This window comes from Cnephaeus nilssonii, assembly GCF_951640355.1.
Source record: "Cnephaeus nilssonii genome assembly, chromosome: X".
Taxonomy (NCBI): Eukaryota; Metazoa; Chordata; class Mammalia; order Chiroptera; family Vespertilionidae; genus Cnephaeus; species Cnephaeus nilssonii.
In genome coordinates, this window is record NC_137071.1 from 49,256,190 (window position 1) to 49,400,368 (window position 144,179).

At 41.9% G+C, this 144,179-nt stretch overlaps 3 protein-coding genes and 3 pseudogenes across 8 annotated transcripts; 3 read left to right on the forward strand and 3 right to left on the reverse strand.

The window, feature by feature from the left end:
* Positions 1–14,408: 14,408 nt before the first annotated feature.
* LOC307095677 (ubiquitin-conjugating enzyme E2 K-like) lies at positions 14,409–16,269 on the forward strand (annotated as a pseudogene). The gene has a single exon. The product of its transcript is annotated as a ubiquitin-conjugating enzyme E2 K-like (transcript).
* A 5,338-nt stretch (positions 16,270–21,607) lies between these two features.
* On the reverse strand, positions 21,608–22,589 carry LOC307095676 (small ribosomal subunit protein RACK1-like). The gene has a single exon (XM_079765111.1). The coding sequence runs from the start codon at positions 22,524–22,526 to the stop codon at positions 21,660–21,662; it is 867 nt and encodes a 288-aa protein (XP_079621237.1). The 5' UTR covers positions 22,527–22,589; the 3' UTR covers positions 21,608–21,659.
* A 1,046-nt stretch (positions 22,590–23,635) lies between these two features.
* On the reverse strand, positions 23,636–34,547 carry LOC307095302 (uncharacterized protein; the record flags this gene model as incomplete). The annotated part of the gene is made up of 3 exons (XM_079764542.1): positions 34,415–34,547; positions 24,923–25,049; positions 23,636–23,934 (listed from the first exon to the last, which is right to left on the reverse strand). Exons 1-3 carry the CDS (start codon positions 34,436–34,438, stop codon positions 23,636–23,638), a joined length of 450 nt encoding a protein of 149 aa, XP_079620668.1. The 5' UTR covers positions 34,439–34,547.
* LOC307095678 (rho-related GTP-binding protein RhoG-like) lies at positions 34,441–44,793 on the forward strand (annotated as a pseudogene). Its single transcript, XR_013815247.1, has 7 exons — positions 34,441–34,827; positions 35,480–35,568; positions 36,193–36,275; positions 36,962–37,039; positions 37,226–43,082; positions 44,517–44,618; positions 44,764–44,793. The product of XR_013815247.1 is annotated as a rho-related GTP-binding protein RhoG-like (transcript).
* Positions 43,222–107,278, forward strand: TAF1 (TATA-box binding protein associated factor 1). 3 transcript variants are annotated; one of them, XM_079765108.1, is made up of 39 exons: positions 43,222–43,510; positions 44,517–44,631; positions 44,764–44,880; positions 48,503–48,622; positions 49,709–49,950; positions 50,344–50,562; positions 50,921–51,139; positions 51,491–51,698; positions 52,909–53,085; positions 53,450–53,577; positions 53,675–53,782; positions 53,905–54,078; positions 54,519–54,692; positions 54,920–55,024; positions 57,483–57,683; positions 57,846–57,987; positions 58,651–58,781; positions 59,468–59,548; positions 65,444–65,593; positions 65,773–65,892; positions 66,176–66,351; positions 67,186–67,364; positions 68,333–68,546; positions 69,713–69,878; positions 71,300–71,511; positions 73,903–74,011; positions 74,226–74,324; positions 75,164–75,341; positions 78,800–78,867; positions 79,951–80,073; positions 81,040–81,132; positions 81,215–81,299; positions 95,554–95,621; positions 96,194–96,310; positions 100,565–100,690; positions 102,013–102,117; positions 102,383–102,539; positions 103,108–103,285; positions 105,410–107,278. In XM_079765108.1, the coding sequence occupies exons 1-39, from the start codon at positions 43,331–43,333 to the stop codon at positions 105,627–105,629; spliced, it is 5,784 nt and encodes a 1,927-aa protein (XP_079621234.1). In that variant the 5' UTR covers positions 43,222–43,330; the 3' UTR covers positions 105,630–107,278. The 3 variants fall into 3 exon arrangements, with proteins under 3 accessions (XP_079621234.1, XP_079621235.1, XP_079621236.1); XM_079765109.1 differs by lacking the exon at positions 102,013–102,117 and having other exon boundaries at positions 43,224–43,510; positions 105,410–107,277; XM_079765110.1 differs by lacking the exon at positions 102,013–102,117 and having other exon boundaries at positions 43,225–43,510; positions 49,772–49,950; positions 105,410–107,277.
* A 30,770-nt stretch (positions 107,279–138,048) lies between these two features.
* LOC307095886 (high mobility group protein B1-like) lies at positions 138,049–140,616 on the reverse strand (annotated as a pseudogene). Its single transcript has one exon. The product of its transcript is annotated as a high mobility group protein B1-like (transcript).
* Between the last annotated feature and the right edge of the window lie 3,563 nt (positions 140,617–144,179).

Consider the following 144,179-nt stretch of genomic DNA (forward strand, 5'->3'; position numbering starts at 1 on the left):
TGGAAAATATTTTCTCATTCTGTATGTTGTCTTTTCACTTTCTTCTATTTAGGTCCATTGCCCATTTTTTTATTGGATCATTTATCTTCCTTTCATTAAGTTGTATAAGCTGCCTGTAGATGTTGGAGATTAAACCTTTATCAGTGATACCATTTGCAAATATGTTCTCCCATACAGTGGGCTTTCTTGTTGTTTTGTTGATAGTTTCTTTTGCTATAAAAAAGCTTTTTATTTTGATGTAGTCCCATTTGTTTATTTTCTCTTTAGCTTCCATTGCCCTAGGGGCAGTATCGGTGAAGAAGTTCTTTTGGCATATGTCTGAGATTTTGCTGTCTTTTCACTTTCTTAAAGAGACTTTTTTTTTATTGATTTGAGGGAGTGAAAGAGAAACTCCAAACTGCTGTTCAACCCATTCATGCATTCATTAGTTGACTCCCACACATGCCTGACCAGGGATTGAACCTAAAACCTTGGCCCATGGGGATGATGCTCCAACTAGCTGAGCCACCTGACCCGGGTGTCTTTTCACTTTTTTATTTTTAAAAAATATATTTTTATTGATTTCAGAGAGGAAGGGGGAGAGATAGAAATATCATCAGAAACATCATCGATGAGAGAGAATCATGGATCAGCCGCCTCCTGCACACCCCCTAGTGGGGATTGAGCCTGCAACCCCAGCATGTGATCTTGACCAGGAATCGAACCCTGGACCCTTCGGTCCTCAGACCGACGCTCTATCCACTGAGCCAAACCGGCCAGGGCTGTTTTCACTTTTTAAAAAAATGTATTTTTTATTTATTTCAGAGAAGAAGGGAGAGGGAGAGAGAGATAGAAACATCAATGATGAGAGAGACTCATTGATCGGCTGCATTCTTCCCACTGGGGATTGAGCCCACAACCTGGGCGTATGCCTTGACGGGGAATCAAACCATGATCTCCTGGTTCATATGTCGACACTTAACCACTGAGCCACCATGGCCGGGCTCTTTTCACTTTCTTCTTCTTTTTTTTTTTAATTTTCAAGGGGCTTTTATTTATTTAAAAAATATTTATTGTTTAAAGTATTACATGAGTCTCCTTTTTTCCCCCATTGACCTCTCCCCCTGCCACCCTCTCCCCCAAACACAAGTTCTCAACCCCTCTACTGTCTGTGTCCACTGGTTTTGCTCATATGCATGCATACAAGTCCTTTGGTTGATCTCTTACCCCCTCACTCCCCACCTTCCCTCATAGGTTGTACAGTTCGATGCTTCTATGTCTCTGGTTCTATTTTTATTTATCAGTTTATGTTGTTCATAATGAGTGAGATCATGTGATATTTATCTTTCTCTGACTGGCTTATTTCGCTTAGCATAATACTCTCTAGGTCCATCCATGCTGTTGCAAATGGTAAGAGTTCTTTCTTTTTTACAGCTGCATAGTATTCCATTGTATAGATGTACTATAGCTATTTAATCCTCTTTTCATTTTCTTTTTTTAATTTTTTTAATAAATCTTTATTGTTCAGATTATTACAATTGTTTCTCCTTTTTCCCCCCCATATCTCCCCTCCACCCAGTTCCTACCCCACTTCTCTTTTCATTTTCTTGATAGTATCTTTTGAGGTACAAGAGATTTTAATTTTGATAAATTCCAATTTATCTATTTTTTTAAAATATATTTTATTGATTTTTTTACAGAGAGGAAGAGAGAGGGATAGAGAGTTAGAAACATCGATGAGAGAGAAACATCGATCAACTGCCTCTTGCACACCCCCTACTGGGGATGTGCCCGCAACCAAGGTACATGCCCCTGACCGGAATCGAACCTGGGACCTTGAGTCCACAGGCCGACGCTCCATCCACTGAGCCAAACCGGTTTCGGCTATTTTTTTCTTTTTTTGATTTATCAATTACAGTTGATATTTAATATTATATTAGTTTCAGGTGTACAGCATAGTGGTTATTTACTTAATTTATGAAGTGATCCCCAATAAGTTGAGTATCCACCTGACACCATACATAGTTATTACAATACTAGAGACCCGGTGCACAACATTTGTGCACTGCAGGGGCTGGGAGGAGGGTCCCTCAGCCTGGCCTGCATCCTCTCGCAGTCCGGGACATCCCTCCATGGGGAGTGGACTTAACCTGGCAGGTGGACATCCCCCGAGCAGTCCTTAGCACTGCGCAGAGGTGGGAGAGGCTCCCGCCACCACCGCTGCACTCACCAGCCATGAGCCATGAGCCTGGCTTCTGGCTGGGCAGCACCCCCGCTGTGGGAGCACACTGGCCACCAGGGAGCAGCTCCTGCATTGAGCGTCATAGCGACCAGTCGTTCAGTTGATTTGCATACTAGGGTTTTATTATATAAGATTATTGACTATATTCCCCTTGCTGTACTTTATTTCTTCTTTTGTTACCTGCAGTTTTATTGAAAAGACTGTAAATTCCCCATTGAATCTTCTGGCACCCTTGCTGAAAATCAATTGACTATATATGTAAGGGTTTATTTCTGGACTCTGTATTCTATTCTGTTCGTCTATATGTCTGTCCTTAGGCCAGTAACACACTGTATGGATTATAATTGCTTTGTGTTAAGTTTTTTTTTAATATTCTATATAATAAAAGCCTAATATGCTAAGTGTCCGACCTTTCGTTTGACCATTCAACCAGTCGCTATGATGCACACTGACCACCAGGGGCAGACACTACGACCAGTAGGGTAGCTTGCTGCTGGGATCCGGCTGATTGGGACTGGGTGAGTTGGGCAGGACATGCCCTGGAGACCTCCTATGGTCCTTCCCCAGCCAGCAAACCTCTGGAGGTCCCTCCCTGGCTGGCTGGCCTCGATTGGCCCTGATCAGGACTGGGCGAGATGGCCCTGATAGGGACTGGGCAAGACAGGCTGGATGTGCCCTAGAGCCTTCCCACAGTACCTCCCCAGCCCTGATCATGCACAAGTGGGGTCTCTCAGACTGGCCTGCAGGCATCGGGATGAAACTGGCTCTCTGATATCCCCCAAAGGGTCCTGGATTGCGAGAGGGCACAGGCTAGGCCGAGGGACCCCACTGGTGCACATGCACCGGGCCTCTAGTAAATATTTAAAAGCCTAAGCGACCGTCCGACTGTTCAACTGTTCACCTGGTAGCTATGACATGCAATGACTACCAGGGAGCACATGCTTCGACCAGTAGAGGAATCTGATTCCTCGCAGAATTGGCCATGGGTTAGGTTGCTGCTGGGGCACTGTCGACCCTGAATATGCTTCACCCACACCCCAGAGCCAGAGAGGAGGGAGCCCAATTCCTTTCGGAATTGGCTGTGGGTTAGGTTGCTGCTGGGGCACTGTTGACCCAGAATCTGCTTCACCCACACCCCGGACCCAGAGAGGTCCCACGGCCGGGCCTGCGGGGATCAGGCTGAAACTGGCTCTCCGAAATCCCCTGAGGGGTCCCAGATTGCGAGAGGGTGCAGGCCAGACCAAGGGACCCCACCGGTACACGAATCCATGCACTGCACCTCTAGTATATATACATTTTTTATTGATTTCAGAAGGGAAGGGAGAGGGAGAGAGAGATAGAAACATCAATGATGAGAGAGAATCATTGATCGGATGCTTCCTGCATGCCCCCTACTGGGGATCAAGCCCAGAATCAAGTATGTGCTTTTGACCGGAATCGAATCTGGGACCCTTCAGTCCACAGGCCGACACTCCATCCACTGAGCCAAACTGGCTAGGGTGTTTTGTGTTATGTTTTAAAATCAGAAAGTGCTAGTCCTCCAACTTGGTTCTTTTTCAAGATTGTTTTGGCTATTCAGAGTCCCTTAAGATACCATATGAATTTTAGGATGTATTTTTCAATTTCTGCAAAAAAAAAAAATCTATTGAAATTTTGATTGGGGTTGCATTGAATCTGTACTGTGGATCACTTTGAGGAGTATTTTTATCATAATACTATCAAGTCTTTCAATCCATGAACACAAGATAAATTTCCATTAAAAAATATGTTTTTATTGATTTCAGAGAGGGAGAGAGAGATAGAAACATCAACGATGAGAGAGGGGCAAGGTAGCAGGATACAAAATTAACGCCAAGAAATCTATGGCATTTCTATACACCAAGAGTGAACTTACAGAAAGAGAGATTAAAAAAGCAATCCCATTTACCATCGTACCAAAAAAATTTAAGATACCTAGGAATAAACTTAACTAAAGAGGTAAAAGACCTATATGCATAAAACTACAGAACACTGAAAAAAGAGATAGAGGAAGATATAAACAGATGAAAGAACATACCGTGTTCATGGATTGGTAGAATCAATATCATGAAATTGTCCATACTACCCAAAGCAATCTATAGAGTCAATGCAATCCCCATTAAAATACCAAAAGCATATTTCACAGACCTAGAACGAACTCTCCAAAAATTCATCTGGAATAAAAAAAAGACCCCGAATAGCTGCAGCAATCCTGAGAAAGAAGAACAAAGTAGGTGGGATCTCAATACCAGATATCAAGCTGTATTACAAAGCCACTGTTCTCAAAACAGCCTGGTACTGGCACAAGAACAGACATATAGATCAATGGAATAGAATAGAGAATCCAGATATCGACTCAAACCACTATGCTCAATTAATATTCGACAAAGGAGGCATGAACGTGCAATGGAGTCAAGACAGTCTCTTCAATAAATGGTGTTGGGAAAATTGGACAGATACATGCAGAAAAATGAAGCTAGATCACCAACTTACACCATACACAAAAATAAACTCAAAATGGATAAAGGACTTAAACATAAGATGGGAAACCATAAAAACACTAGAAGAATCCACAGGCAGCAAAATATCAGACATATGCCAAAGGAACTTCTTCACTGATACTGCTCCTAGGGCAATGGAAACTAAAGAGAAAATAAACAAATGGGACTACATCAAAATAAAAAGCTTTTGCACAGCAAAAGAAACCATCAACAAAACAACAAGAAAGACCACTACATGGGAGAACATATTCGCCCATGTTATCACCGATAAAGGTTTAATCACCAACATTTACAGGGAACTCATACAAGAAACATATGAAAACATGCTCAAAGTCACTAATTATCTGAGAGATGCAAATCAAAATGACAATGCGGTACCATCTCACACCTGTCAGAATGGCTATCATCAACAAATCAATAAACGACAAATGTTGGCAAGGATGCGGAGAAAAAGGAACCCTCATGCACTGCTGGTGGGAATGCAGATTGGTGCAGCCACTGTGGAGAACAGTATGGAGTTTCCTCAAAAAACTAAAAATGGAACTCCCATTTGACCCAGTGATCTCACTTCTAGGAATATATCCCAAGAAGCTAGAAACATCAATCAGAAAGGATATATGCACCCCTATGTTCATAGCAGCACAATTTACCATAGCTAAGATTTGGAAACAGCCTAAGTGTCCATCAGCAGATGAGTGGATTAAAAAACTGTGTTACCAAAACAAAACACATGGTGTCAAAACAAGCCAAAGGAAAATCGTTTGGGCAAAAAAATGAAAAAGGATCGCAAGTCAAATTTATAGAGAATATTCCTTTATTAACTTTTGGTCGAGAATATGTTTGTATATTTTCAGAAAACAACTCCAAGACCATGTGGATTCCAGCAACAGAGAGGAATTGACAGGAGTGCTCCAGCCATGAAGTCAGAAGAGAAACAGTCCAGAGATGGAAGACGCTGACCATGCCTTGCCATACTAGCAGTTAGCAGATGTGCATCACTGCAGATTGCCCAGGACCAAACCAGAGAGGGTCGGACCTGCATTACCACCATTTGTCCACCATCCAGAACTGAAATATCGTTGCTGTTATGAACACATAAATAACTGTTGGACATAGAAACTGGGACTCAAAAGAACTGTTGGCCCAGAAAGAAACTCACTATAGACTGATTCATTTGCCTCTCAGCATAACTATTATTGCTTGTCTCATTTTCGGTTCCTATAAGTGTATTACTAGTATCACATGAGCTCACTCATCTAGGGGAAAAGATGAACAACATAGACTGAAGAACAAGAACAGCATTGATCAGACTGTCAGACCTCAGAGGGAAGGTAGGGGAGGGTGGGGACCAGGGAGATAGATCAACCAAAGGACTTGTGTGCTTGCATATGAGCCTAACCAGTGATCACGGACAACAGGGGGAGGGGGGCATGCGTGTGGGGGGGTTTGGGAAGGGAATGGGGGGGTTGATGACAAATATGTGATACCTTAATCAATAAAGTAATTTAAAACAAACAAACAAACAAAAAAAAAAACAACTGTGATACATCTACACAATGGAGTACTATGCTGCACTAAAAAAGAAGGAATTCCTACCATTTGCAGCAGCATGGATGGAGCTGGAGCGCATTATGCTAAGTGAAATAAGCCAGTCAGAGAAAGATAAATATCACATTATCTCACTCATCTATGGGAAATAATGAACAACATAAAGTGATGAACAAAAGCAGATCCAGAGACAGGGAAGCTTTGATCAGACTGTCAAACCTCAGAGGGAAGGTAGGGGAAGGTGGGGGTAAAGGGGAGAAATAAACCAAAGGACTTGTATACATGCATATAAGCCTAACCAGTGTACACAGACACGAGGGGGGTGAGGGCATGAGTGGGGAGGGGTTGGGAAGGTAATGGGGGGATGAGGACACATATGCAATACCTCAATCAATAAAGAAATTAAAATGAAAAAAAATGATGAGAGAGAATAATTGATTGGCTGCATCCTGCATGCTCCCTACTGGGGATTGAGCCCGAAACCCAGGCATGTGCCCTGGCCCAGGAATCCAACCATTGCCTCTTGGTTCATGGGTCAACACTCAACTATTGAGCCACACCAGCCAGGCAATCTTTTCACATCATCTGTGAACAGAAATACTTTTACTTCTTCCTTTCCAACCTGTTTGCCTTTTATTTCTTGTTTCTTGCCTGATTGCTAGTTAGAACTTCCACTACTATATTAAACTAGAGGCCTGATGCATGAAATTCATGCAAGGGTAGGCCCTCTCAGCCCCGGCTGCTGCCTTGGCCCCCACAGCTGCCCCAGCTGCCTCATGGCCCTGCAACTCCACCCCCTGCCCACTGGTCATTCCAGAAGGTTGTTCTGCCATCCAGACTAATTAACATATTAGCTCTTTATTATATAGGATAGACATGGCAAAGGAAGATATTCTTGATCTTGTAGAAAAAGGTTTCAGTCTTTCACCATTGTGTGTAATGTTAGTTGTGGGTTTTTCATATATGTCCTTTATTATGTTGAGAAAGTGTCCTTCTATTCCTAGTTTATTGAGTATTTTTACCATGAAAGAGTTTTGGATTTCTATTTTTTAAATTATATTTTTATTGATTTCAGAGAAGAAGGGAGAGGGGAGAGAGAGATAGAAACATCAATGATGAAAGAGAATCATTGATTGGCTGCCTTCTGCATGCCCCCTACTGGGGATCGAGCTGGCAACCCTGGGCATGTGCCCTTGGCCGGAATCGAACCTGGGACCCTTCAGTCCACAGGCTGACGCTCTATTCACTGAACCAAACCAGCTAGGGCAAGAGTTTTGGATTTCATTAAAAGCTTTTTCTGTGTCTATTGAGATGATCATGTGATTTTTATTCTTTATTATATTAACTAGAGGCCCAGTGCACGAAATTCATGCACTGGTAGTGTCCCTAGTGGTTGCTGGCTGCCGACCGGGTACTCCCTCCTTTCCCCTGGCTGCCTGCCGCTGGCCGGGGCCTCCCTTGCCTGGCTGTCTGCAATCGCTGCCGGCCAGCCGGGGCCTCCCTCCCTTCCCCCGGCTGGCTCCACCCGGCTCCCTGCTTGAACTCCCAGAAGAACTCCAGTGGAGGGGACAATTTGCATACTATACTTTTATGATATAGGATAGGATATGGCATGTTACATTTATTGATTTGCATGTGTTGAACCATCCAAGAGACAAATACTATTTGCTTGTGGTATATGATCCTTTTAATGTGCTGTTGAAATAAGTTTGCTAGTATTTTGTTGAGGATTTTTGCATCCATGTTCATCAGAGATCTTGGCCTGTAGTTTTCTTGTGCTGTCTTTGTCTGGCTTTGGTATTAGGATGATGCTGGCTTCATATAATGAGTTAGGAAGTGTTTCTAAAAGGTAAAAGTTACTAAAAGATAAAACTGTCATTGTTTCTAGTTGATATGAAAATCCAAGAAATCAACTTACAAGTTGATTAAACAAAAAAACACACACAAATATCTATATTGCAAAATGGCCACTTATTAAATACTAGAGGCCCAGCGTGCAAGAACTCCTGCATGAGTAGCTCACCGCTGAGAGCCACCGCGCTGTGCGAACCCTACCATGTTGCGCGAGTCCCGCCTTGCTGTGTGAGCCTCGAGCCCCGCCCCGCTGCCGGGATCTGGAGCGGCTCGTGGGCTGGGGGGTGAGGGACTGAGAGGTGCTCCATGCACCTCCTGGTGACCAGTCGTTTGGTCGCTTCCGCTTGCCTCAGCTGGCCGCCCTGCCCATCGCCACATGTAGTTCATGCCCCGCCCTTTGCGCGCCCCTCCCTGCCCACCCGCTGCGAGAGCTGCTGCTTGTTTGGTCGTTATGGTGTTAGGGCCATGGGCCTTTTATTAATATAGATAATAACAAACTCAATAACTTTCCTAAATATAAGCAATAACTAAGTAGAAAATGTTATAAAAAGAAATTCCAGCTCAACTGGCATGGCTCAGTGGTTCAATTTCCAAAGATCCAACAATTCCACTCCTAGGTATTCCTCAAGAGAAATGAAAACATATGTTCATAAAAATTCTTATATACAAACATTCATAGCAGCTTTATCCATTATGGCCCCAAACTGAAAACAAATTGCTATATATCCTTGCAATTGAATACTACTAAGCAATAAAAAGGAATGAACTGTTATGCACAACAACATGAATAAATCTCAGTAACATTATGATGAGCAAAAGAAGTAGACAGAAAAGAGTGCATGCTATATGAATCTATATGAAATTCTAGAAAGGCATAACTAATCTTTAGTGATAGAAAGCAGAACAGTATCCTCTGGGGCTAGAGGTGGTAGGGATTGACTGCAAAGGGATACAAGGGAACTTTTAGGGGTGATGATAGTAATTACATGGATGCATACATTTTGTCAAAAGCAATTACATGGGTGCATACATTTTGTCAAAAGTCATCAAATTATAAACTTAAAATGAGCTTTTTAAATGTCATGCGTCTATAAATTTGATTTCAAAAGAAAAAATACAATTCTGCAATAAAAAAGGATGAAGTACTGATACATGCTACTACATGGAGGAAACTAAAAAACATTATGCTAAGTTAAAGAAGCCAGATACAAAAAAATGACAGATACAATGTGTGATCCCATTTATGTGAAACAGTCAGGAAGAGAACTTTATAGAGACAACTAGAAGCCCGGTGCACGAAATTCGTGCACGGCTGGGGGTTGTCCCTCAGCCCAGCCTGTACCCTCTCCAATCTGGGACTCCTGGAGGGATGTCCGACTGCCCGACTCCTGGTGGGATCGGGCCGAAACGGGCAGTCGGACATCCCTCTCACAATCCAGGACTGCTGGCTCCCAACTGCTTGCCTGCCTGCCTTCCTGATTGCCCCTAACTGCTTCTGCCTGCCAGCCTGATCACCCCCTAACCACTCTGCTGCCAGCCTGGTTGATGCTTAACTGCTCCCCTGCCAACCTGTTTGCCCCCAACTTCCCTCCTCTGCCAGCCTGGTCACCCCTAACTGCCCTCTCCTGCAGGGTTGATCACCTCCAACTGCCCTCCCTTGCAAGCCTGGTCCCTCTCAACTGCCCTCCCTTGCAGGCCTGGTCCTTCAGAAATGCCCTCCCTTGCAGGCCGGGTGCCTCCCAACTGCCCTCTCCTGCTGGCCATCTTGTGGTGGCCATCTTGTGTCCACATGGGGGCAGGATCTTTGACCACATGGGGGCAGCTATATTGTGTGTTGCAGTGATGATCAATCTGTATATTACTCTTTTATTAGATAGGATAGAGGCCTGGTACAGGGGTGGGGGCCAGCTGGTTTGCCCTGAAGAGTGTCACAGATAAGGGTGGGGGTTCCCTTGGGGTGTGGGGCGGCCTGAGCGAGGGGCCTGTGGTGGTTTGCAGGCCGGCCACGCCCCCTGGCAACCCAAGGGGAGGCCCTGGTATCTGGAATTTATTTTCCTTCTACAATTGAAACTTTGTAGCCTGGAGTGGAGCCAAGCCTGCTGTTCCCTCCAGGGCGGCAGCCATTTCTGTGGCAGTTAATTCACCTTCTACAATCGAAACTTTGTAGCCTTAAGCGGGTGAGCCCGGCCAGGGCGTGCGGAAAGCTTTGCTTCCCCTGTTGCCGGCGGCAACCCTGGCCTGCTCTCTCGAGCTCCATTCTGCCGCCATTTGTTTGAATTTGTTTACCTTCTATAATTGAAACTTTGTAGCTTGAGTGGAGGCTTAGGCCTGCAACAGCTATGGAAAGCTTGGCTTACTCTGTTACCTGGGAAACCTTGCTCTCTGTGGCTGTAGCCATCTTGGATTTGGGTTAATTTGCATACTCGCCCTGATTGGCTGGTGGGCGTGGCTTATGTAGCAGAGTGATTGTTAATTTGCATATTACCATTTTATTAGAGAGGATAAGTAGATTAGTGATTGTCTGGGGGTTGGGAACAGGGAGTGACTACAACTGGGTTTGAGGGATCTTTTTTGGGTGAAATAAATGTTCTAAAATTGGATTGTGATGATAGTAGCACAACATTGTAAAGTTACTAAAAATCATTTCATTGTACATTTAAAATGAGTGAATTCATGGTATATAAATTATATCTCAGTAAAGCTTGTTTTAATATATATATATACATATATATATACATATATATGTGTGTGTGTATGTGTGTGTGTGTGTGTGTGTGTGTGTGTGTATATATATATATATATATATATATATATATATATATATATATATATTTCAGAGAGGAAGGGAGAAGGAGAGAAACATCAATGATGAGAGAATCATTGATACCCCGCACTGGGGATGGAGCCGGCAACCTGTGCATGTGCCCTGACCAGGAATCAAACCATGACTTCCTGGTTCACAGGTCAACCGGGCAAAGCTTGTTTTTTCAAAATATGTTTTTATTTATTTTAGCGAGAGAGAGAGAAACATTTATTGGCTGCCTCCCTCATACCCCACACCACTCCCCCAACCAGGGATCGAGCCCACAACCTGGGCATGTACCCTGACTGGTGACTTCTTGGTGCATGGGATGACACCCAACCGAGCCACACCAGCCAGGGCAATAAAGCTTGTTTTAAAAAGATAATTAAGCCCAGCTGGTGATTGACCATATGGTCCAACAATCACACTCCTTGGTATTTACCCAAAGAGTTGAGAACTTTATGTACACATAAAAGTCTGTGCTTGAATGTTTATAGTGCTTTATTCATAACTGCCCCAACTTGGAAGCAACCAAGCTATCCTTCAGTAGGTGAACAGATAAATAAACTGTGGTACACCCACACAATGATATATTAGTCAGTGCTAAAAAGAAATTAGCTATTAAGCCATGAAAAGACATGGAGAAACCTCAAATTCATATTACCAAGTGAAAGAAATCAATCTGAAAAGGCTACATATCAGATGACATTCTTGAAAAGGCAAAACTGTGGAAATGTTACTGGAATGGGGACCTGGCGCCTGAGTTCTATCTGGTAATTTCACAACATGAGCCTAGGTGACTATGAGGGAACATTTATTAAAGCTGGGGACAGTAAAACAAGAAAGGGCTTAGCATAGAAGAAGCAACAGGAGAGCCTAGATAGGCTAGGCTGCCCTAGCTCTCTGGGAAGTCAGAGAAAAGGGGGCTGTGGTTTCAGGTTCAGGGATTAGCCTGAGACAAGGGGCTGTTGCCCATTGCTCCTCTGGTTGCAAGCCTCATGGGGTCCTTTAGGGCTTAGAAGATGCATACCTGTGGGGGAAGAAGAGGAGAAAGGGAATGGCAGGGGCTGCTCCCCAGAGGGAGAGCACCCACTGGATTATTTTTTCTTGAGGCTTTATCTCTTTCTTGCAGGTGGAAATCTTAGGGGAGGTCTCAGGGGAGGGTTTCAACAGAATATTCATCAGTTTTCTAGGTGTGCTCCTTCAGGGTCGTGATCTCCATTGATTGGTTAGTGTCAGGGCAGGGTTTCATTAGTCATTGCAGCTGGTCCTGGTGTTGCCCACCTGGTTTTGCTGCTTTTCTGGGCCTGGAGCTGAAATACAACTGATACATAGATGTTATTTTTAGGGAGGTGACCTTCTGTATGCTGTAAATTGCTCTGTCATTTTGTTTTCCTATCTATCTTAGTTTCCCTGTTTCACTTGTCCTGGCTTACTGGCTTGTTTCAGAGACAGTAAAAGATCAGTGGTTTCCAGGGATTAGAGAGAAGAGGGAGATGAATAGGCAGACCACAAAAGGTTTTTAGGACAGTGAAACGATTCTGTATGCTATTATAATCCTATCTAATAAAGAGGGAATATGCAAATTGGCTGCGTCCACAGCGGAGGCCGAGTTCCCATAACGAGCCTTAGCCTTAATGAGCAATCAGCAGGGACCTGAGGATGCGTGGTGTTGGGCAGGGGCAGGGGACCTGAGGCTGCGCCCCCCACCTGGTGGGGCTTGACAGGGGACCTCAGGCCACATCCCCTAACACCAGCGCCAGGCTGGGGGACATCAGGCCATGCCCCCTTCCCAGCAGGGCTTGACGGGGGACCTGAGGCCATGCCCCTCGCCCGGGTGCCAGGCCCAGGGACCTGAGGCCACACACCCCGCCATGTGGGGCTTGATGGGGGACCTCAGGCCGTGCCCCCCACCCACGGGGTTTGACGGGGGACCTCAGGCTGTGCCCCCGCCCACGGGGCTTGACAGGGGACCTTAAGGCGTGCTCCCTGCCCTGACCTGGGAAAGGAGACCTCAGGCCGCACACCCTGACCCGGCTCTGGGCCGGGGGAGCTGAGGCCACGCCCCCTACCCAGCGGGGCTTGACAGGGGACTTCAGGCCATGCCCCCTGCCCAGCGGGGCTTGATGGGGGACCTCAAGGCGTGCCCCTTGCCCCAGGCCAGGGGACCTGAGGCCGCACCCCCCACCCAGTGGGGCTTGACGGGGGTGGGGCCAGTCCGGTCTGGATCTAGCCCAATGGGGGTGGGGCCGGCCAGGTCTGGGTCTTGTGCGATTTCAAGGTGCATGTGGGTGGGCAGGGACTTGACTCTGGTTCCCATGGTGTGACCCAGACTTTGACAGGAGGAAGATTTTCATATACATTTTACTAATTTTCTTTCATCTCTGACACTTCTATTATAGAGAAAGGGCAAATAGCAATATTAAAATATTTCCTCTAATGAATTCCCTTTTAATGTGCACGAGTTTCATGCACCGGGCCACTAGTAGTGGATATATTTCATTATATATTTGGCAAAATTCATAGAATGTACAACACCAAGAGTGAACCCTAATGTAAACTGTGATGTATCATTGTAGGTTCATCAGCTGCCACTCTGGTGAATGTTGATCATGGGGGCGGTGTGCATGTGAGGGGTTAGGGAATAGATGGGAATTCTCTGTACTTTTAATTCAAATTTGCCATAAACATAAAACTGCTCTAAAAAATAAGCTCCATTAAAAAAAAAAAAAAAAAAAAAAGAAGAGCCCTGGCTGGGTGGCTCGGTTGGTTGGAGTGTCATCCATATACCAAAAGTTTGCAGGTTTGATTCCTGGTTAGGGCACTTATCCAGGTAGTGGATTTGATCCCCATTTGGGGTACATGCTGGAGGCAACCCATCTATGTTTGTTTCTCTTCTCTTCTCTTCTCTTCTCTTCTCTTCTCTTCTCTTCTCTTCTCTTCTCTTCTCTCTCTCTCTCTCTCTCTCTCTCTCTCTCTCTCTCTTTCTCTCTCTCCTTTCCTCTCTCTTTAAAAATCAATGAAAACATATCATTGGTGAGGGTTAAAAAAGAAGAAGAAATGAATTATCAAGCCATGAAAAGACATGGGGAGGGGGCGGGCAGAGGGTCGAGGAGAGATAAACCAAAGAACTTATATATTTATATGCATAGCTCATGGTGAAGAAGACCTGGGGGTGGATGGGTAGGGGCTGGGAAGAGGGGGGTAAAGCGGGGGAAATGGAAGACATCTGTAATACTGTCAACAATAAAAAAAAGGAAATACATGGAAGAACCTCAAATGTATATTACTAAATGAAAGAAGTCAATCTGAAAAGACTACATATTGTATGATTTCAATTATATAAAATTCTAAAATGGCACAACTATGGAGACAGTAAAAAGATAAGTGGCTGCTCAGGGTATGGGGGGAGGGATGAATAGGCAGACCACAGAGATTTTTATTTTTTTAAATATATTTTTATTGATTTCAGAGAAGAAGGTAGAGGGAGAGATAGAAACATCATTGATGAGAGAGAATCATTGATTGGCTGTCTCCTGCACGCCCCACACTGGGGATGGAGCCCGCAACCCAGGCATGTGCCCTGACCAGGAATCAACCATGACTTCATGGTTCATAGGTCAAGGCTCAACCTCTGAGCCACACTGGCCAGGCAACACAGGATTTTTAGAGCAGGGAAACTATTCTGTATGATACTAATGGGGAATACATTTGTTAAAACTCATAGACTGGGCCATTTTGGTGGCCCGGCGCAGAGGTGATTCCATACTGAAGAGAGCGAGGCGGCCGGCCGGGGTGGCAGTGGCAGTGTTCGTGTGCTCCGGTGTGAATCGCCGAGGGAGGAGGCAGTGGAGGAAGAGGTGGCAGAGGTGGCGGTGGTTGTAGTGGTGGCGGAGGAGGCGGGTACGAATCAGCTGCAGGCGGAGACATGGCCAACATCTCGGGGCAGCGAATCAAGCGGGAGTTCAAGGAGGTGCTGAAGAGCGAGGAGACGCGCAAAAATCAAATTAAAGTAGATCTTGTAGATGAGAATTTTACAGAATTAAGAGGAGAAATAGCAGGACCTCCAGACACACCATATGAAGGAGGAAGATATCAACTAGAGATAAAAATACCAGAAACATATCCATTTAATCCCCCTAAGGTCCGGTTTATCACTAAAATATGGCATCCTAATATTAGTTTTGTCACAGGGGCTATTTGTTTGGATATCCTGAAAGATCAATGGGCAGCAGCAATGACTCTCTGTACGGTATTATTGTCATTGCAAGCACTATTGGCAGCTGCAGAACCAGATGATCCACAGGATGCAGTAGTAGCAAATCAGTACAAGCAAAATCCTGAAATGTTCAAACAGACAGCTCGACTCTGGGCACATGTGTATGCTGGAGCACCAGTTTCTAGTCCAGAATACACCAAAAAAAAAAAAAAAAAAAAAAAAAAGAAAAAAGAAAAAAGAAAACCTATGTGCTATGGGCTTTGATAGGAATGCTGTAATAGTGGCCTTGTCTTCAAAATCATGGGATGTAGAGACTGCAACAGAATTGCTTCTGAGTAACTGAGGCATAATGACAGAGCTGCTGATATAGTCAAGCTTGCCCCTTCTTGAGGAGCCTCAACATCTGTTATTTTTAGGATTCTGCATAGATTTCTTTTAAACTGGCATTCTTGCCTAATGATGTTATCTAGGCACCATTGGAGACTGAAAAAAAACATCCCTGCTCTGTAAATAAAGCTAATTAAACATCTGTGTAAATTTAAAAAGGGGAAATACTTTAATTTTTTTTCTTAATAGTGTAAAAATTCTTTGAGCTAAGCGAAACCATGGAAAAAACATGCTACTTTAGTATTTAGCAGTGTACCAGAATAGCAAGAGTTTGCTTCAGGGTTTTGTTGAATAATTAAGGTAATATTTTGAGTGTGTCAGGACCATTCAAATTGTTGGTGTTGCATCACAGCTACTTTAACTGTTTTTAACATGGATCCTCTGTGCCTGTGAAATTTACTTGCATGCTTGTACTTGACTTCTTAAGATGGGTAGCTGAAAAGACCACCATTTTAAGCATTTGAGAATTCTTAAACGAGATTTATCTAGAATGAAGATGGTGTCCTCTTCAGAGCCTTTTTGTCCTGGTCAGCAGACTGGGACACTATATTTATTTTTCCTCTCTTACCACACACAGCTAATATCCTAATAGTAAATTCTCTGGGAAATGTGCTGAAGGACAGTATCCCTTGCTTCATTTTTTTTAGGTTGTCCATATGGAATGTTATGTCACAGTTCTTTACTCTTAAAAACGTTCCTATGTTAAGTAATAATGTAGAGATGGAGCTGCCAATTTTGTTTCTCTTGCAAAATCAGTAAATACTTGATCTTCCAGTATTCCCAAGATTTAATAATAAAAGAACCCAACTTAGTTTTTCAAGTGAATTTGACATCTATTTTTAAGCTGATGAAGTTTTTCTTTGAGAACTCGAAAAGATGAAATGAACCAACTGCAGTTTTTTAGCCTAAAAAAACCCAACAAACTCATAGACTGTACAACACCAGGAGTGAATCCTAATGTAAACTACGGACTTTGGATGATAATTATTTGTCAATTTAGGTTAATCAATTGTAATGAATATGCCACTATGGTGGTGTGGGCTGTTAAGATAGAAGGGGAAGCTGTGGGCTGGGGGAGAACCAAGATGGCGGCAAAGTTAAACAACTAAACTGCGCCACGCACAACAATTTCAAAAATACAACTAAAAGACAAAGCATCTACCACCCAGAACCACGGGAAAGCTGGCTGAATGGTAGATTTACAACTAAGAAGGAAAAAGAAAGAACAAACGCGGAAGGGCTGAGGTACGGAGGCGCTTGAATTGGGCTGGTGGCGGGCGACGGGACGCACAGCTTTTTTTCCAACCCAAAGGGAGATAAGCTCCCGATCACTCTGAAATCCAGTTTCTGGGGACGCGCGGGGGACCCAGACACCTATGGAGAGAAGCTGGACTCTTGGCCATCGTGTTGGAAAGTGAGAGTGATTTTTCTGCAGAGGTGCGCCCAGCAATCAGTGTTTACTGCGCTGGAGCACGGGACGCAGGGACTTGGAAACGTGGAAAGGCAGAAAAGGCAGACTAGCAGCCATTGCTGTTTGCCACTCCCTAGCCTAGTGACGCCCTGAGACCCTGCCCCGCCCTGAGACCCACCCCGCACATTCTACAAACCCGCCCAGGCTCCAAACAGCAGCTTTTGCATATAAATGGCCTGCCCTGTGGCAGCTTAACCAAATAAACTGCAGCTCCAGTCAGACTGCTCCAAAACCACTCAAGCAAAGAGGAGAAAACTGCAGTTTTTGCTGTAACTCCTGCTGAGTGGCCTCAGACAGTAGCTGACCTGCACCCCATTCGAGACCCAGAAACGAGGGCATCTAGTGGTTGGTGTGAGATGACACCAGATTTCAACCACTCGCATAAGGGACACATTTAAGAGGCAGACTCAGTGAGCGCCAAAGCCCTACTGGAACAAGTCCCGGCCCATAAACGTGTCTCCAGCACAGCAATTCTTCCTTTACAGATACAGCGGGTCCTCACAGCCAATTGGCCTGGAGGTCAATTCCTCCCAGTGACACCAACAACAATCAAGACTTAACTACAACAAGGCTGTACACACAGTCTAAAAAGGGGTGCACCAAGAGCATCCACCTCAGGTAACTGGGAGGCTGACACGTTGAACCAATAGGACACAAAGTTACCCTACCAACTCAGGGAAGCAGCAAAAATGAGGAGGCAAGGAAACAGATCCCAAACAAAAGAAATGGAGGAGAACAAACGACTGGACATAGAGTTCAAAACCACGGTTATAAGGTTTTTCAAGAATTTCATGGAAAAAGCCGATAAATTTAATGAGACCCTCGAGGATATGAAAAAGGTCCAACTAGAAATGAAACATACACTGACTGAAATAAAAAATATTATACATAGACCCAGCAGCAGACTAGAGGAACGCAAGAATCAAGTCAAAGATTTGAAATACAAAGAGGCAAAGGACACGCCTCCAGAAAAGCAAGAAGAGAAGAGAATTCAGAAAGTAGAAGATAGTGTAAGAAGCCTCTGGGACAACTTCAAGCGTACCAGCATCCGAATTTTTGGGGTGCCAGAAGAAGAGAGAGAGCAAGACGTTGAAAACCTATTTGAAGAAATAATGACCGAAAACTTCCCCCACCTGGTAAAAGAAATAGACTTACAAATCCAGGAAGCGCACAGAACCCCAAATAAAAGGAATCCAAAGAGGACCACACCAAGACACATCAGAATTAAAATGCCAAGAGCACGCCAAAACCGGTTTGGCTCAGTGGATAGAGTGTTGGCCTGCGGACTGAAAGGTCCCAGGTTCGATTCTGGTCAAAGGCATGTACCTTGGTTGTGGGCACATTCCCAGTGGGGGGTGTGCAGGAGGCAACTGATTGATGTTTCTCTCTCATCGATGTTTCTAACTCTCTATTCCTCTCCCTTCCTCTCTGTAAAAAATCAACAAAATGTATTAAAATAAATAAATAAATAAATAAAATGCCAAGGGCAAAAGACAAAGAGAGAATCTTACAAGCAGCAAGAGAAAAACAGTTAGTTACTTACAAGGGAGCACCCATACGATTATCAGCTGATTTCTCAACAGAAACTATGCAAGCCAGATGGGAATGGCTAGAAATATTCAAAGTGATGAATAGCAAGAACCTACAACCAAGACTACTCTACCCAGCAAAGTTATCATTCAGAATTGAAGGGCAGATAAAGAGCTTCACAGATAAGAAAAAGCTAAAGGAATTCATCACCACCAAACCAGTATTACATGAAATGCTGAAAGGTATCATTTAAAAGGAGGAAAAAGAAGAAAAAAGTAAAGATAAAAATTATGAACAAATACATACCTATCAACAAATGAATCTAAAAGTCAAATGAATTAAAAATCTGAAGCACAGAATAGACTGATGAACATAATAGAATCAGGGGCATAGAATGGGAGTGGATTGATAATTCTCAGGGGAAGGGGGTGTCTGTGTGGGGGGTACGGGAAGAGACTGGACAATATCATACACCTATGGATAAGGATAGCGAGGGGGGGAGGTAAGGGCAGAGGGAAGGGTGGGAACCGGGAGGAGGGGAAATATGGGGGGGGGGGAGGAGAAACAATTGTAATAATCTGAACAATAAAGATTTATTTAAAAAAAAGCGGGGGAAGCTGTGAATGAGGGGGCGGGGCAGGGACGATATGGGAATTCTCTGTATTTTCTGCTCAATTTTGCTGTGAACCTAAAATTGCTCTGAAAATAAAGTCTATTAAAAATTAACTGAGATGGAAGACGCTGACGTCGCATTGCCATACTAGCAGTCAGCTGCTGTGCGTCACTGCCGGTTGCCCAGGACCAAACCAGAGAGAGTCGGGCCTGCATTACCAACATTTGTCCACCATCCAGAACTGAAATGTCATTGCTGACATGTACACATAAGGAACTGTTTGACATTGAAATTAAGACTCAAAAGAACTGTTGGCCCAGAAATAAACTCACTACAGACTGATTCATTTGCCTTTCAGCATAATCATTATTGCTTGTCTCATTTTCGGTTCTTATAAGTGTATTTCTAATAGCACATGATCTCACTCATCTAGGGGAAATGATGAACAACATAGACTGATGAACAAGAACAGACCCAGAAACAAGGAGGCATGGATCAGACTGTTGGGCCTCAGAGGGAGGGGAGGGGAGGGTGGGGGTAAAGGGGAGAGATCAACCAAAGGACTTATGTGCATGCATATGAGCCTAACCAGTGGTTAAGGACAACAGGGGGGTGGGGGCATGCGTGGGGGGGTGTGGGATGGGAATGGGGGGATGAGGACAAATATGTGATACCTTAATCAATAAAGAAATTTAAACAAAAAATAATAATGTATTGTACAGTAAAAGTAAAATGCATGACAATAGCATAAAGTCCAGAAAGAGAGAAATGGAAGTATATTAACATAAGGTTCTTATACTCTTCATAAAGTGGTACCATTACACTTGAAGGCAGACTGTGAAAAGTTATGGGTATAAAATAAACCTTTAAGCAACCACTAAAACAACAAAACAAATAGGTATAGCTAATAGGCCAACAAAGGAGATAAACTGGAATAAAAATAATATAGATTAATCCAAAAGAAGGTAGAAAAAGAGAACAAAGAAGAGATGGGAAAAATAGTAAACAAATAATATAGTGACACTCTGATGTAATCATATCAGCAATCATGCTAAATGTAGATGGTCAAAATACCTCAATTACAGGGTAGAGATGTCAGATTGAATAAAAAAAAGCAGGATCCTAACATATGCTGCCTGCAAGAAAGGCTCTTTAATTACAAAGACACAAATAGGTTAAAAGTAAAAGTATGGGGGGGGGGGAAGAATATATCATGAAAACACTAGTCAACAGAAAGTTAGAGGGGCTATATTAATATTGGTCAAGGAGGTTTAAAATGGTGGCAGAGCCCTAACCGGTTTTGCTCAGTGGATAGAGCATCGGCCTAGGGACAGAAGGGTCCCAGGTTTGATTTCGGTCAAGGGCATGTACCTTGGTTGCTGGCACATCCCCAGTATGTGAAGGAGGCAGCTGATCAATGTTTCTCTCTCATCGATGCTTCTAATTCTCTATCCCTCTCCCTTCCTCTCTGTAAAAAAAAATCAATAAAATATATATATTTTAAAATAAAATGAAATAAAATGGTGGCAGAGTAGCAGGATGCTGCACGGACATGCTCCCAGGAACAAGCTGGAATTACAACTGAAATACGAAAAGGCTTCCTGAATAATCAATGGAAAATTCACAGGAGAGAACCCTGATACCCAAGGACCAAAGGTGGAGACCGCATAGAGACTGGTAGCAGGGGCAGAGCCGCGAAAGGGCTGGCCGGGCACCCACAGACGGCAACTGAAGTCCTGGAGAGATATCTCAGCTGTGCGGGGGCAGAGGGGGGGTGCCACTGAGAACTCTGGGATCTAATCCCAAAGCTGGGCTCCCCAGCAGAGAGCACCAAACTGATGAGGGTACCCACATAATATCTAGCCGTGAAAAGCAGTAGGATGCTGTCTGCCAGGGAGTGGCAGCTGAAAGTTTAGGCACCCTTTTAAAGGGCTAACACACAAACAGTCCCTGTGAAGCCACCCACCTTGTGCTCTGGCAGAGGGAGGGTGAAATGGACTGGAGTTGTGAGAGAACCCAGGACTGGGGACTTGGGGGATAGAGCTCAGAAGGCAGACACTCCAAGTTTCCTGGGCTGAGTCATTCCCTCACACAGTAGAGGACATCTTTCCCACATAGAATCTGCCTTGTCTGGGGGGAAGACAGTCCATACACCCTATTGGAAAACACCTTGCCCTGAGGCCACTTAAGAGATTAAAAGTAAAAATTATCCCTAACCGGTTTGGCTCAGTGGTTAGAGCATCTGCCTGTGGACTGAAGGGTCCCAGGTTCGATTCTGGTCAAGGGCATGTACCTTGGTTTCGGGCACATCCCCAGTAGGAGGTGTGCAGGAGGCAGCTGATCGATGTTTATCTCTCATTGATGTTTCTAACTCTCTATCCCTCTCCCTTCCTCTCTGTAAAAAATCAATAAAATATATGTTGTTGTTGTTGTTTTTGTTTTTGTTTTTACAAGCCAGAAAACCATTTTATTACTAAAGCTCTGCCATATATCTCTAGCGGGTGCCGATGGTCACCTGCCACACTCGCACCAGGTTGTCTGTGTAGCCAGCAAAGAGAGTCTGGCCATCAGCAGACCAGGCCAGAGAGGTACACTGGGGTGGCTCTGCCTTGCTGCTGGTACTGATAACTTCTTGCTTCAATTCATCTACAATGATGTTGCCTTCCAAGTCCCAGATCTTGATGCTGGGGCCAGTGGCAGCACAGAGCCAGTAGCGATTGGGGCTGAAACACAGGGCGTTGATGATGTCCCCACCATCAAGTGTATACAGATGCTTGCCTTCGTTGAGGTCCCACAGCATGGCCTGGCCATCCTTGCCTCCAGAAGCACAGAGGGATCCATCTGGAGAGACAGTCACAGTGTTCAGGTATCCTGTGTGGCCGATGTGATTGGTCTTCAGCTTGCAGTTTGCCAGGTTCCATACCTTGACCAGCTTGTCCCAGCCACAGGACACGATGATGGGATTGCTGCTGTTGGGCGAGAAACGGACACAAGATACCCACTCTGAGTGGCTCTCATCCTGGACAGTATATTTGCATACACCCAGAGTATTCCATAACTTGATGGTTTTATCTCGGGAGCCAGAGACAATCTGCCGGTTGTCAGAGGAGAAGGCCACACTCAGCACGTCCTTGGTATGGCCCACGAATCGGCGCGTGGTGGTGCCCGTTGTGAGATCCCAGAGGCGAAGGGTTCTGTCCCAGGAGCCAGAGAGGGCAAACTGGCCATCGGAGGAGATGACCACGTCACTAACGAAATGGGAGTGACCCCGAAGAGCACGCTGTGGGATGCCGTAGTTGGTCTCATCCCTGGTCAGCTTCCACATGATGATGGTCTTGTCTCGAGAGGCGGACAGTATCATGTCCGGGAACTGGGGAGTGGTAGCGATCTGGTTCACCCATCCATTATGGCCCTTGAGGGTCAAAAATATATTTTTAAAAAAAGTAACAATTAGCCTCCAGGCAGAAGCAACTGCCCCACCCTGTTGAAAAAACTCTCACCACACCTGAGGACGATTGCCTGGGGGCAATTCAAGTCGGAATCCTATTAGTCTGTAGACAGAGGTGGTCTCTGGAGGCTTTGAGTCTTTGCCTGATCCAATCAGCCAGAAACAGCCTTTAACACTGTCCTGCACTAGAGATTGAGAGGTATAGAGGATCTACCTAAAACATAGTCACAAACCCAAACAGACAACCAAAATGAGGAAACAAAGAAACAACCCCCAAATGAAAGAACTAGCAAATTCTCCAGTATAAGAGATAAATGAAGCAGAGATATGAAAATTATCTGAAACAGAGTTCAGAGTAATGATGTTAAAAATGTTCAACAGTATGAAAAAAAGATATAGTAACTATGAAAAATAAACAGTCCGAGATAAAGAATGACATAACACAAATAAAGAACACATTGTGTGCCGTGCCAGCACAGCCAAGGGTTTGGCGAGCCTGAGAGGGGGTGGTGAAGGATGTAGAAAAGACAGACAAAGAGAATAAGCTGGGTGTAGGTGGATCTTCTGTGCCTGGCTGAGACCATAGAAAAGATCCAGACTGCAAGCTGAGCCTTTATTTTATAGTCAGAGGTAAACAAGGTAATTTATAATGTTCTTGTAAGTTTCACTTGTTTTGGCAGCACTTGCTGCACCTCCCACAGCCCATTAGCTACCCAGGAAGGATCTAGGGAGTGTCATAAGGTCAAGCTTAATTATGCTAAGAGGGATGTGCCCTCTAAGCTGGGACTTGTTTGTGGCTTTGCCAACAGGTCAGTCCGAGGCTTAACCCTATAGCTGCTCCCTACATCTCACCCTTTTTTAATTTTTAAACTACCATAATGAAAGTAAAACTTAAACATTAAGGACAAAGCTCTGACTATTAATAACAAAACAATGCCAATGCAACACAACAATAGAGAAATCAAACTACCGTAACATTTTTCCTCTAAATGAAAGTTTCTTTTGCTGATTTACTCAGAGTCCTAGGACTTGGCTGTGCAAGACTTTGCAGAAGACTGACAGCTAACCAATGGTAGCATAGCCAGAAACATGATTGAGGAAGTAGCTTCCACTTCCTGCTTTTCTACCACCTGCTGGGCCTCAGTTGTTAACTTCTTCAGCTGACCCCATGTTGGCACCTCAGTCTTCGTCATCTTCCTTTTCCGCTTTGCTGTCATCAGGGCAACTCTCCGTCTTTTCAATGAAGGGCAAGGAGCTTCTCTGGGTCCATTGTGGTGACGCACATAATGCTCTGGTATCCAAATTGGCTGCTTTGCTCCTTCTGGAAAGATACAACACACAACCTCTTCCCCACATCATTGCTGGATCTGGTCCAAACCATTGTCCAGTTTGTGCATCTTTCCACCAGGCTAACCTGGCAGAGGCTATTGTACAGGAGGCCCGATGCCTTTCGGCCACTGTACAACTCTCTGCATTGTAATTCAAAAAATGTAACACATAACATCCTTCTCCCCCATTTTTTTTCCCCTGAAGTATCTTCCCCAGCCTGCCTGGCCTCATGCAGAGTCCACTGGAGTAGAGACAAAGGCACCATTCTTTTTTTTCTGCTTGTTTAGGGGGTAAAAAGAGAGGTTTATGAGCAACAGTAAGCTCTCCAAATGTTTGCATCAGACCCTCATCATCCCAAACCCGCCAGCGCTGTTCCCTTTCTTCCTCCAATCCTCGCTCATATTTGGGAGGAAGGACATTGTCCGGAGGGCTCTTAAGGCTGACAACTGATTTCTCATCAGAAACTCTACAGGCCAGAAGGGAATGGCATGAAGTACTCAAGGTAATGGAAAGCAAGGATCTGAGACCACAGGAGCTGTAGCCCCAGGGACTGGAAGAGGCAGCGGAGGCGCCGATGGTACAGGCGGAGTTGGAAGCCTCTGGCAGCCTTCCCCCATCTGTCTTGATTCTCCTGCCACATTCATCCACTCCCTTTCTGGAGCAGGCTCTAGGCAGTCCCGAATCAGGGACCACAGACCGAAAGTAGAGGCAGGCATTTCTTCTGGACCTTCATCTATATAATGATCTCTAAGTTGTTTTCCTACCTTCTCCCATGCCTCTATATTTACCTTTCCTTCCTCAGAAAACCATGGGCAGGTTTTACTCACAAAATCCAACAAATCAAAAAGCTGTTCATACCTCACAGAACAGCCCCGTGCTTGGAGCATAGCCTTAAGCATGGATATGTATACATTCTTTCCATGCGATCCTGAATTTCCCATGTTTTACACCTAGTTATATCACTAAACTTTGCTCCTTACCTTCCTTTTTGCTTTCTGCACGTGCTTCACTGGAGCGCCTTTCACCTGACAACTGCAGTTCCCCCGAACTCAGGCTCGCGTTGGGTGCCACATATGCCGTGCCAGCATAGCCAAGGGTTCGGCGAGCCTGAGAGGGGGCGGCGAAGGATGTAGAAAAGACAGACAAAGAGAATAAGCTGGGTCTAGGTGGATCTTCTGTGCCTGGCTGAGACCACAGAAAAGATCCAGACTGCAAGCTGAGCCTTTATTTTATAGTCAGAGGTAAACAAGGTAATTTACAATGTTCTTGTGAATTTCACTTATTTTTTTTCATTTTTTTATTAAGGAATTATATGTGTACATATCTTACCATTGTCCCCCCCACCCCACTCCCATACATGCCCTCACCCCCCAGAGTTTTGTGTCCATTGGTTATGCTTATATGCTTGCATACAAGTCCTTTGGTTGATCTCTTATCTCCCCCACCTCTCCCTAACCTTCCCGCTGTAATTTGACCTTCTGTTTGATGCTTTACTGTCTCTGTATCTATCTTTTTGTTCAACAGCTTATAATTTTCTTTATTATCCATAGATGAGTGAGGTCATGTGGTATTTTTCTTTCATGGACGGGCTTATTTCACTTAGCATGATGTTCTCCAATTCCATCCAGGTTGCTGCAAATGGTAGGAATTCCTTCTTTTTTATGGCAGCATAGTATTCCATTGTGTAGATGTACCATAGTTTTCTGATCCAGTCATCTGCTGACGGGCACCTAGGCTGTTTCCAAATCTTTGCTATTGTAAATTGTGCTGCTATGGAATTTCACTTATTTTGGCACCACTTCCTGCACCTCCCACAGCCCATTAGCTACCCAGGAAGGATCTAGGGAGTGTCATAAGGTCAAGCTTAATTATGCTAAGAGGGCTGGGCCCTCTAAGCTGGGACTTGTTTGTGGCTTTGCTAACAAGTCAGTCCGAGGCTTAACCCTATAGCCGCTCCCTACAACATTGGAAGGAATACACAGCAGATTAGGGAAAGCTGAGGATTGAATCAGTGAAGTAGAAGACAGAGTTGAGCCCTAACTGGTGTGGCTCAGTGGATAGACCGTCGGCCTGCGGACTGAAGGGTCCCAGGTTCGATTCCGGTCAAGGGCATGTAGCCTGGTTGCGGGCACATCCCCAGTGGGGAGTGTGCAGGAGGCAGCTGATCGATGTTTCTCTCTCATTGATGTTTCTAACTCTCTCTCCCTCTCCCTTCCTCTCTGTAAAAAAAAAAAAAAAAAAAAAAAAAAAGACAGAGTTGAAAATACCACTCAGTTAGAGAACCAAAAAGAAAAAAAAAAAAACAATTGAAAAACAGGAGGACAGCTTAAGGGAGCTGTGGGACAATGTGAAATGCAACAACATTAGAATAGTAGGTGTTACAGAAGAGTCAGAAAGGGAGAAAGGAATAGAGAAGATGTTTGAAGAAATAATGGTAGAAAACTTCCCTAACCTGGTAAAGAAAAAAGTCACACAAGTTCAGAAGGCACAGAGAACCTTAAGCAAGAAGAACCCAAACAAACCCTTGCCCAGACACATCGTAAATAAAATGTCAAAAATTAAAGACAAAGAGAGAATTTTAAAGGCAGCAAGAGAAAAGAAAACTGTTGTCTACAACGCACCTCTCATAAGGCTGACAACTGATTTCTCATCAGAAACTCTATAGGCCAGAAGGGAATGGCATGAAGTACTCAAGGTAATGGAAAGCAAGGATCTGAGACCAAGATTACTATATCCAGCAAGGCTATCATTCAAAATAGACAGTCAAATAAAGAGCTTCCTAGACAAAAAAAAAAAAAAAAAAGGCTAAAGGAGTTCATCACCACCAAGCCAGCATTCAAGAAATGCTAAAGGGTTTGCTGTAAGGGATTGGTGAGAAGAAGAAACAGAGAGAGAAACCTAGACATACAGAATTAAAATGTCTATAAATAAGTACATCTCAATAATAACCTTAAATGTAAATGGATTAAATGTTCCAATCAAAAGGTGTAGGGTAGCTGAATGGATACAAAAACACGACCCAACCATATGCTGTCTTACAAGAGGCCCACCTCAAAACAAAAGATACACACAGGATGAAAGTGAAGGGATGGAAAAAATGTTTCCATGCAAGTGGAAAAGAAAAAAAAAAGCTGGAGTAGCAATACTCATATCCAACAAAATAGACTTTAAAACATCATGCTGAGATTCAATATGGTGACTCGCAAGAAGGTAGGGAGGGAGAGTGTGTGTGAGAGAGAGGGAGTGATAGAGGAGTATGTGGATGTGTGTGGTGTGTGTGAGTGAGAGCTAGGGACAGTTAGATCCTGCAGGTCTTCCAAGGGGCTGCCAAACCGGGCAGTCTTAGATGGCAAAACCCTGCTGTCACCGCAAACACTCCAGGGAGGACACCGGCGGCACAGAGACCACGCCATCTTGAAGAACAGAACTGCTTGAGACTAGGATCCTAGCCTCTCCACCACCCAGTCTGGTCTCAGTAGCGGGACCCTATAGCCACTCTGGTAAAAGACCTGCGACCACAGCTGCAGACCCACAGACACCAAGACACCAGGCACCCGGGCTGCAGATTTCTGTGAGTCACAGAGCCAATCCCCCTCCCCGCCAGCCCCGCAGCACTGGCATAGGAACTGCCAGACCCTCTCTGCACAAACAGGCCTCCTGCCCACACACAGCAGCAGTGGCTCTACCTAAATTTGAGCCTGGGTGTGTGGACACGGGAAGTTTGTCTTCCGCGACCAGATCACATGCCCATGCAGGGAGGCTGCGCTGAATTTGAGCCTGGGTGCGTGAATTCAGGGAGTTTGTTTCCCGCGATCAGACCCCATGCCCACACAGGAGGGCTGCACTGAATTTGAGCCTGGGTGCACAGACACAGGGAGTTTGTTTCTTGCAGTGCACACTCGCATGACCAGACCCTGTGCCCACACAGGGTGACAGTGCCCCCTGACTTTGATTCAGGGCAAGTGCACACGGAAGGCTGTTTACCACAGGGCAGGAGTGGACCTCCTGCCAACACAGTGCAACTGTGCAACTCGGTCCCCCAAGCAGATCAGGGACCCTGATTCCCAGTGCATTCACACTAAGAACCAGTGACTCCAATTCTTGGCGCATGCGCACATAGGGACCCTGATTCTCAGTGCGAGGCCACAACAAGCAACAGACACTCTGATACTCGATCCTCGGCGCGGACACAGGGGGTTTCTGACTCCTGACACGCACTAGGGGACTCTGATTTTTGGCACATGCCAGCGGGGTCTCTGTTTCAGCGTGGCGCAGGCAGGGTCCCTGATTCTAGGTGCGCACAGGAGGCCATACTAAGTGTCTGTAACTCTGATCCTGGGTGAGCGTGGCTCCCACCAACCCAAGGCAGCCACACGTCTTGGTGTCAGAGCTCCTCAGTGACACTGGGGGGTGCGAAGCTCCCACTGCACATGGCCCAGGCCCCCGCAACTCGACATTTGAACCTTCTGGTGATAGTCAGAATGGGGAGACAATGAAACAATCCCCAGGGGAAAGAAAATGAGGAATCGCCAAGACAAGAAATAAGTGAAATGGAAGCATGCAACATGACGGAAAAAGAATTCAGAGTAATGGTCATATAGTTCATATACCAGATGAACAAGAAAATCAACAACCTATGAGAAAATCAGGAAGAAGTCAAAAGTGATACAGCTACAATGAAAAACTTCATGGAAAGTTTCAACAGTAGACTAGAAGAAGCAGATGACTGAATTAGTGAGTTAGAAGATAAGATACAGAAATAAGCCCAATCTGAACAGCAAATGGCGAAAAAAGTTAAAAAGCAGGAGGAGAGTGTAAGGGAGCTTTGGGACAACACGAAATGAAGTAACATACATATAATAGTGCTGCCAGAAGGACAAGAAGGGCAGCAAGGATTAGAAAATCTATTTGAAGAAATAATGACAGAAAACTTTCCTGATATGGGGAAGAAAAAAGTTACACAAGTACAGAGTCCCAAGCAGGATCAATCCCAAAAGACCCACACCAGGACATGTCATAATTACAATGGCAAATGTTAACGACAGAGAGAATCTTAAAGGCTGCAAGAGAGAGACAGAGAGTTAACTACACAGGAGCCCCCATCAGATTATCAAATGATTTCTCAACAGAAACACATCAAGCTAGAAGGGAATGGAAGGAGGTATACAAAGTGATGCAAAGTAAAGGACTGAATCCAAGAATACTCTATCCAGCAAGACTATCAATCAAAATAAAGGGGAAATCAGGAGCTTCACAGACAAAAAAGGCTAAGGGAGTTTATCACTACCAAGCCAGCAATGCAAGAAATGCTAAAGGGAATGCTGTAAAAAGAAGAAATAGAAAGGGAGGAAGGAACACAGGCATAAAATACAGAAATGGCTACAAACAAGTACCTATCAATAATAACATTAAACATAAATGGATTAAATGCTCCAATCAAAAGACATCGAGTGAATGAATGGATAAGAAAACATGACCCATATATATATGCTGTCTACAGGAGACCCACCTAAGAACAAGGGACTCACACAGACTGAAAGTGAAGAGATGGAAAAATATCTATCAGGCAAATGAAAAAAAAAAAAAAAAGCTGGGGTAGCAATACTTATATCTGACAAAATAAACCTCAAAGTGAAGACCATAACAAGAGACAAGAAAGGCCACTAGCCAGGCTCACCAGGAAGCAAAGAGAAAGGACCCAAATAAACAAAATCAGAAATGCAAAAAAGCGTTTGAGAAAACCCAACACTCTTTGTTGATAAAAACTCAGAGCAAAGTGGGAATAGAAGGATTATACCTCAACATAATAACAGCCTTATCTGACAAACCTACAGCTGATATCATACTCAATGGGCAAAAACTAAACTAATTTTCCCTAAGAACAGGAACAAGACAGGGATGCCCAATTTCACCACTGCTGTTCAATATAGTACTGGAAGTGCTAGTCATAGCAATCAGAAAAGAAGAAGAAATAAAAGGCATCCAAATGGGAAAAGAAGTAAAACTTCCTTATTCGCAGATGACATGATATTGTACATAGAAAACACCAAAGACTCCATCAAAAAACTACTAGACTTAATAAATGAATTCAGCAATGTAGCAGGATACAAAACTAACACCCAGAAGTCTATGGCTTTTCTATACACCAATAATGAACTCACAGAAAGAGAAATTTAAAAATCAATCCCATTTACCATTACAACAAAAAAATTATCATACCTAGGAATAAACTTAACCAAGGAGATAAAGGACCTGTACTCAGAAAATTTCAGAACACTGAAAAAAGAGATAGAGGAAGACATGAACAAATGGAAGAATATACCATGTTCATGGATTGGTAGAATCAACATCATTAAAATGCCCATACTACCCAAAGCAATCTATACATTTAATGCAATCCCCATTAAAATACCAACGGCATACTTCAAAGACCTAGAACAAATTCTCTAAAAATTTATCTGGAATAAAAAAAGACCCCGAATAACTGCAGCAATCTTGAGAAAGAAGAACAATGTTGGAGGGATCACAATACCAGATATCAAGCTATACTACAAAGCCATTGTTCTCAAAACGGCCTGGTACTGGCACAAGAACAGACATATAGACCAGTGGAACAGAACAGAGAACCCAGAAATTGACACAAGCCATTATGCTCAATAATATTTGACAAAGGAGGCAAGACCATACAATGGAGTCAAGACAGTCTCTTCAATAAATGGTGTTGGGAAAACTGGACAGATACTTGCAAAAAAAATGATACTAGACCACCAACTTACACCATACACAAAAATAAACTCAAAATGGATAAAGGACTTAAACATGAGATGGGAAACCATAAAAATCTTAGAAGAAGCCACAGGCAGCAAAATAACAGACATTTGTTGTAGCAATACATTTAACAATACAGCTCCTAGGGTAATGGAAACTAAGGAGAAAATAAACAAATGGGACTACATCAAAATACAAAGCTTCTGCACAGCAAAAGAAACCACCAACAAAACAACAAGAAAGCCCACTGCATGGGAGAACATATTTGCCAATGTTATTTCCGATAAGGGTTTAATCTCCAACATTTACAGGGAACTCATACAATTTAACAAAAGTAAGATAAACAACCCAATCAAAAAATGGGCAAATGACCTAAATAGACACTTTTCGAAAGAGGACATTTAGAAAACCAAGAGACATATGAAAACATGCTCAAAGTCACTAATCATCTGAGAGATGCAAATCAAAATAACAGTGAGGTACCACTCACACCTGTCAGAATGACTATCATCAACACATCAACAAATGACAAGTGCTGGCGAGGATGCGGAGAAAAAGGAACCCTCGTGCACTGCTGGTGGGAATGCAGACTGGTGCAGCCACTGTGTAGAACACTATGGCGTTTCCTCAAAAATTTAAAAATGGAACTCCCATTTGCCCCAGTAATACCATTTCTAGGAATATATCCCAAGAAAACAGAAACACCAATCAGAAAGGATATATGCAACTCTATGTTCATAGCAGCACAATTTACAATAGCTAAGATTTTGAAACAGCCTAAATGCCCATCATCAGATGAGTGGATTAGAAAACTGTGGTACATCTACAATGGAATACTATACTGCTATAAAAAAGAAGGAATTCTTACCATTTGCAACAGCATGGATGGAACTGGAGAGCATGATTCTAAGTGAAATAAGCCAGTCAGTGAAAGAAAAATACCACATGACCTCACTCATTTATGGATAACAAAAAACATTATAAACTGATGAACAAAAATAGATACAGAGGCAGAGAAGCATCGAACAGACTGTCAAACTATAGCGGAAAGGATGGGGATGGTTGCGGGGGGGGGGAGGTAAGAGATCAACCGAAGGACTTGTATGCATGCATATAAGCATAACCAATGGACGCAAGACACTGGGAGGGGGGTGAGGGCATGTGCTGGGGGATAGGGGAGGCTGGGGGAAGGTCAATTGGGGGGAAAAAAAGGAGACATATGTACTACTATTTGTAATACTTTAAACAATAAAAAAAAAAAAAGCCCTGGCTGGTTTGACTCCGTGGACAGAGCATCGGCCTATGGCCTGGAGGGTCCCAGGTTCGATTCCAGTCAAGGGCACATGCCTGGGTTGTGGGCTCAATCCCCAGTAGGGGGTGTGCAGAAGACAGCCAATCAATGATTCTCTCTCATCATTGATGTTTCTATCTCTTTCTCCATCTCCCTTCCTCTCTGAAATCAATAAAAATATATTAAAAAATAAAATAAAAGCATCATGCTAAGCGAAATAAGCCAGTTGGAGAAAGATAAATATCGTATGATCTCACTCATTTGTGGAATAAAATGAACAATATAAACTAATGAACAAAAATAGAGCCAGAGGGGGGAAAATATATACTAGAATATAATAGAAGTAATCCTGTTATTTGCAGATTTTTAATATTTCCTACAACTTTTGTGATATCATACTATGTTAGTAGAGTTTTGGTAATATTATTATACTTAAAATCCTTTTATTCTTCAAATATTAATGTTTATTGCATTTGATTATTATATGTAAGATCATTTTTCTTGAATAATTGGTATTTATTGCATGTAACATTTTCATATTTAAAATCTTTTTTCTTGAGATATTAATGTTTATTGCATGTAACATTATTATATTTAAAATCATTTTTCTTGAAATAAAAAAAACTGAAAAAAATATTGGTCCAAGTAGATTTCAGAGTAAAGATAACACTAATAAATAAAGAAGGTGATATAATGATAAAGAGGTGAATTAATGAGAATATAATAATTCTAATTGTTTGTGCACCTAATATAAGAGCTCCAAAATACATGACTCAAAAACTGATAAACTACACAGAGAAATAGACAAATCCACGATGCTTGTCAGAGATTTCAATAATTGATAGAACAAGTAGGCATAAAATCAGCAAGGATATAGTAGAAGTGAACAACACTATCAACCAAATTGACCTGGTTTACATTTATAGAACATTCCACCTAGTAATAGCAAAATACACATTCTTTTCAAGTGCATATGGGGTATTTACCAGGATAAATATTCTAGGCTATAAAACAAGTCTCAATGAATTCAAAAGGATTCAAGTCAAACAATATATGTATATTCTCTGAAAATATGGAATGAAATCATATATCAATAACAGAAAGTAGGCTGGACCGATGGTAGTGGGTTATCAGAAAAACAAAAACAGAAAGTTCTCTGGGAAATCCTCAATTACTTGAAAACTGAATAATCCACTTTTAGATAACACATGGGTCAAAAAATAAGTGAAAAGGGTAATTAGCAAATATTTTGAACTTAATGAAAATGAAAGCACAAATTTATGGCATTCTGCTAAAGCAGTAGTTAGCGGGTAATTTTTAAGCACTAAACAGCTATATTATTAAATCAGCAGAAAGGTCTCAAAACAATGAAGAAGAACAAGTAAAACTTGAAGTATAAGAAGAAAAAATAATGAAGAACAAAGTGGAAGTCAGTGAAATAGGAAAAAAAATAGAGAAGATGAACAAAACCTGATTCTTGTACACTAAGGTTCATTGCAGCATTATTCACAATAGTCAAAAGTTAGAAACAATCCAAATATCCATCAATAAATGAATGGTAGCCAGAAAAGTCAAATTCATCAAGGCAGAAAGTAGATTAAAGATTGGTTTCCAGGAGCCATGGGAAGGAGTGAATGAGTTATTGCTTAATGGGTACAGAATTTCTTTTGGGGTGATGAAAAAGTTTTAGAAATAGACAGTGGTGATGGTTCCACAATATTGTGAGTGTACTTAATGCCACTGAATTTTACACTTAAAAACGGTAAAAACAGCAAATTTTGTTATTCCGTATATTTACCACAGTTTAAAAAAATAATAACATACCAAAACCCATTGAGTTGTACAATTTATTTTTTAATTAAAAATATGTATTTTTTATTTCAGAGAGGGAGAGAGAGATAGAAACATCAATGATGAGAGAGAATCATTGATTGGCTTCCTCCTGCACACCCCACAGGAATCGAACCCGCAAACCCGGGGATGTGCCCTGACCGGGAAACTAACTGTGACCTCCTGGTTCATAGGTCGATATTCAACCACTGAGTCATGCGGCTGGGCTAAATTGTACAATTTAAATGGCGGAGTTGTATGGTATGTGAATTTCTATCTCAATAAAGCTGTTACTAAAAGTGCATACTGGCCCTGGCTGAATTGGTTAAGCGTCTTCCCATGCACAGAGGTTATAGGTTCAATTCTGGTCAGGGCACATGCCCAGGTTGTGGGCTCGATCCCCAGTAGGGGGCGTGCAGGAGGCAGCTGATCCACATTTCTCTTTCAGTCTCCCATTCTCTCTAAAAGATCAATAAAAATTTATTCTTTTAAAAGTGCGAACTGTATGATTTCATTTATAGAAAACTCTAGAAAATGCAAACTAATATATGGTGCAGAGAGCAACCCTAATTAGTTCACTTACCTCATTTTCTTTTATCGCCTCCATTTTTCCTAACACTTTTCTCAGTTCCCTGATTGCCTCTTTATGTTAATATTGATGCTGAGGAAAAACAGGGGCTTGGAGAGGAAGGGGTGAATTCACTTTGCCAAGGGGAAGGTGAGGCCAAGGGACCCTGAAACCAAGAAACTGGTCCTGGGGTCAGGATCTAAGTAATCCTCGATTACCAGGAGGTGTAGTTTAGGATCTTGTGACTTGCAGGCGACGAGGATGGCCCCAGGACTCCACTTCCCAGGAGGCCTCCGATGACGGGATGGGACTTGGTCGCTAGGCTATCCGGATGTGGTGCTAAGTCTGCTGCCGGGTCGGGCGAGAGACGCTGAAGGCTCTGCTGGCAGTGGCGGTTCACCCGCGCAGGACAAGGAGCGCTTTGCCGGGTAATCTGACAACCCCCAGGCGGTGCCCACCTCCGCTCTTTTCTCGAGTTTCCCTGTCCCTGGGTCCTTAGTATATGAGCCACTCATTGGAAGAAAGGGATTTGAGGGTGGCATGGGCTGTATGTGTAACAGAGGAGGGTGAGCCAGCTCTATTTGTGAATCCAATGTAGGGCACCCCTCTGTCCCAGGCTCGAGTCCAGATGAAGTCCCAGAACTCACCACCCTTGGAGAGAGGGATGTGAGGGATGTGCCCAGCGGGCTTGTGGTGGCTACTGATGGGTTCCTGGGATTGTCTCTTGTGAAGTTGCCAGGCGCTGGTTAGTCACTCCTGGCTCCCTGTCGGGGAGTGTTCACAGGGCTTCCTTAGGTCCCAGCTGTCTGAAGTCTTCTTTGCACCTGAACCAAAGAAATCAGTCTTCAATGTGAAAAAACTCCCCCAATTTATAAAATAACTAAGTTGCAGAAAGTAGTTAATAAAAATGGGGGTCTTCTGCTGAATTGTTTTGGTCTCAGAGAGTGATTTCCAGTGGATTAAACTGAGACTTGCTGAAAGGGTGAGACTTGGAGGAGAATGAGCTACAAACAGTAGTACTTTCAGCTGCATTCTTGTCTTCACTGTTATTGGGTCTTCTAAATTATGTGTCCAACCTAGGAGAAAATTGACTGCTGTGCAGACTGTACATGTGAAGAAGGATACTGTCAGATGAGACGGGAAGATTTAGAAGAAACTATAATTCCAAGGTTAGCAGTGAATTACTAACATGGAAGGAAGCCTTCTGGGGTGCTGGTGTCTGCTTCTCCAGGCCTCACCCAATTTCCAATCCTAGAGGCATCCTAAAGATCTTTGAGCTATTCTGATGTCTACTTGACAGTGCTACTACAAGGTTAAAATAAGGGAAGATAGGTTCAAGTACTATACTGGTACACAATGCCTCTAGAAGGCTCTCAAATTTTAGTTTCTCTTTGCTTCCCCATAGCAACTCCCCTGCCCCCAAGCTGTGCATTACTGTGTATTGTTATTTGCCTTTTTATAAGTCCTGCCTTTATCTACAGGAAGGTAAGCTTCTAGCATTCTTTTTCTTTTGTGTACCCTTTTTTGAGTCCCTCCTAGCAGTTCATTGCCCACAGTAGTATTGGGAGTATGGATAGTGGTCGTGATGGGGAGGGGACAGCATTGTGCTGGATCCTGGAACTGAAGTAAACAAGCTTTTCTCATATAGGTGATGAACAGAGTATTTGCCTTTCTGCTTTTCTCTTCTAACTACTAGTCTTCTCTCAGAGTTCCCAACCCTTTAAATAAGTTTTATTTTATTATTTATTTATTTTTTAATCCTTACCCGAGGATATTTTTCCATTGATTTTTAGAGAGAGTGGAAGAGACAGAGAAATATCGATGTGAGAGAAACACATCCACTGGGGCCAGGGCTGGGGAGGAGCCTGCAACCAAGGTATGTGCCCTTGACTGGAATCGAACCTGGGACCCTTTGGTCCCCAGTCCGACACTCTATCCACTGAGAAAAACCAACTAGGGCAGAGCTTGCACTCTTAACCACTTCTCTGTATGTCTGATTCTGACTGACTCACCGTTCATTCCAATAGTAAGTTTTGCTGTTTTTCAGGAACCAAGGTTTCTTTGCTGAATTTATAGCCACAGACCCAAAGTGAGAGCCTTGTTTCTTTTGTTTAAACTTTGGGAATCTTCATCTATACTTTTTAAAAATGTATATATTTTATTGATTTTTTTGCAGAGAGGAAGGGAGAGGGATAGAGAGTTTGAAACATCGATGAGAGAGAAACATCTATCAGCTGCCTCCTGCACACCCCCTACTGGTTACTTGGCCCGCAACCAAGGTACATGCCCTTGACCAGAATCGAACCTGGGACCCTTCAATCTGCAGGCTGATGCTCTATCCACTGAGCCAAAACAGTTAGGGCTACTTTTTAAAAAATTAGTTACCATTTATTGAGCACCTACTATATTTTGGCATGTTTGATACAATATATTCAGATCTTATGACAACAATGTAGCATAAATACCTATGTATATGAATGGTTTTTAATCTTTTTGGATTCACAGCCCTTTTCAAGAGTCTGATAACAGCTTTGGATCTTCTTTCCAAAAAATTTCACTTAGGTACATACATATATGATTGCACACAACTTCAGAGGAGGCTTTTAGGACCTACTGAAGCCTGTCCTCTAGGAGTCCATGGTAAGAACTTGCCGTATACCACCTTTCCCAGCTGATTGTTCTATGGTGTAAAGGGGATGGGCAGTGTGTGTGTGGGGGAAGGTCTCACCTCCTCTTTTTCTCCTCAGAGACAAATATTTATGAACCTTAGGCTCCCTTAATTAACCAAGCATCTGGGAACATTCTTCATTTCTCTCTTATACATAGGACTCCAAAGGGAAGAATGCAGATGATCAAATGTGTGGTTGTGGGAGATGGGGCTGTAGGTAAGACCTGCCTCCTCATCAGTTATACAACAAATGCCTTTCCTGAAGAATATATCCCTACTGTCTTTGACAATTATAGTGCCCAGATATCTGTGGATGTCCAAATCATCTGCCTGTACCTGTGAGACACAGCTAGTCAAGAAGAATATTACCGACTGAGAACGCTCTCCTATCCCCAGACCAATATCTTTGTCTTTTGTTTTTCTATTGACAACCCATCCTCTTATGCCAATGTGAGGCGTAAATGGCACATAGAGGTCTCCCATCATTGTCCCAATGTACCTGTTCTGCTAGTAGGCACCAAGAGGGACTTGTGGAGTAACCTTGAGATAGTGAAGAAGCTGAAGGAACAGAGCCTAGGGCCCATAATTCCTCAGCAAGGCATGTACCTGGCTAAGTAGGTGAAGTATCTGGAATGTTCTGCCCTGATGCAGGATGGGGTACATGAGGTATTTTCAGAAACTGGGCTGTGCTTTACCCTGCCACAAAGAAGAACACCAAGAAGTGTGTCCTCTTATAGTTTTTGGAGTGGTACTTAGGGACTGAATCCAAGGAGAATAAGGGGGATTCTTTTGACATCATTTAACAATGCCAGCAGAGCCACTTGTCTCTTTTCCTGGAAACCCTAGGCTCCAGGTTACTCAGCTTTTGGAGGAATGAGTCCGTACTTGGCTGCTCTGCAGTTTGGTCTTAACCGTTTGGAGGGTTTAAGTATGTGTGTGTCCCATCAAAGTTGTAAGAAACACCACCAACCACTGTTCTTTCCTGTCCTGGCCAGGCCACAACTAAGGAGAAATCAAGTATTGATAAAAGATAAAATATTATGTCAACTCTCTAGTCTTCCTACTTTTCTTCTGGTTTTCCTTTTCACTCACCAGGTACTCAAATGTTGTTTTGTTTTTCCTCCATCATTACCACACCAGATGGGCTAAGTGGCTTTTAAAAATATATCTATTTTTATTGATTTCAGAGATGAAGGGAGAGTGATAGAAACATCAATTATGAGAAACATTCTTGGCTGCCTCCTGCACACCCCCTACTGGGGATCAAGCCTGCAGCTCAGGCATATGCCCTGACTGGGAATTGAACCATGACCTCCTGGTTCATAGGTCGACACTCAACCACTGAGTTACACTCACCGGTCGGCTAAGTAGCTTTTAATTTAATAGTGCCTCCTCTTCTTGCCTGGCAAGTTCCAAAATGTAAGCCTAGGTTTGGTTTGGGCAAACTTGTGTCCTTTAATAAATGGAGGTGTGAGCCACAAGACTGAAAGAGATTTGATGATCCTAAGCATACACTGACATCTTGATTTTTATACTTAAAAAAGAATTTGTATGAAGACTAAACATGCTAGTATCACTTTTAAGTTATTCATAATGGATGGTAATACACTTTTCTGACTTTACTGGGTCTATTGCCCCATTTTGAGTTTTGAGGAGTGCTTTACCGGGTAATCTGACAACCCCCCGGTGGTGGTTGTCAACTTGCAAAGGATAGTATAACTATAATTGCTGTATTGAACACTGTACTTGTGTGTAACTGTACTTCTTTTTCTACATTAGACAGTGTATGGAACTGGCTGCCCTGCTAACATTGATTCTCTAGTTCCTGCCCCTCACCCCCACTCATTTCTAGGATTTAGCTTCATTTTCTGGTTTTCACTGATGACGGAGCAGTTAGTTCACTGTAGGGGATTTTTCTCATTACACTATATTCAATCAACAATTATCAAGCTCCTACTGTGTTACAGGTACTGTACTAGGGTCTGGGATCATAAAATAAGACATATTGTTTAATGTCCTTTGCCTCTCCCAGTTATCTCAGGAAAAGATTCTTCCTGTTTACTATAAAAATTAACTAATCCTGGCTGGTAATTGTACATAGTGCTGGTGCACTATTAAATGTACTAGTAAGGAAGAGTAAAAACTTGTTTTGTTTTGGAAATAGCTTTATTGAGATAACTTACATATCATAAAATTCACCCATTTCAAGAGTACAATTTAATGATTTTTAGTAAATTTATTGAGTCCTGCAACTATCACTAAAGTCCAGTTTTAGAACATTTCAATCACCTCAAAGAGACCCCTCATGCAGTTAATCCCTGTTCTTACCCATCAGCCCTAGGCAACCATTTATCTACTTTGTCTTTTCTGAAGATTTCATATAAATGGAATCAAACAATATGTGGTCATTTGGAACTTGCTTCCTTCATTTGGCATAATGATTTCAAGGTTCATCCATTTTGTAGCATATATTGATACTTCATTTACTTTTATTGCTGAATAATATTACATTTATATGATTTCCCTATTTTATCTACTCATAGTTGAGGGACATAGGATTGTTTCTACTTTTTGGCTACATGTTGTACACCTGAAACTAATATGTTATGTCAATTATATCGCAATGGAAAATAATAAACACAAGAAGGATAAACCAGAAATCAATGTATATGGTTACTTATAGGGAGTGGGTGGGAATGTGTTACAGAGCATAGGCATGGGAGCAAAACTTCTCTGGGAATAGCTTTTTATAGTTTTGACTTTGAACCATGCAAAGGTTTACATACTTTAAAAACAAAATTATATAAAAAGGGTAATAAAAATATCCTAAAGTTGAATACAAACAGCAACAACTCCACAGGGGGGAAAATGATTCAAGTAACTTTTAGTATATTTTCAGCAGGATGTATTTGAAGGATAGAAAATGGAAAAGAATCTACTAAAGTTTATTGGAGTGGTATGGGCCTTGTCATTTTGAAATAATATAGTGGTGTTGGGAACCAGAATTTTCATTGTAAGAAAAGCAAGATATGAATATGAAATAGGGAAAAGTGAGGGAGAACCTTGTGGTATTAGATTTGGAGATATTAGTATAAACTAAGGTGACCAGATTTTAACATTGGTAAAGCGGGACACCATTGACCAGAGGTGGGGGGGGTCTTGATTAAAAATTTGGTCTATATGGAGCAACAAAAATTTTCATAGAACGCAAAAATAGTATTGTAATATATTATTTTAAATTTCAACATAAGTACAATTTACAAATATAATAAATAAAAAATTATGTATAGTATTATTTTATTCTTTGGCATATTTCTCATTTGAGTGAATTTTTTTTAGTAGATTGCTGTCGTTGTTTAAAAGGTCATGAATTTGCCGTAACGTAAGTCGTAAGTGTCAGTGTCACTTTCAAGGCCGGCGCTAGACTTTTTGCCGCCACTATAAAATATAAATAATACGAGTACTGTCTGTTAAATTCAAGAAAATGTATGTATTTATGAAATAAATAAATTACTTACCTAAATTATCTGAATAGCTGATTTGCAATGACATCACTTGTTTAACTAGCCTACTAGCACGCAGTACGATGTGTATCGTCTGAGAGACAGTTACAAAATGTTTTCATCGTTGCCAATCCCAAAAATGCCATTGTTCATTAAGTCCAAACAATGGTGGTCGAATTCTAACAACTGATCAACAATGCGAACTTTGATAAGCAGTTCTCGATAATCAGTTCTCAACAATTATTTGTTATTATTAAAGTTTAACATGATAAAATTAACAAAAATAATATAAAACTCATATCCTGGCTAAATAGCCACATGGCCGCTGAAAACCGTATATTCCCTTCCCGTTCTCCCGCTGTTCCCTAGCTTGTGGTGCATTCTTTCCAAAAATCGGGACTTTTTTAAAACGCTGCGGGACGTGGGACAAATTGTTAAAAATTGGGACTGTCCCGCCAAAAGCGGGACGTCTGGTCACCTTAGTATAAACTCATTATTTTTTAGCTCTGTCTCCAGAGAGGGCATACAAACAATGATACCCCAGTTTCTAAACACCATTTCCCACTAAAAGGAAGCAGGGCTCAATGAAGCATAGTGACCTTCATCTTGTGTAAAAACTGCTGTTTGAAATTTTAACCCTGCTATTCTGGCTTCTGTAAACGTTTGCTTGCTTAAATAATAGGGAAAAATAAGACTACTCCCATTCCAGTGAGGCCATAAACTATGCCCCAGACAGAGTTGTCAGTGCTGGCGCCAGGCCAGGCCTTGAGATATGGTCTCACGGTCCTGTCCCAGCACACAGGACTTTTTCTCAGAAGGTATGTAAGTCTTGTTCCAAATTTGGAAGACAAAGAGCTGAAAAAAGTATAAATAGGGAAGACTTCCACTATGTTGGGGCCCAGAATTTGACAGAGACAACATACTCTGAGCCTGCTAGTGCTATCGTAATAATAAAAGACTCCAAATTAATTTGGCTTATTGATTAAGGCATCTTCTGATTTACAATATAACACTTGGAGAAATAGTTTATTTCAGGTCCTGGGCAGAGAATGTACAAAGTAAGCTTTGAACATCTTGTGCCAAAAAATAAAGAAGTGCTCAAAAACTAGTGGGTTGTGTTGAAAGGGCATAGGAGCCAGAGTGAAGTTCCCATTGGACACATTAGGGAGAGTTTGAGCATCAAAAAGGAAAAGGATGGTGCTAGATTATAACACATTAAAGATGTGAGAAAGGTTATAAAAGGGGTTAGTTCTTTACTCATAAAGTCCAGTTAATAAATGTAAGAATTAGAAAAATCACCCTCTTGCACTCTCCTAATATAATCGATTCAGGCAAAGATCATCAATAGATGCTAAAACTGGGTGCAAGGGCTATGGGAAACAATATTCACACAACCTCAAAGTATCATCCCATAGATTACTTACTGATTACAAAAGAAAAAATGTGCCTTTGCGATGGAAAGACCTTGGTGGTAACCATTTTTTTTTTTATGTGATCAAATTTAGCATCACTCATATTGGTGTCTTCCGGTAGCTGGTAAAACATTTAACCTGAATCAATTTGAAGAAACAATCAGAGGAATTCAGAATATGGAATATTCTCAAGACAACTTGCCTGGATTCTTTTAAAAAAATGTAATGTCATGCAACACAAAAAGACTGGATTAAGACTAAATGGAGATAACCAAGTGCAATGCAGAAACCTTGATTGAATGGATCGAAATGTAAAATGTTCCAATTAGAGGGCAATTGGGGAAATTTAAATATGGACCGGATGTTAAATTATATTGGATTAATGGTGCAATTTTTATGTTTCGTTAATCCTCACCCGAGGACATCTTTTCATTGATTTTTAGAGAGTGGGCAGGGAAGAGACAGAAACATCTATGGGTTGGTTGCCTCCCTCCGGCAACGGGGAGGAGGGGGGCGCGGAGAAAGGCGGGCGGGGGCCGCTGGGGATGAGCCTGCAATCGAGGTACCTGCCCCTGAACAGAACGGAACCTCCGACCCTTTGGTCTGCGGGCCCATGCTCTATCCACTGAGCCAAACCAACTAGGGCAATGATAATTTTTAAAAATGTGATATTGCTTATGTGGTTATGTAAGAAAATGTCGTATTTTTAGGCGTGAAGAATCACGGTATCTGTAGCCCACTTTCAAATGGTTCAGAAAAAAACCCGGCAAAATATTAACAATTGTGAATCTAGGTGAAGGGTCGGCTGCTCATTTTACTCATGCTTTACTTTCACATTTCCCTAAATAAAATGGAGGGAAAAATCCATTTGTGGGGGAAATGTCAAAAACCAACTTACAAAGGTACCTCTGGCACAGTGCAATTTACAGCCGATTTCTTTTTGGGACTGAGCGGTGAAGTGGCGGACAGCACGCGAATACCACCGATTCTCATCCTCACTTCCGAGTACTGTCTAACGTGTGACCTGACGTAGCCACGTGATCCAGGCCACTCCTTCCGATTGGTGGAAGACCCGGTGCAATGAGAATGCTCCTGCGCAGGTAAATATAAGGGGCAGGACCGAACATTTTCCTTGGCCAATCGCTTTCTACATATCCAGCCTCCTGATCGTGTATGGTCGAATCAAAAGCCGTTAGTAAAGTAGTAACACCAATTCTACTTTCTTGTAGGAAAACCGGTCTTTCCGGGCTTCCCCCCCTCCCCCCTTATTCCGTTTCCGGTAGGGGCGGGTAAGGTCAGGGAGCACCTTGAGTCACTTCTGGGCGACTAATGTTCGTATATCCGGTACATGGGTCCAAGCAGGGATTTGCTGGTTCCCGCAGCCTCTGCGGGTACCACGGCCGCCATCATGTCAGACACGGACAGCGATGAAGATTCTACTGGGGGCGGCCCATTTTCTTTAACTGGATTCCTTTTCGGCAACATCAATGGAGCCGGGCAGCTGGAGGGGGAAAGCGTCTTGGACGATGTGAGGGGATTGGTGTGGGCTTAGGTCTGGGAGAGGAAGTGGAGAAGAGCAGAGGGTGCTTAGGGCCGGAGAACGGAGGGCAATGTAGTGTTAGAGGAGAGGGAACGACAAGCAGATACCAGCCTAGTAGAGCGTGCAGTAACCTAGAGTGCGGGGCTCAGTTCTGGGCGAGGGTGGGGAGCAGCGAGAATGGTAGGTAAGCCCTTGTAAGTTCAGGGGTGCTGATGTGGGTGGCTTTGGAAATAACTTTCCTGACCAGGCAGTAGGAAAAAGAGCAGCTCAGCTTCTAGTGAAGTTGCTTTCAAACCGTTGCTATGAGAACCTTCTTGGGGATTCTTGAAATTGCCTGCTTTCTGACATGGCTGCACTGAAGTGGCTCAGCGCTAGAGGACTGAACAGAACCCGCAACAGATCGTGTGGTTCAGGCCCCAGTTCTTAGGACAGCGAATGTTCCAGCCATCTGGGGCAGACCTTTTGTGGCCCCGGTGCACCCCTTGGGTAGTTTTCCCAGTGTTCCCTGACATCCATGAAATTGTTTCACGTGCCCAACTGAAACTCAGTTACTTGTATTTAGGTTCATTTTATCTTGGAGGAAATATTGCCCAATATTCCTCCTTCCCTGCAACACACACACACACGTTAGCAAAAAAAGTTCTTGCCTTGTTTTCTATAATCCAACATGACCTCAGTTGCCTTAGCTTTTATGCATAGAACTACTGTTCCATTAATTTAGTTTTGGTGGTGGTTCTTTAAGTTATCTTTTCTTAGGTTACTTGAAAACATGGTGATGAAATTGGGCGTATGTTAATAAAGGTCTGATCAGCGTGGAGTTTAGTGGAAGGAAGATTTACCTTACAGTCTTAAATGTGACGGATGCTCCTTTTAGCGTGCAGCATAGTCATTTTTCTTGTGTGTTTATAGCTATGCAGACCAGGGAAATAAGCCTTGTGGTGTGGGAAGCTCGAGTTTAGTTGTTGTCTTCCACTCTGGTGCTGTCCTTTTTCAGGAGTGTAAGAAGCACTTGGCAGGCTTGGGGGCTTTGGGTCTGGGCAGCCTGATCACTGAACTCACGGCCAATGAAGAATTGACTGGGAATGACGGTGCTCTGGTAAATGATGAAGGTGAAGTGGGTCATGGGGAGCAAGGCGGGGGAGGAGGCTAGCCACTTACACGTACTTTCCAATGGGGATTACCTAAGGGCGAGAGAGTTACTTGCTCTTTGTTGAGCTGTATCCTCCCGCTTTTATTTATAGGATGGATCAGGAGCACAGAAGATGCTGTGGACTATTCAGACATCAGTGAGGTAGCAGAAGATGAAAGTCGAAGATACCAGCAGACAATGGGGAGCTTGCAGCCCCTTTGCCACTCAGGTGATTCTTCGGTGTCATCATCAGAGCATTCCAGCGCATTTTCTTGCTGTGTAGTCCAATTTGTTTCTATACGTGGTTTCTGTCATTGTTCTTGCCCTCTGTGCTTTTCTGCTTCTCTCCCTTATTGAGCTCAGTTCTGGGGCAGAGTATGTCACCATACTCAGGCTTTTATTTCTCATACTGATTAATCCCAAATTCTTGATGAATGCCAAGTAAGGATGATAATACTTTGCTTTTTATCATCTGGTATTTTAGTCACTAAAGCGTTCATGGCACTGTTTTAGATGCTATTTAAACTCAGTCTTTGTCCTTAAGGAAGGATTAAGGCTACAATGCCATATAAATGAGCGCATGTATTTATTGACTCAACTTCTGTTAATCACTTACTACCTGTATGCTTACCCAATGCACTTAATGCTTACCACATATGTAATGTGCTGCATTATAGAATCATGTCAGAGTTGGAAGGGGTCTTAGTGATTATTTATTCTTAACCTCATCATAGATTAGTAAAACTTGAATATTAGAGAACTTTAATAAAATGTGGAACTTTATCAAAAGTTATACAGTTAGCTAGTGGCAGACCTGGACTAATTCAGCAACTCAGTTTATTAAACTTTGATTGAGCATCTGTCATGTGCTATAAACTGATGGACAGTGCTACAAAGACAATAAAATCCATATTCTGACCTTGAGCTCAGTTCTGTGGTCTAGAACCTAGGTCATATTTCCTCAGCCCCACACTACCTCTTCCTCCTTGGAAATTTTATATGAAGTTGCTCATTGTCCACCTCTTTGAATTAGATTTCAGGCTGCTGAGAAATGTAGATAAAACCTTGGTAAGTACTTGAATGTAGTTTCTTCAGGGCCAGTTAATGGATTTGAATGCTGCTTGTATAAAGAGAAGTAACTGCACCACAGACAGAAGGAGTAACCCAGAAAAATAGAAAATATAGACTTACCTTCAGGGATATTGTTATCATTTGGGGAAGGTGGAATAAATGAGTGCAAAGCAAAGTTATTCATCATAAGAAGACATAAACCAGCTATAAGCTCATGTTTCTGTATAGAGTGTTATATTTAGTTTTGAGGAGCTGCCAAAATAGCTAAGTCAAATAGCATAATTGTTATTTAAAATATATATATCTTTATTGATTTCAGAGAGGAAGGGAGAGGGAGAGAGAGAGAAACATCAATGATGAGAGAGAATCATTGGTCAACTGCCTCCTGTATGCCCCACACTGGGGATCCGGCCCACAACCCAGACATATGCCCTGATTGGGAATTGAACCCGCGACCTCCTAGTTCATAGGTTGATGCTCAACCACTGAGCCACACTGGCTGGGCCATAACTATTATTTTTGAGCATCCTGATTTAGGCTAAGGGAAAGGTGGTAGCAGCTCTGATTTTTAGAGGATGTTGTACTTTTCAGGTGGATTTATTGTCTTGGCTAGGGATGGTAAGGAAGAGGGTAGGTAGGGGTTTCCTAGTTGGATTTTATGAGCTGACCTGGAAAGGATGATGCTGCATTAGGTAGAGTCTTAGTACTCTGACATGTTCTTTTCTAAGTTCATTTGTCCTCTGAGGATGCCTTTATCTATGCTCTTAGCTTCCTCCTTCCCTGGCATTGGCCTCTTCACACAGCTTGATTTCCAAGGGTGTTACTTTGGAATAATTGGAAGTGGGTGGAGGTCATTAGAAAAGGCCTCACGGAGGTGAATTTTAAGTACAATTTTGAAGGACAAGGTTTGATGGAGAGGAAGCAGCGGAGCATATTGGTTTGGAAACATGGCTTGTCTAAAGGTTTGAAAATAGAAATCGTGTGTGTGGGAATTTGACCAGCAGGTTTTCTTGAAAGGGATGGAAAACTGCCAAATAGCAAGAATCAAGGATAGAGCAATTCGATGGCACCTTTTTGTATGTATTACTTGGGAATTGATGCCCTAAAGCAGTGGTCGGCAAACTCATTAGTCAACAGAGCCAAATATGAACAGTATAACGATTGAAATTTCTTTTGAGAGCCAAATTTTTTAAACTTAAACTTCTTCTAACGCCACTTCTTCAAAATAGACTCGCCCAGGCCATGGTATTTTGTGGAAGAGCCACACTCAAGGGGCCAAAGAGCCACATGTGGCTCGCGAGCCGCAGTTTGCCGACCATGGCCCTAAAGGATTGTGAACCAACATAGATTGTTAGGTAAGAGGTAGGGTGGTATAATGAAAAAATGGACTTTGGAGTCAGCATATCATAGGTTCAAATCCCAACTCCATATTTAGTTTACCCTGGGAAAGTTACTTATTCTCTGAGGTTTGGACTTCTCATTTGTAATAATCCCTCAGTTCCTCTGCAATAACGGTGATAATACCTACCTCATTAATAGGGCTCTTGGTGGGGAAATTTAAGATCATTATCAGTGGTGTGAAAGCACCTACATAATACAGTGTCATGATAGATCTCTGTTAATGTTAGTCGCCTTCCTAAGTGAAAATGAAAAGTGATAGTTGATACTTTGGGGATTTGGTTAGAAAAAGGCTATAGGGGCAGAGTTAATTGGAGATTGTTCTTGCAGGCTAGATGTATCAAGGACTAGAGTAGAGTGACAGTATCGGAAAGTGATAGGCAGGTTCAAGCTTGAGAGTTGCTGATAAAGAATCAGTGGGCTTGGTGAATGAGGAAATGTGTTTGAAAGAGTACAGGCTCTGTTGTTAAACCAGACTTGAATTCTGACTTTGTCACTTAAAACCATATGATCCTAAGTTGCTTAACTTCTATATCTCAGAATAATTCTACATTGTTGCATTATTGGGAGGATTATAGATCAAATGGCTACAAATACCTAGCACATTATGGGAGCTCAATAAATGGACATTGCTATAATGACTATTAATGATTGATTAGAAAAGGTGTGTTGGTAAGAGATTGGTGAAGGAGACTAAAATTATAAGCTCGGGAAATGAGGATGGAGGTGGTATTAATAATAACCAAAGGGATTTTAAAAGAGGTGAAGGATATTTCAGTGTGATATGAGATGCAGTTTGAATATCTGGGTGGGAAGGTTCTTTAGGCAGCAGAACATGTGTTGTAATTGTACAAGGGGTATGTCAGGGCAAGACATAGATTTGGGTTAAATCTGGAAAAGGTGATTATTGAGAAAAGGGAATGGAGAGTGTGTAGAGGAATAAAAGTAGAGTGTTCAGGACCAAGTGTTGAGTGATGCCATTGAAGAGAATAATAAACTGCAGAAGGTAGACAGAAAAAAATGTGTCAAAGATTTGGGAGGTGAGAAGAAAGTCCTGGCTTTAAGGAAACCAACAGAGAATGTTAAATTCAATTATGAGATTGATCAGGGTGAAAATAAAAAATAAAATAGGATTTGATCAGGAGCAGGAGCAAAGGTTCCAAGCAATTCTTGTGAGCTCCCTCACCAATATGAGTTATATGTAGTGTTACAGCATTTGGTGATATCACATCATCTCTTTCTGAAGGCAGAAGCTGCATCTTCTATGTGTTTTTAAGGAATTTGCATCGTGCTTCATGTGGTACTTTAAAATCTTGAGTGACAAGGGGGTTCAGGGTTATTTTCTGACATTCTGGATATTGAGATCACCTTGTTTTTAGTAGAATATGATGATGATGATTATGATGCTGATTGTGAAGACATTGATTGCAAGTTGATGCCTCCTCCACCTCCACCCTCAGGACCATTAAAGAAGGATAAGGACCAGGATGCTATTACTGGTGGTAAGCAGAGACAGTCTACTTTTGTCTAAGTAACAAGTTCCATTCCTAAATCCAGGCTTTGGCACACATAGGGGGCTGTTAAAATTAAGCTGCTGGGAAAGGCTATAACTTCCAGAAGTGATTCATACAGTTTTTAAATTTCCATATTAAAGGGAAGTTTTACTTTTAAAACGTTTGACAGCAGTATTTTAGCATGCATTTAAGAAAATGTTTGGGTCAGTGGTTCTCAAATCTGCCTGCCTGTCAGAATCACCGCAGGTCTTTTTAAAAATACAAATTTCTGACTCTCCCCTGGAAAGTGTGATTTAGAAGATCTGGGGTAGACCCTAGGAATTTCAAGGCATTTCCAGAGTAATTTCTGAAGCAACTGATCTGCATAATGGTATTTGGGAACTACTTGTTTAGATGAGTCTCTTGAAAAGAAATAGTTAAATAGAGAAGGCACCCTATAATGTGTATGGATCATATAGAGCTAGTTATCAGGTTCAGAGATTTCAAAGGCAGGATCTTCAGGGATCCTCACCTATTTCTATATCTGCAACAGTAGATTGGGAAGAGCAGTGTGTTTGATCTTCCTGTATTTTGAGGTTTATGTTAACCTAAATTTCTATTAGAGCTTTAAGTCATTTCTTTTTAATCTGCAGGCTAAATAGCATTGGTTAACTTTATGTCATAGATCTTATTTTATGCTAAATAATTTCATTATCTTGTGTACTTAACGTTTTTTTCCAGCTATGGGTCCCTGAACTGGACATGGTAAGGTTTGACTGGTATAAAAGTGTTACATAAGTTTGCTATTGGTTATAATACTTTAACCTGACATACTTACAGAAAGTAGTAAATGTAGTAATAGTGTTTGTTTTCTCTCATCACAACCCTAGGGTACCAGGTACAAGGTGAGTTGGGGATGGTGGGAGATACTGAGTTGGAATGAATTTTCTGGGTTGCATACTGCTAGTAATTTGGGTGCTTGGAACTATATCCCCTGCCACTGAGCCATGCATAGTACCTGGAGTTGGTGTTGGCTGAATTTGAGGAAATATGCTCACAGTTACATGCCAAGGGGGTTTTTCTTCCTTGTTGCAGTGTCTGAAGATGGAGAAGGCATCATCTTGCCCTCCATCATTGCCCCTTCCTCTTTGGCCTCAGAGAAAGTGGACTTCAGTAGTTCCTCTGACTCAGAATCTGAGATGGGACCTCAGGAAGCAACACAGGCAGAATCTGAGGATGGAAAGCTGACCCTACCATTGGCTGGGATTATGCAGCATGATGCCACCAAGCTGTTGCCGAGTGTCACAGAACTTTTCCCAGAATTTCGGCCTGGGAAGGTACTTTCTATGGAGAATATCTACATTGAAAACCACTGACCTCTTCTAAATACTGAATTCTGTTGTTAAAATGCTGAATATAGAATGGATAAGATTAAAGGTTTCCCTATTCAATGACATTGTATCAGGTCTTTTAAAAAAGTTGTATATATTGTAGTACGTGTGATTTATATAGTTCTCACTATAAATTGTCTTTGTTGTCTTAAAAGAATTAGTCCAAATTATTAAGGGACACTTCTTTACTTTTTGGATAGATGTTATAAATCTGAATTCAGCACTCCTTAATCCCTCTCTGACGGTTGAATAGACCCCTCAAGGGAATTTCCAGACCCAGATGCTGCTGTTTTCTATCTGACATGAATCTCTGATACAGTAAAATGTTCTGTGTTCTAGGTGTTACGCTTCCTACGTCTTTTTGGACCAGGAAAGAATGTCCCATCTGTTTGGCGGAGTGCTCGGAGAAAGAGGAAAAAGAAGCACCGTGAGCTGATACAGGAAGAGCAGATTCAGGAGGTGGAGTGCTCAGTAGAATCAGAAGTCAACCAGAAGTCTTTATGGATCTACGACTATGCACCACCACCACCTCCAGAGCAGTGTCTCTCTGATGATGAAGTAGGCAAAATAGACCTGGGATTAAGATTTATGAGGGGACAAAAGAGTTTTCCCTAGCTCATGTCTAAATTGGATATAACATCTTAGCAGGCTGAGTCCTGTGCTGATTATCAATGAGTAATGATGGGTTCAATCCCAGTGGCTGTCCCTTCTCTATTGTAATAGAAAAGTATTGGGGGGAGGCAAATGGTAATATACACATTGGTGAATAAGAAAGTTTAAATGATAGGCAGTGTGCCATGATATACCTTCATTGTTTGTATTCTTAACTCCAGTTCTGTTCAAGAAGTATCCTTATGACTCCTTATGACATCTGTGGTTAGGAAAGCCTCTTCCCCTTCTACTTCATCTGTTGCAGATCACAATGATGGCTCCTGTGGAGTCCAAGTTTTCCCAGTCTACTGGAGATATAGATAAAGTGACAGATACCAAACCAAGAGTAGCTGAGTGGCGTTATGGGCCTGCCCGACTGTGGTATGATATGCTGGGTGTCCCTGAAGATGGCAGTGGGTTTGACTATGGCTTCAAACTGAGAAAGATGGAACATGAACCTGTGATAAAAGGTAGAATGATAGAGGTAAGCAACACTGGTGTGTAAGAAAAGAATCGGTGTGACGAAGGTCCTATCAGTTTTACTTTCACTTTTCAATTGGGAAGATATTGGGGGTTTCTTTGGTGGGAAATTTATGTGTCTAAGCCTTTTGCTTGGTATGGTATATAACCCTGGCAACTAGGCACCATTGTAAGAATTCTGTTTGTGAAATGAGTGCTATATTAGAGTAGGAGTAGGAAGAGGCAGATACTCCTTCATTATCAGGTTTTTCTTTCAAGTCAAGGTCCATATTTGATGTATCTGATGTGGGATTTGGAGTGGGAACTTTGATCCATGACTATTCAGGAATTTGTTGTTCCTTCCCTGCTTCTACAGGACTTTAGGAAATTTGAGGAAAGCAGTGGCACTGATCTTCTGGCTGATGAAAACTTTCTGATGGTGACACAACTGCATTGGGAGGATGATATCATCTGGGATGGGGAGGATGTCAAACACAAAGGGACAAAACCTCAGCGTGCAAGCCTGGCAGGCTGGCTTCCTTCCAGCATGACTAGAAATGCCATGGCTTACAATGTTCAGCAAGGTATGCTTCCTTGCCAGCTGTGTCCAGCACACTGCCCTGCATCTCAATAATCCTAAGTGGGCTTAGCTGTGAGCTTTGCTGCTGCTGAGGTATAGTGAAATGTTTTGGATCTGAACTCTGATTCTGGTCTGTAATAGTTTTTTTACACTAATAAGCTAGGATGGGAATCACCATTAGAAAAATGTGAAAACCACTTTGAAGTTAAAGATCTTTCTGAACTATAATAATTCTTTATCTTTATAGTCTATTTTTGTTTCCAAAGCCCCTTTGTCTTTATCATTCTAGAATTTGCTTTTTCTCTCCTTAAATATGCACAAAAATCATATGCCATGTAGAAAACTTTGAAAATGTAATACAGTATCAAAAATCACTGGTAATCCTATCCAGAGATGATCACCTTTTAACTTTTTGGTGTATTTTGTTTTCGATTTTCTGTCTTCTGTATGTGTATGTAGGTAAACTTATCTCTGTAGGTACAGTTTTGTATGCTGTGCTTTTCTCTTAACATAAATATTCTATGTCATTCAAAGTTCTTCACAAAAATGTTTAATGACATGGGAAGCTCATTTTAAATGGAAAAAATATGAAGTAATATATTGAATATCCTGTTTGTATAAATGAAAAAAACACTATATAAATGTGGAAAGCTGACTAAAAGAATATATACTATGGGGTACATAGTGGTTATTTCTGGTTTGTCATATCACAAACTTCAGTTTTCTTTTTTATACCTTTCTCTATTTTCCAAATTTTTCTTAGTTAACCTGGATTACTTTTATAATTTGGAGGAAAATAAATGTCTTATTTTTAAATCTAAGAAATAGTTTTTTTCTTCTTTCCATTCTGTCTAAATGCTTTATTGGTTGTATGGTATTCTTATATGGATGTTTTGATAATTTACCAAAAATTATTATATTTCCAATTTATTTACTATTATTGTTAGCATATTATTTATTACCATAATTTAACCAGTCCCTTATTTGGTCATTCATATTTTGACTATTACAAAAATAATGCAGTGAACACTTTTTGTCTGCAATATTTTATTAAAATGAGAAATACACTCTATTATGTTTCTTTTCAGTACCATGAGTAACTTTTCAGTCACATGATTAACTTTACTAACATTTGCTCCTTTTCCTTTTGCTAGAATCATGATTGAAAGGAACATAAATGTTTTGTCTGCTATTGAGTGTTCTGTTTTGACTAGGTTTTACAGCCACCCTGGATGATGATAAGCCTTGGTACTCCATTTTTCCCATTGACAATGAAGAGCTGGTGTATGGACGTTGGGAGGACAACATCATTTGGGATGCTCAGGCCATGCCCCGGCTGTTGGAGCCTCCTGTTTTGACACTTGATCCCAATGATGAGAATCTCATTTTGGGTATGATATTGGCAGGGACCAATGTTTCTCTTTCATAATTGACAGCTTGCAGCTAATGTCAAGGAGCAGGAATAAATCAAAAGTTTTGGGAAGGTCAAATCTAGAAGCTTCTAGGTAGCAGTTTGAGAGATCAAAGTTGTGGTCATTTTCTGATTCTTATGTATTGTTTAGGGAAAACACATAAGGTAGAAATGTTGGAAAATAGTACTTTTGATATGTCGGGGTATAGTTTGGTTAGAGTGAATCATGGAGTAGAAATGGTCTGGGGTGGGGTAAGAGATCTGGTTCAGAACTGCAAGGGCATCAGTAGGAAAGGTGAATCTTCAGTGATAGCAACTCCAGAGTGATTTTGTTTCATCCTCAGAAATTCCTGATGAGAAGGAAGAGGCCACATCTAATTCCCCCTCCAAGGAGAGTAAAAAGGAATCATCTCTGAAGAAGAGTCGAATTCTCTTAGGGAAAACAGGAGTCATCAAGGAGGAACCACAGCAGGTCTGTGAAGGGAAAAGGGTGTTAGTGTTTAGAAGAACAAAGAAAGGTAATGGAGAAGGGGAGTCTGACTAAGGTTTATTTGATGTCCTGTCATTAGAACATGTCTCAGCCAGAAGTAAAAGATCCATGGAATCTCTCCAATGATGAATATTACTATCCCAAGCAACAGGGTCTTCGAGGCACTTTTGGAGGAAATATTATCCAGGTAAAAGCATTTTTTCTGTGGATGATGGGAACCACTGCTTTGTTTTGTTGGGGCATATGAGTCAATCTTGCCTAGGCTGGAGTTAGTATTTATAATTTGAATCTTTGTATTTTCTGTCTTAGCACTCAATTCCTGCTGTGGAATTACGGCAGCCCTTCTTTCCCACCCATATGGGGCCCATCAAACTCCGGCAATTCCATCGCCCAGCTCTGAAGAAGTACTCCTTTGGGGCACTGTCTCAGCCAGGTCCCCACTCAGTCCAACCCTTGCTAAAGCACATAAAAAAGAAGGCTAAGGTATGATTGAATCCTAGTTAGAAAAAAAGTTATAAAAGTTAACATTAAAGTATTAATTCGGGAAATGGACTGGCTATTAGATGATATTAGGGAATTATTGTTTATTTTCTCAAATGTGTTAGAATGCTGTCGGTATTTAGGAGAATATCCTTATTCTTAGGAGATGCATGTGAAAATACTTAAGCGTGAAGTGTCATGATGACTGCAACTTTCAAAAATGGTTCAGCAAAATCTGTAGAGAGATAGTTACAGGTAAAACATGGCAGAATATAAACATTTGTATCTAGGATGTGGGATAATAAATGTTCATGTGTTTGAATTTTTTTTTTCAATGAAATTGAAAAGGCAAGGTAAATTGTTCTTGGTGTCATTGTCTTGGAATGAACTATGTCAGTTTGTATTCTATGAGGAGCTGGACTGTATCTCTTTGTTCTGGGCAGATGAGAGAACAAGAGAGGCAAGCTTCAGGTGGTGGAGAGATGTTTTTTATGCGCACACCTCAGGACCTCACAGGCAAAGATGGAGATCTTATTCTAGCAGAATACAGTGAGGAAAATGGACCGTTAATGATGCAGGTTGGCATGGCAACCAAGATAAAAAACTATTATAAGCGGGTGAGTCTCTGCTCAGAAAATATTTATTAATACAGCTGTAGTTAGATATCTAGTGATAATCTGTGAACATATATTTTGTCTTTTTTATACTATAAATTTCTTGAGAGCAAAGAATGGTATCTTTTTGTAGTTCGTAATATTAGTAAAATGCCATGTTCATGAATTATTTTTGCAGGTTTATTGATTATATTCTCTGGTATTGACTGGGTCTGCTGTGTTCCTTATAGAAACCTGGAAAAGATCCCGGGGCTCCAGATTGTAAATATGGAGAAACTGTTTACTGCCATACCTCTCCTTTCCTGGGCTCTCTCCATCCTGGCCAGTTGCTGCAGGTGAGGAATTTTTTCCTGTTATAATTCTTTCTTAAGGAAATTGACAAAATGAGTAGCTAGTAAGCTCAGATAACTACTTTCACACCAAATATGGAGAAGATCATTATAATCCAAATAGTGTTTTGATCTTTTTATTAAAACTGGCTCCTAATTATGATATTCACAAGGTAAATTTAAAATAGTTTTTTGAAAAGACACACTGGATAAGAAGTCCAGAAGCATCTGGGTGGTATAGGCAAATCAACCTTGGATTGATAATTTACTGTAGTTAATTTTGTGTGTCAAATTGGTATGTTTTAATTGTATTAGTTGTCATTTTGAGTATTGAACCACACCTGAACCTTATAGTCCTCAGCCACATAGTGAAGCGGTTTTTTTTACCCCCTCTTTGGCCTGATAGATGTAGAGAGGCCCTCTGGTAACCTAGCTTTTACATATTTTATTAAGGGGAAGTGTCATGTGAGGAAATCTCTAGCACTTTTCTTTTTTTCTCCACTCCATTTTTCTTAGCAATCTTAACACTTGCCTTACTTACTCTTGTACTGAGTTCATTATTATTATTGCTTATTTTTCTTTCTTTTTTAAAAAAATATATTTTATTGATTTATTCACAGAGAGGAAGAGAGAGGGAGAGGGATAGAGAGTCAGAAACATCGATGAGAGAGGAACATTGATCAGCTGCCTCTTGCACACTCCCTGCAGGGGATGTGCCCGCAACCAAGGTACATGCCCTTGACCGGAATCGAACCTGGGACCCTTCAGTCCACAGGCAGATGCTCTATCCACTGAGCCAAACCGGTTAGGGCTATTGCTTATTTTTCTAAAGCCTCTTCAAAGCCTTTTTTTTTTCTTTATCCTTTACAGGTATAGTCCATTTCCCACCATATTTTGAGTATCCTATATAATAAAAGGGTGGTGGTGGGAGCCTCTCCCGCCTCCATAGTAGTGCTAAGGATGTCCGACTAACAGCTCCCGGGCTGCCAGAAGGATGTCTGACTGCCAGCTTAGGCCTGATCCCCTGGGAATTTTCGTGTACCAGGCCTCTAGTCATTTTTATATTGTTCCTGGCATTCTCGCCTTGTAATTTCCTTTTGAGATTTTCAATCAATCCATCCTCTTCATTTGTGGCTTTTGTAGTTTCTTAAAGATACTTTTTTTTATCTTCTATAGTTTTTTTCTCTCTACATTTCACATTTAGAATTTTCTTATCACACCCATATATTGAAGATCTTTCTGTTCATTTTTCTGGTTTTCTGAGAAGTCTTTCCTTAGAATCACAGGCTTTTTGTAACAGGTGATCCCCATCTGGCTGCTACTTAAGCTCAAATGTTTTTGTCTTATGTGTTTAATGTCTTTTCTAGAATACTTTCTACTTCATTAGTTGTTTTTGTTGGTTTTTAAAAAAATTTACTTAATAAATGTTTTGATCTCACCTGTATTATGTCAGGGTCTATGCTGGGGTCTAGGGTAGCTAGCATAGTACTTGTTAGTTTTTAAAGTGATTTTCATATGTAATCTTCATAGCAATCCTGTGAGGTGTTGGGCTTTTTCAATATCTCAGTTTTGTATATGAGGAAAATTAAGCTCAGAGATACTAACTTAATCTGACATCATACAGTGAATAGTAGCAGAGCAGTCCATGTCATTTGAATCCAAATCCTTTAGTTTCCCCACTGTTGATTCTTTTTTTAAAAAAAAATATATTTCTTTATTGATTTCAGAGAGGAAGGGAGAAGGAGAGAGAGATAGAAACATCAATGATGAGAGAGAATCATTGATCGGCTGCCTCCCACACACCCCCTAGTGGGGATCGAGCCCGCAACCCAGGCATGTGCCCTTGGCCGGAATCGAACCCGGGACCCTTCAGTCCGCAGGCCGACGCTCTATCCACTGAGCCAAGCTGGCCAGGGCCACTGTTGATTCTTAAAAATAACCAGTGGGAGGAAATTATCTGTCTAATTCCATTCAATGTTCCATGTTATAATTTGTTTATATTGCTGGGTGGATGGCATAATGGGGATGAGAGCATATTACTGTGGTTTTCCTTTATCATTAGTTGACTAAATTTCCTAGTGTGTATGTGTGTGTGTGTGTGTGTGTATACACTGAGTGGCCAGATTATTATGATCTCTGAACGCATAATAATCTGGCCACTCAGTGTAGACTGACCAGAGTTGGGATTTTAAAATAAGGTTTTTCCATGTATAAGAACTGCATTGTGGGTAGTTAGAAAGAAGCAGAGGACTTACTAGCCAGAGGCTGGGGGTCACTATCTCCTGATCCCTTGGCATATCAAGATTTGCAAGCTTTCCCTTATACATAAGTACACTGAGTGGCCAGATTATTATGCGTTCAGAGATCATAATAATCTGGCCACTCAGTGTATACATATATATATACGTATACATATACATATACATGTACATATATATAACTTTTGTGTTTTTACTTTTGTTAGGCGTTTGAGAACAATCTTTTTCGTGCCCCAATTTATCTTCATAAGATGCCAGAAACTGATTTCCTTATCATTCGGACAAGGCAAGGTTACTACATTCGGGAATTAGTGGATATCTTTGTGGTTGGCCAGCAGTGCCCCTTGTTTGAAGTTCCTGGGCCCAACTCCAAAAGGGCCAATACACATATTCGAGATTTTCTCCAGGTAAGAAGGAGAGAATAAGGAGGGGATCAGGATACACATAAAAGGATATGTGTATTGGGGGCACATCAGGAAAAATCAAAACACGGGTGTAGTAGAGGGAGGGTCCCTGGTAACTTTTATTCTTTATTTTGCCACATAAAATATATTTGGTTTGTTGGGCAGGTTTTTATTTACCGCCTCTTCTGGAAGAGTGCAGATCGGCCACGGCGAATCCGAATGGAAGATATAAAAAAAGCCTTTCCCTCTCATTCAGAAAGCAGTATCCGGAAGAGGCTAAAGCTTTGTGCTGACTTCAAACGCACAGGTCATCAGTTGTGACTGATTATTTGTCCTCTCTGCCTCTTTCCAAAAAAGGAATTAGGGCTTTCAGTTAAAGGATAAGCATACGGTTAATCAAATAGATAGAAATTGATAGTCATCAAAAGGAGGAAGTAGCAGATCTTTTACTTATGGAAGCTGGGATTGCATTTTGATTTTTCCTGTTAGGAAATTCAAAGTGATTGGTGTATATCTTTTTGTTGTTGTTGTTAATCCTCATCCGAGGATGTTTTCTCCATTGATTTTTAGAGAGAGTAGAAGGGAGGGGGAGAGACAGAGAGAAACATTGAAGTGAAAGACACACATCGATTGGTTGCCTCCTGCACGAGCCCCGACGACCAGGGCCGGGGATCGAGCTGGCAACCCAGATATGTGTCCTTGACCAGAATTGAACCCGGGACCCTTCAGTCTGTGGGCCGACACTCCAAACACTGAGCCAAACCAGCTAGGGCAGTGGATGTCTTACATGAGATGTAGGAAACCTAGCAGTAGGGATTTTCTTGATTAATCAGGCTAACTGTGGCTAGGCCTGGTACCTCCTAGGACATTGCCTGGTTCATGGTTCAGTCTTGGTTTGCTGTCCCTGTTGCTGTCAATAAAAGGGCCTTTGGAAGTCAGAACAGTCTTATTCTCTCTGTATCTTTTCTAGGGATGGACTCAAATTGGTGGGTGCTGAAGTCTGATTTTCGTTTACCAACTGAAGAGGAGATCAGAGCTATGGTGTCTCCAGAACAGTGCTGTGCTTATTACAGTATGATAGCTGCAGAGCAGCGACTGAAGGTGAACATCTTCCTTTTGGGCACTGCCTATGCTTGTGGGTGTTTTTTCAGAGAGATGAGGATGAAGACTATTTTCACTGGTTTAGAAATGATGGTTACTAGATTATTACCAGTTATTTGGAAATTCTAGCTGTATGAGGTGTATCAGTTCTGGAGAAAACTACAGTGTAGCTAATATTGGTGGGACGGCTTAATGAGGGACTTAGGGCAGATTGTTTTGCCTTGAAAGTGGTTGCTCATCCATTGGGTGGTAACTTTAAACTTTGTTCTTTACAAGACAGGTATGTAAGCAGGGAAAGTACTTCTCAGTTGTTTTCCACAGCTTTCCAAGTGGGCTGAGATGATGGTGCTATGCATGTGGTTTAAAGAAGCACAGTATTGAAATCGAAATAAATGAATAAAATGGGGAGCGGGGGAAGAAGCACAGTATCCTTACCAGGCCAAAATAGGAAAGATCTAGCTCAGGTGGGATAGTACAACTCAGTCATTCTGAGTTAATGAGTATTTCTATTTAGCTTCCTTTATGTTCTGATAGCCTAAGAATGTAGAATGGTGGTAGATACAGCAAAAACTATACAAAATCTATTCTGTATGCAAACTGGGCTTTGATATTCTGTACTTGGTATTCAGTGAAACTTGTGTTTTTTTTAACTTATTGATTGATTTATGATTTGTCCTCTCTTCCAGGATGCTGGCTATGGTGAGAAGTCCTTTTTTGCTCCAGAAGAAGAAAATGAGGAAGATTTCCAGATGAAGATTGATGATGAGGTATGGCTTTACTCTAATTTTTATTAGCACATCCCATTTATCCTTTTTTAAAAAATATATATTTTTATTGATTTCAGAGAGGAAGGGAGAGGGAGAGAGTTAGAAACATGAGTGATGAGAGGGAATCGTTGATCAGCTGGCTCCTGCATGCCCCCTATTGGGGATCGAGCCCCCAACCTGGGCATGTGCCATTGATCGGAATCGAACCCAGGACTCTTCAGTACACAGGCCGACACTCTAGCCACTCAGCAAGAGCATCTAGGACGTCCATTTATCCTTTCAAAAAACAGCTTTATTGAGATATGATTGACATTGAATAAACAGCACATATTTAAAGTATATTATTTGGTATGTTTTAACGTATGTTTATACCTATGAAATCCTCATCTTAGTGCCCCTTTGAGATCCTTTTCTCTCTTTTCTCCACCCTCCGTATACCCTGTCAACTATTAATCTGCTTTCTGTCACTATAGATTAGTTTTAATTTTCTAGAATTTTAGATAAATGAAATCATATAGTATACATCCTTTTCTTAATTGTGTTAAAATATACGTTATATAAAATTTACGATCTTAATCTAAGTGTATACAGTTCAGTAGTGTTAGTACATTTAGTTGTTGTACAACCAATCTCCAGAACTCTTCATTTTTAAAAAAAGAATAATTTAGATTTTGAGAGAGAGAGGAAGGGGGAGAGAAACATTGATGTGAGAGCACATCAATCAGCTGCCTTCTGCACACTCCCTACCGGGGATCCAGGCCACAACCAGGGCATGTGCCCTTGACCTGGAATGAAACCGGCAACTTCCTGGTACATGGGATAATGCCCAACTAACTGAGCCAAACTGGCCAGGGTGAACTCTTCATCTTGTAAAACTGAAACTCTAGTATTCATTAAACAATAACTTCCCAATCCTCCCTTCTCTAGCCCCTGGCAACCACCATTGTACTTTCTGTCTCTATGAATGTTACTACTTTAGGTACTTCACCTAAGTGGAATCATACAGTTTTGGTTTTTATGTGACTGTATTTTCTGTAGCATAATATCCTCAAGATTTGTCTGTATCAGAATTTTCTTTTTAAGGCTAAATATTTCATTGTATATATTGACATACATGCTACATTTTGTTTCTTTATTCATCCATTGATGGACAGGTGTTTCCATCTCGTGGCTATTGTGAATAGTTCTGCTATGAACATGGGCGTGCAAATATCTGTTCAAAACCTGCTTTCAATTCTTTTGCATATATACCCAGAAGTGGTATTACTGAATCATATGGTAGTTCTATTTTTAGTTTTTTGAGGAACATCCATACTGTTTTTCAAAGCAGCTGCGCCATTTTACATTCCTATCAATGATATGTAAGACTTTCAGTTATTTCACACTTTTGCCAGCACTTGTTACTGTGTTTTTTTTATAGTAGCCATCCTAATGGGTGTGCGATGGTATCTCATTGGTTTTTTAAAAATATATTTTTATTGATTTCAGAGAGGAAGGGAGAGGGAGAGAGAGAAACATCAATGATGAGAGAGAATCATTGATTGGCTGCCTCCTGTACACCCCACATTGGGAATCGAGGACACAACCCGGGCATAAGCCCTGATCTGGGATCAAACCTAGATTTTCTGGTATATAGGTCGATGCTCAACCACTGACCCATGATAGCTGCCTCATTGGGGTTTTGATTTACATTTTTCTAATAAATAGTGATGTTGAGCATCTTTTCATGTGCTTGTTGGCCTTTTGTATGTCTTTCGAGAAGTGTCTATTCACGTCCTTTGCCCATTTCTGAATTGGATTGTTTGTTTTTTGTTGTTGAGTGTAGTTTTTTTTTTTTTAATTGATCTTTAGACAGAGTGCCAGGGTGGAGAGAGAGAGAAAAACATTGATTGGTAGTCTCCCATACCGCCTACACTGGGAGTCAAACTCACAAGCTGGGTATGTGCCCTGATCAGTAATTGAACCGTGACCTTTCGGTGTATGGGGTGACGCTCTCACCAACTGAGCCACACCAGCCAGGACTAGGAGTTCTTTATATGTTCCTGGATATTAACCTTGCATTAGATGTGATACACAAATAATTTCTTTCATTCTGTAGGTTGCCTTTTCACTCTGTTGTGTCCTTTGATGCAGAGATGTTTTTAATTTCGATAGTCAAATTTATCTAATTTTATTTTTATTCAACATCCAAGAAATCATTGCCAAATCCAGTGTCATGAAATATTCTCCCTGTTTTCTTTTTTAAGCTTTATGCTTTTAGTTCTTATGTTTAGGTCTTTGATTCTTTTTGTTTTTAATCCTCACCCAAGGATATTTTTTCATTGATTTTTAGAGAGTGAAAGAAAGAGGGAAAGACAGAAATATCGATGTGAGAGAAACACATGGATTGGTTGCTTCCTGCACGTGCCCTTGACCTGAATTGTACCCGGGACCCTTCAGCCCACAAGCCACTGAGCTAAACTGGCTAGGGCTGGTTCATTTTTTAAAAATGTTCTTATTGATTTCATAGAGGAAGGGGCAGAGGAGAGAGAGAGAGAGAGAGAGAGAGAGAGAGAGAGAGAGAGAGAGAAACGTCAATTATGAGAGAATCATTGATTGGCTGCCTCCTGCGTGCACTCCCCACACTGCGGATCGAGCCCGCAATCCAGGCATGTGCCCCACTGGGAATCGAACTGTGACCTCCTGGTTCATAGGTTGATGTTCAACCACTGAGCCACTCTGGCTGGGTGGATGTACCATACTTTGTTTAATAAACCATGGAAGGACATTTTGGTTGTTCCCAGTTTTTGACTATTATGAATAAGCTGCTTTGATATTCATGTATAAATCTTTGTGTGGATATGTTTCCTTTTTGCTTGTGGAATTGCTGTATCATGGTAATTCTATGTTTAACTTTTGGAAGAACTGCCAAACTATTTTCCAAAGTGGCTGCACCATTTTACATTCCTGCCACCTCTGTATGAGAGTTGCAATTTCTTCACATCTTTGTCAACACTTGTTATTTTCTGTGTGTTTTTTTATGTCCCTCCTAGAAATTATGAAATGGTCTCCCATTGTGGTTTTAATTTGTATTTCTCTAATGGCAAAGGATGGATGTTGAGATTCTTTTCATGTGCTTATTTATCATCTAGATATCTTCTTTGGTCAAATGTTTTTTCATCTCTTTAGCCCATTTTTATTTATTTTTCATTTTTTAATCCTCACCCGAGGATATTTTTTCCATTGATTTTTAGAGAGAATGGAAGGGGGGAGAGACAGAGAGAAACATGGATGTGAGAGAGACACATCCATTGGTTGCCTCCTGCACACGCCCTGACCAGGGCCCAGGCTGGGGAGGAGCCTGCAACCAAGGTACATGCCCTTGACTGGAATTGAACCCGGAACACTTTCGTCCACAGGCTGATGCTCTAACCACTGAGCTAAAACGGCTAGGGCCCATTTTTATTTTTAATTAGTTGCTTGTTTTATTATCATTATTGAGTTTTGAAAGTTCTTTATGTATTCTAGCTCTGAGTCCTTTATCAGGTATGTGAATTACAAAGATTTTCTCCTGGTTTTGGTTCTTCTTTCTCTAAATTTTAAAAAAATTATTGATTTGAGAGCGAGAGAGAGAAACATGGATTTATTTGTCTACTTATTTATGTATTCATTGGTTGATTCTTGTATATGTCCTGACCGGAGATCGAACCCACAACCTTGGTGTATTGGGACAATGCTCTATAACCAACTGAGCTACCTGGAAAGGGCCTGTAGCTCTTTTAATTGTCTTAACAGTGTCTTACGAAGAGCAGAAGTCCAATTTGTCTGTCTTTTCCTCTGTTGCTCATTGGTTTGGTGTTATATCTGAGAAAGATCATATAGATTTTCTTACGTTTTCTTCTAAAAGTTTTATATCTTAATGTTTGAATTAATTTTTGTGTAGGTAGGGTACATGGGATAAATTAAGGTTCTTTTTTGCATGTAAATGCATGTCCAATAAATCTAGCACATTTGTTAAAAAGTTGAATAATCTTTTAAAACAAAAATTTCATCATATTGCTTTCTTGCCCAAAGACATTCTTTGGGGCCTTTTTTCTTTCAGGAAGAAGTCCTTAACATGATTTATAAAGATCTATATGACTTGTGCTGTGTACATAACTCTAAACTCCTCCCATCTCCTGTAATATTACCCATCTTGTACTCTAAGCTGCAAACATACTAAAACTCAATCATTTCCCTAAATTTCTTTCTGTTGGATTCCAGGTTTTTGTAACTGCTATTGCCTCTGTTTAGAATATTTTTCTCTCCACTCTTCTACCATTTGTCGAGTTCGTGCACCAGTGGGGTCCCTCGGCCTGGCCTGCGGGATCGGGCCGAAACCAGCTCTCCGACATCCCCCGAGGGGTTCCGGATTGCAAGAGGGCGCAGGCCAGGCCAAGGGACCCCACGGGTGCACAATTGGGGCCGGGGAGGGGCGCATGAGGTTGGCCAGTCGGGGAGGGACCATGGGCATGTCTGGCCAGTCTCACTCAGTCTGGATTGGCCAGACCCCAGCAGCAAGCTAATCTACCAGTTGGAGCGTCTGCCCCCTGTTGGTCAGTGCATGTCATAGCGACTGGTCGACCCGTTGACTGTCTGCCCCCTGGTGGTCAGTGCACATCGTAGCAAGCAGTTGAGTGGCCTTAGCATAACCATTAGCATATTACACTTTGATTGGTTGAATGGCCGACGGGTCAACTGGATTCTTGGCATATTAGGCTTTTATTATATAGGATAATACTTTTCTTTCCTATCATAGCTCTGATAATGCAATGTTGAATTTGGTTGGTTGACTGTCTCTTCCTCACTAATATGAGGTCCATGAAAAAATACTGCTGGCATGTGGTAGATATTCAATCAATCAATAACTGAGGGAATGATTATAGATGAGGTGATTCAATGAATAAAGAAGCATTGATGTACTATTCCTTTGAGGTTGGAGTGAAAAATGACTGGATGTCTATGAATTTCAGAAATTAAGGATTCTATTGCATGGCCTTCAAGATTGAGTCTTGAATAGAGAATTGGTCACTTTCCAGCTAATCATGTACTCTGACTGACCTCTGTAGATAAGCACATTCTACTTGTCTTAATTCCTCGATTATTTTGTTGGGTTGGTAAACAATATTTAGAGTCCTAGGATAGGACAGGCTTCCTTTTTAAAAATATATTTTTATTGATTTCAGAGAGGAAGGGAGAGGGGGAGAGAGAGAGAAACATCAATGATGAGAGAATCATTGATTGGCTGCCTCCTTCATGCTCCCTACTAGGCATTGAGCCCACAACCAGGGCATGTGCCCTTGACCAGAATTGAATCCGGGACCCTTCAGTCCGTAGTCCGACACTATCCACCGAGCCAAACCAGCTAGGGCAAGGACAGGCCTTTTTGACCAAAACTGGCAGAGGTGGAATGGACGTTGGTTTAGTGGTGCTGGGGTTAGGGCTGGTGCTTTGTAAAGCATGCTTATCATTTGATTATGAGATTATATAGGTCATTCTAAAGCCATTTGAGCAATTGGACAATCAAATAAAATCACCAATCTAACTTACCTCTTTGTACATCACGAAGGGGTGTGGACAACAGTGTCTGAAAACTCTCAGTTAAGCCCAAGACATATGGTGCTAAAGGGTATCACTGTTCCACATATTCCTCCTCACACTATTTGAGATCTTGACCTCTATTTAATAACACAATTTAAGTACCATAGGAAAGAAGAAAAAGCTGAGTACTGGGTAGCTTTATGTAACTATTGTACTTTGTTGACAGTTTAAGAAAGCATCAAATTGTACATTATTGTAATCATTTCAACCATATAAGTATTGGTAGACATAGAGCAGAAGTTCCTGTAGCCTTTAGGACCTTTTTCTATACCTCAGGTTCGCACTGCTCCTTGGAACACCACAAGGGCCTTCATTGCGGCCATGAAGGGCAAGTGTCTCTTGGAGGTTACTGGTGTGGCAGATCCCACAGGGTGTGGTGAAGGATTTTCCTATGTGAAGATTCCAAACAAACCAACACAACAGAAGGTGAGACTTGAATTTCTAGAAGGCGAAAATTGGGGGAGAAAGAAATGGAGGTTAAATAGTGGAGATGAATGGGATGGAGGATCTGGAAAGCAATTATGTTGACAGGATGAACTTGGATCCTATTATAAGGAGTTAAACTTACTGGGATTCTTATGTGTTTTGTTTTGTTTTTGAGGTAGGATGATAAAGAGCCTCAGCCAGTGAAGAAAACAGTGACAGGAACAGATGCAGACCTCCGTCGCCTCTCTTTGAAAAATGCCAAGCAACTTCTACGTAAATTTGGCGTGCCTGAGGAAGAGGTGGGTGTGGAAGAGGAAACTTAAATGCTCCTAGGGGCTTTGTATAAAGAGGGAGAAGCTAGGAGGCAGATGTAAGGAGAACAATCTGAAGAATTTTGTGGGGTAGCTTATAGCTGACTTCATCTTGGATACTTTTTTCAGGAGTTAACTTTCCCAGAACTTTCTGTTTAACCTACTTTGGGTAAATTTTTTTGTCTACCTCTCCCACTGTGCCTTGATTTATTCTTTGAGATCTCTGAATGATTTGTATGTGTATGTGTGTGTGTGTGTATATATCCTGTAGATTAAAAAGTTGTCCCGCTGGGAAGTGATTGATGTGGTACGCACAATGTCAACAGAACAGGCCCGCTCTGGGGAAGGGCCAATGAGTAAATTTGCCCGTGGATCAAGGTTTTCTGTGGCTGAGCATCAAGAACGCTACAAAGAGGAATGTCAACGCATCTTTGACCTACAGAACAAGTATGTTGTTTTAGTGCTGCAGAAAATCCAAGCTGGGAGAGGGGGTGAGGTCCTAGACACTATTTTATAATGAATAGGAGGTCACCTAATAATGTGACTTAGGTAGTCAGGTGTCTGAGATTTCAATGTGGTATCTGTTCATAATACTGCTAGAGTACTTCCTTCAAAACAACTTGGCAAATATTTTGAATAGCAAGACATGCTAGGTTTGAGCTTTGGTTCCATGGCAACTTTTGTGGTCTACTTGGACCTGGCAGGCACCACAATGGTAATAGGGGACAGGTGTGTTTCTGTCTGAAGGCTTACTTGTGAGAGGATGGTAATGCCCTATTAAAAATGGGCAATGTGCTAATTTGTTTCTCAGGCTTTCTCCAGGAATTCTGAATATGAAATGCTGTACTACTACATATTTCAAACTTGCCTTATTGGCAAGTCTAGGAAAAATTTTTTAAATGTTTTTATTGATTTTTAGAGAGAGGAAGGGAGAGGGATAGAGAGACACAACATCAATGAGAGAGAAACATCATCGATTGACTGCCTCCTGCACACCCCCTACTGGAGATTGAGCCCATAACCCCGGGCAATGTGCCCTGACAGGGAATTGAACCAGCGACCTCTTGGTTCATGGGTCAGTGCTCAACTACTGAACCATACTGGCCAGGCTAGGAAAATTTTGTAAAGCTTTTTTGGTAGGGTCCCATGAATTAGTGGATATTGAGTATTCCTTTTTAAAGTTGATTTTCCAATTTCCTACTCTTGCCTAAACCGTGTATGTTCAGCTCTTTCTACACTTTCATATTTTCCCTTGTCTTTAACATTTTTTTCTCTTTTTAGGGTTTTGTCATCAACTGAAGTCTTATCGACTGATACAGATAGCAGCTCAGCTGAAGACAGTGACTTTGAAGAAATGGGAAAGAATATTGAGAACATGTTGCAGAATAAGAAAACCAGCTCTCAGCTGTCACGTGAACGGGAGGAGCAGGAGCGGAAGGAACTACAGAGGATGCTGCTGGGTGAGGGTAGTGGCTTTACAGACAGACAAAAAAGAAGGATTGGAAAAGTATAACTTTAGACTAATAACTGAGGCAAAACCAGAGGCAGAAGTAGCAGGGGATGAGTGTAGAAAAGCCTGTAGATGAGGTAGATAGCACTGAAAATTGGTCTTTAGGTTTGTCTATAGGGCACAAATTGAAGAGATACTGCCAATCTATTAACTGCTTCTGTCTGTGCCAGGCCTGGTCAAGCCAGGGCTATGTCCATCAAGTGAGCTTTCTGGGCATTCATCCTAGAGGGTAAGAGTTTTTAATACAGAAACCATGGGTGAATTTGGGGTGTTGTTCTTGAACCCTCAGAAATTACATGTAAAATCTGTGCAAATGTGCCTTTTCTGAGGAGAGGATCCATGAATTTCATAAGATTCTCAAAGGAGTTATAGATCCTAAAAAGGGTTTAAAATAACCAACCAAAAATTGCAGAAATTGAGGGTGGGGATGATAAAGGCCTGAACTGGTTTGCGATATGGATACTAGAATGAAAAGAGGAGAAAAACCAAGGTGACCTTAAAATTTCACTCTAGGCTTGGTAGAAAGATGGTGGTACCATTGATTAAAGTAGTAAATATCAAAGAAAGAAGTAGTATTAAGGGAAGGTGTAATGTGTGGAATTAGAGATCCCCATGACACTTCCCAGTATGGATTTCAAGTAGGCAGTTGAAAACTTGGATGTAGATACTGAGAGAGGATAAAGGCTGAAGATGTAGTTCATTGAAATCCTTTCAGAACTTTGTACTAAAAAAATGGGAACATTGGCAATGGTAAAATGAAGCCAGGAAAGGACAATTTGGGGGCTGGTAGGAACTTTTATACTTTCTGTAGAACCATAGTTTTGTGGCATGTTGAGCTTGGAGGTTTTCTCTCAACCCCAAGAAAATGGACATTTGAGTGGCAGGGGGAATGTGTGGAAATGTTTTTCTGCCTTGCAGCAGCAGGTTCGGCAGCAGCAGGAAACAATCACAGAGATGATGATACAGCCTCTGTGACTAGCCTTAACTCTTCTGCCACTGGCCGTTGTCTCAAGATTTATCGCACATTTCGAGATGAAGAGGGGAAAGAATATGTTCGCTGTGAGACAGTCCGAAAGCCAGCTGTCATAGATGCCTATGTGCGCATACGGACCACAAAAGATGAGGAGTTCATGTGAGTTTATCTCACCACTTTCCACTGTGATTAAGAATGATAAATGGTGGGGAATAGGAGTGAGGGTGAGTGCTTGAGTTTTAGTGATAGGATTCTGCACTGTTGTCCACTGGAAGTCCACTAATAGGGAACCATCTTTCCTTTTAGATCTTTGGGTTCGAGTAGTGCCAAATCACAGGGAGAATTCCATATTTGCCACAAAACAAAGATATTTTCAGTTCTACCTGAGTCCTTTGCATTTTGGTTAGTTGGTTGGCTGGCAGAAATCTTAGGGATTACTCTCATTCTGAGAGAGGTGCTACTCTGCAACTGAAAGGCTGATGAGTGGGGGAGATGGGAATGCCAGGTGACCTCTTTTATTTTAGTACCAGGGGCCCAGTGCACGAATTTGTGCACCTTAAAAGGAACTGTGGTCCATGAGGCTGCAGTAGGGACAGGGGCGGGTCTTGGCCCATCCCCTGTGCCCCTGCCCAGCCCCTCCCACTGCAGTCCCTGGTCCCCTGCCTGCGGGCAGTGCCGCTCCTGCCACTGGCGCTAATGGTGCTGGCCCCGCTTACACCTGCTGATGGCGTGGAGCGATTGGGGCTGACGCCAGCAGCAGGTGTGAGCAGCAGTGGCTGTTGCCCCGATCGCCCTGCAGGAGCAGGGGTGGTGGAGAAGCCCTCAGGAGCGATCAGGGCCTGCAGCTGGTGCTCGCACCTGCTGATGGTGCTGAGTGATCAGGACCAGTGCCGGTCACTGGCAACGGGTGCGAGTGGTGGCTCTGGAACCGGCAGTGGGTGTGAATGGGGCTGGCGCCAGCAGCGGCTGTGAACGCTGGGCAGGATCATGGCGCGTGGGAGCAAAGAATTTTCAGTAACCACAGAGGCTCACCCCGATGACAGTGACCAGTGACCCACCTTGGTCTGGAACCCTCACTCACCTGCTCCACCATCCTTCTGCGGCCAACGCCCACCATGTTCTGCACACGCCTCTTGGTGATCAGCGCACATCATAGCGACCGGTTGTTCCACCGTTTGGTCTATTTGCATATTAGCCCTTTATTATATAGGATGGATAGATTACTTTAGTTTGGAGATGTTTAGCTATTAGAACAGTCTTCTTGGTTTAGGTTTGCTTATGGTCCTGTGATTTTTTTTTTACACCCTCCTCTCCCTGTTATTTAGTCGAAAATTTGCCCTTTTTGATGAACAGCATCGAGAAGAGATGCGAAAAGAACGGCGGAGGATTCAAGAGCAGCTGAGGCGGCTTAAGCGGAACCAGGAGAAGGAGAAGCTTAAGGGTCCTCCTGAGAAAAAGCCAAAAAAGTTGAAGGAGCGTCCTGACCTAAAAGTAAGTATAATGTGGTATGTTCATAATTAACAAAGTAAAGAAAGAAAGCATACTTTTCCCCCAGCTTTTGGATCCTCCCTTATTGGGGACGAGGGCACTATTGTCAAAAGCTAGTCTGAATTGACATGGCTACTTGGGTGTTTTCAGTACTAGTATGACTGGTACCAATACCACCAGACCTAATCTAGTGCCATTGGGTGTCATTTCATACCTCATCCATTGGAAATATTTTCTAGGAGTTGAAATAGGTTTGGTGGATTTCTTAAAAATATATTTTTATTGATTTCAGAGAGGGAGAGAGAGAAATGTCAATGATGAAAGAGAACCATCAATTGGCTGCCTCCTGCCCAGCCCTACCGGGGATCGAGCCTGCAACCTGGCCATGTGCCCTTGACTGGGAATCGAACCGGGCACTCTTCAGTCTGCAGGCCAACGCTCTATCCACTAAGCCAAACTGGCTAGGGCAAGATTTTTTAACATGTATATTTATGTACATATGAGCATTTACACACACATCTTGTTTTTAAATTGTATGTATTAAAAGAAGCAACAGAAATAAATATAAAATACATGTTGCTTTACATAACTTAGGTAGGATTGCATATATTTCTATGCAGTTTAATTGTAATATTTACCATAAAATGAGGCAACTGTGGTACAGTGGAAAGAACCGTGGACTTAAAACAGAAGATGTAGATTCAAGTCTGGTTGTCATCTAATAGCTCTGTGACCATAACCTTTTCAAACCTGTTTTCTATACAATACCTATCTCACAGTGTTGTTGTAGTAAGTGATATAATACAAGGGAAGCACTTTATAAACTATGAAATTTTCTACAAATTTAAGCTCCTGTTTACATGAGGTCATTAAAGTATTTTAATGTATGTGATCTTATGTAAATATGATAAAAAATTGACCCCATTTCACAGATGAACATGTGGTCAATTGCAAAACAGATGGGAATATGCCCATGCTGGCTGCCTGTGTTGCCAAGTGCAGCCTTGGGCTTCCAACAGCCTTTCTTCTATACATTTACTATTTTCATAGTTTACAACTTAAATTGGGAGTGGAAATCCTCTCTGTTTTCTTTCTTTGAGTTTCATAGAAATGTTCTTTCTCTGTATTTTTTTTAATGTGCCTTTTCCATACATATGCACTTTTGTCCAATGCCTCTGGTTGAAGGTGTTTTAACAGTTCTTTTCAAACCAAAGTTCTGATCCTGCCTTTGTTTCTCTCTTGCCTTGTATTTTTCAGCAGACTTTTGTTGAACTTTATTTTTCTATGCAAAATAATTTTCATAGAAATTAAGTTAATTTTATTCCAGAAAGATCATAGGCTGAACTACCCAAATTGTATATATTTCTTAAAGCTAACATCATGCAGCCTTCTTACCTCTGACATTGGTACTTTTCCTCCTGCAGCTGAAATGTGGGGCTTGTGGAGCCATTGGGCACATGAGGACAAACAAATTCTGCCCCCTCTATTATCAAACAAATGCTCCACCTTCCAATCCTGTTGCCATGACAGAGGAACAGGAAGAGGAGTTGGAAAAGACAGTCATTCATAATGATAATGAAGAACTTATCAAGGTTGAAGGGACCAAGATTGTCTTGGGGAAACAGCTAATTGAGAGGTAAGGGATAGAAAGTGCCACAGAAGAGATCTATTGGAGGTTGGTGATATTGATGGGAAGCAGGTGGATGTGCCAAGGGCATAGGAACTTTGATGGATTTTCCTCTGTAATTGTTCCAGTATGAAAATTACAATCTTTTGTTGCAAAGCACTTACTAAGTTCCACCACTTGCTCTTGGGCATGTACCTACTTTTCTGAGTCTCAGTTTTCTTGTTTACAAAATAAAACCACCCTTCCTACGGTAGTTATGAGATAAAAATGAGAGAGACTATATAAAGCACAGTGCCTGGCATATAGTAGATGCTCTTCATATTTTATTTTCCAGGCACTCAATATTTGTAAGGTCCCTAATCTCGGAATGTTCTAATTATGGACCATCCAAAAAGTTTAAGGAGACAAACTATGCTTATACATACCTGTCCCATGCCCTCAGAGAATTTAATAGAGAAGCGGAGAAGTTTTTAAATTAAAAATTTTCCCCTTTTTAGTTTAAAAATTTCAAACCTATGAAAAATTTAAACACTATTACAGCATGCTATTCCTCTAAATTTACCAGCTGTAAGCATTTGTCCCATTTGTTTCATCTTTATATATTTAAACTTTTGCTCAACTATTTAGAAATAACTTGCAGGCATCATGATATTTCACTTATAAATTCTTTAGCATAGGACATAACAACATGATACATAACAACAAAGAACATAATTACCATTAATTCAGTAGTATCTTGCATCCAGTTCTTACTCAAATGTCCTTAGTTATCTCAAAGTACTTTATTGCCTATCCCCAAATTCAGGATCCAGTTCCAGTTCAAACATTTAAGTATTTTGAGTCTTTCCTAATGTAGAAATGCCTTCCCTACCTTTTTTGGTTTTTATGACATTGACTTTTTTTTTGAAGAGTCCAGGCCAATTGTCTTAAAATATCCCACAATCTGGATTTGTCTGGTTGTTTTCTCATTGATTATATTCAGATTAAATGTCTTTGGCAAGGTTACTACATAGGTGGTATTATGTACTTAATACACCACATCAGGAAGCTCATATTGTCAGGTTTCCATACTATTTTAATCATCTTGTTAAAGTGGTGATCCCCAGATTTCTCTATGATAAAGGCATGTTTTTTCCCTTTGTAATGAATATGTTGGTGAATATCCTGATCCATAACAGGTATTCTCTCAATGGTTTTGGCATCCATTGATGATCCATTATTACATTGGGGAGTCGCAAAACAATGTTGTTGTTTTTTCCCTAATTCTAGCATTCTTTCTACATTAAATGGCATTCTATAAAGAAAAGCTTCCCCTCCTTTTTTGAGTACCATTACGGATTCTGAAGTTTCTTTCCTTTGTAAACTTAACCTCATTATTAATTTTTATTTCCATTATTGTCCCAAATTTTCCCCTTTATACCAGATCCTGTGTCTTTTTTAAATGACCCTATAAATCTTTGATAACTTCTTTGCTTTCTGACACACAATGTTCTAGGATCTCCTTGAAATTTCCCTGTCCCAGACCTAGAATCAGCCATTTCTCTAAAGGAGCCCTGGTTCCATTTATTGGGGAATGCTATTTAGAAACCAGGATCCATCTAGATGCCATTGCTACTAGGCTCTTAGTGGACAGAACTAGGAAGTATACATGTATTGTAAAGCACAATTCATAGAGATTCAAATTGTATCTATAGATTATTCCTCATATCTCCCTACATTTCATATTTGTATCTTTCCTCTGACGTCCAACATCAATATATACATTTGCTTTATCCTAAGATACATACAAAATAGTTTGAGAATTACAATACCAATATTACTACCAACAACAAACCTATAGAATGAAGTACAGTCAGGGTATTCAAAATATATTTGAATTCTTTTTTTTGTTTATTTTTATCTTTTTATTTTTTGTTAATCCTCCTCACCCAAGGATATTTTTTCTATTGATTTTTAGAGAGAGTGGAAAGGAGGGGGAGAGACAGAGAGAAACATCAACGTGAGAGAGACACATTGATTGGTTGCCTCCTGCATGTGCCCCGACAAGGGCCCGGATCGAGCCTGCAAACGAGGTACATGCCCTTGACCAGAATTGAACCCGGGATTCTTTGGTCCACAGGCTGATGCTCTATCCACTGAGCAAACCGGCTAGGGCTAGTTCCCTTATTTTCTAAATAGGAAACTGAGGAGAAATTGTGGCTTGCCTAGTTCTTTATTATCTTGGAGATCCTATGAGGCCTTGCCTGATTTGAGCCTTAGAATGTGGATGTCTGGCCTTTAGTTTGGCTTTTTCCTCCCCAGGCTTATTCTCAGGGACTTTGGACTTTTTCACTATAGTTGCTTTTATCCCTGGGGACTAGAAATAGGGACTGCATGCTATGAAAGTGTTATTGATTGCAGTGCAGATGAGGTTCGAAGAAAATCTCTGGTTCTCAAGTTCCCTAAACAGCAACTCCCTCCTAAGAAGAAACGGCGAGTTGGAACCACTGTTCACTGTGACTATTTGAATGTGAGTATTTGCATTGCTTCTTTCTGACCAGATGAGCTTCTCATTAATTCCCATAGCCCTCTAAGCCATGGTCCTGATATAGATTCTGAATCCCTTTGTCCTTTCCCTGAAAATTATGTGTATTGTTCATTGTAAGACTTCCTAAACATTTGTCTAGCTAGAAAGTATTATTTTTTAATCTATAGAAGCATTCTGATTCCTTGTTTTTCCTTAGAGACCTCATAAGTCCATCCACCGGCGCCGGACAGACCCCATGGTGACTCTGTCATCCATCTTGGAGTCTATCATCAACGACATGAGAGATCTTCCAAATGTGAGTTTGGAAGGGGGGAAAACAATACAGCATTCATGTCTACAGTAGAGACAAAAAGGCTTTTTGTTCTGTCCGTGATTTCAGATAGAGGACAGTATAGTCCTAGATTATGTGGAACTCCTAATTATTTGGGGTATAGTGTTATTTTTTAAATTAATTTTTTTTCTCTGTCTTTTTGTTGTTGTTAATCGTCACCTGAAGATGTTTTTTCCTTTTTTTTTTTTTTTTAGAGAGAGAGGAGGGGTGTGGAGAGAGAGAGAGAGAGAGAGAGAGAGAGAGAGAGAGAGAGAGAGAGAAAGTGAAACATCAGTGTGAGAGAGGCACATTGCTTGGTTGCCTCCTGCACATGCCGCCAACTGGGGCCAGGGATTGAACCTGAAACTCTTGATCAGGAATTGAACCCTCGACCTTTTTGGTGTACGGGACAATGCTCTAATCAACTGAGCTACTTGGCCAGGGCTAAAAATATTTTTAATGATGTTTGGAGAGAGAGAGAGAGAGAGAAACATTAATCAGCTGCCTCCTAAATGCCCTGTACCAGGGATCGAGCCTGCAACCTGGGCATATGCCCTGACCAGGAATCAAACTGGCAAGCTTTTGGTGCATAGGACGATGCCCAACCATTTGAGCCACTCTGGCCAGGGCTAGGTTATAGTTTTTTGCTTCTTTTGTTTTATTATAAAAACAATTGAGTAGAGGAAACAGTCAGACCTGCTCCATCTAGAAAACATACTTTGAGAGTTGATGAACAGGTAGAGAGGTAAGGTGAAAGAATCTTCATGAATTGGCTCTGACAAGTGTTCTTTGCTTATGGATGGTGCTGGCTCTTGTTTACACAGACATACCCTTTCCATACTCCAGTCAATGGAAAGGTTGTAAAGGACTACTACAAAATTATTACTCGGCCAATGGACTTACAGACACTCCGTGAAAATGTGCGTAAACGCCTCTACCCATCTCGGGAAGAGTTCAGAGAGCATTTGGAGCTCATTGTGAAAAATAGTGCAACCTACAATGGTAAGAATCATCTATTCTTTGATTGAAGAAGTCACCTTTCAGGTCCTCATAAGTTCAGACTATATAGGACTGATGAAAAGGTCCTAAAAATGTATTAGTGCATTTTGTAGTTTTGAAAATTCGATATTTCACATTTTAGTCATTTAATATATAGTTCACCCTTGAACAACCTAGGTTTCAAAGGTGTGGGTCCATTTATATATGATTTTAAAAAATATTTTTTTATTGATTTCAGTGAGGGAGGGAGAGGGAGAGAGACATAGAAACATCAGTGATGAGAGGGAATCATTGGCTGCCTCCTGCATGTTGCACCGAGCGCGAAACCCAGGCATGTGCCCTTGACCAGAATTTAATCTGGGACCCTTCAGTCCACTGAGCCAAACCAGCCAGGGCTATATATGATTTTTGAATTGACCTTCACAGTTCAAACCCACATTGTTCAATGGTCAGCTGGTAGTGGAATTCTGAATATACAGAGAGCCAACTTAAATTATACATGGATCTTCTACTATGTGAGTGGTCAGTGCCCTTAACCTCTGCATTGTTCAAGGGTCAACTGTATATTGCTTCTTTTCATTACCACTTTTTAATGTATCCTATGGAGAATTTGGAGTCTGTATCTGTTGAAATGAAACTATTACATGGGGAGTACTAGGAGTTTAAGAAGTGGGCCTAGGTAAAAAGAAGGGAGAAGCATTCAATGTGGATGAAACCTGTGCAGAGTATGTGTGTGTGACATATTTGCTCTGTGTGAATCTTTAATTTGGTCTACAAATCTATTACAGGGGATGTTATATGTCCACTTTGCTTAGAAGTTGGAAAGGCAAGGAGGAAGAAATCTTTCTGAGTCTTTAAAGGGGGGAAAACAATACAGCTTCTGCATGTAAAGAATAAACTTTTTTGGTTTCCATTGTGTCCTTGAGCACAGATTAGTATAGGGGTTAAGAGTATAGGTAGCACTAAAACCTATCCTCCTAAGACTATTCCAAAAAATTCAAGAGGAAGGAATACTTCCAGCCTCATTCTATGAAGCCAGCATCACCTTAATACCCAAACCATATAAAGACAACACAATGAAAGAGAATTATAGGCCAATATCCCTCATGAACATAGATGCCAAAATCCTCAACAAAATTCTAGCAAATCGGATCCAGCAGTACATCAGAGAGATCATACACCATGACCAAGTAGGATTTATCCCGGGGATGCAAGGATGGTACAATATTCGCAAATCAATAAATGTGACACATCACATAAACAAATTGAGAGATAAAAATCACATAGTCATATCAATTGATGCAGAAAAAGCATTTGACAAAATCCAACACCCTTTCTTGATAAAAACTCTCAGCAAGGTGGGAATAGAAGGATCATACCTCAACATAATAAAAACCATATATGACAAACCCACAGTCAACATCATACTCAATGTGCAAAAACTAAAATCATTTTCCCTAAGAATAGGAACAAGACAGGGATGTCCACTCTCACCACTCCTGTTCAACATAGTACTGGAAGTACTAGCCACTGCGATCAGACAAGAAGAAGAAATAAAAGGCATCCAAATTGGAAAAGAAGAAGTAAAACTGTCCTTATTCGCAGATGACATGATACTGTACATGGAAAACCCTAAAGACTCCATCAAAAAATTACTAGACTTAATAAATGAATTCGGCAATGTAGCAGGATACAAAATTAACGCCAGGAAGTCTATGGCATTTCTATACATCAATAATGAACTTACAGAAAGAGAGACTAAAAAAGCAATCCCATTTACCATCGCACCAAAAAAATTAAGATACCTAGGAATATTTCGCAGACCTAGAACGAATTCTCCAAAAATTCATCTGGAATAAAAAAAGACCCCAAATAGCCACAGCAATCCTGAGAAAGAAGAGCAAAGTAGGTGGGATCTCAATACCAGATATCAAGTTGTATTACAAAGCCACTGTTATCAAAACAGCCTGGTACTGGCACAAGAACAGACATATAGACCAATGGAACAACAGAGGACCCAGAAATCAACCCAAGCCACTATGCTCAATTAATATTCGACAACGGAGGCATGAACATACAATGGAGTCAAAACAATCTCTTTAATAAATGGAGTTGGGAAAATTGGACAGATACATGCAAAAAAATGAAACTAAACCACCAACTTACACCATACACAAAAATAAACTCAAAATGGATAAAGGACTTAAACATAAGACAGGAAACCATAAAAATACTAGAGGAATCCACAGGCAGCAAAATATCAGACATATGCCGAAGTAATTACTTCACTGATACTGCTCCTAGGGCAATGGGAGCTAAAGAAAAAAATAAAAAGAGTACAGGTAGCATATGAGTCATGGCTCTTGACTCTTACAAATTGAGTCACCTTAGATAAATTATTTTAACTGCTCATAGCCTTCTCAGTTTTCTCATTTGTAAACATGGGGCAATGGTGTCTTATTTTCCCATTATTCTTATTGAACATGTCATTAAACATTGTTGATGAATAAATGAATGAATGCTAAATGACTTAGTGGTTGAGAAAAGAGCTGAAGTTTAGGCTCTGGGGAACACTTACACGAAAGAATAGACAGGGATAGATAAGAAAAAAACGTACTGAAAGGAAGTAGTCAGAATTATTAGTCTAGATGAAAATATTTTAACTATCCTAGTGAGCTTAAATTAGGGCAGCCATAAGCAGGGAGTGTAGGATATGGTTTCTGAAGCTCTTGTTATGGATATAAGGGAAACTAAAGTAGTATTCCGAGGTGAGATAAGGATTCTTTTATGAGAAAGGCTTTGGATTAGCCATATGTTGGGAGGACATCACAAACCGTGAGTTCTGCAAACAAAAATTACAGTGGCAAATTCTATATGCTAAGTATGGAAAGATTTTAAATCCTGTATTGATCTCCTCAGCCATCCTTAAACATATTGTTGTTCTCCATCCATAGTATCATTTTCAAGGTATTAAAGACAGCAGTATCAACAGTTGTACTACTATGTGTGGATATACACAAATAAGGAAGAGAGTTAAAATTAGTTTGTTCATTTGTTGTTTATCTACTATTTGTTAGGCACTAAAAATGAAGATAAGACTGGTTTATGTGTTTAATCCAGCAGCTAGTCTGGTGCCTGGCACATATTTGGTGCTTAAGTAAATGTGGAGAAGTGTTGGCAGCTCTTACCTCCCATTGAAAAAAAATATATTTTTATTGATTTCAGAGAAGGGATAGGTAGAGAGAGATAGAAACATCAGTGAAGAGAGAGAATCATTGATCGGCTGTCTGCTGCACGACCCCTACTGGGGGTCGAGCCTGCAACCCTGGGCATGTGTCCTGCCTGGAAATCGAACCGTGACCTTCTGGTTCATAGGTCGAGGCTCAACCACTGAGGTACACTGGCTGGGCTTGCCTCCCATTTTTAACAGTTCCATTTCTTCTTGTTGCTCTATAATTTAGGGCCAAAGCACTCATTGACCCAGATCTCTCAATCCATGCTGGATCTCTGTGATGAAAAACTCAAAGAGGTAAGACATTTAAAATGAGAGAAAGGCAGTGGAATTAGAAAGTGATGGGTAGCAGGGTTGAGGAATTAGGGAATGCAACAGAAGAAAGAGTAAAGAAATGTAGAAGTAGCAGATCTTTAGTATGTTAAGAGTCTGGAAGGGACCTTAGAAATTATATAGTCCAATTCCTTTTGTAGATAGAAAAACTGAGGTCCATAGAAGAAAATTACTTGTCCTGGGCATCATGACTTTTAAATAGTAGAGCTAGGATTAAAATCTATAACCCACATGTCTCTTTGGAAAGGGCCAAGGAAAGTGATTTTCCAGGAAGTCATCTGGAGTTAAGAGGCTGTGTTTTGGCAGGGAGGAATTTTAATTTTTAAAAGGAAATCTATCTATGTTCCATCTTCTTACCTAAAAAAATATGGCACCTTATAAGCTTACAAAAACACAATGATGATACAATGATAATGATGTTAATACTGAAGTAGATACTTCATAAAAGGATAATCAAATGGCCAATAAACATGAAAAGATTCTGAACTTGATTGATTATTGGGGAAGTGCAAATTTAAACCATGGTTAGATACCACTACATATCCACCAGAAAGGATAAATTTTTAAAAAGACTTTAAAAAAAAGATTGATAATACTAAGTGTTGGTGAGGATGTGGAATAATTGATACATAAACTTTTTCCCAGTAAAGTATGAAATGAATTTAATTTAGATTTCATTACACAGAAGTCATTAGTCAATGGTAATATGTTCAGTGTTTTTAGCAATAGCTTTACAGCAAAAACAGCGTGATGGTAAAATCTAACTTGGTAAAGGTGTTTCTATTATGGAAGCTAAGGTATTGATGCCCAGGGATATATATTTTTGGTGAATATAGAGTAGAGTACAGAATACCTAAAGGAATGGTTGGTACATCCTGTTTGATCCTTTTACTGGAATGTCATTTATCTTGACTTTTTGCCTGAAACTAATAATCGACAATTCTTAGACTTTTTGCGGCAACAGCAATAGACAACTGAACTTTAAATTATCCTTAATTTTCTGTGATGATCATACCTCAGGGAAACCTTTGCTTTGTTTCATGTCAGAAAGAAGACAAATTGGCTCGTTTAGAGAAAGCTATCAATCCCTTGTTGGATGATGATGACCAAGTGGCATTTTCTTTTATTCTGGATAATATTGTCACCCAGAAAATGATGGCAGTTCCTGATGTAAGTGGTCTCGGTACTAAGTATTGTGAAGATAGTACAGGGGAAAGGAAAGGATAATAGGGTATACATGTGTTGTATGTATGTCGGGGAGTTTGGTGGAGGGTGGTGTTTGTCAATTCAAACTGGCATATAAATGTCAAAACTGACTTTTTTGCTCTATGTGTGCATTGTCTTTGAAATCAAAGAGGCCAGGAATCTGTGGACATAAGAGGTTGTTTCTTCCTATTATTTACATTCAGTACTTGAATGTTCTTGAATAGCCCTGGAGAGAAATTAATATGCCAGCCAACAGAAGCTTTGGAAATAGAGTTGCTTCTTGAAAAATGACAGTTTGATAATTATCCGGTGTTGTCTTTTGTTTCATTTCTTGTCTTTTGCAACTTTATGACAGAGCTACTATGTTAATTCAATGCACCATTTTGTTATAAGGATCCTGCCTAGGTATTCTGATCTAAGTTTCCTTTTGTGTTGTATATGTGTAATGCATTAAAACTTCTGGATGGGTCTAGGGCATTGGTCGGCAAACTCATTAGTCAACAAAGCCAAATATCAACAGTACAACGATTGAAATTTCTTTTGAGAGCCAAATTTTTTAAACTTAAACTTCTTCTAACGCCACTTCTTCAAAATAGACTCGCCCAGGCCATGTTATTTTGTGGAAGAGCCACACAAGGGGCCAAAGAGCCGCATGTGGCTCGTGAGCCTCAGTTTGCTGACCACGGGTCTAGGGAATAAGAAATTTTGAGTATGGAGCAGGGGTTCTTACTCTTTCAGAGCATAGGAACCCTTAAAGGAATACATGAACACCTTAAATTACATACAGAGTTTTGTGTGGTTATGTGTCTTTCTGGGAAAAGGGTCATTAGCTTTGGTCAGTCTTAGGAATATCTGTGTCCCAATGAAGGTTGAGAATCTCTAGTATAAAGAATGGTTTTTATTTAATTTCTCATGCTTTCTTTTTGCTAGTCTTGGCCATTTCATCACCCAGTTAATAAGAAGTTTGTTCCAGATTATTATAAAGTGATTGTCAGTCCAATGGATTTAGAGACCATACGTAAGGTGAGTGATTTGTTCTAATATGTCTTTTTGGAATCAATTAACTTTGTATGTGTATCTAAGTGCCTGATTCTTTTAATCACAGAATATCTCCAAGCACAAGTATCAGAGTCGAGAGAGCTTTCTAGATGATGTCAACCTTATCCTTGCTAACAGTGTTAAGTACAATGGTGGGTATGTCTCCTTGTTTTTCTCTCTCCATCAGTCTGTCCCATCTAACATTAATTAATTAGCATTATTAAAATTTAAGTGCATGAAGAAGTCTTGAGCAGTGATAGTCAGCAGAATCAGTCAGGTATCTTACTCTGTTTTTTGTTTGTTTGTTAATCCTCACTTTGAGGATATTTTTTTCATTGATTTATAGAGAGAATGGAAGGGAAGGAGGAGGGGAGGGAATGAAAGAGAGAGAAACATCGATGGGTTGCTTCCTGCATTGGGCTCTGACCTGGGCTGGGGATCAAACCTACAACTGAGATACGTGCCCTTGACCAGGAATCCAACCCGAGACTCTCTGGTCCACGGGCCAATGCTCTAACCACTGAGCAACTGGCCAGGGTTTACTCTGCTTTTTTAAAGCAGGCACACATGTTTATTTATTTTTAAATAATTTTTTTTGATATTTTAGTGTATGTGTTCTGTAAAGTTTGTTAATAGCTGTTAATGATGGAAAAGCAATGCACATTTATTCTTTTAAACTTTGAAAAGTACAGAAAAATGAGATGAGAATAAAAATGAAGTGGATATTACTTTGGACTTTGAGTCATCACTGCTTTCCATGAGGATGTGAAAACTCACCTATGCTCCAGGCCCTTAGATGGAGCTTAGGGAAATGTGACTCATAGATCAGGGTGAGCTCAGTATATGAACTGATTGAATAATATATACCAGGTTCTGTGCTGCTACTTAATCTATTGATAGTCACTGTTCTCATGTAATTCACAATCCAATTGAAGGGAAAGGTGTTAAAATGCAGCAAGTGCACTAGAGGAAAGGAAGTAGCACCTTCACCTAAAGGTTAGGGAAGGCTTTTTTTTTTAATATCTTTTTTTTAAATTTTATTTCAGAGAAGAAGGGAGAGGGAGAGAGATAGAAACATCAATAATGAGAGAGAATCATTGATTTGGTGCCTCCTGCACGCCCCCTACTGGGGATTGAGCCCTTGAGCTGGGCATGTGCCCTGACCAGGAATCGAATCGTGACCTCCTGGTTCATAGGTTGACACTGAGCCATGCCAGCTGGGCAATAAATTTCAGTTTTGAATGACTCACTTGTTAAGAAAATATTGGTTGAGCATCTAATGTGTGTTGGCACTGGTAGATGCTGCAAATACAAAATCACATTAGATATGGTCCCTGTCCCCAATTTGGTTATAGTTTAGTTGGCAAAACAAAAGAAAAATTATGGAACTTAAATATGCTAGATGCATGCAGTGTGCCAAAGAAACACAGAAAAACAGGGTATCTAAATCAGAGTAGAATTAGAAGAAGCTTTCTGGAAGTTTTCTTAAGCTGAATTCTAAAGGATCAATGGAATTTGCTAGACAGAGAGAAATGTAATTTGTCAAGGCACAGAGGCCTGAAATTGCATTATAAGCTTATAAAACAAGTTGTTGGGGTGTGTTTTAAGTGTGCATGTTGGTAAAAGACTGGTTAGATGTAGAGAGGTACATAGGAGTTAAATCATAGAGCGTCTGTGTGCCATATTACACACTTAATGGAGAGTTTTTACTTTATCCTAAGTGAGAGAACATTGAAGGAATTAAGTAGCAAAATGATGATCCCATATAACTCATTAAGCAAAATAGAAGAGGGAGCTGAGGGCATTTGAGAGAATTGACTAGCATACTGAGATCTCAATTAAAAATTTACATGATTGTAGGGCTTTTCTCCAGCAATACTTAGCAGCTCATGTAGTTTGGCTGTAAGTTTGCCAGATAGAAGGGAAGAGAATTGGAGGGGGTAGGTGAAAGGAGGGACAACCAGAAAGACAGATGAAAAAATGGGCATTCTAGGCAGAGAGAACAGAATGTTCAATATCAGGGAGGAATGAAAGAACAGGGCAAGTTTGGTGAACTGTATTTAACTACTACCTGTATATTTCACCAAGGGAAGTGGTAGAAGATGAACCTTCCATTTTTGTTCCATCTCGGTTGGGTTAAAATAATGTACTTTCTCTCTTGAGATCTCCTTACTGCTTTGGAAATTAGAGGAAATGCCCTTATGTCAGTTACCCATTATTGTCTCCTGAAAACACCTAAACCTAATCAGCCAGAATTCTGGTAATACAGATGTGTTGGTAGGCTCACAGATGTTCAATAATGATTATAACAAATGATAAGTAAGCAGGAGTCTTCAGAAAGGCTACTTGTCCAGGGGATGGCTGGCTTAAGATATGAGGAGCTTATGTAAGGCAGTAAGAAAAACCCAGAAGATGCTAATTGAAACAGAGATACCTTTTTTTTCACCTATTAGATGAGCTCAATTTTAAAAAATATATATTTTAATGGATTTCAGAGAGGAAAGGGGAGGGAGAGAGAGAGAAAAACATCAATGATGAGAGAGAATCATTGATTGGCTACTTTCTGCATGCCCCCCACTGGAGATGAAGCCTGCAACCTGGGCATATGCCCTGACCGGGAATCGAACTATGACCACCTTGTTCATAAGTTGACGCTCAACTACTGAACCATGCCGGCCGGGCTGAGGCTCAATTTTTGAAAATGGAATATTCAATGCTAGTGAGGCAGGTGTTCTCGCATATTGCTGTTGGCAGTATTAAATTGTAAGACATTTCTGGAAAGCTCTTTGGCAGCATTGAGAGACTTAAAAATTGTTAAGTGATCAGACTTTGTAGTCCAGTAGGCTTGAATTTGAAAATTGGCCCCACCACTTAATAGCATTGTGACTTAGGGTAAGTAACTCAGCCTTTGCTTTCCCATATGTATGATGGGAATAATAATAATGCCCTCCTTAGAGGGTTATTTTGAGCATTAAATAAAAAGATGCATGTGGGTGCTTATTAGCACATGCTGATAGGATGATAATCTATCCTAGTCAGAGATGTAGACAATGATGTTTATGATAATATTATATATATATATATATTTTTTTTAAAAAAAATATATTTTTTATTGATTTTTTACAGAGAGGAAGGGAGAGGGATAGAGAGTTAGAAACATCGATGAGAGAGAAACATCGATCAGCTGCCTCCTGCACACCCCCTACTGGGGATGTGCCCGCAACCAAGGTACATGCCCCTGACCGGAATCGAACCCGGGACCCTTCAGTCTGCAGGCTGACGCTCTATCCACTGAGCCAAACTGGTTTCGGCGATAATGTTATTTATATTAATGAGAAATAACCTGAATGGTTAATGTAAAGGGAATGTTTAGTTATTGTGCCATTTGTGTGATGGATTATTATATAAGGATTAAAAGCTCTTTGTAAAACAAACAAACTAACTAATGGCCTGGCCATTGTGGCTTGGTGGTTGAGCATCAACCTATGGACCAGGAGGTCATGGTTTGATTCCTAGTCAGGGCACATACCCAGGTTGCGGGCTTGATCCCCATTAGGGGGGCGTGCAGGAGGCTGCTGATCAATGATTCTCTCTCAGCATTGATGTTTCTCTCTCCCTTTCTCTCTGAAATAAAAAATAAATTTAAAAAAAAATAAGACAAAAATGCTCGCAATGTTGAGTGAGAAAAGCAGAACACAAAACTTGATTTCATCTCAGTTATGCTTTAAAAAAGAAATGTATATATAAAAATTTGGAAGGAAACATGAATAATAGTGGTTATTTCTGAGATAAAAGGTTGGGATAATCTTCACTTTCATGTTTTTCAAGTTTTCTACTGGTAAGGAAAACTGGAAACTATTCCTAGAGGAGGTGACCTTTTTTTAATCCTCACCCGAGGATATGTTCATTAATTTGAGAGAGAGAGAGAGAGAGAGAGAGAGAGAGAGAGAGAGAGAGAGAGAGAGAGAGAGAGAACGAACAACATCATTCGGTTGCCTCCTGTATGCATCCTGACGGGATGGAATCCTCAACCTAGGTATGTGTGCTGACCGGGAATGGGACCCACAACCTTTTTGGTGTATGGATGATGCTCCTACCAACTGAGCCACCCAGCTGGGCTAGAAGAGGTGACCTTTGTGCTAAATTTTAAAGGATGATGATTATAGTAGGTAATCTTTATTGATCACCTACTATCCTAAGCATATAATCAAGTGGAGAAGGGTAGGGAAGACGTTCCAGGCAGACAGAACAAATGCAAAAGTAGATGATTGCCTTGGATAAGGAAGTGAAAAGTAGTTGAGCTGGTCTAGGTTGCAGAGTAGGAGCTAGTTTTGGTGGGAAGAAATGAGTTTTTAAAGGTAGGTGGGCAAATTATGAAAGGCGTAGTATGTATACTAAGTCTTTAAAAGTTAAAGAAGGCTTGGCCAGTGTGGCTTTGGTTGAGCGTCAACCTATGAACCAGGAGGTCATGGTTCGATTCCCGGTCAGGGCACATGCCCGGGTTGCAGGCTCTGTCCCCAGTGTGGGGTGTGTGGGAGGCAGCCGATCAGTGATTCTCTTATCATTGATGTTTCTATCTCTCTCTCTCCCTCTCCCTTCCTCTCTGAAATCAATAAAAATACATATTTAAAAAGTAAAAGGAAAGAGGGCCATCCATATTAGGTATTTTAGTAAGATCATACTGGAAGCTATTTGAAGAATAGATTGAAAGGGAATGAGATATAGAGACTAATAAACTATTGACAATAATCCAAGTTAAAAACACTGAGGGCTTGAACTAAGGTAAGTATCAATAAGAATGGAAATATGGGGACAGATTGTAGAGATACTAAGGAAGGCCTTGGTCAGTGTGGTTCAGTTGGTTGGAGCATCGTCACATACACTTAAAGGTGGTGAGTGTGATTTCCATTCAAGGCACATAATCCAGGTTAGTGGTTCAATCCCTGGTTGGGGTGTTGGTGGGAGGCAGCCAATTGTCTCTCTCTCTTTGTCTGTCTCCCTCCCCCTCCCCCTCCCCTCCCCCCTTCCCTTCCTCTGTAAGATCAATTGGGGGGAAAAAAGGAGGTACTGAGGAAGTAGAATTGATATCTTCATAAATGGTTGAAAGTTGGGGGTATGGATAAAAGACAGAAAATTCAAGATGATGCCAAGTACTCAAATTCTGATGGTGAAAACATAAATTGGTACTAACTTTTTAGATGAGTGTAAGTGTTTATTCCTTTATCTAAGCAATTTTACCTCCAGGGAATACTCCACACAAGTTTTCAGAGGCACATGTATAAATATATATATGTTTATAATTGCAACATTGTTCACAATTGCAAAAACGTGGGAGCATTCTGAATATCCAACAATAGGAAATTGGTTGAATAAATTATGGTGCATCTATATGATGGAATACAGGTTAGCTATCAAAATGGTAGATTAACAAATAAGGTATATTTGTATATGCTGATATCAAAATATATCCTGTGTAGTCCTGGCTGGGTTGCTCAGTTGATTGGAGTGTCGTCCCTTACACCAAAAGGTTGCGGGTTTGATTCCTGGTCAGGGCACATACCTAGGTTGTGGGTTCAATCCCTGGTTGGGGTGTGAATAGGAGGCAAATGATTGATGTTTCTCACATGTTTTTTTCTCTCTCCCTCTCAAATCAAACATCCTCGTGTGAGAATAAAAAAATCAAAGTTACTTTACATATATTTTATATCTATATTTTATATAGATATATAGATACATAGATATATAGATATAGTATATGTATTATTGGAAACTAGATTATGCAACAGTATATACAGAAGGGGTTGTAAGTTCAGATACTATAGAGGCCAGACATAAATGAGTGAAATGGGCTCAATATAGAGACTGATGAACACACAACCCACCTAAAGGGATCAGTCACTGTTTAGCTCAATTGTTGCCGTAGAGTAGGATTACTAAAAGAGATGAGGATAGTTTTTTCTTTATACTTTTTTTGTATATAGGTATTTGAATTATTCAAATTGAGCACACAATACTTTTGTAATTAAAAAACAAGTTTCGACTTTTGGAAGGATGGATAAATCAGATGACATCCAGAATTCTGACCTGGGCAACTGGTGGTGCCATAGACTAACATAGAAAATATAGGAGAAGTGGTTTTGGAGAAGAATTGTTTTGTATTGAGGTAGGACATCTGAGTGAATATTTTTAGGAGATAGCTAGCTACATAACAGGTTCAGAGCTCAAAAGAGAAGTTTGTACTGTAAATATGGATATTTTTTCAAATTATCAGCATATGAAAATATAAGTAGATGAGCTCAAATAGGGAATAGGGTGCATTTCTTGAACACCCTGATGCTGTAATAAAATAGGGCTATATGTTTTTCTGGATAGAAAGACCAAAACTTGATCAGATTATCAAAGCTGTATGTGACCCAAAAAAGTTAAGAGCCACTGTTTAGTTAAGATAGAATGTAGGATGAGAATAGAATAAGAAATTCCAACATCTAAGGGGTCAGGTGGAGACTACTAAGGAGTGGCCAGAATGAAAGAAGGAAAACAAGAAGAGAGCAATGTCCTGGAAACCAACAGAAGAGGAAAATGGCTATAAGAAGAGGTCAAGTGCTATAGAGGAGACCAAAGAGAATGGTCATTAGAAGAACTATTTCAGTAAACTGGTGGAATCAGAAGCCAGACTTGGATATGAATGAATAGGAAGTAAGAAAGTGGAAACTGAAATTTGCCTGTGACAGGAAGAAGGAAGACTGTAATCAATATGTTGGACAGAGGGGAACTTTGTATAGGTGAAAGAGAAGGAAAAATGAAATGAGATAAGGTTCCTGTAGAACTGGCAAGATAGACAAAGAGAAAAGTTTCTGCTTCTCATTTTCTCTCTAGAGTAGCAAACAGGGTCTTACGCTAAGAGTGGGTGGAATGGTGGGAGAGAGAATTTGAAGAGAGATGTAGGTTAGGGGTTGAATTATCTGTTGTAGGAAATTTGAAATGGAGCTGACTTGGGGACATTTTAGAAATGTTGAGCAGCCTTTGAGGGTCCAGCTGAAATTGGAGACTTAATTTTTATAGCAACATCAGTTGGCACAGTTGTGTAATTTTCTTTGTCAGTATTCATCAAACCAAGTTAGGGAACTGAGAAAGCAGATGACATCATTGATTCAGGATTGGGATTTTGCTTTCTGGATGTGAGAAAGATCGAGAATTGAAGGTGTTAACAAGAAGGAAAAGTTTGAACTTCTCAAACTTTGTCACCAAAGAACTCTTTGTAGCAGAATATTGCCACTTGCATAGTCTCTAGTTTGGAAGAGTATCCAAAGCAGCTCTACAAAAGCTTGTAATTTCTTTGGTAATTCATGTTTTATCTTGCAAATTAGTATTAGGCTTCTCTGTTTATATTTTGTCCTGTTTCAAATTTGTTAAGCTATTTTATATCCCCCAACCTCCATCTTCAAGTAAAATCGCTGATGAAGGAAAAAATATTACAATGATCTTATATCTTAACTTTGGCATACTACTGCACATTACCTTACTTTTCAAAGCATAGGGGTTATTTAGGGAAGAAACTAAAACAAGGAGAGGCTTGATAGACTGAGAAACCCAAATTAATGGGCCTGTAAGTGTCCTTGAGGTCAGAGAGAGCGAGCAAAAAGGGTAGACAGATACAAGACTGTGATGGGAAAGAAGGATATCGGAATTGAAACATCAGAGGCAAAGCAGTTTGCAGTAAAGACAACATTCTGGATATAGCCAGGGGTATGTTTGCCTGGGAGTAAAAGGTGCAAACCTTTATCATGAAGATTTGTAAGGATTTTGGATAGGTAGTACATATGAACCTTAGAGTAACCCACCATGACTAGAGGGATTTGGAGCCAAAAGGAAGATTATACTAGGTGCAAAAGTCCTTGGTGAATGTGAGTGGATTGGTAGTGAGTAAAGGTGAAGAGCAGAGATCTCAAACTTAAGTGATCTTTAGGGAGGGGCCAGGCAGGTAATATTATAAATGAGTTGAAGTGGGCCGTAGTAACCTGTAACAGTATATATTCCATTTAAAGTGACATGTACTTCAATCTGATTGTTGTCCTAAGGAAATGACTATCCAGTGTTGTTAGCTCTTAATTTTTCAAGTGAAGCTGGAAATCTGAATTTTTTTGTGACTTTTTTTTCATTCCAATGTTTACACATTTGCTAATAGTTTTTAAAAGTTTTTAGCCAGGCCATTGTGGCTCAGTGGTTGAGCGTCAACTCATGAATCAAGAGGTCATTGGTTTGATTCCTGGTCAGGGTACATACCTGGGTTGCCGGCTCCATTCCCAGTAGGGTCATGCAGGAGGCAGCCTATTGATGTTTCTCTCTCATTGATGTTTCTATCTCTCTATCCCTCTCCCTTCCTCTTTCTCTAAAATAAAATAAAAAAAAAAAACATTAAAAAAAATTTTAAACTCTGTGAGCCAAATAAAAACATCTATCTAGAGGCCAAATCTGGCTCCAAGGAAGCTGGTTATCAACCTCTAGCATAGTAGAAAACGATCCTCAAAGTAGAGATATTCTTTTTCTCCAAGGGAAAGTAAATAATGATTTGGTTGCAGCAGTGGAGAGCCTGTAAGGCTGAAATTGCCCTTCCTTAACCAGTGGATAGGGGTATAAGAAACTTCTGACTGAATAGGGCTGTATTAGTGGTGTCATATGATATGAAATGTGACATCTTTTGTACTGAAGGGACATCCATTGTGGAATTGAACGTGCATATGAGATGTTTCTTAATATTAAGTACTATATACAAAATAATATATAAAAATATTTTTTAAATATCTTTTTTTATAAGCTTTTGAAAAATTGACTTCAGAGAGAGGAAGGGAGAGGGACTGGGAGATAGAAACATCAATGGTGAGAGAGAAGCATCTACAGCACGCCCCCTACTGGGGATCGAGCCACAACCTGGGCATGTGCCCTGACCAGAATCGAAACTATAACCTCCTGGTTCATGGATCAACACTCAACCAATGAGCCATACCGGCCGTGCCGCAAAATAATACTTTTGCTTCAAACTTTATTGATTTGGCCAGATATGAGCCTATCTCTGTTTTTAATTAATAGTAACAAAGTCCATGTAGAGTTTATTCCCAATTTTACTGACCAAAATTAGTGGAATTGTATCTCTAGTTAACATTATTTTGACTCTCATATACTTCATGTATAATATTACAGTATTTCCATAGCATACCTTCATTGACTTACCTATATTATCACATATGTAGCCCATGAAGTATATTATATACTAGTGGCCCGGTGCACGAAATTCGTGAACATTAAAAGGGAATTAATTTGCCAAAATCGGTTTGGCTCAGTGGATGGAGCGTCAGCCTGCGGACTGAAAGGTCCCAGGTTTGATTCTGGTCAGGGGCACGTACCTTGGTTGCGGGCACATCCCCAGTAGGAGGTGTGCAGGAGGCAGCTGATCGATGTTTCTCTCTCATCAGTGTTTCTGGCTCTTGATCCTTCTCCCTTCCTCTCTCTAAAAAATCAATAAAATATATTTTTTAAAAGAAGAATTAATTAGAGGAAATATTTTAATATTGCTATTTGCCCTTTGTAATAGAAGTGTCAGAGATGAAAGAAAATTAGTAAAATGTATATGAAAATCTTACTCCTGTCAGAGTCTGGGGCGCGCTGCAGGACCCAGAGTCAGGTCCCCGCCTACCTGTGCGCACCTCGAAATTGCATGAGACCCAGAACCGGCAGGCCCCACCCCCATTGGGCGAGATCCAGACCTGGCCAGCCCCACCCCCATCAAGCCCTGCCAGGCGGGGGGCACAGCCTGAGGTCCCCTGGCCTGGAGCCAGGGCAGGGGGTGCGGCCTGAGGTCCCCCGGCCCAAGCCTGGGAGGGGGGCACAGCCTCCAGTCCCCCGGCCAGGCGCCATGCAGCCTCAGGTCCCTGCTGATAGCTTGTTACAGGAACCCCGCCTCCGCTGTGGGCACAGCCATCTGGTGTTACAGGAACCCCGCCTCCACTGTGGGAGCAGCCATCTTGTGATGGTGTGAGGGTTAATTTGCATATTACCTCTTTATTATATAGGATAGCCAAGATTCCTAGCATTAAGATTAGGGTCCTTAGGCAACAAGTGGAAGATAAGGAACACTACATATAAAACTTTACCTGGAAGTATGCAGTACATATTAGAGGACTCAGTCTAGTACAGTGATGGCGAACCTATGACACGCGTAGCCATTTCTGATGACACGCGGCCACTGAGGCGGCCGCATGCCGAGGATGAAACATTTGGTGCTCCTGAGGATGAAACATTAGCGAAATAATGTTTTTTCCTCAAAGTGACACACTACCAGAGTTATGCTCAGTTTTTTGGCGAAGTTTGACACACCAAGCTCAAAAGGTTGCCCATCACTGGTCTAGTACTTAAGTGGTGGTGGTGGGACTGCACACTATAATAGAGTTCAAGCCCTTATGCTTTCCAGCTACCACATAGGTACTGAATCAATCTCAGAGCTTCTGTTTATGTTCAAACTAGTGACCTGGTGCATGAAATTCGTGCACATTAAAAGGGAATTAACTAAATGAAATATTTTAATACTGCTATTTGCCCTTTGTCTATAATAGAAGTGTCACAGATGAAAGAAAATTAGTAAAATGTATATGAAAATCTTCCTTTCGGAGTCTGGGATGTGCCACGGGAACCAGAGTCAAGTCCCCTCCCACCCACATGTGCCTCGAAATCATGCGAGACCCAGACCTGGCTGGCCCCACCCCCATTGGGCTAGATCCAGGCCTGGCCGGCCCCACCTCCATCAAGCCCTGCTGGGTGGTGGGCGCAGCCTCAGTTTGCCTGGCCTGGCGCTGGGGCTGGGGGGGGTGCAGCCCGTGGTCCCCTGGGCCGGGGCGCATCTTGAGATCCCCTGGCCCGGGCCAGGGGATGCGGCCTGAGGTCCCCCGTCAAGCCCCGCCAGGTTGGGGGTGCAGCCTCAGGTCCCCCGGCCCAGTTCTGGGGCGGGGGGCATGACCTGAGGTCCCCCAGCCTGGTCTGGGGTGGGGGGCCGTGCCTTGAGGTCCCCCGTCAAGCCCCACGGGCGGGGGGTGCAGCAGCAGGTCCCCTGCCCCAGCCCAGCACCACGCAGCCTCAGGTCCCTGCTGATTGTTCGTTAAGGCTCTTTAGGGGAACTCGGCCTCCGCTGTGGGCACAGCCATCTTGTGTTATGGGATCCCTGCCTCTGCTGTGGGCACAGCCATCTTGTGTTATGGAATCCCTGCCTTGGCTGTGGGCGAAGCCATTTTGTTATGGTGTGATGGTCAATTTGCATATCCCCTCTTTATTAGATAGGATAACGTTTCAAAAGAACATTAATAATCAGGGAAACCCAAAACTTGGGATTGAAGCTATTTGTAATAGTTTCAAAAGGCACACAATACTCCATGTGGGTGAAAGGAGATCATACAGGTAAATAAATTCCTTCTGAAAAACACAACCCAAAATTTTTGCCAGTTTTGACAAAGCCATAGGATTAAGTAGGCAGAGAGAGAGAGACCTTACTAATTAAATGTTTGATTGGATTTTAAATGAACTGCATAGTCTGTACCAGTAAGTGTTGCCAAGCTGTTTATGATGCATGAGTAATGCGTCATGCTACGTTACTAGTTGATAGGAATTTTCATTTCCTTTATAATCTTAATGGGACCACCATCATATATTCAGTCCATCATTGACCAAAATGTTATGCAGCACATGACTATATTAGTTTCTAAGTCTATCCTATGTGACTACTCTCTGTCCATTAATAATAAGATTCTTTTTTTCTGTCAATGTCTTTTCTGAGATTGGGGCCAAGATATAAATATTCTTATATAAAGGTTAAGTCCCATATCATTGAAGAGATATGGTCTATATCTTACTCATTTTTGTGTATAATGCCTGGCCCATAGGAGGTACTCAGAATGTTTTATGAATGGGTAAATAAACAGTTTATTAAAGAATATTATAAAGCGCTCAAGGCAGGGATTAAAAACTCAGATGCCTTCAGGATCCAGACATAAATGAGTTAAGCAGACTTGGTAGGGCAGCTGTTACTCAATTCCAGCCAATTGGTGCCTTGTGGTCATGCTGACCCTGTGTTGCCAGATCTTTTCAGTTTTTAAGAGGAATTAGATATTTGTGTTTTTATTTGAAATCTTTCTATTGTTAAATGTTGCAAATTCAGATTAAAAAAAAACTTTTTAAAAATAATTCTTTATTGTTGATAAACTTTATTGAGGTATAATTTACATACAAAAAGTGTATATATAATGGGTGTATAGATCAACCCATTTTCACAAACTGGACAGTTTTTTTTATGGGCCAAACAAAACTGGATTGACCTGTAAGCCACCAGTTTGCAACTTATGACAAAGGCCATATAGGAAACTGTAATTTAGTTAAGAATCACCTTAATAGCCCTAACTCAGGGGTCCTCAAACTTTTTAAACAGGGGGCCAGTTAACTGTCCTTCAGACCGTTGGAGGGCCGGACTATAGTTTAAAAAAAACTATGAACAAATTCCTGTGCACACTGCACATATCTTATTTTGAAGTAAAAAAAAACAAAACGGCAAAAATACCAGCATGTGGCCCGCGGGCCGTAGTTTGAGGACGCCTGCCCTAACTGGTTTGGCTCAGTGGTAGAGCATCGGCCTGCAGACTGAAGGGTCTCAGGTTTGATTCTAGCTAAGGGCATGTACCTTGGTTGTGGGCTGGATCCTCAGTGGGGATCGTGCAGGAGGCAGCTAATTGATGCTTCTCTCTCATTGATGTTTCTAACTTTCTATCCTCCCTTACTTTTTGTAAAAATCAATAAAAAAATATATTTTTTTTAAAAAAGAATCACCTTATAAGGGCAGGGGCGGACTGGGAGGTTAATGGGGGGAAAAAGGGACATATGTAATACTTTCAACAATAAAGGTTTTTTAAAAATCACCTAATAAGTGTCTTAAAGAGACATCAAACAAATGCAATGTGTGGGCCTTATTTGGATTACGATTCAAAGAAATCAAATATAAGTGAACATTTATTAAATTATGGGAAATTTGAATATTGATTGGCTGTTTAAAAAAGTTAAAGAATTGTTCATTATTTTAGATGTAATATAGTTGGATTTTTTAATTGACTTTATTTTTTTCAAGCAGTTTAGAGCAAAACTGAGCTAAAGGTATAGAGAGTTCCTATATGCTACTTCCTATATGCCATATGTCCCAACACATGCACAGCTTCCCCAATTATCAATGTCCTGCATTAGAGTGGTACATTTGTTATGATCGATGAACCTATATTAATACATCTTTACCACCCAAAGCCCATAGTTTACATCTTGGTGGTGTACATTCTATGGGTTTTGACAGCATTATAGTATCATTCATACTTTCTTTGTTGTTAATCCTCACCCAAGGATATTTTTCCATTAATTTTTAGAGAGAGTGAAAGAAGGGAGGGAGTGGGAGAGAAAGAGAGACATACATTGATGTGAGAGAGACACATCGATTGGTTGCCTCCCACCAGTGCCCCAACTGGGACCAGGAATCTATGCTCTAACCACTGTGAAACACCAGCCAGGGCTATACATACCTATTTTTAAAAAGAGTCCTTAAAGATGCATACTTAACAATTTATGGATGTAATGAAATGATACTGGAATTTGCTTTAAAATAATTTGGGAGGAGTGTGAAAGGTCAGGTTTAAATGAAACAAGATTTACCATGTGTTGATAATCATTGAAGCTTAGTAGTGGGTACATGGTAGTTCATTATATTAGAATCTTTTTTTTAATGTCTATGTATATATTTATTGATTTCAGAGTGGAAGGGAGAGAGAGAGAGAGAAACATCAGTGATGAGAGAGAATCATTGATTGGCTGCCTCCTGCACGCCCCACATTGGGGCTCGAGCCTGTCACCAGGGCATGTGCCCTGACCAGGAATCAAACAGTGACCTCCGGTTCATAGGTTGACATAACCATAGAGCCACGCTGGCAAGCAGAATCTTTGTTTTTTAACACGTTTGAAATTTTCTACCTCCAAAAGTAAAGCAAGAGTCCAAGTTAAGGCTGAAGCATGATATTTGGGGTCTAAGACAGTGGTCGGCAAACTCATTAGTCAACAGAGCCAAATATCAACAGTACAACGATTGAAATTTCTTTTGAGAGCCAAATTTTTTAAACTTAAACTATATAGGTAGGTACATTGTTATTAACTTAATTAAGGTACGTGATATTTTTTGGAAGAGCCACACTCAAGGGGCCAAAGAGCCGCATGTGGCTCGCGAGCCGCGGTTTGCCGACCACTGGTCTAAGATAATGGAATACCAATGTTGGTGAAAGAATGTAAATTTCTGGAACTGAAGTCTATAAAGGTAATGGCATTTTCATTTTTCATTTATAGGGCCTGAAAGTCAGTATACTAAGACTGCTCAGGAGATTGTGAATGTCTGTTACCAGACATTGACTGAGGTAGGTGGTAAAGAGGAGGTCCCCTTGGGATTTAGCTTTATGGAATCCCCCTGTTCCCTTGAGTGAGCAGGCTCTCTGCCTATCCTATTTTAAAATGTAACATCATGCTCCCCCACCCTCACCCCATAGCCCTTATTTCCTTCCCTGCTTTATTTTCCTACCTAGAACTAAATGTTTTTTTTAATAAACTATATATAGGGTGTCCCCAAAAAAATATGTACACACACTTGAAATAATTATAAAGGCAGTGTTTATTAAAATACATTTCATTTTAAAAATTGAGCTATCAGCTATTAAAGTGTGTATACATTTTTTGGGACACCCTATAACTATTTAATTGTCATGTGTCCTACCTCTAGAATAGAAGCTCCATGAAGACAAATTTTTGTCTGCTATAGACAGATTATTGCTGTCTATATCATTCATGCACTTGTCCTATCTATCTTTTACTCTCTCTGTCATTCCAAAACATAGGTTACTAAGGGGCCATGTATAAAGACTCCTTTTGTTTACTTTTGTATCCCTAGTGCCTAAAACATATTTTGAATGAATTCATTTATTTTATTTCTCAGTATGATGAGCATTTGACTCAACTTGAGAAGGATATTTGTACAGCTAAAGAAGCAGCTTTGGAAGAAGCAGAACTAGACAGTTTGGACCCAATGACCCCAGGGCCTTATACACCTCAGGTGAGTCTGAGGACTAGGAACCTCTTTTTTTTTACTTTTAATTTATCTTTATTGTTGAAAATATTACAGATGTCCCCTTTTTTCCTCCCCTTGGCCCCCTCCACCCTGCTCCCGCCCCCTCCCCAGGCCTTCACTGCACTATTGTCTGTGGCCATGGGTTATGCATATAAATTTTTTTGTTTAATCTCTTCCCACCTGCACCTCCTTCCCTCTGAAATACGTCAGTCTATTGCATGCTTCAATGTCTCTGGTTCTGTTTTGTTTATCAGTTTATTTTGTTAATTAGATTCTACATATAAGTGAGATCATGTGATACTTATAGGAACCTCCTCTTATAGTTCTATTGGTTTGGGAAATTGGGAGCATGTTAACAGCTGTATTTACTGAGATACCCTTCTTCTCTGTCCTTCCTCTTCATATGCCTTTCGTGTGCTTTCTTGTCTTCTCAAAGGCTAAGGTGAGTGAGGGCCATGGGTCTTGGTGGCCTTACTGAATTCAGAAGAGGCAGGTGTCAGATGAATGAGTGGGGTGGGTCTTTAGTTGTTTAAGCAGTATTAAGGAATACCAGATTCCTGACTACTGTGGCCAGAGGCCTTCCTCTTGAGTCTCTGGAGCTCCCTTACCTATGAATTGGGGCTTTGGCACGTCCCTAGAGTATAAACTTCTCAATTATAAATGTGGGCCACATTGTTCCTATGCCTTATATATGCCTGATTACTCATTCCTTCAAAAGTATCTTAGTGTAGCTCAGATGTCACCCATTTTCCTGGATTGATTCCCACTCTTCGTAAATGAGACAGGTAATATTTATCATCTTAAATTATAAGCCCAAAGACTAGAGAGTAGGATTAATAAGAAATTTTAGTGATTGTGTTCTTACCCTTGAATATAATGAGTATATTTCATCAATACTATACTCTTAGAGAGATGGCATATTTGAAGAATAGAACTTACCCAGAATATAACTTGCTTACTATATTGGATGCACTAAGGTAAAGTGGAAAGTACATGCAGTTTGGCATAAAGTAGGCCTGGGTTTGAATCTTAGCTCTGCTACTTTTTAGCTTTGTGAACTTGGGAAGTTAACTTAATCTCCTAACTCAGTTTCCTTTTCTCTATAATGTACTTTTCCAGATTATTATAAATATGAAATGAATTAATTTTGGCCTGGCACATTAAGTAAACATTCAGTAAATGTTTATTTTCTTATCTTTACAAAAGTTGTCTACAAAGTTTTCAAAGGCCCTTTCAAATTTAACCAAATTTATTTTTTAAATAATTTTATTGATTTCAGAGAGGAAGGGAAAGGGAGAGATAGATAGAAACATCAATGATGACAGAAAATCATTGATTGGCTACCTCCTGCATGCCCCCCACTGGGGACCAAGCCTGTAACCCAGGCATGTGCCCTGACCAGGAATCGAACTGTTGACCTCCTGGTTCATAGGTCGAAGTTCAACCACTGAGCCACGCTGGCTGGGCTAACCAAATATTTTAATGCAAAATTTTCTCAATTCCCATTGAAAAACTTTTTTTCATTCTACTCAGATTTTGCTAATTACTGATAATGCAACCTAAATGATTTCTGTTGGATTATTGCTGTCTATATCATTCATGCACTTGTCCTATCTATCTTTTACTCTCTCTTTCATTCCAAAACATAGGTTACTGAGGGGCCATGTATAAAGACTTCTAAGATATTTCTTCCAGGCCCAGAACAAGAAAAGGCTTTTGAAGTGTGTTGGGCAGATTGGGTCAAGGGGGCTTGGGTGAGTGAGGTTTCCCAGGAGGGCCTTATTTGCTAATAGGCCTACAGCTTCCACAGGTGCTTTCTGGTAAGTTAAAGCCTGGGTTTTAGCCATCCTTCCCCAGGACATTCTAGCCACAAAGTGGCACATGGTTTGCCTAGTGTATGATAGCATGGGCCTAGTTCTTTGGTGAGTCAGAGCCTTAGACATGAAAGTCTTCCTTTCTTCTCTACCCCTCCCACGCTATCTCAAATGGCTAAAGAAAACCTGGCAACTATTCTCCCTCCTGAGCAGTAGCTGTAGTTTGGTGCAATTAGAGGGTCTTCTATGAAGAATAGGGTATAGATAGTTCCTCTTCATTATTCCAGTTCACCCTCTCATCATTGCCTTTACTCATATATACAAATTTTAAAATAATAAGCCCAGTTCATTACCTCAGGAAGATGCACATGAGTGAGTGTCCTTACTCATTACTATTCTCAAACCCAAGTGTTATTAGAGTGTTGCATAAGTTTAACCTGTCATAATACAATTATGGCTGTAGTAATCATACTTTACTTCCAGCTCTAAATGATGATAGTCAATAATTTATTTTCACTCAGCCATTTCTGCCTAGCTTGTATTGCATCATACATTCAGCTTAATGCTTTATTTAAAACTGCTTACTTTTCATTTCTTGATTTTTTCTTCTGTTCCATAATTAGTTTATCTGCTCTGTAATCCTTTAAATTCTGTTTGGCCTACCTTTCTCCAAAACCCTCTTCTCAGTCAGCCTTGCTTGTTAAAAAAAAAACCACCACAAAGTAACATATTGGTTTGTTAAATAAAATTAACATGTTCATTGGGAAAAAATTAGAAAATATAAAGAATAAGTTCCCTAAAATAAAGTTCACTACTCAGAGCTAACCACTGTGCACATTTGGTGTGTTTCTTTCAAATCTGTGATATGTGTGTGTACATGCACTTGTGTGTGTTTATAGACGACAAACATTTTTTTTAAACCCTCACCTGAGGATATTTTTCCATTGATTTTTAGGGAGAGTGGAAGAGAGGGAAAGGCAGAGAGAACATTGATGTGAGAGAAACACATTGATTGGTTGCCTCCTGCACGTGCCCTGACCAGGGCCTGGGCCTCTAAGGAACCCGCAACCGAGGTACGTGCCCTTGACTGGAATGGAACCCAGGACCCTTCGGTCTGCAGGCCGACACTCTATCCACTGAGCCAAACTGGCTAGGGCTATAGACAACTTTAAAAAAATGTTTTTATTGATTTTAGAGAGGAAGGGAGAGGGATAGAGAGATAGAAACATCGTTGAGAGAGAAACATCGATCAGCTGCCTCCTACACACCCCCTATTTGGGGATCCAGCCCATAAGCTGGACATGTGCCCTGACCATGAATTGAACCGGTGACCTCTTGGTTCATGGATGATACTCAACCACTGAGTATCATTATACCTTTATATATAAAAAAACATGACCCAGCCGAAACCGGTTTGGCTCAGTGGATAGAGCGTCGGCCTGCGGACTCAAGGGTCCCAGGTTCGATTCCGGTCAAGGGCATGTACCTTGGTTGCGGTTATATTATACCTTTATATGATATAGGAGCCCCACCAGGCCTATAGACAAACTTTTAAAATAAAATTGGTCAAGATGGTTTTGGCTTTTGTTGTTTTTACTTCACATTATATTACAAATACATTATTTTATTAACTAGTCTTTGAAAAAATGATTTCTTTAATAGCATAATATTTTTACCCTCAGAGAACTCTTCCCTATTTCTCCAGCCTGTTCATTATTGGTCCTTCCTGCCCTATCGTCACTGAATAAGTCTATTTGCTAAATCCTTGTTCTCTTCAGGAGAGGGAAGAAGGTATCTATAATTTATTGAATACCAGGCATTGGGTAAGGAGCTTATACATATCTCTTAAATCTCCCAACAACCATGTTTTACAATTGAGGAAACCAAGATTTAGAGAGATTGAGTAATTTGTTAAAGTTACTCAGCAAGTGATGGAGCCAGGACTCAAACCCAGGGCAGTTTACTTCAGAGTTCATGATTTTTCATACCATTTTGCCTCATAGCATCCTCTGATGAGCTCTTATTGGTATTGAAATTTCTTAATCCCATTTCCTATTAGATATCTCTAAACTAATCAAAATAGCACTGGTATGAAGCCCTGGCCCTAAAAGCAATAAGGCCAGGCTTAGAAGAAACTAGGTTGTTGATCAGAAAGGCTGTGAGGACATAGAATTGTCCCATAACTTTGATACTTTCTGCTTCAGGCATCTAATGAGCATACACATTAGATTGCCTCTTTACTAGAAAGAGTAACATTTGTAAGATTCCCCAAAACCTGTTGATAAAGTTGTTTCAAGCTGTGTTTTCTCAATAAATGGATTGGTCTGCATGACCTTTTTATTCAGTGAGTGCTCTAAAGGGCAGTTCTCTGTAGTTCTTACTCCCTTTCCTAAATAGAAGCTAAGTTATATGATTTGTGCCACAGCCACCTGATTTATATGATACCAACACATCTCTCAGTATGTCTCGAGATGCCTCTGTATTTCAAGATGAGAGCAGTATGTCTGTCCTGGATATTCCCACTACTACTACAGAAAAGCAGGTGATACAGGTAGGATATTCTTTTTCTCTTTGTGAGATTGGTAGTATAGTTCAGTGTGGAGGAGTGGTGGTGGTGATATATGACATGTGTCAAGGATAATTGAGCTCCTTGGCCCTGGGAATGCAGGTTAAGAATGTGCTTTCAAGGTGGGAAGGTAGTAGGTCGCATGATGCTCCAGGGCTGAGGTAGGCTGGTTGAGGAAGACTCTGATATAGATATTGAAGGGTATAATGTTGATGAGGAGGAGGAGGATGGGAAACCTAAGACTCCAGCCCCAGTGAGTATGCTTACGGAAAGCTATGGTTACATTATACCTTTATATGATATAGGAGCCCCACCAGTACAGGGCAGGCCAAATCCCAAGGCAATATCAGAGAGTATCCATAGTGAGTCCCAGTCTGACTTTAATCCTTCAAACTAGATAAGTAAGTCTATCCACCAAAATTACTCTCTACTGTCTGTCCCCAGGGGACAGACAGCACAACTTCAGGGAAGGCACAAGTGTCAAAAGTATATGGTACATCAGAGCAACCTGACAGGTGACTAAAAAGAGCAGCTGTATTCAGAGACAGAGTTCAAAATAATTGCTCTGCTACTCTACTGTATGTATGCTATAATCTAAATTAAAATTATTTATGAAATTAGATTAAATTTTTAAAATTGGCCATTTCTAGTGGTATCAGAAGATACTTCTTTATTTTTATTAATTTTTAAAAATCTTAACCATGAGGATATTTTTTTCATTGAGATTTAGAGAGAGAGTAGAAGGGAGGGAGGAGGGGGAGAGAAAAAAAAATCAACGTGAGAGACACATTAATTGGTTGCCTCCCGCTTGACCGAGGTCGGGCATAGAACCTTCAACTAAGGTATGTGCCCTTGACCAGGAATCAAACCAGAGACCCTTCGGTCCATGGGCCGACACTATCCACTGAGCAAATGGGCCAGAGCAGAAGATCTGAAGCCAGAAATCCTATCAGCTGATCTCAGTCAGGGTTCTACTGGAGAGTGCAAAACCCAAAAGGATTTTTTTCTATCTCAACGAGTTCAACTCAAGCTAAGGAAAGTTTGGATTAGAATGGAAGAGTCTCCTTTTGATGATATAGTAAGAGTAGACCAAGGACCTTCCTGTTCATTGTTTTTTTTACCCTATCTGTGATTTCCAAAGAATGAATGGGGGGAAATGCATATGTCTTGAGCTGTGTTAACAGCCCCCACTAGCTGTGGGATTGGCTAGGATATCAGGGAGGAGCATCCATCCAGGGTGAGAGCCCTCATTAACTCCTCCTACAGGCACGTCCCTCAATGATGTGCTATTTGTGTTCCTTACTCAGATGCGCCAGGGCCGAGGTAGGCTGGGCGAGGAAGACTCTGATGTAGATATTGAAGGGTATGATGATGATGAGGAGGAGGATGGGAAACCTAAGACTCCAGCCCCAGTGAGTATGCTTACAGAAAGCTGATGGTTATATTATACCTTTATATGGTAGGAGCCCAACCAGTAGAGGGCAGGCCAAATCCCAAGGCAATATCAGAGAGTCTCCATAGTGAGTCTCAGTCTGAATTTAATCCTTGGAACCAGCTAAACAAGTCTAGCTACTAAAATTACTTGATTTCTTGTGAGGCAGCTAGGGGGGCTGATGGCGTCTGGTCTCTTACTTGGATGATTAATTGGATTTTGAACCCCCAACTGGTCCTTTTCAGGAAGGTGAAGATGCAGATGGTGATCTTGCAGATGAAGAGGAAGGAACCGTGCAACAGCCTCAAGCCAGTGTCCTGTATGAGGATTTGCTTATGTCTGAAGGAGAAGATGATGAGGAAGATGCTGGGAGTGATGAAGAAGGAGATAATCCTTTCTCTGGTAAGTCTTGCTCCTTTGCTTTTGTAACTGGGTAGCTCACCATAGCACCCTCAGGACTGGATAGGAAGCTCTTGGCCACATATGCTCTTTTAATGAAGTTCTAATAAACCTCAGAGTACAGAGCACTCAGTTGTAGGCTGATCAAACTCATTAGCCTTAGAGGAAGTGAAGAAATAAAACACAGGAGATACAAAAGATGACAGTGCCTAAGTAGCACCTTTTATTTGAATACTTGATAAAAACAGAAAAGAAGTGTTATATGTAGCAATAGGGAAGGAAAATTAAGAAAAAAGATCCCATTTTGAGATGTTTTGTGGGTCAGTGGCAATGGCAAGAGAAAAGTATAGGAGAAGAAGACAGGAGTAAAACAGATAGATTGAACTGAGATGGAAAAGAGAAAAGGTTATTTGGATTCAGTTTCTAAACTACAGATCTTGCCATTGTTGACCCTAGGTGAGGTGAGAAGTCCAGGCAAGATGCCTATATAGATTTGTGGGGTAACTAGTTTTGGAAGACCAAGCCAAAGATGTTAATTCTGTCAAGCTTATCTCAGAATCTCTTTTCACAGCTATCCAACTGAGTGAAAGTGGAAGTGACTCTGATGTGGGATCTGGTGGGATAATACCCAAACAGCCCCGAATGCTTCAGGAGAACACAAGGATGGGCATGGAAAATGAAGAAAGCATGATGTCCTATGAGGGAGACGGTGGGGAGGCTTCTCATGGTTTGGAGGATAGCAACATCAGGTAATCGACAGCAACATGCTACAGGGCTGTGGCATCAGTGCCCAGCTATGATGTCAAAGGGCCCAGCGTCAGATTACTTTCATCTATCAAACATTTCCTGAGCGCCTACAAGGGCCAGGCACTGTGGTAGGCCCTTGGAAATACACAGAGGAGCAAGATTTATCCTGCCCTTGAGGAGCTCACAGTCTAGTGGAAGAGACTGATACAAACAAAATCATTACAAATACATTGTGATAAGTGCTATAACATAATTTAAGTACAAAGTGTCAAGTCACCCGTGAGGAGGAGGTGTCTCACCCTGCTTGGGAGTAATCAGGGAAAGTTTCACAGACAGGGAACATTTGAACTGGGCCTTACAAGATGAATAATAGTCTACTAAGTAGATAAGTCGCAGCAGGTGAGGAGATCCTTAGCATTGCAATATGTTCAAAGGCACAGAAATGTAACAAAGTATGTTCCAGAGTGAAGGGAGGTTGTTGGGAGATGTGGCTCTAAAAGTAGCAACATTTTATATTGCAGGAGACCTTAAATGGCTTGCTAAAACATTTGGATTTGGTGTAATGGGAATCATTTATAGAAAAGGAAGTAACATCAACTTTGTGTGTTAAATAACTCTATGACAATGATAAGGATCTCAACTGGGATCTGTTACAGACAGGGGAGGAAGGGACATATTCAAGAGCTATTTAGAGGGTAGATGGACTGGATTTAGGAGATCAGGTATATAATGAATGGGTATGTCACTGAGATGGGAAAGAGGAAGAACAGGCATAAGGTGGGGTGGGAAAGGAGGAAAAAATTAATTTGTGTTTGGACATGTTGGATTTAAGATACATATTATACATCTAGTCAGAGGTAGCCAGGAAGCCGGTAGAGTCTTAATTTATTCATTTAGCAAATATTTATCACAAGTACAAAAGTCACTATGATGTGATCCCTTCCTCTGTGGAGTTCATGGGGAACCTAAAACAGGTCAACAGATGACTGACATGAAAAGTGCTGTGATAGGCAACCACAGGATTTTTCTGGGACTTGGGGAGAAGTGGGATAGGGAAGCTGGTTAGAGAAGGAAACTGAGCTGAATCAGAAATAAAAAATTTTGAAAGTATGCATCCATTTTGGCCCCAAAATTTAATGTCTAGGAAATGCTACTGGAATAATAAAACACCATCAGGATGTTTGTACAAGGATGTCTATCACAGCATTGTTTCTAATAGTGGGAAAATTAGAGACAGCTTAAATGTCTTAGTGAGTGACTGTTAAATAAATCCTGTCACAGCCATACAGTGGAATACCTTGCATCTATAAAAATGATTCTGTAGATGTATGTTTATAAAGATGTTCATTATAATCATTAGTGAAAACAGATTCCTAAAGAGTATATAGAGTATTTTAATTTTGTAAATAAAAAATGTTTAAACATTTAAGTGAAGTGCATAGAAAAAAAAATTGGAAGATCATATACCAAAAGATTACCTCTGGGTAGTGGAGTTATTGGTGATTTTTTCTTCTTTTTTTCTGGTTGTGTATTCTAATTTTTTTAAAACCAGTGAACGTGAATTATTTATGTGATTTTTAAAAAAAGTAAAATTAAGAATAAACAAACAAACAAAAAATAAAGCACACTCTGGCAGAAGTGTGATTAAATGAAGGAGAGTAAGACTAGAGGCATAAAGACTGATTTCAGTGGTGGTGGCCAGAGATAACAAAGGATTAAGGCAAGGCATGCAGAGTAGGGATGGGAAGAAGGGGATAAAGACAAGATATATTGAAAAGGTAGACTCTTTAGAACTGTTGATTAATTGGAAATGTATATGAGTGAAGCAATAAGTGGTAGATGAAACTATGAGGCTATCAGAGCATTTATGGTCACATAAGCTGGCAGTGTGTTGTTCAGGCATAGGGGAGTTTCTTTCATTCAGGTTCTTATGTATATGCAGTTGGCAAGTTGACGTTTTTGAACAGGATCACTTTTCTCTTAGGGACAAGTAGAACAGTCCAGAACTAGTCATTTTAGTGTCCATGGGAGGTGAGATGGGCTGATCCCTTGGTAGCACCAAGAACGGGACTGGTCAGCTAGAGGATGATGCCCGAGCTTGAGAGATGACATGTTTCTCTTCTCAGTTATGGGAGCTATGAGGAGCCTGATCCCAAGTCGAACACCCAAGACACAAGCTTCAGCAGCATCGGTGGGTATGAGGTATCAGAGGAGGAAGAAGATGAGGAGGAAGAGCAGCGCTCTGGGCCGAGCGTGCTAAGCCAGGTCCAGCTGTCAGAGGACGAGGAGGACAGTGAGGATTTCCACTCCATTGCTGGGGACAGTGACTTGGACTCTGATGAATGAGGCTTCCTTTGGGCCTCCTTGGTCAGCCTTCCCTGTTCTCCAGCCTAGGTGATTCAATTTGTTTATATTTGTACAGTGTCTGATCCTGAAATCACCAGATTAACACCTTAGCCTTTAAAAAATAGTAAGTAAATAATAATGAACTAATTGCCTCTCCTGATCTTCCTGGGGCAATGTCACCCTTTGAATTAAAATCAAGCAACTCCCTTCCCCCTGATAAAAATAGAGCAATCTCCTCCTCCTTCAGTGCCTGCCTTTAACTTCATTTATTTCTCTTTGTATTATTTTTCCCTGGGGAAGGAGGAGAAATTATAAAAGGACTAATAGCTTTATGTCCTCTTGGTATATTAGAAATTTTCCAAGCATGGTATCATTTCAGTTTTCTAGCAGGCTGGAACAGGTGACAGCCCCCCTGCTGGGACAGGGAATTGGGTTCTTTCTGGTGGTCTCTATGCCACACTGAAAACATAAACCTATTGAACAAACTGCCCATTATTTTATTATTTATTTGATTATGCAATGCCTTATTCTTAAATGGGTTTTGAGGCAAATGATTATAAATCTTTGAAACAGCCTGTATGTCAGAAATGATATGTTGCCATGTAAATGTGTTCTGTCCCCCACCCCCACATGAAATGATAGGAAAATGGTAAGTTCCTTGGGGCAAAGACTGTGTCTTCTGTTTCTTTTCATGCTTAGGATATGGTTCTGTGCATAGTAGGTACTCCGTAAATGTTCCTAGAATCATAAAATTCTCAACAGATTTGTTATTAAACATCTGCTTCATCATAAGCACTCTATCAGATCCTTGGGATGCAAAGCTAAATAAGACACATTCCTTTTACCCAAAGAGCTCACCATCAAGTTGGGGGAAGGGGAGTGAAATTCAAAACATGTTAATAAAGCATTACAGTTCTTCGAGAGAAGTGCAAGAGCTAGATATAAAGTATAGGAGGAAATAGAGGAGTGATCATGTCTGAAAAAGTCAGGGAAGTCTTCCTAGAGGTAATTTATAAGCTGATTGTTGAAGAATTAGTAGGAGCTTGCCAGATGGGAAAGTCCAGGCAGAATGTAACATGAAGTGAAAAGGCTGAAGTCTAGAAATGGCAGAGTGTGTTCCTAGTTTGTTTGTTTGTTTGTTTGTACCTGCCTTGTTCCAGAAAGGATTTAAGGTGGTTTAGTTCCAGTCCTTTAATGCTGGATTGGCTAGAGAGGAGACTAAAAGATGGGCAGTAAGCATATTGAGAGCTTTGATTTTGATGCTAATGAATATGAATTTTATAGGAAATGAGGAGCTCTAGTGGAGTGATATAATCAGGTTTGTGTTTTAGAAATTTTCTGTATATTGAATGAAGAAAGAAATTGAAGAATCATGTAACAAGTGTGATCCCATTTTTGTAAAAGACAAAATCGTGTGTATATTTATATGTGTTTATATATATATTTGTGTGTGCAAAGGAAAGGGTCTAAAAGGATATTTGCTAAAACTGTTCACAGTGATAACCTGGAGAATGAGATTGGAGGTGAGGGGGTATATATGGTTGTATGTATGCTGGGTTGGGTACTGTGCTTTTATTTCTGTATTGTTTGAATTTTTTACAAGTATGTATTATTTTTGTAATAAAAATGTTTTTTAAAAAATGAAGCAGTAGTGTGGAGAGTGGTTTGGAGGGGAGCAAATCTAGTTCAAGTAATGAGTAATGGGGCCCAAACTAAGGCTTTGGCATTAAGATGGGAGGATCAGGATGAATTCGAGAGATCTTTAGGGGGTAAAATCAGTAGAACTTGATGACCAATTAGCACTGGGGGTGGAAGAAGACAAGGAATGTAAGGTGGTTTTTAGAATTTTGGTTTGGGAGAGTGAGTAGGTTCAGGGTATTCATACATTCAACATTTATCAACCCACCTATTTTTATCAAGCAATCTGCTAGATGCTGATACAGAAGTAAAATATAGTTTCTAATTGCAGATAACTTATGTCTAGAATAAGAGGTAGATATGTAAATAAGTAATAAAAAGTGATCATTGCGATACATATTTACAAGGTTCTGTGGTGAGGGGAAGTAATTACCAACTGCGTACGGAGTAAGAATGGGAAGTCTTCAAAAGGAGACCTTTGAGATGGATTATGAAGAATAGGAAGGAGGGAAGGGAAGAGGGCATTCCAGACAGAGGGAAGAGTGCTTAGGGGCAAGAAACTACATGGTCTGTTCATGGGACAAGTAGTTTTGGATGTGGAATATAGAGAACATATGTAGCATAGTGATTACAAGGCTCAGGATCAAATCCTCATTTTAGAGAGATTACTCTGGCAGCAGTGTGAAAATGGGTGGACTGGGGAGGAGTGATGCTGGAGGAGAGATAACAGAAACTTAAACTGGCTGAGGCATTGGCAGTAGGGGGAATGAGAAGTATATCTTGGTGACTGATTGGATAATGGAAAGTAAACAGAATCTAAGTTTCTGACTTAGGCGACTAGGTAAATGGTGGTGCCATTCTCTGAGCAGGGTGAGGGTGGAAGGTGGAGAAATAGTTAAGCCTGATTCAATGCATGTAGGTTTAAAGTATCCTATATAATAAAATACCAATATGCAAGTCTACCGAACAGCGGAACGACCTATTGCTATGATGCGCACTGACCACCAGGGGGCAGACCCTAAACACAGGAGCTGCCTCCTGGTGGTCAGTGCGCTCCCACAGGGGGTGCACCACACAGCGAGAAGCCCTGAGCCGGCTCACGGCTGACGAGCACAGCGGCAGTGGCAGGAGCCTCTCCCACCTCTGCTGCAGGCAGGTGTAAGAAGAGGGGTCCGGGACTGCGAGAGCGATGTCTAACTGCCAGCTTAGGCCCGATCCCCGGACATCTCCCCGAGGGCTCCGAGGGCTCCCGGACTGCGAGAGGGTGCAGGCTGGGCTGAGGGACCACTCCCTTCCCCCGAGTACACGAATCTCGTGCACCAGGCCTCTAGTGATAGGTATAAAATTTAGAGTTTGTGCAACCTTGGGAGTAGGTGAGATCACCCAGGATGCATGTGTAGAGTCAGAAGAGCATGGAGGACAGAATCCTGTAGAAGACCAATATTTATGGGTGGTGAGAAATGGAAGGAAAACCTGAAGAGTGCTCTCTCTCAACCCAAGAAAGGAGTTTTAAAGCATAAGAAAGATAACATATTCCACAGAGAGGTGAAATACAATGAATCCTGAGAGACAGCCTTTGGGTTTTGGTAACTAGGAAGTCCCTGGTGAGCTTAGTTAGCAAAAGCAGCTGTAGAGTCGTAGTGACTGGAATCAACCAGAAGCAGGGTGAGGAACAGGTGGAAGATGAAATGACAACAGAGATTATACTCTACTCTTTCAAGAAGCTAGGCTGTGAAGAATAAAAGAGGGAGAGTTTTAAGATGGAAGATAAATAAGCCTGCTTACATCGGCTTAGGATTTAACACAATAGAGAAAAGGTTAGAAAAAAGCAAGAGAGGACAATTGTGGGAAAGACCTTTGTGAAAACAGGAGGGCATGTTAGTTACTGTTCCTTCCTGTAGGAGAAGAGATCTTTCCCTGAGATAGAGGAAAGGATGGAAGTAGTTATAATTCAGTGTGTAGCTAAGGGAGATAGGAAGTCAAAGAAGTTCATAGTTCATAGCTTCAGTTTCCTGTGTGAAATAGATAAGATCATCCTTGTGAGAAAAGTGAAAGTGGGATGGCAGCTTGAATAATGAGGAAGATAAAAAAAAACTGGAAACCAGCTAAATGTCCCTCAGTAGCAGAGATGTTGAATTATGGTACATCCATTCAGTAAAAAAAAAAAAAAAAAGTGCAGTTGTTATAAATCGTGAGGAAAATCTATATGAGCTAAAAGAGGGAGATATTTTTTTAAATAAATCTTTATTGTTCAGATTATTACAATTGTTTCTCTTCCCCCCCCATATCTCCCCACCACCCGGTTCCCACCCCCCTCTGCCCTTACCTCCCCCCCGTTGTCCTTATCCATAGGTGTATGATTTTTGTCCAGTCTCTTCCCATACCCCCCCCCCCACAGACATCCCTTTCCCCCTGAGAATTATCAATCCACTCCCATTCTATGCCTCTGATTCTATTATGTTCACCAGTTTATTCTGTTCCTCAGATTTTGAATTCACTTGATTTTTAGGATCACTTGTTGATAGATATGTATTTGTTGTTCATAATTTTTATCTTTACATTTTTCTTCTTTTTCCTCTTTTTAAAGAATACCTTTCAGCATTTCATATAATACTGGTTTGGTGGTGATGAACTCCTTTAGCTTTTTCTTATCTGTGAAGCTCTTTATCTGCCCTTCAATTCTGAATGATAACTTTGCTGGGTAGAGTAGTCTTGGTTGTAGGTTCTTGCTATTCATCACTTTGAATATTTCTTGCCATTCCCGTCTGGCCTGCATAGTTTCCGTTGAGAAATCAGCTGACAGTCGTATGGGTGCTCCCTTGTAGGTAACTAACTGTTTTTCTCTTGCTGCTTGTAAGATTCTCTCTTTGTCTTTTGCCCTTGGCATTTTAATTATGATGTGTCTTGGTGTGGTCCTCTTTGGATTCCTCTTGTTTGGGGTTCTGTGCGCTTCGTGAACTTGTAAGTCTATTTTTTTCACCAGGTGGGGGAAGTTTTTGGTCATTATTTCTTCAAATAGGTTTTCAGTATCTTGCTCTCTCTCTTCTTCTGGCACTCCAAAAATTCGGATATTGGTACGCTTAAAGCCATCCCAGAGGCTTCTTACGCTATCCTCACACTTTTGGATTCTTCTTTCCTTCCGCCTCTCTGGTTGGGTGTTTTTTCTTTTCTTTTTTAAAAAATATATATTTTATTGATTCTTTTTACAGAGAGGAAGGGAGAGGGATAGAGAGTTAGAAACATTGATGAGAGAGAAACATGGATCAGCTGCCTCCTGCACACCCCCTACTGGGGATGTGCCCGCAACCAAGGTACATGCCCTTGACCGGAATCGAGCCTGGGACCCTTCAGTCCGCAGGCCGACGCTCTATCCACTGAGCCAAACCGGTTTCGGTGGGTGTTTTTTTCTTCCTCATATTCCAGATCTTTGGTTTGACTCTTCGGGTACGGTGGTCTACAGTTGAGTGCCTGTATATTCTTTATTTCAGACAGTGTATGCATAATTTCTGAGTGGTCCTTTTCCATTTTTTTGGTATTCTCATTAAGGTCCTTGAAGGTCTCTTCAAGTTTCTCAGCGTTTTTTAGAAGATTCTTGAGTAACCTTATAAATGTGGTTCTGAACACTGTGTCGTCCATTAGTTTGCTTTCCCCCATCTCTCCTACTCGTGACATACTTCGGTGTCTGCATTTTGGCTGGCTTCCTGTGTTGATGGAGTGGCTTTGTGTGGTCAGTGACCTATAGGGGCCGGTAGCTCAGCTTTCCCAATCACTCTAGGTGGTCGCTCTTGGTACACCCCTTTGTGGGCTGAGTGGAAAGTCTTGGTGTAGTTAAAAGCCTTGATTGCTGTTAGTACACTGGGAGGAATTGACCTCCAGGCCAATTGGCTGTGAGGACCTGCTGTGTCTATAACGGAAGAATTTCTGTGCTGGAGACACAGTAGGGCTTTGGTGCTCACTGAGTCTGCCTCTTGAATGTGTCCCTTATGAGAGTGGTTGAAATCTGGTGTTTTCCACACCGACCACTAGATACCCTAGTGTCTGGGTCTCCAATGGGGTGCAGGTCTGAGGCCTCCCAGCAGGAGCTACAGCAAGAGCTACAGTTTTCTCCTCTTTGCTTGGGTGGTTTTGGAGCAGTCTGACTGGAGCTGCAGTTAATTTGGTTGAGCTGCCACAGAACAGGCCATTTATATGTAAAAGCCACTGTGTTGGGCCTGGGCGGGTTTGTAGAATGTGCGGGGTCTCAGGGCGGGGCGGGGTCTCAGGGCGTCACTAGGCTGGGGCGTGGCCAACGGCCATGGCTGCCTTCAGCCGTCTCTGCCTTTCCGCGTTTCCAAGTCCCTGTGTCCCGCGCTCCAGCGCAGCAAACCCTGATTGCTGGGCGCACCTCTGCAGAAAAGTCACTCTCACTCTCCGAGCGATGGCTGAGAGTCCAGCTTCTCCCTGTAGGCGTCTGGGTCCCCCGCGTGTCCCCAGAAACTGGAGTTCAGAGTGATCGGGAGTTTGTCTCCCTTCGGTTTGAAGAAAAGCCACGCACCCCGTCGCCAGCCCGCTTCGCGCGCGCCTCCGTACCTCAGCTCTCCAGCGTTTGCGCTCCCTTCTCTTCTTAATTGTAAATCTACCAGTCAGCCAGCTTTCCCGTGGTTCTGGATGGTAGACGTTTTGTTTTTTAGTTGTATTTTTGAAATTATTGTGCGCAGCGGCAGTTTAGTTGTTTAACTCTGCCGCCATCTTGGTTCCTCCGGAGATATTTTTTTTATTATATAGTTCCTGTTGTACAATGTGATCACCCTCAAAAGTAGTTACTATCCATCTCCATGCAATTGACCCCCTTAACCCCTTTGGCCTACCCTTAAGCCTAACTCACTTCACCTCTGGTAACCACCGATCTGATCTTTGTACTAGTATTTATGAGGTTTTTTTGTTTGTTTGTTTTTAAAACATTTTTTATTGATTTTTTACAGAGAGGAAGAGAGAGGGATAGAGAGTCAGAAATATCGATGAGAGAGAAACATCGATCAGCTGCCTCCTGCACACCCCCCACTGGGGATGTGCCCGCAACCAAGGTACATGCCCTTGACCAGAATCGAACCCGGGACCTTTCAGTCTGCAGGCTGACACTCTATCCACTGAGCCAAACCGGTTTTGGCTGTTTTTGTTTTGTTTGTTCATTTTTTTTAGAGTCCTCATATAAGTGAAATCATATATTATTTCTTTCTCTTTCTGACTTAATTCACTTAGCATTGTACCCTCAAAGATATTCTTGAAAAACTAAGTGATAGAATGGTAGGCAGCATTTAATTTTATTTCTTTGGGGGACAAAGATATAAATCCATGTTTGTATATTCACAAAAAAGATTTGCCAAGATGCAGTTCAAACTGTTAACACCTGTGAGGTAGAGTAGGTGGAGGGCTTGTTCTTTTCACTATAAACCCTTCTATTAACGTTTACGTGTTTCTTTTTTTTTAAATGGTCACTGAGGGAAATGGGAACTGGAGCTGATTAAGGATCTATAAAAGGATTGCTGGGTCTTGAATGCACCAATGAGGTTAGAGACCGTTAATTTAAAATGGTACCAATGTACTTTATTACATGATTTTCTCCAAACTTTGCAGTTGTCAGAGTGTAGAAACAGAAAAAGGTCATGCAGTTTGGGGTGAAGACCTGGATAAAAGAGACAGATTGGTTAATTTCCTTTCAATAACCATTTCTTTTTTAAAAATAATTCTTTATTGTTGAAAGTATTTTATTGATTGATTTTGAGAGAGAGGGAGAGAGAGGGAGGGAGGGAGAGAGGGAGGGAGGAACACTAATTTGATGTTCCACTTATTTATGCATTCATTGGTTGATTCTTGTTTGTGCCCTGACTGGGGATCAAAGCCACAGCCTTGGCATATTGGGATGATGCTCTAACCAACTGAGCTACCCGGCCAGGGCTGCTAGGAGTTTTTTTTTTATTACTGCCTCTATTTTATCAGTTGTTATTGGCCTATTTCAGGTTTTATGATTCTTCCTGATTCAGTTTTGATAGATTGTATTTTTCTAGGAATTTGTCCATATCATCCACATTATCCAATCCTTTGTATTTCTGTGGTGTCAGTGGTTACTTCTCCACTTTTGTTTCTGATTTTATTTATCTGGGTCCTCTATCTTTTGTTTCTTCATGAGTCTGGCTAATGGTTCATAAATTTTGTTTATCCTTTCAAAGAACCTGTTCTTGGTTTCATTGATGTGTGTGTGTGTGTGTGTGTGTGTGTGTGTGTTTGTTATTTATTTATTTCTGGTCTAATCTTTATTATTTCCTTCCTTCTACTTATTCTGGGCTTTTCTTTTTTTTTTTTTTTTAAATATATTTTATTGATTTTTTTACAGAGAGGAAGGGAGAGGGATAGAGTTAGAAACATTGATGAGAGAGAAACATCGATCAGCTGCCTCTTGCACACCCCCTACTGGAATGTGCCCGCAACCAAGGTACATGCCCTTGACCGGAATCGAACCTGGGACCCTTGAGTCCGCAGGCCGACGCTCTATCCACTGAGCCAAACCGGTTTTGGCGGGCTTTTCTTGTTGTTCTCTTTCTAGTTCTTTAAGTTGTATGGTTAAATAGTTTATTGTTGATTTTTTTCACTTTTTTGTGGTAGGCCTGTAGTGCTGTGAACTTCCCTCTTAGGACTGCTTTAACTGTGTCCAAGAGATATTGGGTTGTTGTGTGTTCATTTTCATTTGTTTCCAGGAAGTTTTTTATTTCTTGTTCTCGTTGTTAACCCATTCATTGTTTAATAACATGGTATTTAGCCTCCATTTGTTTAATGTTTTTGGGTGTATTTACTGTAGTTGATTTCTTTTTTTTAATTTCTTTATTGATTAAGGTATTACATATGTGTCCTCATTCCCCCATTACCCCTCACCTCCCATTCATGCCCCCACCCTCCTGTTGTCTGTGTCCATTGATTAGGCTTATATGCATGCATATAAGTCCTTTGGTTGATCTCTCCCCCTTACCTGCACTGTCCCCTACCTTCCCTGAGGTTTGACATTCTAATTGATGTTTCTCTGTCTCTGGATCTATTTTTGTTCATCAGTTTATGTTGTTCATTATATTCCACAAATGAGTGAGATCATGCGATACTTATCTTTCTCTGCCTGGCTTATTTCACTTTGCATAATGCTCTCCATCTCCATCCATGTTGTTCAAATGGTAAGAACTCCTTTTTTTACCGCAGCATAGTATTCCATTGTGTAGATGTAGTTGATTTCTAATTTCATTCCACTGTGATCTGAGAAGATGCTTGATATGATTTCAGTCTTCTTGAACTTTTAGAGACTTGTTTAGTGGACTAACATGTGGTCTATCTTTGTGAATGATCCATGTGCACTTGAGAAGAATGTGTTGTCAGTGGGGTGAAATGTTCAGTAAATGTAAATTAAATACATCTGATACACTATGTCCTTTAGAGTCACTATTTCCTTGTTAAGTTTTTGTCTGGTAGATCTATCCAGTGAAGTCAGTGTGGTGTTAAAGTCTCCTACTATGACTATATTGTTGTCAATCTCTCCATTAAAGTCCTCTAGAAGTTTTTTTAAAATATATTTAGGTGCTTCTATATTGGGTACATATATGTTTACCAGGGTTATATCCTCATGTTGAATTGATCCCTTAATATTATTCGGTGACATTTGTTGTCTATTGTGATGGCCTTCATTTTGAAGTCTATTTTTTCAGATAGGAGTATTGCTACTCCAGCATTCTTTTATTTTCCATTTGCATGGAAAAATTTTTCCCATCTCTTCACTCTCATCCTGTGTGTATCTTTTGTTCTGAGGTGAGTCTTTTGTAGACAGCATATAGTTGGGTCATGTTTTTGTATCCATTCAGCTACCCTTATGTCTTTTTTTTTTTTCAATTTTTTTATTAAGGTATTATATGTGTACATATCTTACCATTGCCCCCCCCCACACCCCACTCCCATATATGCCCCCACCCCCCAGAGTTTTGCATCAATTGGTTATGCTTATATGCATGCATACAAGGCCTTTGATTGATCTCTTATCTCCCCCACCTCTCCCTAACCTTCCCCTTGTAATTTGACAGTCTGTTTGATGCTTTACTGTCTCTGTATCTATCTTTTTGATCAAGTTTATAATGTTCTTTATTATCCATAAATGAGTGAGATCATGTGGTATTTTTTTTTCATTGACTGACTTATTTCACTTAACATAATGTTCTCCAATTCCTCCCAGGTTGCTTCAAATGATGAGAATTCCTTCTTTTTTATGGCAGCATAGTATTCCATTGTGTAGATGTACCACAGTTTTCTGATCCAGTCATCTGCTGATGGGCACCTAGGCTGTTTCCAAATCTTAGCTATGGTGAATTGTGCTGCTATGAACATAAGGGTGCATATATCCTTTCTAATTGGTGTTTCTAGTTTCTTCGGATATATTCCCAGGAGTGGGATTACTGGGTCAGATGGGAGTTCCATTTTCAGTTTTTTGAGGAAACTCCATACTTTTCTCCACAGTGGCTGCACCAGTCTGCATTCCCACCAGCAGTGCACGAGGGTTCCTTTTTCTCCGCATCCTCGTCAACACTTGTCGTTTGTTGATTTGTTGATGATAGCCATTCTGACAGGTGTGAGATGGTACCGCATTGTTGTTTTGATTTGCATCTCTCGGATAATTAGTGACGTTGAGCATGTTTTCATGTGTCTCTTGGCCTTCCTTCTGTCTTCTTTTGAAAAGATTCTATTTAGGTCTGTTGCCCATTTTTTTATTGGATCATTTATCTTCCTTTTACTAAGTTGTATAAGCTGCCTGTAGATGTTGGAGATTAAACCTTTATCAGTGATGCCATTTGCAAATATGTTCTCCCATGCAGTGGGCCTTCTTGTTGTTTTGTTGATGGTTTCTTTTGCTGTATAAAAGCTTTTTATTTTTATGTAGTCCCATTTGTTAATTTTCTCTTTAGCTTCCATTGCCCTAGGGGCAGTGTCAGTGAAGAATTTCTTTTGGCATATGTCTGACATTTTGCTGCCTGTGGATTGCTCTAGTATTTTTATGGTTTCCCGTCTTATGTTTAAGTCCTGTATCCATTTTGAGTTTATTTTTGTGTATGGCGTAAGTTGGTGATCAAGCTTCATTTTTTTGCATGTATCTGACCAATTTTCCCAACACCATTTATTGAAGAGACTGTCTTTATTCCATTGTATGTTCATGCCTCCTTTGTCAAATATTAATTGAGCATAGTGGTTTGGGTCACTATCTGGATTCTCTATTCTGTTCCATTGATCTATATGTCTGTTCTTGTGCCAGTACCAGGCTGTTTTGAGAACAGTGGCTTTGTAATACAGCTTGAAATCTGGTATTGAGATCCCTCCTACTTTATTCTTCTTTCTCAGGATTGCTGTGGCTATTCGGGGTCTTTTTTTATTCCAGATGAATTTTTGGAGAGTTCTTTCAAGGTCTGTGAAATATGCCGTTGGTATTTTAATGGGGAGTGCATTGAATCTATAGATTTCTTTGGGTAGTATGGACATTTTAATGATGTTGATTCTACCAATCCATGAACATGGTATGTTCTTCCATCTGTTTACGTCTTCCTCTACCTCTTTTTTCAGTGTCCTGTAGTTTTCCATGTATAGGTCTTTTACCTCCTTAGTTAAGTTTATTCCTAGGTATCTTAATTTCTTTGGTGCGATGGTAAATGGGATTGCCTTTTTAGTCTCTCTGTCTGTAAGTTCACTATTGGAGTATAGAAAGGCCATAGATTTCTTGGCGTTAATTTTGTATCCTGCTACATTGCCAAATTCATTTATTAAGTCTATTAGTTTTTTGACGGAGTCTTTCGGATTTTTTATGTACAATATCATGTCGTCTGCAAATAAAGACAGCTTTACTTGTTCTTTTCCAATTTGGATGCCTTTTATTTCTTCTTCTTGTCTAATTGCAATGGCTAATACTTCCAGTACTATGTCAAACAGGAGTGGTGAGAGTGGGCATCCCTGTCTTGTTCCTGTTCTTAGGGGAAATGTTTTTAGTTTTTGTCCATTGAGTATGATGTTTGCTGTGGGTTTATCATATATAGCTTTTATTATGTTGAGGTATGAGCCATCTATTCCCACCTTGTTGAGAGTTTTTATCAAGAAAGGGTGTTGGATTTTGTCAAATGCTTTTTCTGCATCAATTGATATGACTATGTGATTTTTATCTTTCAATTTGTTTATGTGATGTATCACGTTTATTGATTTGCGGATATTGTACCATCCTTGCATTCCTGGGATAAATCCTACTTGGTCATGGTGTATGATCTTTCTGATGTACTGCTGGAGCCGATTTGCTAGAATTTTGTTGAGGATTTTGGCATCTATGTTCATGAGGGATATTGGTCTGTAATTCTCTTTCATTGTGTTGTCTTTATCTGGTTTTGGTATTAGGGTGATGCTGGCTTCATAGAAGGAGCTTGGAAGTGTTCCTTCCACTTGAATTTTTTGGAATAGTCTGAGGAGGATAGGTTTTAGTTCTTCCTTGAATGTTTGGTAAAACTCTCCTGTGAAGCCATCAGGCCCCGGGCTTTTGTTTGCCGGAAGCTTTTTGATGACTGCTTCAATTTCGTCCATAGTTATTGGCCTATTGAGCTGTTTAGATTCTTCTTGATTGATTTTTGGAAGGTTATATTTTTCTAGGAATATGTCCATTTCCTCCAGGTTGTCCAGTTTGTTGGAATAGAGTTGTTCGTAGTATTTTGTAACAATCCTTTGTATCTCAGCGGGGTCTGTTGTTATTTCACCTCTTTCATTTCTGATTTTGTTTATTTGGGTCCTCTCTCTTTGCTTCTTGGTGAGCCTGGCTAGAGGTCCATCAATCTTGTTTATCCTTTCAAAGAACCAGCTCTTGGTTTTGTTGATCTTATGTATTGTTTCTTTGGTCTCTATGTCATTTATCTCCGCTCTGATCATTGTTATTTCCTTCCTTCTGGTTACACTGGGCTTTTCTTGCTGCTCTTTTTCTAGCTCTTTGAGTTGTAGGGTTAAGTAATTTATTACCATTGTTTCTTGTTTTTTGCAATAGGCTTGTAGAGCTATGAACTTCCCCCTCAGGACTGCTTTCGCTGTGTCCCATAGATTTTGGATTGTTGTGTTTTCATTGTCATTTGTTGCCATGATGTTTTTTATTTCTTCCTTGATCTCTCTGGTGACCCAGTCCTTGTTTAATAGCATGCTGTTTAGTCTCCATGTGTTTGATTTCTTTGGATTGTATTTATTGTAGTTGATTTCCAGTTTTATGCCACTGTGATCTGAGAAGATGCTTGATATAATTTCTATCTTCTTGAATTTGAAGAGACTTTGCCTGTGACCCAGCATATGGTCTATCTTTGAAAATGACCCATGTGCACTTGAGAAGAATGTATATTCTGTGGCTTTGGGGTGAAATGTTCTGAAGATGTCAATTAATTCCATCTGGTCTAGTGAGTCATTTAGGATTGCTGTTTCTTTGCTGATTTTTTGTTTAGAGGATTTGTCCAGTGGTGATAGTGGGGTATTAAAGTCTCCTACTATGATTGTATTGCTATTAATCTCTCCCTTGATATCCTCCAGGAGTTTTTTTATGTATTTGGGTGCTCCTATATTGGGAGCGTATATGTTTACCAGAATTATTTCTTCTTGTTGGATTTCTCCCTTTAGTATTATGAAGTGGCCTTCCTTATCTCTTGTTATGGCATTTACTTTGAGGTCTCTTTTGTCAGATATAAGTATTGCTACCCCAGCTTTTTTTCATTTCCATTTGCCTGAAAGATATTTTTCCATCCCTTCACTTTCAATCTGTGTGAGTCTCTTGTTCTGAGGTGGGTCTCTTGTAGACAGCATATATATGGGTCGTGTTTTTTTATCCATTCAGCTACTCGATGTCTTTTGATTGGAGCATTTAGTCCATTTACATTTAAAGTTATTACTGAAAGGTATTTGTTTGTAGTCATATCTATTTTTGTGTCTGTATTCCTTCTTACCTGTTTATTTCTTCTTTTTACAGTATTCCCTTTAGCAATTCTTGCATTGCTGGTTTGGTGGTGATAAACTCCCTGAGGCTTTTTTTGTCTGCAAAGCTCCTGATTTCCCCTTCAATTTTGATTGATAGTCTTGCTGGATATAGTATTCTTGGATTCAGTCCTTTGCTTTGCAACACTTTGTATACCTCCTTCCATTTACTTCTAGCTTGTTGTGTTTCTGTTGAGTAATCATTTGACAATCTGATGGGTGTTCCTTTGTAGGTAACTCTCTGTCTCTCTCTTGCCGCCTTTAGGATTCTCTCTTTATCATTTATATTTGCCATTGAAATTATGACATGTCTTGGTGTGGGTCTTTTGGGGTTGATCCTGCTTGGGACTCTGTGTACTTGCGTAACTTTTATCTTTCCCATATCCGGGAAGTTTTCTGTCATTATTTCTTCAAATAGATTTTCTAATCCTTGCTGCTCTTCTTGTCCTTCTGGCAGCCCTATTATACGCATGTTACTTCATTTCATGTTGTCCCGAAGCTCCCTTAGGCTTTCCTCCTGCTTTTTAATTTTTTTCTCCAATTGCTGTTCAGATTGAGCTTGTTTCTGTACCTGATCTTCTAACTCACTAATTCGGTCCTCTGCTTCTTATAGTCTACTGTTGAAACTTTCCATGGTGTTTTTGATTGTAGCTATATCACTTTTCATTTCTTCCTGATTCTTGCATAAGTTGTTGATTTTCTCATCCATCCGATGTATAAATTCCATGACCATTACTCTGAACTCCTTTTCGGTCATGTTGCAAGCTTCAGTTTCACTAATTTCCTTTCTTGGCGACTCCACATTTTCTTTCCTCTGTGAGTTATTTCGTTTCCCCATTCTGTCTATTACCAGAAAGCTCAAGCTTCCGTTTGCGTGGACCTGGGCCGTGTGCTGTGGGGACTTCGCTCCACCCGAGTTTCACTGAAGTGCTCTGACACTAGGACGTGTGGCTGCCTTTGGTTGGTGGGAACCAGACTTGCCCAGGATCAGTGTCCCCAGTGTTCCGTGTGGTCTCGTGTGCACATTTAGAATCAGGGGCCTTGTCTGCACCACACTGTTGGTATGTGCCGAGAATGAGATCCTTAGCATGTGCCAGGAGTCAGAGTTTCCCTGTGTCTGCACCAAGACTCGAGTGTCAAAGTCTCTGTTGCCTTGTGCGGTTTCTCGTTGAGAATCAGGGTCCCTGTGTGTGCACGCACCAACAATTGGGGTCGCTGGCTCTTAGTGTGAATGCGCTGTGAGTCAGGGATCCCAGGCAGCTGTGTCCGGCGTGCCAAATTCCCTGAAGTGGAGCTGCGTCCTGTGTGTGCTCTCTCTACTGAGCCAAACCGGCTAGAGTGCACATTCTTAAAATCCTGAAGGTGAGCTGGCTCAGTGCACTCTCCCAGAGTCCCGGAAGGGGGGCGGAGTCCGTCCTGTGCGCCAAATTCCCTAAAGGGAAGCCCCTCTGTGCACGCTCTAAGAATCCCCGAAGGGGGAGCTGTGACCCGCGAGCCAAATTCCCCCAAATTCCCCGAAGGGGAGCCCTCTGTGCGCACTGACAGATTTCCCCGAAGGGGAGCTGCTTCTGTCCCGCGCGCGCGTGCGCGCGCGCGCCAAATTCCCTAATTGGGAGCTTGTTCCTGCGCAAAGCTCGGCAGCTTGGGCGAGGGGCGGGTCTATCAGTTACTATGGCGCTTTCCACGCGCCTGTGGGCGCTCAGCAGCTTGGGGGAGGGGCGGGTCTATCAGTTACTATGGCGCTATCCGCGTGCCTGCGAGGAGGGGGATAGGCTCTTTGACTCATGGAAATCTGTGGGGAAGTCTGGATTCTTGTTGTTTGTTGGTCTGAAGCTGTGATAGCAGTTCTCTGTCCCCAGTGGCTGCAGGGTCCTGGTTTGTGTCAGAAGCCAGGATCCGAGTCTCAGGCAGCTCTGTTTCTCAAGATGGCGTGGTCTCTGCATCCGCACCAGCCGCCGAGAAGTGTCCGCTTTGTGCGCGGGGCTCCGCTGTCTAGGGCTGCCCTGTTAGGGAGCCCCTTGGAAGACCTGCAGAATCTAACTGACCCTATCTCATACACACACACACACCACACACATCTACACTCTCCTCTATGGGTTCCTCACTCACACTCTCTCTCTCCCTACCTTCCTGCCGGTTGCCATCTTTTCATCCTACCCTTATGTCTTTTAATGGAAGCATTTCATCCATTTACATTTAAGGTTATTATTGATAGGTATTTATTGCCATTTTAATTCTGTATGCCTTGGTTTCTCTCTCGGTTTCTTCTTTTTATTCCAGCAGTTCCTTTAACATTTCTTATAATGCTGGCTGGTGGTGGTACCCTCCTGTAGCCTTTTTTTTTTTTTTTTTTTTTTTTTTGTCCGCGAAGCTCTTTATTTGACCATCTATTTTGAATTATAGTTTTGCTGGATATAGTCTCCTGTTTTCAGATCCTTGCTTTCATTCATTACCTTGAGTACTTCTTGCCATTCCCTTCTGGCCTGTAGGGTTTGATGAGAAATTAGGTGTCAGCCTTATGGGAGCTCCTTTGTAGGTAACAATTTGATTTTCTCTTGCTATCTTTAAGATTCTCTTTGTCTTTAATTCTTAGCATTTTAATTATGATGTGTCTGGGCGTGGGCCTGTTTGGGTTATTCTTGCTTGGGGTTCTCTGTGTCTCCTGGACTTGTGTGACTTTTTTCTTTACCAGATTACAGAAGTTTTCTGCCATTATTTCTTCAAACACGATTTCTATCCCTTTGTCCCTTTCTGCCTTTCTGGCACACCTGCTCTTCGAATATTATGTTTCACATTGTCCCACAGCTCCCTTAAGCTGTCCTCCTGTTTTTTATTTTTATTTTTTTTTTGGTTCTCTGATTGAGTGATTTTCAACCCTGTCTTCTAATTCACTGATTCAGTCTTCAGCTTCCCCTTATCTGCTGTGTATTCCTTCCATTGTGTTCTTTATTTGTGCTATGTCATTCTTTATTTCTGTTTTCATAGTTACTATATCTTTTCTCATGCTGTTGAACATCTTTACCATCATTATTACTCTAAACTCTGTTTTGGATAAATTTTTTATCTCCATTTCATTTATCTCTTCTGCAGAATTCTCTTCTTTCATTTGGGGGTTGTATCTTTGTCTCATTTTGGCTGCCTGTTTGGGTTTATTGCCATGTATTAGGGAGATCCAGTATGCCTCTCAATCTCTAGTGCAGGACAGTGTCAAACTCTGTTTGTAATTACATCAGGCAAAGACTCAAATCCTCCAGATACCACCTCTGCCTCCTGACTAATAGGATTCTGTCTTAAATTCTCCAGGCTATCGTCCTCAGGTGTGGTAAGAGGTTTTTTTTTCTTCAACAGGGTGGTATAGTTGCTTCTGTCTGGAGGCTAATTGTTATTTTTAGTCTCTTAAGTGGCCTAGTAACTCTCCACCATGGGGCAAGGTGTTTTCCAATAGGGTGGATCAGCTGTCTTCCCCCCAGGTAAGGTTGCCTGCATAGCAAATGTGTGTGTGGGAATGATGTCCTCAACTGCGTGAGAGAATGACTCAGCACAGGAAACCAGGGGTGTCTGCTTTCTAAGCTCTAACCCTAGAACCCCCAATCCTGGCTTCTGCTCATACAACTTCATTCCAATCTGCCCTACCTCCTGGAGCACAAGGTGGGTGGCTCCACAGGGAATTTTGTATGTGGGCCCTTTAAGAGGGTGCCTGAATATCCAGCCATCTCTCCCTGGCTGACAGCAACCCTGCTGGTTTTTTGTTTTTTTATTATTATTGATTTCAGAGGGAGGAAGGAAGAGGGAGAAAGGGATAGAAACATCAATAATGAGAGAGAGTCATTGATCGGCTGCCTTCTGCACGCCCCCTACTGGGGATGGAGCCTGCAACCCAGGCATGTCCCCTAACTGGGAATCGAACCATGACTTCCTGGTTCATAGTTTGATGCTTAGCCACTGAGCCATGCTGACCAGGCACCCTGCTGCTTTTCACAGCCTTATGTTATGTGGGTAACCTCAGTTCTGGTGCTCTCTGCTGGGGGGCTCAGCTTGGGGATTAGACCCCAGAATTCTCAGTGGCAACCCCCCACAGCTGAGCTATCTCTCTTAAACTTCGGAGCCTGACCAACCCTTTTGTGCCTGTGCCCCTTCTACCAGTCTCTAGGCGGTCTCCACTTTCGGGCCTTGGTTATCAGGGTTCTCTTCAGTGAGTCTTCTGTTGATTATTCAGGAAGTGTTTCTATATTTTAGTTGTAATTCTAGTTTGTTCTTGGGAGCGTGTCTGTGCAGCATCCACTTACTCTGCTGCCATTTTTAAAAAATATATATTTTATTGATTTTTTACAGAGAGGAAGGGAGAGGGAGAGAGAGTTAGAAACATCGATGACAGAGAAACATCAATCAGCTGCCTCCTGCACGCCCCCCACTGGGGATGTGCCTGCAACCAAGGTACATGCCCTTGACCGGAATCGAACCTGGGACCCTTGAGTCCGCAGACCGACGCTCTATCCACTGAGCCAAAGCAGTTAGGGCTCTGCTGCCATTTTTTAATCTCTCCTCAATAACCATTTCGTGACTACTCTGTACCAAGCACACTGATGGGTGCTGTGAATACAGTGTTGGAGATGGACAAGTCCACACGAGTGCGATAAGTGAAATGGTAAATGCAATTTCCTGTAAAGGTACAGAGGAGGGCATGTACCCCCAAGTCTGGAACTACCAGAGACAGAACTTCTCAGAGATGACTAGTGTGAGTTAATCAGACAAAGAAGGCATTAGTGGTAGGCAATGGGCATCATTCCAGGCAGAGAAAAGAGCATGTGACTAAATAGTTAGGGATGGTTAGAGCGTGGTGCACTTGGAAGGGGCTGGTGAGAGCTGAAACTAGGATTAATCAGGGTCCAGATCATGGAGAGCTTGGCAATCTTTGCTAAAGAATTTGGACTTAATCCTAAAGGTTATAGGGATCTGTTGAAGGACTTGGGTGACTTTAGCAGCAGTTTGGAATATGGATTGTAGGCGAATAGGACTGGAGATGGTGTGGCAGTCATTTAGGCAAGGTGAGTCATTTTTAAGGCAAGAACAATAGACAGAGATTTGAGAGAATTTAGGAGGTAGACTCAACAAGTGATGGATCAAATGTGGGAGATATTTAAGTCAGTTATTCAATAAATATTGATTGAGCCTAGTGGGTACCAGGCATTATTCTAGGTGCTCTGAATATAGCAGTGAATAAAACATAACCCCTTCCCTCAAAGAGCTAAGAATTTTAGTGGGGGAGGTTGACAGTAATCAGGTAAATAAGAGTGACAAGTACTGTGAAGAAAAAACAGTGACGTGAGAGGGTACGGGGTGAGGGTGCTAATGTAATGGTCTAGGAAGCCTTTACTGAGTGGCTGTCACTGGCATAGAAATCATGCATGTATTACTTTGATAAATTTAAAACATTTTTTAGAAATTTGAAAAGGTAAGCAATGAAAGAAACACAAAAATTAATATTTTTAAATATATTTTTGTTGATTTCAGAGAGGAAGGGAGAGAGAGATAGAAACATCAATGATAAGAGAGAATTATTGATCGGCTTCCTCCTGCACACCCCACACTGGGGATTGAGCCTGCAACCGGGGCATGTGCCCTGACCGGGAATCAAGCCATGACCTCCTGGTTCACAGGTCAATGCTCAACCACTGAGCCACGCCAGCCAGGCCACAAATGGTACTTTAAAAGACTAGTCAGAGAAGTATGAGGAAATCAAGATACACTGTGTTTAGGGATGCCAAAGGAGAATTCCAAAGGAGGGAGTGATCAGCAAGTACCAATACTTGCAGAAAGGTCAGTCAGATAAGGGTTGAAATTTGTCATTTGCACTTGGCAATTGGTGAGCCAAACTATTTTCTTTGGAACAGTGGGTGCAGAAACCAGATGACAAGTGGGTTGAAGAATTGAATGTAAGGAAATAGAAACAGCTTGATTTGATAACGAATAGCTATCGTTCACTATGTCGGCCTCTGCGGAGAGCTCTTCCAGCTGACCTCATTTAATCTTGAACCATCTGTGATAGGTATTATTATTCCCATTTTACAGATGAGGAAATTTGTGCAGGGGCACAAAGAGAGGGATTATTAGCCTTGGAGTAGAGAAAGGCCAACTTTAAATTAAGACCAAAAAGATGGGTATTGGATATATATAAGCAGTAGGAAGGGGGCAAACCATGCTTCTGGACACTATAGATCCTAATGAGGAGTTTTGTCTTTATCCTAAAAGTAGTAGGAAACTTTCCTGGGAGTGGGACAGAGCTTGAGAAGGTAATCTCAGGTTTGTGTTTTCAAAATGTTGGCTTTTTTCCACATCAATGTAAAAATAGCCATATTTTCCCCATTGTTAGTTTAAGCTTCTTTTGCAGTTCCAGGTTCTTGGGCATTATAGTACAACTAGAGGCCCAATGCATGAAATTCATGCAAGGGGCTTGGCCCTAGCAGCCGCTGCGGCTGCCTCGGCTTCGTCTAGAAAGACGTTTGGAAGGTTGTTCGGCTGTCCAGTCTAATTAGCATATTAGGCTTTTGTTATTATAGACTAGAGACTCGGTGCATGAATTCGTGCTCAGGTGGGGTCCCTCAGCCTGGCCAGCGATCATGGTCTATCAGGGGGTCAGCTGGCCAGGGGGAGGGACCCCAGGAGGTTGGCCAGCTGGCCTCCCAATTGGGGCCTATTGGAGGGGGGCCAGCCAGCAGCAGGGGTGAGAGATTGTGGGAGGTTGGCAGGTGGGGGGGAGGGACCGCGGGAGTTTGGCCTGCCAGCCCCCCCCCCATTGGGGCCTGAGGGGAGGGACTATGGGAGGTTGGCTGGCTGGCAAGGGGGGAAGGGCTGTGGGAGGTTGGCCAGCTTGGGGAAGGGGCCGTGGGAGGTTGGCTGTGGGAGCGCACTGACCACCAGGGGGCAGCTCCTGCATTGAGCGTCTGCCCCCTGGTGGTCAGTGCGTGTCATAGTGACTGGTCGACCGGTCATTCCGGTCATTGGTCCTAATGGTCGCTTAGGCTTTTATATATATAGATATTTGCCTAAATATAATAATTTAACTTGTTTTCTCCGACTCTGAAGGCAAACAGCTGGTGTGCTTGTTAAAAAATACTGCTTCCTAGGCCCCAGTTCAGCCCTCAGAACATCTAAGGAAGAAGACTGGTGGTCTACTTCACAGATGGCCAAAATGATTCTTATTTGAGAAGTTTAGGAAACTGATCAAGCAACATTTCCAAATTAATGTTATCCTCAGCTGTTCTTATACATCAAAATGGGAGTAGAGGTTGCCTATTACAAACTTAAATTTCTGGGCTTGGAATGTGCATTTTTAATAGGCACACCTATAATTCTGATGATAGTCATTAAAGTAATAATAGCAACAATATTAATAATCCTTTGGTAAGCCAAGTTCTTTAGAAGAAATACAAAATTACAATTTTCTATTGTCTTTACAATGAGAGGAAGAGAGAGGGAGAGAGAAAAAAAGAGAAACAGAGATTGGTTGACTCCTACACGTGCCCCAACTGAGGATTGAACCCGCAATCTGGGTTATGTGCCTGGCCTAGAATCAAACCTGCAACACTTCAGGATGACACTCCAACCAACTGACGCACACCAGCCAGGGCCAAAATTACAATTTTTAAATTATCAGGTGTATATAATAATGCAAATTTATCCTTGGCTTTTTGGTTCATAATAACTTAATAGTCAAGGATTTTAAAAATATTACCTTTAATATTATGTATTTCACTTACTAATAAATATCATACATAAACCGTGACAACATATAAATTATAAATTCAGCAAATTGGTTTAAATAGATGTAAGACTTCCAAAATAATTTCTTTTAAATATTGCCTGTGTAGGTTGGGATTTTCCACATTTTGGGGACTTGGAATCCAATATTTTCAATCAATTCCATATTACAACTTTTAGAAATATCCATTCATCCTGATGTACAATAAAATAAAAATGTGCTTATAGCCTGTGTTTCTTTCTCACTTAGTCCAAGTAAGACTTTATATCAACCAAAAATTTCACTCAGCTATCTATAATACAGGGTAGGGCAAAAGTAGGTTTACAGTTGTTTGTATAGAAAACAATACAATAATTAGTAAATAACAGTACAAGAATAAACTGTTTTACATATAAATGTAAACCTACTTTTGCCCCACTCTGTATATGTAAACAGTGGTCAAATAACAAAGTAAGTAAAATTAAATTACATTTTAGCCCTAGCTAGTGTGGCTCAGTTGGTTGGAGCATTGTCTTATACACCAAAAGGTCATGGGTTCGATTCCTGAATAGGGTACATACCCTGGTTGCGGGTTTGATCCCTGGTCAGGGTGCATGCAGGAGGCAGCCAATCTATGTTTTTCTCTCACATCGATGTTTCTCTCTCTCCCTCTCTCTTTAAAATAAATAAAAACATAGCTTCAGGTGAGGATTAAAAAAATTACATTTTAGTAGATGGAGGGTATGTCATATCAATGATCACAAAAATTATTCACTCTTCCTGTGTTTTTTTCTTCTTATGAAATCAGGAATATTTTAAGGGGGGGGAAAGCTAAGAGCAAATAAATGCTCACAACTAGAGAAATGATTAAATTCTTAGGAAGGAAAATGAATTTGTAAATGAGAAATTAAAATTGCTAGGGTGGGTGCCAGATATATTTTGCTTCACTGTTACCAACTGTGTAAATACATCAGAAGAAAGTATATCAGTAGTAAGTATATTAGAGGCTGTTTATTTTAGACAATTTACTCCCTAAATTTCTTTATTATAAATTTTGACATCCTACCTATTTTTAAAATAATGTCAGCATAGTGCACATACTATGACCATGAAGGCAAGAGTTTAAACCAGTCTTTTTGTTTCTTTGTTTCTTCCCCCCAAACAAAGTTTCTAAATTTTCAAGGGGGTACCTTGTAGATGTGGTGGGGAAGCTCATCAGAGTTTGGGAGGAGGATTAACTTGAAGTTTCTCCAATATTGAAGCAATTCTTAGGTCTCAATACTTAAATTCAAAACCAATTAATTCCTTATCAATAAGGAATTTTCAACCTTTTATCTTTGTTTTGCTTTATTAAACAGCTTACAATCTAACGAAACAATGGTTAAAATAATAGATCTTAACCTGTTTAAGGGGTATGGACAATTTTGAAAACATGGTAAAAGCTGTGAATTCTCCCTCCAGAAAAAAAATATAAATACATAAAAAGTGTTGTTTATAATATCAAGTGTTTCTTGGACTCGTTAAACACATTTTAAAAGAGAGGTTTAAAGTAACTCTCTCTTGAAAGGTGTCTAAGTCTCAAATAATACAGCATAATTTTATTTTATTTTATTGATTTGAGAGACGTCAATTTGTTGTTCTATTTATTTATGCATTCATTGTTTGATTTTTTTTTTAAATTTCTTTATTGATTAAGGTGTCACATATTTGTCCTCATCCCCCCATTCCCATCCCACACCCCTCCCCACAGATGCACCAACCCCCTGTTGAACTTAACCATTGGTTAGGCTCATATGCATGCACACAAGACCTTTGGTTGATCTCTCCCCCCTCCCCCAACCCTCCCCTATCCTCCCTCTGAGGCCCGATAGTCCGATCGATGCCTCCTTGTTTCTGGTTCTGTTGTTGTTCATCAGTCTATGTTGTTCATCATTTCCCCTAGATGAGCGAAATCATGTGTCACTAGAGATATACTTATAAGAACTGAATGTGAGACGAGCAATAATAGTTATGCTGACAGGCAAATGAATCAGTCTGTAGTGAGTTTCTTTCTGGACCAACAGTTCTTTTGAGACCCAATATCAATGTCCACCAGTTCCTTATGAGTACATGTCGGCACTGACCCCTCAGCTCTGGATGGTGGACAAATGGTGGTAATGCAGGTCCGACTCCCTCTGGTTTGGCCTCGGCCGGACCCAGGAGCACGGCTTCACCCGGACCCAGGGTCGCGTGGCTTCACCCGGATCCAGGGGCCCACGGCCTCACCCGGACCCAGGACCCAGCATCACCTGGATCCAGGGGCACACGGCCTGCCCAGACCCAGGATTCAGCTTCACCTGGACCCAGGGGCGCATGGCCTCACCCGGGCCCAGGGGTGCGTGGCCTCTCCCGGATCCAGGACCCAGCCTCACCCGGATCCAGGGGCACAAGGCCTCGCCCAGACCCAGGATTCAGCTTCACCTGGACCCAGGGGCGCATGGCCTCACCCGGACCCAGGGGCGCGTGGCCTCTCCCGGGCCTGGGACCCAGCCTCACCCGGATCCAGGGGCACACGGCCTCGCCCAGACCCAGGATTCAGCTTCACCTGGACCCAGGGGCGAATGGCCTCACCCGGACCCAGGGGCGCGTGGCCTCTCCCGGGCCTGGGACCCAGCCTCACCCGGATCCAGGGGCACACGGCCTCGCCCAGACCCAGGATTCAGCTTCACCTGGACCCAGGGGCGCATGGCCTCACCCGGACCCAGGGGCGCGTGGCCTCTCCCGGGCCTGGGACCCAGCCTCACCCGGATCCAGGGGCACACGGCCTCGCCCGGACCCGGGATCTAGCTTCCCCCTGACCCAGGGGCGTGTGGCCTCTCCCAGACCCAGGGTCGCGTGGCCTCACCCGGATCCAGGGGCCCACGGCCTCACCCAGACCCAGGACCCAGCCTCACCCGGATCCAGAGGCACACGGCCTCGCCCAGACCCAGGATTCAGCTTCACCTGGACCCAGGGGCGCCTGGCCTCACCCGGACCCAGGGGCGCATGGCCTCTCCTGGGCCTGGGACCCAGCCTCACCCGAATCCAGGGGCACACGGCCTCGCCCGGACCCGGGATCTAGCTTCCCCCGGACCCAGGGGCACGTGGCCTCACCCGGACCCAGGGGCGCGGGGCCTCTCCCAGACCCAGGGTCACGTGGCCTCACCCGGATCCAGGGGCCCACGGCCTCACCCGGACCCAGGACCCAGCCTCACCCGGATCCAGGGGCACACGGCCTCGCCCAGACCCAGGATTCAGCTTCACCTGGACCCAGGGGCGCATGGCCTCACCCGGACCCAGGGGCGCGTGGCCTCTCCCGGGCCTGGGACCCAGCCTCACCCGGATCCAGGGGTACACGGCCTCGCCCGGACCAGGGATCTAGCTTCCCCCGGAACCACGGGCACGTGGCCTCACCCAGACCCAGGGGCGCGGGGCCTCTCCCAGACCCAGGTCGCGTGGCCTCACCCGGATCCAGGGGCCCACGGCCTCACCCGGACCCGGGACCCAGGCTCACCCAGATCCAGGGGCACATGGCCTCACCCGGACCCGGGATTGTGCTTCACCCGGACCCAGGGGCGCGTGGCCTCACCCGGGCCCGGGACCCAGCCTCACCCGGACCCAGGGGCGCGGGGCCTCTCCCAGACCCAGGGTCACGTGGCCTCACCCGGATCCAGGGGCCCACGGCCTCACCCGGACCCAGGACCCAGCCTCACCCGGATCCAGGGGCACACGGCCTCGCCCAGACCCAGGATTCAGCTTCACCTGGACCCAGGGGCGCCTGGCCTCACCCGGACCCAGGGGCGCATGGCCTCTCCCGGGCCTGGGACCCAGCCTCACCCGAATCCAGGGGCATACGGCCTCACCCGGACCCAGGATACAGCTTCACCCGGACCCAGGGGCGCGTGGCCTCTTCCAGACCCAGGGTCGCGTGGCCTCACCCGGGTCCAGGGTAGCACGGCTCCACCCGGACGCAGGTACCAGCCTCACCCCGACCTAGGGGCGCATAGCCTCACCTGGACCCAGGGGGGCGGCCCCACCCGGTCCCGGGACCCAGCCTCACCCGGACCCAGGGGCGTGCGGCCTTACCCGGATCCAGGGGCATGTGGCCTCACCCGGACCCGGGACCCAGCCTCACCCTGACCCAGTTCCCAGCCTCACCCGGACCCAGGGGCACGCAGCTTCACCCGGATCCGGGACCCAGCGGGGTTTCGTCTTCTTGATCCCAATTCCTGTTGGTCAATTCCCTCTCAGCAATTCCTTCGGCCATTTTCTCAGAGCTCCAGGGCAGCCACCGCAGAACTCGTTGGGCGGCGGGCTCGGCGAAGCTCCGGTGTGCCCGGTGCGCGGCGGCGGGCTGGTCCAGGGTGGCTGCGTCGGCCCTTGGGTCTGCAGCGGTGGCCGGTCGCCGAGCGTGCGCACCTGGCCGCTTCCGGGGCGTTGAGATTCTTGAAGGACTCGGAGGTCAGCAAGCGCGGAGTCTCCCACCCCATGTCTCCCAGGGGCTCGTCTGTCCGTGCTCGGCAGCGAGTGGAGTCTTCCCCTCCGCCGGAGACCGCCGGGGGAACTGCGCTGAGCACGTTCCAGGCCGCCATTGTGTCGCCTGAGCCGTAGTTCTTAAAGTGTGGTCTTTGGGTCACCGGCATCAGCTTCATCCCGCGTACCCCTCTCTTTTATTCTAGTTGTAGAGCATCTGCTCAGCCAGCCCTCCGGTGGTTCTGGATGGTGTCTGCTCTGCTCTCCCGTCGTAGTCTCAAAATTGTTGTGGTAGGCAACAATCAGGCTTCTGCCCTATGCCTCCATCTGGGTCCTTCTTTGTATAGTTAAGTCTTGATTGTTGTTGGTGTCACTGGGAGGAATTGTCCTCCAGGCCAATTGGCTGTGCGGACCCTCTGTGTCTATAAAGGAAGAGTTGCTGTGCGGGAGACACGTTTATGGGCCGGGTCTTGGTGCAGCAAGGCTTTGGCGCTCACTGAGTCTGCCTCTTGAATGTGTCCCTTATGCAAGTGGTTGAAATCTGGTGTCATCTCACACTGACCACTAGATGCCCTCGTTTCTGGGTCTCCAATGGAGTGTAGGGCAGCTACTGCCTGAGGCCACTCAGCAGGAATTACAGCATCCCTTATATTCGTGACCTGTTTCGGTGTCTTCCCCTTTTGGCTGCCTCCCTATCGCTCAGCTTCCCCAATCTCCCTAGGTGGTTGCTCTTGATATCCCCCTTTGTGGGCTGAGTGCAAAGTCTTGGTGTTGTTAAGCCTTGATTGCTGTTGGTACACTGGGAGGATGTCACCTCCAGTCCAATTGGCTGTGAGGATCCGCTGTGTCTATGCCGGGAGACAGCCCCATTCAACTAGACTTGCAAAATTGTAAAAGCCTCTGTGCTCAGCTTGGATGGGGCGGAGTTACAGGGCGGAGCCTACAGCCTTGGCTTCCCGTCAGCCCCGCCCTATGAGGTTCCTGTGTCTCAGTGTCCCTCTGTACTCCCAGCAAACACCTCTGAGAGAAAAGCGCCCTGGAGTTTCGCCGGCTGCCAAACAGTCTAGTCTCTCCCCCAATGAATCTGGATTCCCAGATTCTCGCCCGGAACTGGGTTTCCGTGTAGTCGGAACTGGGGCTCACCGCAGTCTGGCGCTTTTGTCTCCTTCCCACCAGAGCAAGCCAGCGGCACAGTCAACAGACCATCCCCTGCGCACAATCTCATGCGCGCCTCCGGTGCTCTGCCCTTCGCCGCTTCTCTGCACTTCTGCCCCACAGCCCAGCTTTCCCCAGTATGAGCCTGGCTTCCCCAGATCTTTCCCAGAACTGGGGTTCAATGCAGTTGGAACTGGGGTTCAGCATGGTCTGGAGCTTTTGTCTCCTTCCCGCTAGGGCAATCCAGCGGCACAGGCAACAGTCCCTCCTCTGCGCACATTCCCGTGCGCGGCTCCGGCACAACTCCTCTGTGCCTCCGCCCCACAGCCCAGACTCCCCCAGCATGAGCCTGGCTTCCCAGGGTTTTGCCCGGAACTGGGGTTCAGTGCAGTCGGAGCTGGGGTTCAGCACCATCTGGAGCTTTTATCTCCTTCCCGCCAGAGAACACCAGCCAGGCCGTCAGCCTCCCCTTCCTCTCCGGCTCAGTCCTCCCCGCACACGCGCGGGCTCGTGTCTCCGCCCGTGTCTCCGCCCGTGTCTCCATACCTCAGGCTTTTACGGCTTCTCTGATTTTCCTTGTGGTTTTATCTTTCCTTCTAGTTGTGGGCATTTCAGTCAGCCAGCTTTCCTGTGGTTCTGGATGATGTCCGTTTTGACTTTTAGTTGTATTTTTGAAATTGTTGTGCCAGGCTGTAGGTTAGGTGTTTAACCTATGCCGCCATCTTGGTTTTCCTCCATTGGTTGATTTTTGTATGTGCCCTGACCAGGGATTGAACTCACAAGTTTGGCTTATGGGGATGATGCTCTAACCAACTGAGTACCTGACCAGGGCACAATAGAGCCCAATTTAAATACTTCTAAATCTTAAGAAAAAAATCATAAGCAAGTTACAGGTGGGATTGTCTGTTTCCAGTAGAAAAGTTGGGGTAGCACATTTTCACTCTTTTGTGGTGAATTTACATTCATTCCACTTACTCCAACCTTCTAAATGCCAGTTGTAACTCCCAGATTACAGTAGAATCTCTTTGTGGAGGAAAAAACCATTTAAACAAAAGCTCACATTTCAGATCCAAGTGTTTTAAGAAAGTAGTGTGGTGGTTTCAAATACAGGCGTGAGTGTCATACTGTGGCTTCCACAACTTAGTATGAGACCTTGAGCAGTTAACTAAGGTTCTGTTTTCTCAGCTATCTGACAGGGTTGTAATGAGAATAAAGGAAATTTACCATATGAATTGCTTAGCACAGTACCTAACACCCAGTAAATGTTAGCTATTCTGAATAAACAGTAGTTAATAGTTCAGACCAATTTAAGTTGTTCTAACTCCTGGAAGTGAAACCTTAATGTTAAATTCCAAATACCAGTTAGTCTTTTTGCATTCCTGACTCAGTAGAAATCCTCAAGATAGGAGGGTTTGTCAGAATTACCTGAGAAACTTTTTGAACTCCCATTATCCTCATTAATCTTCTTCCCCGAATTCAGATTTCCTTCTACTACCACCCAGTGTTATATTATCCCCTTGGCTGAAAGCCAGTGCCCTGGTTGGGGGGGGGGGGGGTGTGGCACTGCTACAGGTGAAAATATGGAAAGGGAGGGGGAAAGCTTCAGAACCACACGTTGACTTCATCTCCCATCCTGGGATGACTAGAAAACAGAACCTTTCAGTTTACTTGGCACTCCTTTATTTAAAATAAACTTTATGACACAAATAAAAGTAAAACAAATACTTGAAGGCTCTAGACAGCTCCGTGTATGATTTACAGCTCCAAATACTATAATACAAACTGTATTGCAGATGTGAAAAAGCCATAAGAATTTGTTTAGCACTAAGTTTTGTAATTTAAATATTTCAGCGTTTGTTCCAAGTTTCTTGATGTGTTTCCAAAATTCAAGTTTAGAATACAAATTTTGGGTTTTAAAAGGTTTGCTTCTCATATTTTCATTGTAAGATTTCTTTTTTCTTTTTTTAAAATTAAATTATAAGTTATCAGATTTAACTCTTAGATCACCAAATAAGTATGGCTTCTAACTTTGAGCAATAAATATCAAACTGGGCAGAATTTGTTTACCAGAAAATATAATGTAAATTCTTAAAAAGGAAAGATGAAATTTCTTACAATAAAACCAGAAGTTTCTCTTTGACTCCATCCTAGCATGATGACTTTTTAAATCATTATTTAGAAGTTATTACATAGTAATACATCCATTCAATTAATACACATTTTATATCTCAGTTTAGTTAATTGACCTCTAGTTTCAAGGGCTCCTCATTTTATAACATAAATTCGATGTCTTTTTTTCATTCAAACTTCTAATAAAATTTTAAGCACTTAAGCTGTTTTTTATGTCAGTAGGAGCTGTGTAAAGAGGACTGCCTGGAGCTTCCCCTAGGTGTCAAATCTTACTATAGACAGGGTCCCAAGACTTGGAAGATAGTCTCTCAACATATAGGTCAAAAAGGCTATGCTGCTCAGTTCTCATCCCTCCAGTACTCATTACAAAATAATAACTGAATTTCCATGAACTCCTTTGTTCTCCAACATTTGCTATCTTTGAGCATTTTTCCAGGGACATGCTTACCACCAGTCTGTAATACGGTGCTTCGGAGTCTAGATACAGTTCAGAAATGCTCATGTGCATGATTTACAAAATAGACTTCTGACATTGTTTTCAAATTAAAATAATATGTCATAGTGCCTAAGAATTATGGATTTGAAGCCAAACTCCTATGCTCAACTGGCTCTTTAGGCAAGTCGCCTGGGCCTTAGTCTCCTCATTTGTAAATATAGGATAGTAGGATCATCATAAAAATTAAATGAAATATATTGTGAAGTGTTTAGAATAATATCTGGCACGTAGTAAGCACTCAGTAAAGGGGAGGTGTTCTAATTCCACAGTTCTCCAGTTCCTAAATCACAGTCTGTCAGTGTTATACTTCAAGTAGAAAAGTAAGCATGCTGCTAAATCAGTGAATGCAAAACTATTAGAAGTAAGTATGTCCACTCCGGGAAGACCAGTTGACCACCTAGTTAGTTGACCTTCATCCCAACCATGGTCTCAGTCTCAACAATCAGTTGTGTCCATACCTTAAATCAAACTGAAATGAACAATTACTAATTTATTGATCAACAATGAGAAATTTAACAAGTAGGCAAGTACTTATATTTGCTCATTAGTGCATTCTCTACTAGTTGACAGATCTACATGAGAAGTCATTGTAATCAGAATGTTGCTCAGTCAGGGAGGAGAAAATTAGAACCAGGACAGTAAACTAGATTTTTACTTTTAACTTTTTACTATGGAAAATTTCAAACATGCTTAAAAGTAGCCCTCGCTGGTTTGGCTCAGTGGATAGAGCGTCAGCCTGTGGGCTGAAGGGTCTCAGGTTCGATTCTGGTCAAGGGCACAGACTCAAGTTTTGGGCTCGATCCACAGTAGGGGGCGTGCAGGAAGCAGCCAATCAATGATTCTCATCATGTTTTAAAAAAACATGCTTAAAAGTAAAGAACCCCTCAGCTGGTTTTAACAATGATCAACATTTTGTCAGTCCTTTCACCTGTCCTATCCCCTTTCTTGTGGGGGAGGTGAGAGGGGCTGTAGTATTTAAACAAATCCCAGCCCTGGCTGGTTTGGCTCAGTGGATAGAGCGTCAGCCTCTGGACTGAAGGGTCCCGGGTCCATTTCCAGTCAGGGACACATGCCCAGGTTGCGGGCTCAATCCCCATAGGGGGCGTGCAGGAGGCAGCCTATCAATGATTCTCATCATTGATGTTTCTAGCTCTCGCTCTCCCTTCCTTTCTGAAATCAATAAAAAAAAATTTAAAATAATAATAATAAAGTAAAATTGTTTTAAAAAACAACAAAACAAATCCCAGACATCACATTTTACCAGTAAATTCTTCAGTGTGTAACTATTATGGATAAAACCCAAATATAAATAACTCCTCTACCTTTATCATATATTTGAAGCCTCTTGAAGTTTTTCTTCAAGAGATTATTTCTTCTCATTTCTTCTAAGTGTTGGGAATTTCCATAAGGATGCCATTCATTTCTATTATTCCGCTTTCATAATAATTTAAATAGTTACCATTTATTGACCATGTAATATGACAGATATCATGTTTTATGTATTAGATTGAACCATATGAAAACATTTTTGTACATCAGATGAGCCCGGCCAGTGTTGCTCAGTGGTTGAGCATCGACCCATGAACCAGAAGGTCATGGTTTGATTCCCAGTCAGGGCACATGCCCGGGTTGTGGGCTTGAATCCCCAGTGTGGGGAGTGAATGCAGGAGGCAGCCAATCAATGACTCTCATCGCTGATGTTTCTATCTCTCTCTCCCTCTCCCTTCCTCTCTGAACTCAATAAAAATATATTTTTTAAAAATGAGATTGAATATAGGCAATTTCATATGGTTCAGCTTAATACATTATCTTCTTTAATCTCTCAATAACCCTGAGGGTAGGTGGTAGTATGCCCATATTTTTTTTTAAATATATTTTTATTGATTTCAGAGAGGAAAGGAGAGGGAGAGAGAGATAGAAACATCAGTGATGAGAGAGAATCATTGATAGGCTGCCTCCTGCACAGCCCCCACCAGGGACCAAGCCCACAACTCAGGCATGTGCCCCTGACCAGAATCGAAACCAGGACACTTCAGTCCCCAGGCCAACGCTCTGTCCACTGAGCCAAACTGGCCAGGGCTTTATACCCATTTTTACAGATGAGAATAATTGACTTTCCTAAATTCACATTTATAAATGGTAAAACCAGGATTTGGATACAGGTCTATCTGTTTCTAAAACCTATGTGTTTTAACACAATACTGCTTTTATTTTAAATCATTTTTTTCCATTACAGTTGATACACATTATTATATTAGTTTCAGGTGTACACCCCAGTGATTAGGCATTACATAACTTACTAAATGATCATCCCAATGAATCTCGTACATATCTGACACCATACATAGTTATTAGAATACTAGAGGCCCGGTGCATGAAATAGTGCACTGGGGGTGGGGGTAGGTCCCTCAGCCCGGCCTGTGCCCTCTTGCAGTCCAGGACCGCTTGCTCCTTACTGTCCACCTGCTTGCTGCTCCCTACCTCTTGGCTCACTGCTCCTTAGTGTTGCTGCGGAGGCTCCTGCCACTGCTGCTGCACTCACCAGCCCTGAGCCTGGCTTCTGGCTGAGCGGCTCTCCCCCTGTGGGAGTGCACTGACCACCAGGGGGCAGCTCTTATGTTGAGCATCTGCCCCCTGGTGGTCAGTTCATAGCGACCAGTCATTCCACCCTGTGCATGACATTTATGTAGGGGGAGGGGTGGGAAGTGGGGGGGGTGGGTTTTCAGCCTGGCCTGCGCCCTCTCGCAGTCTGGGACCCCTCAGGGGATGTCCACCTGCTGGCTTAGGCCTGCTTCTCCGTTTAGGAGCCCTTAGCGCTGCTGCAGAGGTGGGAGAGGCTCCCACCACCGCCACTGCCGCTGTGCTCACCAGCTGTGAGCCCGATTCTTGCTGAGCGGAGCTCCCCCTATGGGAGCGCACTGACCACCAGGGGGCAGCTCCTGCATCATAGCGACCTGTTGTTCCACCATTTGGTCGATTTGCATATTACCCTTTTATTATATAGGATTATTATGTAGGATTACTGACTATATTCCCTCTGTTGTACTATACATTCCTATGACTGTTCTGTAACAACCAATTTGTACTTTTTTTAAAAAAATATTTTTTTATTGATTTCAGAGGAGAAGGGAGAGGAAGAGAGAGGGGGAAACATTAATGATGAGAGAATCATTGATGGGCTGCCTCCTGCAGGCCCCATACTTGGGACCTAGTCCACAACCTGGGCATATGCCCTGACAGGGAATTGAACCATGACCTCCTGGTTCATAGGTCGAAGCTCAACCATGGAGCCACACCAGCCAGGCCAATTTGTACTTCTTAATCCCTTCACCGTTTTTACCCATCCATCCAACTCCCATCCCATCTGGCAAACGTCAAAATGTTCTCTGGATCTGTCTCTTTCTGTTCCGCTTGTCTGTAGATTTTTAAAATGTTTTTATTGATTTTTAGAGAAACAAGAAGGGAAAGGGAGAAGGGAGAGATAGATGGAAACATCAATGCGAGAGAAACATTGATTGGCTGCCTCCTGCAGGCTCACTACTGGGGATTGAGCCCACAATCCAGGCTAGTGCCCTGAATAGGAATCAAACCAGTGACCTCTTGTTGCATGGGCCAACACTCAACCACTGAGCCCCACCGGCCCCACCATTTATTTTGTTTTTTTAGATTCAATTTTTGATAGATATGTATTTATTTCCATTTAATTCTTCATATTTTTAATCTTTCTTTCCCCTTTTCTTAAAGAAGACCCTTCAATCAGTTAACTGCCATGCGTCCAAAATGGAAACCATCCCCGTTTCTTCCATATGTGCTGGAATATTTACGAACTTAAGTTACCATAATTTTCTTTACAAACCCAGAGATGTCACTAACAAGTCTGATTTTAAAATTGGGCGACCAGAGTTGATATGCGAGGTTTGCGGCTATAGACACACGTGTGTGGGTAAGGTCTGCTGCTTGTGTCTATAGACGCTTATGGCGTACAAAGGGTTAACATTTCATGTAATAGTGGTTTGGTAGTGATGAACTCTTTTAGCCTTTTTTGTCTGGGAAACTATATATATAGTCTTTTTTTTAAAAAAATGTATTTACTTAGAAGCATTCAGAATGTCAACAAAACAGCTGCAACTTTTTTTTTTTTTTTTGCAATTAGAGAGTGGTATTCAGTTAACAGAACAACAATTATTTTGTATAAGCTGCATCAGAGACAACTGAAGATGAAAAAACTACCATCCCCATATATAACTAATTTGTGCTGTGCACCAACAAGAACCTGCTTTAAATTTCCATGCCAATTTACAACCCCCATACTGTACCAGGCAAGGTTAGTGGCTATTGAAAATACCACCAGGACAGGGCTATCTAAAGACACATTCGGTAGTGGGTCAACTATACAAAAAAAGACACTGTACAGTTTAAAAACAAATCTTACACAGCCTTACATTTCAATTTTTTTCTTTAAAAGGAGTGAGTTGTGTACAGGGGGGGTTAAATGCTTTATAGACAAGAAAAAAAAACTGCGCTAGAATCAACTTATTCATCATCATCTTCTTCTTCATCTTCTTCCTCCTCCTCATCTTCCTCATCTTCTTCCTCTTCCTTCTTTTTCTTGCTTTTTTCAGCCTTGACAACTCCCTTTTTGGCAGCATCAGGCTTTCCTTTAGCTCGGTAGGCAGCAATATCCTTTTCATATTTCTCCTTCAGCTTAGCAGCCTTCTTTTCATAAGGCTGCTTGTCATCTGCAGCAGTGTTATTCCACATCTGTCCCAGCTTCTTTGCAACGTCACCAATGGATAGGCCAGGATGCTCTCCTTTGATTTTTGGGCGATACTCAGAACAAAACAAGAAAAAGGCCGAAGGAGGCCTCTTGGGTGCATTGGGATCCTTGAATTTCTTTTTTGTTTCCCCTTTAGGAGGAATATAAGTTTTCATTTCTCTCTCATAACGAGCCTTGTCCGCCTTTGCCATGTCTTCAAATTTCCCTTTCTCCTTAGCAGACATGGTCTTCCACCTCTCTGAGCACTTCTTAGAAAACTCAGAAGTTGAATGAAGCATCTGGGTGCTTTTTGTGTTCCTCCTGGCAAGTTTGCACAAAGAAAGCATACGATGACATTTTGCCTCTCGGCTTCTTAGGATCTCCTTTGCCCATGTTTAATTACTTTCCCTCAGTGAGCACACATTCACCCAGTGCCCGGCCAGCTCACACTTGCCCCGGCGCTGTCTCTATGGAGCTCATTGTACTGCAATGGCTGTGAGAGCGGGAGCCAGACGCAGCCTCCTCACTCTCTCCGCTCTGTAACCTCTCTATATATAGTCTTTAGATTCTAAATGATAGCTTTGCTGGATTAAGTAATCTTGGTTGTAGGTCCTTGCTTTTCATCACTTTGAGTATTTCTTGCCACTCCCTTCTGGCCTCAAAGTTTCTGTTGAAAAATCAGCTGACAGTCGTGTGGGTGCTCCTTTTTAGGTAACTAACTGCTTGTCTTTTGCTGCTTTTAAGATTCTCTGTCTTTAAACTTTTGCATTGTAATTATGATGTGTCTTGGTGTGGTCCTCTTGGGTTCATCTTGTTTGAGACTCTGCGCTTTTGGACTTTTATGTCTATTTCCTTTACCAAGTTAGGGAAGTTTTCTGTAATTTTTTTCAAATAGATTTTCAATTTATTGTTCTCTTTCTTCTCCTTCTGGCACCCTCAGAGGCTCCTTATACTACCCTCATTTTGGATTCTTTTTGTTGTTCTGATTGGGTCCTTTTTACTGCCTTATATTCCAAATCGCTGATTTGATTCTTGGCTTCATCTACTCTACTGTTGATTCCCTGTTAATTATCCTTCATTTTAGTTAGTGTAGCCTTCATTTCTGACTGGTCCTTTTTCATGCTGTTGAGGTTCTCACTAAGTTCATTGAGCATCCTTATAATCATTGTTTAGAACTCTGCATCTAGTAAATTGCTTGTCTCCATTTTGTAATTTTTTTTCTTGTGCTTTCTTCTCTTTCATTTGGAACATATTTCTTTGTCTCCACATTTTGTCAGCCTCTCTGTATTTTTTTTCTATGTATTAGGTACAGCTGCTACATCTTCCAGCCTTGGTAGAGTGGCCTAATGTAGTAGATGTTCTGTGAGGGTTCAGTGGCACAGTCTCCCCAATCACCCAAGCTGGGCACTTAAAGTGCACCTGTGCCCCCCAAACCCCTTGTGTGGGCTGTGTACACCTTCCTCTTGTAGTTGAGCCTTGATTACTGTTGGCAAGTCAATGGGAGAGATTTACCCCCAGGCCAATCAGCTGCAAGGACCACCAACCTCTGACCACTGTGGAGGATCAGCTGTGAAGGACCCACCCCACAGAACAGGACTTACTTCATTGGGGCGCTGGTGCCCACTGAGTCTGCCCTTTGGGCGTGTTGCTTGTGGAGGTAGTTAGGTGGTGGTGCTTCGACATGGTCTTAAGCTGTCCACTGAGTATGCTGGTTCTGGGGCTTCCTGGGAGGTGCAGGCCAAGGTCAACTACCACCTGCGTTCTGTCCAGGGCCACCCAGCATGCACTACAAAACGATTTGCAGATGGCTGCTACTTGCACTAGACTTGGAGGTGCCTAGATGAGGCCAAGCTGGGAACCAAGGCTGGCTGGCTGCTGCTAGTGCTGGGCCTGGGACCACTTATCGAGAGGTATGAGGCATGCTGAGGCCAGATGCTGCTTGTTTGAGAGATTTTAGGAAAACCTGAAGCCTGAGCCAAGACAGGCCATTTGTATGGGAAAGCCACTGGAAACAGCTTGGGTTGGCCCAAAATTTGGGTGGGGCTGGGCCTCAGGGATCATCAGGGTGGGGCAAACAGTGTGAACCAGGTTGATGGAGTGTCATATATGGCACCCACCTGCTGGCTCTGTTGGGGGGAGTCTCATCAAAGGAATAATGGCCTCTGCCAGCACTTCTGTCTAGGAGGAAGCTGCCCCTCCAGCTCTCGCCCTGCTGCCAAACAATCCAGTTCCTCCCTGTCTGTCTCTGGTGCCCTTGAGGCTGCTGCCCCATCACTGGAATTCAGAGAGAGTGAGTCTGAGTAAGTCCCGAGTATGTCCTGTGCATGGGCCATGTAAGAGAAACTGCCTGGGACTCCAGAAGCCCTCCATCTCCCTCAGCTTCAATACAGCCAGAAGCTATGGGGACTTTTCTTCCTGGCACTGGAACCCTATACTGGGAAGCCTGGTATGGGGCTGGGACTCCTCATTCCTCAGGGGGGACCTCTGTATCTGAGATGTCCGTCTGATTTTTATCTGCCACATGTGGGTGTGGGGCCAGCCCGCTCTGTGTGTCCGCCCCTCCTACCAGTCTCCATATGGCTTCTTTTTTTTCTTTAAATATATTTTTATTGATTTCAGAGAGGAAGGAAGAGGGAGAGAGAGATAGAAACATCAATGATGAAAGAGAATCATTGATTGGCTGCCTTCTGCACGCTCCCCACTGGGAATCAAGCCCGCAACCTGGGCATGTGCCCTTGACTAGGAATTTAACCCGGGACCCTTCAGTCCACAGGCCTACGCTCTATCCAGGGAGCCAGACCAGCTAGGACTGGATTCTTCTTTAATTCCCTAGTTGTAGGACTTTCATTCATCTAGATTTCAGGTGGTTCTGCATGATGATTATTCTATAGTGTGGTTTTGATGTGGTTGTGGGAAGAGGTGAGTATTGCATTTACCTATGCCACCATCTTGAATAGAAGTCTCCAACACAATACTGATTTTAAAAAATGTCGTGATGAGGATGTGATAAAGCAGGCACTGATTGACACACTGTGTGTGGGAGTGTAACTTAGTATGACTTTGATGAAAGGTATTTGACCCTGTGCATCAAGAGCATTAAGAATTTTCATCTTGCCCTAACCGGTTTGGCTCAGTGGATAGAGCGTTGGCCTGCACTCAAGGGTCCCAGGTTTGATTCTGGTCAAGGGCATGTACCTTGGTTGCGGGCACATACCCAGTGGGGAGTGTGCAGGAGGCAGCTGATCGATGTTTCTAACTCTCTATCCCTCTTCCTTCCTCTCTGTAAAAAATCAATGAAATATATTTTTTTAAAAAAGAATTTTCATCTTGCCCCAGCTGGTTTGGCTCAGTGGATGAAGAGTCCTAGGTTCGATCCCAGCTAAGGGCACATGCCTGGGTTTCGGGTTTGATCCCCAGTGGGGGTTGTGCAGGAAGCAGCCAGTCAGTGATTCTCATCATTGATGTTTCTATCTCTTTCTCCCTCTCCCTTCCTCTCTGAAATCAATAAAAATATATTTTTTAAAAAAAGAAATTTTCATCTTAAGTAACTTCATTTCTATAAAAACATTCTAAGGAAATAATATATGCTCATCAAAGTACTCTATTTTTAGTATTAAAAATTGGAAACAATAAGTCTTCAACAATAAAAGATTAAATTACAATAAAGAATTACGGTACAGCCACAAGATGGACATGGAAAAATGCTCAAATGATACAATGTCAAGTGAAACAAGCAGTATACAGAATTAAGGATGACCATGTTTTTTGTTTAAAAAAATATAGCCCTAGCTGGTTTTGCTCAGTGGATGGAGCATTGGCCTGTGGACTGAAGGGTCCCAGGTTCGATTCCAGTCAAGGGCATGTACCTAGGTTGCAAGGTCAATCCCTGGCCCTGGTCAGGGTGCGTATGGGAGGCAACCAATTGATGTGTCTCTCTCACATAACTGTTTCTCTCTGTCTAACCCCCTCCTTTTCTCTCTCTCTCTCTCTCTTTCTCTCTCTCTCTCTCTCTCAAAAAAAAGTGGAAATATATCCTCTGGTGAGGATTTAAAAAATTAAATAAATATAGAAAAAGTCTAGGAGGAAGGAAACTTATAATAGTAGTTGTATCTTCAC

Coding starts and splice junctions, on each gene's coding strand:
- TAF1 (XM_079765108.1), top strand. CDS start 43,331: ATGGGTCCAAGCAGGGATTTGCTGGTTCCCGCAGCCTCTGCGGGTACC. Junction 53,783..53,904: donor TTGGAGGAAATATTATCCAG/GTAAAAGCATTT, acceptor TTTCTGTCTTAG/CACTCAATTCCTGCTGTGGA. Junction 100,691..102,012: donor CAGAAAAGCAGGTGATACAG/GTAGGATATTCT, acceptor TTCCTTACTCAG/ATGCGCCAGGGCCGAGGTAG.
- LOC307095676 (XM_079765111.1), bottom strand. CDS start 22,526: ATGATACTGTCCGCCTCTCGAGACAAGACCATCATCATGTGGAAGCTG.